The sequence below is a fragment of the Camelus ferus genome, chromosome 13 (genome assembly GCF_009834535.1).
Source record: "Camelus ferus isolate YT-003-E chromosome 13, BCGSAC_Cfer_1.0, whole genome shotgun sequence".
Taxonomy (NCBI): Eukaryota; Metazoa; Chordata; class Mammalia; order Artiodactyla; family Camelidae; genus Camelus; species Camelus ferus.
This window is the reverse complement of record NC_045708.1, coordinates 57536752-57644842: the sequence shown is the minus strand read 5'-3', so window position 1 is coordinate 57644842 and position 108091 is coordinate 57536752. Positions and strand designations below refer to the sequence as shown.

Here is a 108091-nt window from a genome sequence, read left to right as displayed (position 1 = left end):
GGCTCCCTCCTCACTTCTACACTGGAAAAGCAGAGCCCTCTCAGTGGGCGTAAGTTTTCCAGGCTTTGGTAAATCATGAATCTGTGCTAGCAGAGTATATATTCTTTTGGATTTTTAAAGTGGGAATGCCTTTTGCACTTAAGAATTAATACAGTTTGTCTATTCTAGGAAGGACCTAGTTGTAAAACCAAGCCAGCTATCTACTATAGGTTTTCTGTCATGGCCATCTGAAGGGGCTCACCCGACACAGAGAAGGGACCCATGAGGACTGATGATGGCCCCTAGGACTAAGAGTAGTAAGCAAATATTGGGTATCAGAGACTTCCTGAACCTCTCAGTAAGTCCCTTGTTTGGTAGAGGAATTAATACTAAGGTAGAAGGGACATGAGTTCCTAGAACATTTTGTGGTGCAACACTGATGGATTCCAGCAGTTCTGCTGGATAAAAGTTCACAGTCATACTGCACTCATTACCAAGGTTTTCTTATGCTCACCAACTTGACCTCTGCAATCTGGTTATGGTGCCTGAGAAAGCCAGGATTGTGTACATCTTAAATTGATCCAATCTGACAATGTTTGGCACTAAAGCAGTCCCCTGCTCTTTTTTTTCCTTAATGGAGTTAGACTTTCTTTATAAAGCTTTCTCTTTTCTGTATTAAAATAAATCATTGCTACATACTTCACTCACAACCCTCACCTGGAATAATGGAACAGATTTTTAAAAGCACTTTCTTCCCTGTCGCAACATTTTTGGGGTAAAAATGGATCCTTTGTCCAAGTAATTCAAAAGCATTTAATTGACTTGTTTCTGGAAGATTCCATTTCTACAGTCTTAGGATAGAAAGTGAATGGTATTTGACATACTCAAACTGTACAGATTATATTTGAAGTCCTTTATAACTATCGTTAGAAGAGCAGTAGTGAAAAGTAAATAGATGTATCACTTAATTAAACACAATGGAATAAAAAACTCATTTTTCTCTGACTGCATAACCTCATATATAACTCTTATGGCACCATTGCATATTGCTTAGGTAAAATTTTATTTTAAATTTTTAGCATATTTATGCTTTTTTTTGGGTCTGTATCAAAAGTAGAATACTGTAATTATTCAAAGAGCGAAATAGTTGTTAGGCCTGTATGTATAGCAAGTGCAAATACCACAGACACAAAATGTGTGTGCAAAAGATGGCAACTCACTCTATTTTTCCATAAATAAATTTAACTTCTACTTCTAGCTGTTGCTTCTACTTGATGGTAGAAAGCTTTATCTGGTAACTTGAGGTAAACTCAGGCAAATACGGTAATTTCTCAGGAATTCACATTTAAGCGTAGTCTCCCGTCTCCTCTCCCCAAGAGGGCATCTCATTTAAGCGGGGGAGAGGGAGCAGGTGTTGCAGGGGTTGCGTATAGCATTACAGCACTGAGTAAGCAGAGAACTCTGCACTGGAATTCTCTGGGGTGGCTGGTAATGACTCGTGTTGACATGTGCTGGGTCTACATCTGGTTTCCTGTTTGTGCAGTCCACACTGAGGTCTGCAGATGGGATCCTTCCTTTTAAGGACTCTTAAGACCGTTTGGGCCTCTGGCTTTTTGCTTTGTGTATTTTATTCTCTGAAGCAAGGAGAAGGTATCCCCTTTTCCCCCAGGGCCATGAGCCACCCGCAGCTGTCACTGGGCTTCTCTGTCCTACTACCTTCACCTTGCTGTGGCCCCTGGCACTTCCCTGGGATGCTTTGAGCTAACTTGCAGAGCTCCGATGTGAAGCAGCCACACGTCTCCTCTAGAGATACCCCTCAAAGTACATACGGTGGGCCTGTTACCCACCACCCTTCCCCAAGACCGGCTCTTGGATGGGGCAGGAACAAGGGCCACGCATGAGGGCCTGCCAGAGTCTGAGCTTTCTCCTCTCACTCTGCAAGCTCTTCTCCCCTGAGGATGGTAAGCAGGAGTTACTCTGGCTCTCTTTTGGAAGAAATCTTAGGCCTCAATTCTTCTAGAGCTCAGCCTTTTAAAACAAAAACCTACCAGTCTCAAGGGCCTACTTTGGAAAACAAAATACAAGTATTGACCATTTCTTTTCCCGTTCCAGCTGTCCTCTGGAGGCAGTGGATGCCCTGACGGAGTAGAGGACTTGCTTCTCTGAAGAGGTGCTTGGGGATGGGCAGAGGAGGAGGATGGAGGGGGAGAAGACACCCTGACGGGAACCTGAGGCCATCACCCCACAGCATCTACTCTCACCAGGTGGCGTCCAGCCATATTTTCCTCTCCAGGCACTGTGACATAGTCTATTTTAATTTTTTCCTATTTCTTCTTTAGTTTTTTTTTTTTTGTCCCTTCCTATTTTGTTTCAAACAGAGATGTTCTGGTTTTGGCTTTTGACTTTTCTCTCTTCTTAACCTCAGCCTCTTTGAGATTGCATGCATTTCAGCACCTTCATCTAGTTATATCTAGGCAAGTAGTGCCTACCTCCAATCCTGACCTCCAATCTCCCATTTCAACAGCCTTGAAGACATCTTTACTTGGACCCAGCATCACCTCAAAATAACATGTCCACAGAGAAAGACAAGTATCATATGATATCACTTTTATGTGGACTCCTTAAAAAATGATACAAATTCTATTTACAAACCAAAAACAGACTCGGACATAGAAAACAAACTATGGTGACCAAAGGAGAAAGGGCAGGGAGGGATAAATTAGGGGTTGGGGATTAACAGACACACATTACTGTATATAAAATAGATAAGCAACAAGGACCTACTGTCTAGCATAGGGAACTATATTCAATTTCTTGTAATAACATATAATGGAAAAGAATCTGAAAAGAAAAAAATATATATGCGTGTATTTGTATAACTGAATCACTTTGCTGTACACCCGAAACTAACACTGTAAATCAACTACACTTCAATAAAAAATTAAAAAAAGAAGTCCAAAATCAAGTTCTTTACCTTCCCATCATCTTTCAAAACTAGCCTCTGCTTTTCTCTCCATTTCCAGTTGTGGCATCACCATTTTTGCATTCACCATGTCCCAAAGTCTCTTTCTGGTGTCTAACAGTCAATAAATCTTATGTATTATTACTTTGCAGTGTCTCTTTTATTTGCAACCCCAACCCCATTCTGACTCTCAGCACTGGACTGTGGTGGCTCATTATCTCAGTACCTGTCCTCTAACTTGGGAATGTCTTAAGCCTCACCTCCTCCTGCCACGTCCTCCCCCTGTGGATCTCTCAGTTACTCTTACCCTGTTTTGATTCTGTATCTTGGCTCTCACATTCCATCTTGCTTCTTAGATGGATAAATAGACTTTGGATGTTCCAGCTTGGGTCTGATTTGTGTGTCGTTCAGGGTACTTACTCTTCAATCTCGTGTGCCAGCCCTGCGTGAGTCTTGATTGATGAGGACTCCGCTTGATAGAGCCTAGTCCTCACCTGACCTGACCTCTGGCTAACTGAGAAAGGGCTTTGTATTAACTCGCCTCGCTGCCTGAAGTCTGCTGAACACCATTCTCAGATTAACGGTGGTCTTATCATGTCCCTTCCTTCCTAGTCCTCAGAGATTCTTCATCACTTACAGGAGAAGAATCAGACATGCTGAGTCTTGCATTTCAGCCCCTCCACATTCTATCACCAACCAGCTTTCTAGCTTTACTACTAGTGGCTGTCATAAAAGAACCCTTAGTCAGCCCCACTAAATCAGTTCAATTACCATCTCTCTAGAACTCTCTGCTTTCGGACATTTGCAATTTTGCTTGTGTATTTTCTGGTATTTGAAATCCCTCTCCTATCTCTATCCCCAATTCCATCTATGGGAAGCATACTCCTGTTTCAAATTTTAGCTTAGATTGCTTCCTGAAGCTTTCCTACCAGCTTACTGTATCTTTCCCACTGGAAACAGAAAATAACAACAGAAACTGAAATAATGAATCATTATGATCATATAAACAGATACATAAAATATAAATATGTCTATATATATACAGTTGCATGTAAGTGATTTTACCCGTTGTTACAGCAATTGGATTCCAGGCTCTGGATGGGTTTCAGTGGAAAAAGAGAGATGAATCGCAATTGCTCTAGCTAAGATCATAATGACCTCTGAACCCCCCAAATCTAGCCCTTCTTTTCAGGCTTCCCCAAATCCCTATGCCCCCAAATTCCCTCCCTATAGGTCTTTTTTCTTCCTCACTAACTGCCCCCTTTTAGGCTGGTTTTCCATCTTTCTTTGCCTAAACCCTGATCTGCCGGTGCTCTCTCAGTGATATAACCAGTGACTTCAAAGACCAGCTTATGATACAAATATTGATGTCTGCTCTTGACTCTGCCACTAGTAAGCTCAGTCCAGACCTATGTTTCTGGCTTGGTGGCCCTGCAGCTAATTCAAATTTTAAATATCACGGACTGAACTCACCATTAGCCTCCACAGCCCCAACTTGCTTCTCCTTCTATATTCCATTTGTGATGCGAACCAGCATCGTCCTCTCCATCACTCACTCTGGAAGAATCCTCAGCTCCTCCTCGTCCCTCAACACTCAATTCACCCTTCTCCTCGAAACTTTTCGAGGCATCTCATAACACTCAGAGTTATGTCCAAATTGTTTACCATGGCCTTAAGGGTCCTACACAAACTGGTCTCTGCCTAATTCTCCAGACTCATCTCATGCCACTATTCTCCTTTTGCCAAACTCTAATAACTCGGATTTTTCACCTGTGGCTAACCTATTAGGATTCTTCATATCTCAGTTTAAAGGCCAGCTCCTTGGGGTCACAACTGACCTAACTAAAGTAGCTCCCCTTGTATTATTTTCTATTACCTAGCATTCAATCTTCTTCCTTCTTGGTTCTTAATATAAACCACATTCATCTGCTCTTCCTGGCAAACAAGCTTCATGAGAACAGGTGCCTGTCTGCTTTTTCATTGTTTTAGCTGCAAGAGTTTGCCATGTGGTAGGAACTCAGTCAAGCTTTATTGAATGAAAAAGTGGTCATCAAATTCTGTTGCTTCGACTTTCAAAAGTCCTTCGAGTACCACATCCCTTTCCATTACTGCTTTTTCTCTAGCTTGACTCTTATTGAGAAACAGTGGAGGAGAGTGGTTAAATATGCAGGCTCAGGAGTAAGACATTCGAGGTTTGAAACCTAACCTCAATACTGACTACCCTTGGAAACTTTAAGCAAATTATCTAACAACTGTATACCTAAGTTAGCACATCTGCAAAATGGAGACAATAACAGGGTCTGCCTTATACAGCTGTTGTAAGAATTGATACATATAAATAGTAAACAATTAGCATATGCATAATACGCTTTATCTGTTAGCTCATTACTTTTCTCCTATTAACTATTACCCTAGCCTCCTATCTCCAGGATCTTTACCTAAAACATAAATTTGATCATATTACTTTGCTCCTTGAAACTGTTTAATGGCTGTTTTGTCCATGGGATGGAGTTCAGCACTCGGCACTGAGCACAAGGCTCTCCTAGCACCATTTCTCACCACTCAGATCCAGGAGCCCACGTTTCAGTTACTTGGATTCCTCATCTTTCCTCACAAGTTAACAGCACTCTTTCCCCCAGTTTTGTATCTCAGCTTGGGTCCTTACCCTGCCTGGAACACTCCTTGCTCCTTCCAACGTGGAGAAGTTAACTGGAAATGAACAACTTCTCTACACTCCAGGAGGACTTTACTATACCTCCACGGTAGCTCTTGAACCCTGTTACACCATTATTTACTTGGTGGCTGCTCTCTGCCTCCCTTCCTGCAGAATGAGCCTCTTGCAACTAAGAAGTGTGCTATTCAACTTTTAATCTATGGGGCTTACTGTGATGCGGGGCACACGGTAGTCAGAAAATGCTTTCTCTTGCTTGAATTGTGTCTTCTCTAAGATCTCCGAGATCAGTTTTAGACAACTTTCTCTAATTACGTCTAAAATTTCTTTTGGTTCCTTGAGCCTGGCTTATAATGGCCTCATTAACTTTTTTTGAAATAAATAATTCTAAATCCCCTTTAAGGAAGGGATGAAGAAAACAAGAGAGAGACACATCAGGACATTAAAATTGGTTTTACTTATTTGAAAATCAGCTTAGGTTTCAAATGATAAAAAGCTCCAATTGTAAAAAGAAATAAAATGTAAACAAAGCATTCATATTCATTTTATGGTACAAACAAAAGGCATAAAAATGCATTTTATTTTGATTAAATTTTCGCTGAGACCTCTATACCTAATGATGCCCTTAAGAACTAAAGTAATTTTTGTTTTGTAATTTTTTGAAACAATAGGATGCAGCTATAGAAATTTCCTGACATAATGACCCTACATATCTTTCACTGATGGGTTCTTCTGTATTCAAAACAATTTATCTTATTGGCGAAGAAGCTTTTGAGACCACACATGAAAAGATTAGGCTTTTTCATCAGAACAGACAGATAAAATTAGAAATTCTATGAAAGATCTAATTTATGTGAAAATTTCAGGGTTTTTTTTTGCTAAAATATGCCGCTACAGAGAAAGTTGTCCAGCAATGTGATATAACTTAATTCTATTTTTTTTTACTGTTTCCATGGATAGAAATATTAGAAATACTACCTTGAATTTTGCAAAGATTTATTTGAAGTTATGGGAAAAACAAGAACATTGAAAATATTTTCTTAAGTAAATAAAACTCAGGAAGGCAGTGAAAGTACATTTTGCAGCAGTTACAAATCAGATTACCCAAATAAATTTTGCCCCCATAGACCCACAATTTGGTCTTCTATTAGGGCAGGCAGAGAACAAACTAGCGAACTTGCTGGGGGTAGGAAATGATGCCGACCACAGCGGGCAGGAAGGAAATGTTAATAACTATCGAGTGCTCTTTGTGTATCAGACACTGAACTAGGGGCTTTAGCATGTACATTATGCAATATCCCATGAAGTAGGCATTATTATTATCTCTATTTAATGTATGAGAACACCAAAGCTGAGAAGAATTATGTGCCTAAAGAGACATAGCTAGTGATGTCTATCTGAGACCAAAACCCAAGCAGTCCGGACTCCAGGGGCTGAACTTTCAACCACTAGGCTGTACCAGACTCAAGACGCCAAAAGGTGGGCTCTAGAGGGTCTATGCTCACTTTAGGCTCCATAACTAGTGATTCATGGTGGTTATATTTAAGACCATCAGGTTCAACATAAGAAATACAATGAAAAGGAAGTTGGGAAAAGCATGTCTAGTCAAGACTGATCTCTGCTGGTCTGGGGGGTCTTGGAAAGGCTTCTACATTTTTGGTATCCCCTTAGACAATAAGAAAATTAAATGCACAAATAGGAAGATAAAGGCGTACGTATAGAACTGTGTAATTTTTGATGGTAAGTGCAGAAGCCTTATTGCCAAAACCATTATAAAGATACAGTCTTTACAAAATTCTCAAAAATCTCCAGAGGAGGGAGTTTACAACCTTAAAAAAAAAAAATACTATGGTCATGAATTTCTTTCTGATGGCTAACCTGAATTTTTTTTTTATTGAAGTATAGTCAGTTACAATATGCCAATTTCTGATGGACAGCATAAGGTCCCAGTCATATATATATATACATATATTCATTTTCATGTTCTTTTTCATTAAAGGTTATTACAAGATATTGAATATAGTTTCCTGTGCTACAGAAGAAGTCTGGTTTTTAATCTATTTTTATATATAGTGGTTACCTTTGCAAATCTCAAACTCCCAAATTTATCAAATTTATCCCTTCCCACCCCCATTCTCCCTGGTAACCATAAAATTGTTTACTACATCTGTGAGTCTGTTTCTGTTATGTAGACAAGTTCATTAGTGTCCTCCTTTTTTTTTTTTTAGATTCCACATATGAGTGATATCATATGGTATTTTTCTTTCTCTTTCCGGCTTACTTTGCTTAAAATGACAATCTCCAGGTCCATCCATGTTGCTGCAAATGGCATTATTTTATTTTATTTTTTTTATCACTGAGTAGTAGTCCATTGTATAAATATACCACAACTTCTTTATGCAGTCATCTGTCATTGGACATTTAGGTTGCTTCTATGTCTTGGCTATTGCATATAGTGCTGCTATGAATATTGGGGTGCATGTATCTTTCAAATTAGAGTTCCCTCCAGATATATGCCCAGGAGTGGAGTTGCTGGATCATATGGTAAGTCTATTTTTAGTTTTTTGAGGAATCTCCATACTGTTTTCCATAGTGGCTGCACCAAACTACATTCCCATCACAGACCTAATTAAACTTATAAACTTTTGCACAGCAAAGGAAACCACAAGCAAAACAAAATGAACCTATGGAATGGGAAAAAATATTTGCAAACAATGCAACTAACAAAGGTTCAATTTCCAGAATATATAAACAGCTCATACAACTTAATAACAAAAAAAAACCCCACAACCCAATCCAAAAATGGGCAGAAGACCTAAACAAGCAATTCTCCAGTGAAGACACACAAATGGCCAATAGGCACATGAAAAAATGCTCAATATCACTAATTATCAGAGAAATGCAAATCAAAACTACAACTACATCTCATATCAGTCAGAATGGCTGTCAGTAAAAAGTCCACCAATGATGCATGCTGGAGAAGGTATGGAGACAAGGGAGCCCTCTAACCTAAATTTATCAAACTGGAGTTAAAACTCCTGATTTCCTTAAGTCCAAATGATGATCACATGCTCATTCATGTACATCCAAGAAAGTTATACAAAATGCTGAGTATAACTCTGCAGAGACATGGTGACATTTGGGTAAATTCGAGGTGATTCCTCAAAAAAAATTTTTAGGCTGGTAAAATAGTTTTGTGGGTCTCAAACAATTTCTCAGTTGCTGATGAATCTATCAAGTGTTGATATACAGCTAATATTAAAGGTAAGGTAATGATTATCACTTATAGATTGTCCATGCTCTTCAACTTTTCTCCTTTGCCCTTTGGCTGACTGCTCCATATAATTGATTTGCTTGTTTGCAGTTAAAATCCATCCATCTTACTATTTGTTAGCTGATGTGGTTCAGAATATTTGTTAGTAACTGAAACAATACAATCAAAATAAAATTATATATCATACATAGAATCATCATTTTCAAATGTCCCCTCTTTTTCTTACTAATAATAAACTCATTTTGCTTTCTTTGACATATCATGTCACTTTCTTTTAGATTAATTCACTGAATTTGGTTCTTGCCAATTGTCTTTTCTTATCTTGTAACAATAATGTGGTCTGTACTTTGTACTGATGTATTTTATTTTTTAATAGTCTATTTCTTAAAGAATTTTCAGGTTCATAGTGAAATTGAGTGGAACATAGAGTTCCCTTATATTTTCTGCTCCCCCTAGTCTCCTCCACTATCAACATTCCATACCACAGTGGTGTATTTCTTATAATTGATGTAACAATTTTAACATATAATTATCCTACCCAAAGTCCATAGTTTACATTAGGGTTCACTGTTGGTGCTGTACGTTCTGTAGGCTTGTACAAATGTATTATGACATATATCCACCCTTGTGTCTCATGGAATAGTTTCACTGACCTAAAAATCCCCTGTGCTCTGCCTATTTATCCCTCCCTCCCTCCAGTTGCTGGCAACTACTAATCTTTTTGAAATCTCTGTTGTTTTACCCTTTTCAGAATGTTGTATAGTTGGAATCATTTATTGATTGTATGTAGCTTTTAAAATTAGCTTTTTTTCATTTGATAATATACATTTATGCTTCTTCCATGTCTTTTCATGGTTTGATAGCTCACTTATTTTCAGAACTGCATAGTAGTCCATTGTGTGGATGTACCACAATTTATTCATTCATTCACCTACTGAAGGACATCTTGGTTGTTTCCAAGATGGAATGTTGGAAATCATGAATAAAGCTGCCATAAACATCTATTTGCTTGTTTTTGTGTGGACATAAGCCTTCAGCTCATTTGGGTAAATACTAAGGAGCACAATTGCTGGACTGTATGGTAAAAGTGCATTTAATTTTGCAAGAAACTGCCAAATTGCCTTCCAAAGTAACTGAGCCATTCTGCATTCCCACCAGTAATGTGTAAGAGTTTCTACTGTTTCACATCCTTGCCAGCATTTGATGTTGTCAGTGTTTGGATTTTGGCCATTCTAATACATGGATAGTAGTATTTTATTGTTTCAATTTACATTTCTCTGACAACCTGTGATGTGGAGCATCTTTTCATATGCTTACTTGCCACCTGTATATCTTTTTTGGTGAAGTATCTGTTCAGTTCCTTTGCCCATTTTAAATTCTGGTATTCATTTTCTTATTTTCTTTCTATATTTGGGTAACAGTCCTTTATCACCTGTGTTTTTTTCAAGTATTTTCTCTTATTTTATTTTTTTTAGCATAAAACTTTCCAATTTCTCTAGTTATTCTTTTCCCCAGTCAGTATTCTTCATTATTTAAATTTCTTTGAAACCTCACTTGTTGACATGTTTATTCAGAATACACTTATTGAGCATCTTTTATTTAGCATGTCTTAAATCATGGGAATACAAGATGAAAATGGCATGGTCCTTGGCCTCAACAAATGCAACCAATCCACCATAAGAGACAATGAAAGAATTGCTGCAAAAGAAATACATGTAGGATGTTATGGCAGCAAAAGATAGTTGGGACTCTTCTGGGAAAAACAGGGTCAAATGAATAACAACAACAATAGCAATAATATCTGAGACTGATTGATTGATTTTTAGGGGGAGGTTTATTTATTTAATGGAGAGATACTGAGGATTGAACCCAGGACCTCGTGCATGCAAAGCACGCATTCTACTGGTGAGCTGTACACTCTCCCCTATTTATTAAGCTCTTACTTTGTGCCTGGCACTGTAGCCAAGAGTTTTACATACACTGTTGTATTTAATGTCCACAATTACTCTGTGAGGTACATATATTTTAATTTCATGAAATTACAAATTTTTGTTTAATGAAGGGCAACATGGACAAAGTTGAAAGACAAATGACAGGAGGGATAGGACATATCTGAAATGTCTAAAACCAATAAAGGATTAAATATCTGTACCTTGTAAGGAACTCCTGCAAATAAACAAGGAAAAGAATGAAAGTACAACTGTAAAATGGGCAAAGAATATGAACAAGTTACAGGAGAGGAAATCTAAAAGGTTAGCAAGTATATGAAGACACACTCAGAAGTATCAGTAGTCAGAGAAATGCAAGCACATATTAAAACAATGAGCTATCACTTTACCCTAAAAGGATGGGAAAAAAAAAGGAGAGAGAGAAAAATGCCAAGTGTAGGGGCACAGGAAGCCTCATGCATTGTTGGTGGTAGTTTAGATGGAGCATCTATTTTGGAGAGAGATTTGGCTTTGCCTTGTCAAATTAAATGTGTATATCTTTCCCCCAGCAATTCTACTCCTCCTTCTTTGCTCACAGAACCCTAGCTTTTTCTGGAAGCAATGTTACCAGCTATTAAGGACAAATAGTGACTGATCTTGGCTACTCTTATTAATCCTGTGCCCTTTGTCATGCCTGGACATGGGCATGTGACCAAGCCCCAGATAATCATACATAAGGGGAAGTCTGCTACGAGGCCACTAAGATTGTCTTCCTTGATATGCAAGGATGTGCTATTTGGTGCTTCAGCAGCCATCCTGCTCCTGTGAGAAACAAACCAGTATCCCAAAGTCAATATGCTGAGATGGCAGAAGAGGTGGACTCTTGGTCTTTGAAGGTATCATTGAGTTTGCAAAGCAACCTTAAAACTACCTTTCAGTGGACTGCTTGTCTTGCCAGGTAACTACATATCCTTAAGGTTTAAATGACTTTATTGGGAGTTTCTGTTTCTTTTGGGCAAAATTGTCCTTACTGATGCAGTGCTCCAATGTTGGCTGAATGAATAAATAACTAATTGCTATAATCATCACAAAACAAACCGTTCTCAGTCAGTCTCTATTTCCACAACCAGAGAAGTTAAAGAGCTGGAGGACATAATGAAAGCAGCTAGCATGATACTAAAATTGATTGGCTGGTTATGAAAACAGCTACCTCACATTCTGTAACAGTTTCCTAGGGCTGCCATAACATAGTACCACAAATTACGTGGTTTAAAACAACAGAACATTTCTCTCGTAGTTCTGGAGACTATAGGTTTGAAATATGTTCCCTCTGAAGGCTCTGGGGAAGAATCCTTCCTTGCTTCTTCCTAGCTTCTGGCGGCTCCTAGAAACCCTGGGTTTTTAGTTGCCTCCCTCTATCATCTTACATGACGCATCTCTCTGTGTGTGTCTCTCTGTGTGCCTTCCTCTCCTTCTAAAGATGTATGTAGTTGGATTTAGGGGTCCACCCGAATCCAGTGTGCTTTCATCTTGATCCTTATTTTGGCTACACCTGCAACGACCCTCTTTTCAAAGGTCACATTCTGAGGTTCCAGGTGTTGAAGAATTTGGGGAGGACACCATTCAATCCACCACAATTCCAAACTATTCTATTTCATCTATAGCATGAATATCTGAATTCTAAATCTTCCATTTTTTTATGACATTGATGTTGTTATAGCCTTACTTGCAACTTAGCTAATATAAATCTCTGTTGTAAATACCATATAACTTCTTACTATGTCATCATTATTATAAGTCAATTCTACATTACGACACTTATATTGAATATAGATGCATTTATGATGATTCTCATTAAAGGACATCACTGCTCAAAATATTACAGACATGTAAGTGTACTGAGAAGCAAGCAAGCAAATAAATAAAAAGGATCACTTAAGTAAAACTGACAAGATTTGACTTATTTAGCAATTTTGATTTCATGGTAGTTCTTAATGAGGGTGTATGTTATTCTTCCCTCTCCCCATCTGAAGGTAATCTCAAATTGTAGTTTGGAAAATCACTACTCATCTGGAAATTGTAACAGAAGATTCTAATGTAGAGAAGTTTGGAATTTATATTTTTAATATACAGTTACTTCATCTATGAAATTACTTTGAGAAAAATTCCTTTAGTGATGCATTTTGTGTTGATTTCAAAATAATTTTTGCTCTTTGTTCCTTCACTTGTGTTCCTTAATTTTGATCTGATAAAAATAGAACTGGGATGGGCAAATAAGCTGGGTCTTGTTTCCCTCCAGGCCAGCGTTAAGTGCATTTCACAGCTCTTCTTGACAGGCTGACTACCAAAAGGATAATACATCTAATAGTTTCCTAATGTAAGCTCTGGACAAAGAGGTTATTTAATCATTGTTTTATTTTGCTTTTTTCATCCAGTGGCTTCCGTTTATTAACTTAAATATTTCAAGTGGCTGAAGTATTTGCGAGAGGGAAAAATCTCTGATTATTAAACTAAATTTGGCTAAATCAAGCAGGATGAGGAGACCATTTCTAGCACTGAGCAGCTGCTGCTTCCAGATATAAAGAGAGGGAGGAGTGTCAGTTATTCCTTTAAAAACCATGAAAAGGACTCTTTTTTTTCATGATAGTGCATGTAATATGTGCTTTTTGTAGAAAATTCAGAAAATCTTATTTTCCATCTCTGTCTGGCAAATTCCCATTTATCCTCTAGTTCTAAGCTCAAGATCCTCTGAAAAGCATTCCTTGACTAGGTGAGCCTGCCCTAGTATGCGATGATGCCACCTGTGCCTCCCCTTTGTTGAATTTATCACAATATTAAATAATTTGTATAATTATCTGTTTAACATCTGCCTTCTGTACTAAGTTTCAGTCCCATGAGGGCAGGGATCGTGTCGAATTTATTCCCTATCTGCAGTCCCACTTCCCAGCATATTCTCCAGCACAGAGTAGATGCTCAGTGAGTGAATGAGCATATTGAACACCCACAATCTCAATACTCAGGACTAAAAGCTGCTAACATTTTAGTGAGCTTCCTTATTACTTTCATCCAGTTTTTCATTCCACATACAATTTCCTACACTGTCTTTTCACTTAATATTACCGAGTTTTTCTTTTAATGAATATTTATTTTTATTAGAGATGCTATATAAATCCATAATAAAACAAAAAAAGTTCAAGTAATACTAAAGAATGGAGAGTAAAAGCCCCCAAGACCTCAGCCTTCATCTCAGACGTCCAGAGGAGGTCACGTTTAAGGACCTGCAGTAGTTTCCTACGGCTGCTGTAACAAACTACCACGAATCAGCGGCTTAACACAATCAAGTCTATCATCTTATGGTTCTGGAGGTCAGAAGTCCAAAATGAGTTGGGAGAGCTGGGTTTCTTCTGTCGGTGCTAGGGGAGAATCCATTTTCTAGTCTTCGTAGCTTCTTGAAGCTACTCACCTTCCTTGGCTGGTGGCTCTTCACCACTCTGACTATGGCTTCTGCCATCACATCTCCTTATCTTCTCTGACCCTCTTGCCTTCCTCTTGTAAGGACCCCTGTGATTACAGTAGGCCAACCCAGATAATTCAATACAATCAACTCAAGATCCTTAATCATGTTTACAAAGTCCCTTTCTTCACATTAGGTAAACACATTTCACGGGTTCTAGGGATTAAGAAATGGACATTTTTAGGGAGCCATTATTCTGCCTACCATAGCCCCCTTCTAGCAAACACACAACTCCTTCCTCCCTTTTACACCACTCCAATATCTTCCTAACAGAGGCTTTCAGAATGTCCCACACTTTACTAAACATGGTTTAATTAAAATATCTATTAATGTCCTTGATACTTTGCAGAATCTCACAAGATGCTTAATGAATAAAAGTAATATACAATGGAATAAAAATAAACTGAAAAAAATCAGTTGCACCTGTAGGAAATCCTTAGCTCACGGAGAACTAAATTCTATCAATGACCTTTGTACCAATAGAACCAATGACTTCTTGATTGACAAGGGAGGATTAAACTACTAAGAAGATACCAGGTTTTATATCACTAAAGCATTCAGCGTGACCTTCTGTCCAGGTCATAATGGCATTTTAATGACAACACAGGATTTCCAAAAACGAGACTTTTAAGGGCACGTGCTCTACTCTTGCTTTGAAGCAATGTTATTCTGCATTAGTTCTGAAGCTAATGACAAGGTTATGAGCTGGAAACTGATTACAGCATAACAATTATTAAATGGCTCCCTGGAAGGAAAGAAGAAAAGTATTTGAGGCCAAACTCAAATGGGGTTTAAGGTGGTGCAAAATAAAAAACACAGTACTAAGAAATGATACAAATACACTGGAAAGAAATGCTTCTGACGTATTTTAATTGATTTTTTTCTATTTGTATTTTATTATATATCTAATGTTCTTTTATTGAACACTATCTTGCCCAAAGAAACACTTTGGCTGTTGCATATGAAATGTTTCCGGCAAATACTTGTGGTGCTGATTGTTGCAGAAAACAGACTTGCCTGTAGCAATTAAATGATAAAGCATAAAGCTCATTGCAGAAGCTCTCTCAGGGACCATGTTCTGATCCTGATTAAATTTATCCTTTCTACTTATTTATTTAGTAGTCACAGAGGTATTTATAATAAGCTAATATAAGTTTGTCTTTCAAATAGCTCTGGGTAAATGTTTAAACTAGATCTCACTTGTATATGAGTCCTAAACTGGGGTCCACTTCCAACTGAGTCTTAGGTCAAAAAAATAAAAAATAAAAAAGAAAGAAACACTGCTATGCATTCAGTTGTACAAGTCAGATACCCAAAGGTCATATTTGAAATTCTCCTCTCTCCTACTTGCCAAATATAATTCATCATCATGTTCTGTTGGTTGTAATCTTAAATTCTTACTGGTTATCCCCCTTTTCCATCACTCCACTCTTATTATTCTGGTTCAAGCTACCATCACTTGGGATAACAGTGGACTACTACATAGAGTGGACTGTAACAGTGACTTCCTCAATGCTCTACCTGCAGCCATTCTCCTCTTTGGAGCCACCATGATCTCTATCATTCTGAAGCTTTCCATGACCTGACCCTCAAGAATTTGAAGGGAGCTGGCACCTGCTTAGCAATGCAGTTTCATTTTGCAGCACTCTATCTTCTGTTCTTGAACTGCAAGCACAATGTCATTGGTCCCTATAAAGTTCCTCTAAGGCAAGCTCCCTCTTCCATAGGTTCTTTGCAAGAGCTGTTCCCTCTGCCTTGAAACATCTTCCCTCCTCTCCATCCTTGCCTCAGTAACTCATTAATTTCAGCTCGGTCAGTTTCCTCAGGGAAACCTAACCTGGTGTTTCCCACAAGGTTGCGTCCTCTACTAGGAACTCTCCTGTTAGACTTTTACATTTGCTTAAATGCTTCTACTAATAATGGCCACCTCCCTTGGATCACAAGCTCCATGAAGAAAGGGACTTGCTCAGTTTTTGCTCTTTCTTCTATTGCCTGTGATCAGCACAAAACCTGGTAAATAATTGGTATTTAATAAATATCCACTGAGTGAATGAATAACACAATGGTGTTCTTGGTGCAGAAAAGAGAAGAGAGAAAAAAAGAATGAAAAAGAAGACATGGTAGGGGTATAGGTAAGAGGAGAGAGCAAGCATGAACACTGATCCAACACAAGAGTCAATGGAGTCAATCTGAGTTATCAACTAATTGAAGAATAACAGTGAAAACAGTATGGATAAACAAAAACACTAATTCTAAAAGATACCTGCACCCATAGGAAAGAGTGAAATTCTGCCATTTGCAGCAATGTGGATGGACCTAGAGAATATTATGCTTAGTGAAATACATCAGAGAAAGACAAATACTTTCTGATATAACATGTATTTGGAATCTAAAAAATAATACAAACAAATGTATGCAGAAAAATGAGAAGTAGACTCATAGATACAGAAAACAAATTAGCAGTTACCAGAGGGGAGAGAGAGGAGGGTGAAAATTAGGGGTAAGGGATTAAGAGATACCAACTACTATGTATAAAACAGATAAGCAGCGAGGCTATATTGTTTATCACAGGGAATTATAGCCATTAACTGGTAATAACTTTTAATGGAGTATAATCTGTAAAAATACTGAGCCACTATGCTGTGTACCTGAAACTAATATAATATTGTAAATCAACTATACTTCAAATAAAAAAAAGACTATAAAAAACCCAGCATGGGTAACTTCATAGTGTACCTACTGTAAGTCTCAGGCACAAAAACTTTTATGAGAGAAGCCATGAATGTGTACAGATGTGTGTAATTTTGATCTGATAATCAAATGCTTGTTTTCTCTTTTAGTTGCTAAGTCAAATTATTCACTTAATGAATAACTGAATTGAATTCCAGTCTAAATGCAGACTCTGGTTAACAATTCTTTTTTTTAAACTGATATACATGACATAAATGTTGTATTAGTTTTAGATGTACAACGTAATGATTTAATATATGTATATGTTGCAAAATGATTACCATAGTAAGTCTAGCTAACATCCATCAACAAATGTTAGTTTTTTTTTTCTCTGGTGATGAGAAGTTTTAAGATCTATTCTCTTAATAACTTTCAAATTTTCAATACAGTATTTGTTAACATACAGTCATTATTCCCAGGATTTATCTATTTTGTAAGTAGAAGTTTATATCTTTTGACTGTCTTCACTCCTTTTGCCTTCCCCCTATCACTCGGCCCCCTGCCTCTGGCAACCACCAATCTGTTCTTTATATTTATGAGTATGGTTAACAATTCCAACCAAATTTTAAACTATGTTATTTCACATATTAAAAAAATTATTATTTCCCTTATTGAGTGGTATTTAAAACTGCTCATGTGTCCTATGTTAAAGTCTAATGCTGGCTATCCCATACCTGAAAATCAGTGGTTCAATGAAAAAACAAAGAGAATAGAAAACTACCTCTTTAACATAATATGAGTATTTATCCTAATCCAAGAGCTGATGATAGACTTAATGAAAATATGCTAAAGTAGTTCCTTTTAAAATGCAAATGAAACACGAAAGTCTTCTACTATCAACATTATTAATATTAAGCCATAATACAAGCTGTGAAAATGAAATACAAGGACTATTACTAGAAAAGAAGAGACAAAAAGATAATTTGCAGATAACGTTACTATTAAACTAGGAAAGCCAAAAGAATTTGTCAAACAAAAGTTTTAAATAATTTTCAATATTAAAGTAATGAAATAATTCTTGTTAAAATAATGAAAGAACGGTGGATACAAAATATGACCTGCATATCAACAATAACTGATCAGAACACATAATATTATAGATATCATTTACATATGCATTTCCTGCATAATGAAAAAAGAAATCCATTGAGAATAAAAACGAATGTTAAAAATGCTAGGAAGTAGCTTAATTTAGTTACCTCTGACAAAGTTTTACTGAGAAATTTTAAAAAGGAACCACAAATAAATAAGAGACTTCTATATTCTTGGATGAGAGACTAAATATGATAAAGATGTCAGCTTTTCTCAAATTAATTATTTGTGTTTGTAGATTTTGTATAATCTCACTAAAAAACCCAAATAGTATTATATTTTTTTGAGTTGAAAAAATTATTATAAAATTCTGTAGGAAAATTACCAGGTGAAATCATCAAAGAATTTTGTAAAATATGACGTGTACTGAAATGGTTAGCCCTAATGGCCAAAAATATAAACATATTAAAAGCAACAATAATTAAAATAACATGGTCCTGGATCCAAAATAGACACATATTTTAATTGAACAGAACAGAGCCCCAAAATATTGTATTTCTTATAAGAATTTAATAGAAGAGTTACGAGTCTTTCAACAACAAAAAAGTTATGAGTCAATGGGAAAGGTAAACAATATGTAGAAAATCATGCTGGATAATGAAATACCAACTTTGATAAAAGTAGTGATAGATCGATATAGCAATGGCTCCCACGGAATCATGTCTCCCTCTTTCTACACCCTTGTGTCTCTGGGTATGGACATACCACAGAGTTTTGCGTGGTTTGCTATGCAACATCTTATAGACCATATAACATCTTATGGAACATACCAAATATATCACAGATGTCTGAAGAGTTAAATGTAACATTAAAAGAAATTAAAACTTTTGATCTGAGTCTTGAATGAACTTGTGGCATTCAGGTGCAAGACATGCTAGTAGTGTGCTAATTTTCTTGTCTTAAGGGAAAACCTGAAATTTGGCTACCTAACATTAAAAATCTCACAAAGTGCAAAAGCAAAAGAAACAAATAAGATGGAACGAGCGACAAGAGACTGGGAAAAGCAATAGAATAAAAAATGGCAAAGGTCAATTTCACTTCTTTATAAAGATATCATTTAAAATCATACGTAAAACAAAGCTAGGAACATAAAATTTACATCAAAGACATACAAATATTTTATAAACACAAGACATCATGTCTTGATAGTAATTAAAGAACTGGAAGTATAACAAGCTGAGGCAACATTTTACACCAAAGAATTTAGAGGGAAAAAATGAGATAATTTGGTGTTTGTGTATTTTGATAGCACTGTAAATTTATATACTTTGGAAAGCAACATCACTGATAGCAACTAAACTTTTGATATCATTTGACTCAAGAGTCCTATTCTGGGAAAATTATCCAAAGAAAATAATTCATAAGTGTAAAAGCCAAATGCTTAAAGATACTCTTTACAATATTATTTTAATAGTAAAACGTAGAGACTTTGTATTGCCCAAAAGAAGTGCAATTACTTTTTGGCTGAGGCATCAATAAAGGATAGAATTCCATGTTACCATTAAATGTTAAAATTATGAAGATTATGAAGCAGCATAAATAACGTTTGTCATGCTAGATGCAAAGCAGAATTTATAACTGAATGTAGATAACGAACATAATGGAACTAATACACACGATCTTATTAAATCCTCACTCTTTGAGAAATAGTTCTGTAATTACAGAAGAAACAAAAATTTAACTAATTTCTCCAAATTCATACTTTTAATAAAAGACCCCAAGCCTGTTAGTTGCAACACTCACCCATCTTTTCACTTACAAATGATCCAATTAATCACCTTTCTGTGCCCCAAAGCTTACTCTTCCCACCACCTCATGCTTCAGTCAATGAATTGAACCGGCAGCACTAGGCAAAAAAGGAAACAACTTCTTAAAGTTTATGGGATCGCACGTTTTTCTTCCTCACCTTTGAAAAAGGTTTTTAAACGTTATATCTATTCTACAACACAAAAACTGAAAATGGAGTTAAAGAAAACGTTCAACGTCCTGTATCCACCGTGCCCTGACTACACGGGAAACTCCAGGTCTGCGGAAGCACGGACTTCTAAAGGCTGGGGAGGGGCTGGCCTCGAGGAGGCGGGGCAGGCGTCGCGAGAGAAAAAAAAAAAAAAAAAAAAAAAAAACCGTGCTGCTTTACGGCACTCGCCCCGCCCCTCCAGGTGCCGAAAGCTGAAACCGGCAAGTATGGTGGATTCCTGTTTTGTCAGCCAGGGTTTGACTGCCCTGGCAGCGTTTTTGCTTTTTCCGTTCGACAGCCTGGCCGCTAGTCAGATCGAGGTAGGAGCCCGGCTCTGTCAGGGACTGGGTCCTGGTGGGGACAGCTGTGTAGTGGCTGTCTCGTGTGAGCGCCCAGCAGAAGGCCAGTGCACAGCCGCCGAGGGAAGCCTCCAGCCTTTTCCTAGGCTCGCTGGGCTGTGGGGAGGGTGTCCCTCTTAAGAGGTGAATTAAAAGAAGCAAGTCTTGGGAGGCGGGAGAAGGTGTGATCCTTTGCTCCGAGGAATGGGCAATCCCTAGCAGGTGAAGGGTCAGCACAAGACTGGAGCGCTTACTTTCCTGCTACTGAACTACAGGAGTGGTTAGTACTTCCCTTTAATAGGAATCAGATGGGCCCGGTGTTTCATTTTTCGCTCACACGACGTTCTGGCCCTTTATAAAGCTTTTACGATCCCCTATACTCTGATAATACCTCAGTCCAGTTCTGCAGCCTACATCTCTAGCATCATTTTTAAGGCCCGAATATCCAGCTGGCTAAGAGGCCTGGATAGTCAGCCGATATTTGAAAATTTGTGCCCCCACTTTTATTTTCCTCCTACCCCACCTCCTATGGGGTTGCTCGTAAGCTAGAAACCTGGGTTTTAAAAAATAATCTCCTCTCTGTATCTCACATTTTAATCATCACTAAATTCTATGTTCTGAACTTTAGAAATTGCTTTCACCTCTCCAGTTCCACTGCAGGCCCGGGTCATTTCTTGTCTAGACTATTGGAGTAGCTTTATCTTGTTTCCGACAGGCTTTCAAATTCCCCCCTCTAGTCTTCATCAAATGTAAACCTGATCAAGTTATTTCTTTAATTGAATCCTTTCAATAATTTCCCATTGCATACAAAATACAGTTTAAACATCAGGATGTGGTCTCTGCCTACATTTCCAGTCTTCATATAGGAGACCATTCTCCCGACCACCTCCAACCTAGAGCTTAGATGAGTGGACTCAAGACTTTTTGAATACACACCCCAACGAGTTAAAAAAGATAGAGAGCACACACACTCTCTCTGTCTAGTCATGAATTACTGCTAATGTGTATATTCAATATTTATAAAGCATGTTGTTTAGATACGATAAATGTCAATAGAAGTTCCATTTTCCTCCTTTGTTCTAGCAGATTATTTTGTATACTTCATTTTGGTAGTACTCATACCACTACTTTTTTTTGTAGTTATGCAGTTGCTGTGTTTTTTTTTTTTTTTAACATTACCAGGTTTTAATCCTCCTGTTTCTTTTGTTTGCTCATTTACTAAGATGCGGCAAAAGCCTAACCTCCACAGAATCGTTCCCTATCCTTTACCTTTGCCTTTACTGTTGTAATTTGTGCACTTAGCTAGTACAGCACTCATCTGTGGTAACCTATGTATGCTTTGTACTCTATTATTCCTTCCATCATCTTTCACTTAGAGGGCAGTAGCTCTCTAATTGGTCTCCCTCAAGTCATTCTTTTTTCCTTCCAGTCTGTTCTCCAAGCTGCAGCCTGAGTAACTTTCAAATTTGCAAATCTGATCATGTCATCTGTATACACCTCAATGTTGCTTTAAGGATAAAGAACTAAATCTTGATTGTGACTCATAAACAAGGCCTTGCATACTTTGGCTTCTGCCTGCACCTCTGGTTCTCTCTTTTTCAAAACTACAGTTATGCTAATTTTTCAGTTTCTTGAAAACTTAAATCTTTCTTCTGTCATTAAGGCACATGTTCCCTCTGTCTAGAATTATCTTCCCTCTTATTGTCTTTTGGATCCTAACCCAAATGTCACTTTTCTGGGGAAAACTTCCCTGACATCCCTGCCCTCCCTGGTCTTCACGCCTCCCCCTTCCCAGATCAGGTCAGGTCCCCCTATTACACTCTTATTTATGGTACTGGGTATCTTACCTTTATAGAATTTATAGTTTGTCCTCATCTGCTTAATGTGTGCCTATCAAATTGGATAGTAACCTCTTTGGAGGTAAGTACGATCACTGATTTTGCCCATCATATTTTGAGCACTGAGGACAGTGACTGGCACATGGTGCCCAATGAATGTGATAAATGAATGAATGTTACATTGTGTAAGGTGTTTGCTTGCTTGTCTTCTTTATTGAACTGTGGGATTCTTGAGAGAAAGCAGCATGCTTTTTAGTGATTTTTGGATCACTGTACATTACATGGTACCTGGCACATAATAGGTGTTCCACCAACTATATGTAGAATGAATGAATAACTTTGCAATGTCTGTATTGTGTAAACAATCACAAAAGTGTTTTGCCATCTCATTTCCCACTGACGTCTTAATGATGTAAGAATTTTGGAGCCGGAAGGGACATGAGAGATTACTGGGTCAACTCTCATTTCTGTATGAAGAAGATCAAGTCTAAAGAGCTAAATGACTCTGGCTAGAACCCAGATCTTCAAATTCCTAAACCACTGTAGCACATTGCTTTCTTCAGCATCTATTGCAGCTGTTGAGAAAGATTAAAAAATATATATATATGTATGTATGACACACACACACATATGAGTGCATTTTTTGTTTTATTCTCCCTGAAATTTTCTTGCCAGCTGAAAATTACAGCTCCAGTCACCATTAAGCAGCTTTCCTAAGTTTACAAAGCTAGTAAGTAGTAGGGTCCAGATTTGAATCCAGGCAGTCTGACTGTTCTAGTAATTAATACTATTTGGGAGCAGATCTGAGGTCATTATAGTTTATATTTACTATTATTTTAATATATAATATTATATATATTAAATGTTCATTTATATTCATGTTCATTATCAGTCATGTTCATTCAGTGTCTGGTTGGTATTGGATGCTGAGGTTTGTAATGTTCCATGATAAATATAATTCAGACTTACTTTATTTAACAGGTTAGCAGAATGGTGCATGGAAGTATGCTAGAGAATGTGTCAGATCAAATGTATTGGTGAGTTCAAGTGAAATATTAGGAAACGCTCAGCACAGAATAGGAACGAATATTGAGTGAAATTTCAGCAGGAATGGTATTGTTATATGTAGAATCAAGACGTGAAATAAGTCATTCACAGTTTAAAGCTAGAAGCGTATCAGGAAAAGTTGACAGTATTTGAGGTAAATGTTTGAAAAAAAAAAAGAAGTCCCTCTCCTAATAAGGCCCCCATCAAAAAATAAAACTGTTTTGTCTTTCATAAGGTCAAATAATAGAATATTTATACATTTACACAGTGATGACTTACTGTTATTACAACTTCATGAATCTTAACTGGCCTTTATCAATATTTTTTCTGGGGAAATGTAGCTTTTTCTTCTAATCTTTTTGCTATTATTTGACTAATAGGATCAAGCAGAACAGTTCTTTAGAAGCGGCCATACGAACAACTGGGCGGTTTTGGTAAGTGTATTCTATAAGGGTGCACCTTGTTGTTTACATCAGATATGTGTCTGAGAAATTTTGTGTGAATCAAATTCTTGAAAGTAAAATTTTTATCTTATAACAGAAATTCTTTATTTCGATTGGGCTATATTTTATTGACCACATCAACTAATAATAATCTTTGCCTTTAGTATATCTGTCAAGTGGTGATGTATAAGTAAAAATAAAAATAAATTAGGGGTGATGTTGTTAAGGGAAGCATTTTATAAAGTGTAGAGTTATTTTAATGATGGAAACTAGTAATTGTATTTCTTATCTATCATATTAGTTTATAGATACTCTCTACTTAGGCTATGTTATTTTTTAATTGCTTTTTTTTTCTGTTTACAAAAATAAATGATCATTGTAGGAAATTCAAATTACACAGAAAAGTTTAGAAGAAGACAAATTAATTTTCCTGTTACTTTGATTAAATAGAATAGTAACATGGGTTCATGACTCATTTTCTTGTTCTTTAGGAAAGAACACCTTTTATATGCTGCCCCTCACACGGGATTTTATGAAGGTGTTGAACAAAAGCTGCTCATGTTAAGGATGATAGGCTTTCAGTGACCACTTAAGTTGGAGAAAACCGTCAGGAGGCAGGCCATGATCCACCAAGATGAGAGGATAACTTGCTCTACAGGCAGCGAAGGGCACTTCCGTGATTAGTGTCTCTGAAGGAATTCTTAAAAGAGGGAATAACTGCCGGTGTGCAGACAACTAATTGCCAAGGGGCTCATCCTTAGAATAGGAGCCTATTAGCTTATACTACACACACATTAAAATCCTCCTTGTTCTGGGAAACCTCTAACCAAGCCCCTCTCCAATCTCAGTAACCGGGATCTCAGTTGAGAAATAGAGGGTGAAAAAGAATTATTACTGAGCATTTCACAACTGCAGTTTTCATATTTTGTGCAATATTTTACACATTAACTCAGTATAGTAAGACTTCAATAAATTGTGTTTTCTTAAATGGAAAATTATGAAATTTGATCAGGGACAAGTTAAAAGTGTAAAACATACATTTGTTTCAATGTTGTAAAATTGAAATTTTAAAAAATATAAATGTTTTCCCCCTCATTTTGAATTAATTTGTTTTTAGTCTTGACTAGATGATCAGAGGTAAATGAAAGGCCCCTTTACTCTTGTAATATGATTGAGAAAACTTGCCACCAGAGGGAGATAGAAGGAAAATTGAATTCCATTTTAGTCTCAGGATCTGCTTTGAATAAAACATTTTTATCTTTGTTTAATAAAAAACTTATAAAGATAATCCATACTTATGGTTAAAAAAATAATACTGATGGGTAGTGATTTTGTTTCTAGCTTTTTGGTTTTGATTTTTGCTAATAGAGGCAACATATAGTGAGAACTCTTGAATACTTTTTTTCCCCATACTTACACAAGCTAAATAAAAAGAAGTACATTTTTGAACTTGATATATGTTGCAAATTACTCTCTTAGAAGGTATATATTAGTTTACATTCCCATGAGTAGGATATGAGTATTCATTCTCCACACCATGCCAATAGTATCAATGGTCAGACTTTTGGATACTTAACCAGTTTTTTAAAAAATTATGATAGCAGTTGAGCATCTGTACGACTTTATTGTCCATTTAAAATTAAAGAAATTTTTTTATTGAACTGTAGTTGATTTACAATGTGTTAGTTTCTAGTGTAAAACATAGTGATTCAGTTATATATTCTTTTTTCATATTTTTCATTATAGGTTATTACAAGATGTTGAATTTTTAATACTTTTTTTATGAAATGCTTGCTGTGATCTCTGCCCATTTTTCAAAATTATCTTGTTCATCTTTTTCTTATTGAATTATAATTATTTCAAGTTTTTCATTTCTGTAGGATTTTATGGTTTGACTTAATGGAGTTTCACATTTTTATCTAGTCAAGAATTTTAGTCTTTTCCTTATTGGAGTCCAGGTTGAAGACAGATTTTAATTAAAAAAACTTTGTAGTTCCTTTCTATGTGCAGGGGCAAGAATATTTGTGCTATTCTCGAAACTATCATTATACTTACTATCAGCAGAGGCATGTGGTAGGAGGTGGGAGGGTGTTTAGTGGGTAGGTATGCTACCAGACAGTCCCAATTTCTGTTTTCTTCCTTTGGAATGAATGCTTGAGAGGGCTAACTTTTGAGGCATGGCATTAGATTTTCCTAGTACCTTTGGTATCTTTTTTTAGAAATCAGTTTCTTTCTTTCTTTCTTTTTTTTTTTAAAGGGTAAGACTTGTTGGAATTGTTTATAGTTTTCTGTTCAGTTCAACAGCTTCTTTATACTACATTCTCTTATGTGCATATAAAAACTGTTTTCTATACTGTGTTTTAGTCTCTATCTTCCATTTTTCACAACTGAAATTAGGACTGGAGTGATAGGAATATTATATAACCTAAGGCAGTTAATATTCTATTCTATGAAAAGAGTATGGGCATTGTCTTTGGTTCTAAATAATTTAATCTTTTAAAAAGAGGAACATTATAGAATCACATAAATTGAGAGTAACTAAGTTAGTTCAGTGTTTGATTACCCAAAGATTTGTTTTCTCTTAAGCTGAGTGGTTTTTTAAATTTAAGACCGGTTATGAAAGCCTTCTCTCTAGAGAGATTGGTTTTATTGACAATTCTTATTGTGTTGTGCTGTTTCTAGGCCTGAATAATGATGTACTCTTTTTTTAAGCATCTCTATATCCTACTTACAGAGAAATACTTCTGTAACTCAGGTTTATTTTGATTCCTAAAAATAATGTATTTGTTTTAATACTTCAGGTGTGTACGTCCCGATTCTGGTTTAATTATCGCCATGTTGCAAATACTCTTTCTGTTTATAGAAGCGTCAAGAGGCTAGGTATTCCTGACAGGTAAGAATTCTTGATAAAGCTTAACTCTGAACCCCAGTGAAAACCACCCTTAGATAATTGTTATTATATTTGTGTTTTTGTGTCACTTCTGAAAAACATGAAGAAACCTAACTTGAAGTTATTGTGTTGTTGTTAAAGCATGCCATCATGTACAGAGTAGCTCTTACTAAAGACCATAATGGCAAATTACATAAAACAACAGTCAATACTAAGGTAAAAAGATTTGATAAAAATAGAGTATAATTGTTGTGTCATTTATTTAATTATAAAATGCCTCAGTCTGGGTTTTTAATTGTAAGCAACAGAAGGCAATTCTGACTGATTCAAATAGAAAAGACATTTACTGAAAACATATCTGTTAGTTTACCAAAGTGCTGGAAAGGCTGAATCCTTAAAGAGTCAGGAAGAAGGAAGATAAGGTGGAAAATTCACATCTAAACTTCATAGCATGAAACCAGCCCAGTGACAGTAATGCAGCCTCGAATTGCTTAAGCCTGGACTCAGCTACTGCATAGCTGCTACCATGGCCTTTGGACACTTACTGTTGCTACTACTGCCTTCTGCCAAAATCTGACCTTTGCTGTCCCACCTTCTTACTGTCTCTAGCTCTTAATTTAGAGTCCTTGGTGGGAATGTAATGTTGACGGCGCATAGATGAAGTGCCCATGTCTGTGCTGCAGGGGTGACAGGAAGAGTGACTATATGGCATCATTAACTTCTATGTAGGGAGAGGGGCTCTACCTTCTATGAGGACTCAGAAAGTGGTGTATTTCCTAATCATACGAGGGGATTCAGGTACTCAGTGGAACTCCCACACCCACCTAATAATTCCTGATAAGAATAAGCTTCATGAGCCAGATAGTCTGGCACTTGCAAGTCCTCAGAAGAACCACATTCAAGGGAAATAGCAGGCTTTCGATCTTCAGAAAGAAGCAGCTTTGAATCTGAGCTTGAGACTGAAAGAAAAGATAAAAAACACGAGTTGGATCAGAAAGAACTAGCTTCTTGTAGCTGGGGTTTCTTTCATAGGCATCCGTCTTAGAATGTATTTCATACAGAAGCCTGCAAAACAATCTGTAAAATCTCAGTCTGGAGGCAAACAAAAGAGTTTGAATAATGAAGTAAAATAAGTATTTGGAATTACTAAAAAATAAATATTGAAAAAACATGCATGTCCTCCACATTTGGTTTGTTAGATATGATAGACGTATTTTTGCTACTTCCAAAGCAGTTAGAGAGGAAACTGCAGTCAATTCAGTTATTTAGGTTTGATTTATTTAGTCCTGTGTTTCTATCCACCTGTGAGGTAGTTTGGAAAAAACTTAGCAGTCAGACAGATCTGAGTTTGAAATCTGGGTTTAGTGGTGATTTTGATTCGATCACTTGGCCGTACTAAGCCTGTTTCCTCAGCTATTACATTGTGATAATAGTACCTTCTTTGCATGATTTAGGTCCTTGCAGTGAAAAGTGAGCAGAGATATGTATAAAGTGTTGCAGGAGCAGAAAGGAAGCAGTGCATGACTCAGGAAACAAAGTCATCTTACAGTCTGTGTCAGTAGTTCATTTTAGCGTAAGAAGCTGACAGCTCTAACCTGGGAACTATAATTGAATTCCTGTATTTCATCTGAAAATTAAGATAACTTGGTAATACCATCTTTAAAAAGTACATTCAATTAAGTCTGAGAGGATGATTTGTTATAGCAAGTGTAAGTATTCTTCTTGTAATTAGCCGATACTATTATCTGTCAGTTGGTTCTCCTCAGATAGGTGTATGTGCTTAGTCCTTCGGTTTAAAACTACTGTCACTTCCATATCCTATGTGCTCCTCCAGGGAATGACTGTGCGTGGTTTGGCAGTAGGTTTCACTATGGCAAATGAATCTTTGTCTAGTCTATAAGCATTAGGATATGTCTAAATGGTTTAAGATTTAGAGGGGCTTTTAAGAAACAGACTATAACTGTTAGGATGTGTTTTACATATTCTAATTAGGTTTGTCCCTAGGTTTCTGAAGACTGCTCTTTAAAAGCTTATTCCTGTTTCAAATCCTTTCCCATCTACCTCCCTGTGTATGAAGTCTTTGTTAGGAATTAACTGGGGATTTAAACAGTTGATGCTTTAAACCATTTGTTACTTAACAAACAGATCAATAGAAAAGATTCTATTTGGCTTTTAGCCTGTTATGGTAATACTCTCCTTGGTGGCTTGTCTCACTTTACTCCTACCTGGAATTAAGTATAAAAATACAATTATAAGTAAACTTTTAGTCAGAAAGTAATAAACTATTATGAAATAACAGTTTGGAAACTTTAATCATTAAGAGCACTTTTCCATTTTAAAGCTTAAATTTCAAAATACAGTTTGAATTTATTTTAGACATTATGGAACATTTTCAAGTTAAAACAGTATTATCCTAACTTCTGACATACAACTTCTCAGGATGTGTATCCTGAGAAAAATGATTGGTCATTGCATTTAATAAAAATTATGCATAAAGGTCCATTTTGGGGTTTTTTTTGTACTTTATTTGCTTTTTTAAAGGAGCATTTAACCTCTGTCTTGCAATGCAAAGTATTTGCATTTAGTTTTCCTGTATTCTTCAGTAAGAAACTAGTTCATGTCAGACATCATTTACTAAAATGTAACAGATGATTGCCTTTTATTTTGGAAGTTCATATCAGTTTCTTAGATCCTGTTTGAAATGTCACATTAGTCATATCAGTACCCTTTTTCTGATTTCTCTCTGATTTTCTGTATGTATTTCACATACTCTGACCATACTGAGCTATTCTTTCTGCCTGGAGTGGTTGTCTATACTTCCAGCTCACTGCTACCAAAACCTGGCTGTGATTCTGAATCACTCATGGTGCATGTTAAAAATATTGATTTCTTGGCTTCACCCCTGGAGATGCTAATTCACTAAATCTGAAGTGAATCCTAGACATCAGCTCTATATATGGTTCTGGTGGACAATCAAGTTAGGAAGCACAGCTGTAACTTTTACCTGAGCTTCCAAATTCACTTTACCCTAATACTTCAGAAAAGCATTCCCTGGCCCCCTTGTTTATCTCTATCTTATCTTTTGTATGTACTTTGATTATAACATGAATATATTAATCATAGTATGTCTCCCTCATTAGATTATAAACTCCTTGAAGGGAACAGGGATTATATTTTATTTCACTTTGTGCTTCTAGCATCTAGCACAGTGCTCGGCACATAGTAGGTGCTCAGTAGGTATTGGATAAATAAACATGTGACTTGGAAATACTTTAATCAGTTAGGTAAAGCAGACAAGTTTGTACTTTAAAAGTAAAAAAAGTCTGTCTTCTAAAGTGTATTAGTCTAGATTTTAGCAAATGTTAATCTGTTAACATGTTAAAAGACTATTTGATACATGGGTTACCAGAATTTTATAGTACTGTACCGAAATATTGACTCAGAGAAGGGAATTTAATGGTGATGGGGGACAATAAAAAGACATGCTCAGAAGATACTCAGCTTGACTGTTACCCTCCAGCTTAACTGTTATCGACCAAGTTCTGTGGAGGACGGGGGTCTCGTACTTTGTGCTCATGCTTTTTGTAACCTTACCCACCCTCAGAGATTTTGTTTTCTCTTTGCCGGGTTTTAGCTTCTTGAAACATTTCATTATTTTTAGGAAATTTTGTGTCCTAAAATAATTGTTGGTCTAAATCCCTGTTTTGCTGGGGAAGAGAGAAGGCATTAAACAGGGGTTAAGTTCTAAAGACAGTATGTGAAGCAGAAATTGGGCCAAAATTATTCTTGTAAATTTCTTAAAGAGCACATGAAGTACAGTATAGTGTTATCTTTTATGAAGTCAAACACAGCCAGTTTTAGAGCATTGCTAGAGCAAATTACGGTTTTCTTTTTCTTTGGTGGAGCATTTGATGAAGTGGTTTTGGATTAAGGGACATGTTATATGAAAAATCTATCCATATCTTTAACACTAGCATCGAGGTGCTCATGCTGTAAGAGGGACATGGGAACTGAGACTGACAGGGAATGCAGAGTCATAGCTCCCGTCTCATCTCATGTTTACTTTGGGGAATAAATACATTGAGTAAGAGGCTGGATGAGATCTGTCTCTCCTTTTATTTTTTTGGCTCAGCGCATAAGAATTAAGTTTATGGAGTTAAATATGTATCTAAGTTTTCTTAAAATATAATTTAACTCTACTGCAAGTTGAGTGGATGTGAATTTTTGAAATGATCCCTATCTGATAAACTGTTTATTTCCATAGCTAAATCCTGCAGCTTTTCTGACTCTATTTTTCCCCTTGCTCTATATTTTAATTATTATTTGAGATTAGTATTCCTAATTTAAACCTTTATTCATCTCCTCTTTTTCATAAACTCTTAGTGTGTGCAAAATAATGTTCACATCCCTTATGCTGGAACTCAAGGCTTTTGCAGTCTGTCCAAGTCTGGTACTCTGATCATTTAATTTCAGTTCCTTATGCTCCAGCCAATTCCTCCTTGTAAGTCCCTGTATTGGCCTCTCTCATTGCCTTATACTGATCCTTCCATCTGTAATTCTTTCCTTCCTCCCTCCTTCTTGGTTTTCCTATGCCCAGATTCACTTCATACATTCCCTTAAGCTTTCTTGGCCCTTCTCGCGTAAATACTTTATTTGTACTTCTATCATGGCACTTTTTCCTATGTGTTGATCTTCTTTCTTCATGGCTGGTTCTGATACTATGTTTATAATCCTCGCAGTGCACTCTTTCGCATACTGTGCAGAGCTGAATGAATGAATGAATGAGGAGTATGCTAAAGATCCCTAGTCAAGTGGAACCCAGTTGGTCCTGGCTAGAAAGGAAATATTTATGACTATTGCTTTTTTATAGTCTCGTTAGATCTTGTTTCTTAAGCTAAAAATGCTCAGTAGTAGATTTTATAAACTATTCCCTGACTTCCACTTTTGGGGTCTGTGGGGAGGGTGATCTCACCAGGGAACTTAAAATTCGTTTCTTTCCACCAGATAGAAGTCCATAGAGTTTTGCCTAAGACAAGTTAACTGCAGCTTTACTTATCCCTTGCCTTCCTACTATTTAAGTTCCCTTAGGATGCATTTTTTTTTTTGTCCTTTGTCCCTTTTAACTTCTTTCTCAAGTAATAAATACTAGAATTAGAAATTTGAATTCTGGTAATATTTTTGTAAATTAAAAAAAAATCACTGCCTGTTACTGTTGTTTTTAAAATCAGATTGGCAATATAACTTTTGACTGTTGTTCTTTATGCTGCTGTGGGTTAGATCTTATATGTAAGAGGGTATTGGGTAAGGTAAGCATTAATAAGATATTTCAGGAATTTTCTTGTGTAATTTCTGATTAAAATAATATGGAGAAGGTCATGGTTGTTACGATTCTTTGGAAATGCTTGTAGCTTTCTCTTCGGGAAGGTCGGCCAAAATGGACCCCTGTTTCTGGCTTCCTCCCCCACCCCTACTGCAACACACATGCACTATCCACCATAATTCAGAGACTGTGTTAGGGGTTTTATAATGAATTATTTATTCCTTGGGACCTTTATGAGAGAGTCTCCCCACTTCCAACCCCATTTTACGTATTAAAAATGGTTACTCAGAATGGTTCAATGACTTGCTTAAGGTCTGTTAAAGGTACCGCTAAATAATAGAAGCAGAATTTGAATTCAGGCATTTTGACTTTATGATTGGAATATTTCTATTATATCACAGCTATTTCCTCCCTAAGAAATTACAACAGATAATATTTATGTAACGTTTGCAATTCGAGAATTCTTTTAATATCATGATCTCTTTTTATTCTTATGGCAATTCTATAGAGGTTGGTATAATTATGCATACTGATCATTTAATACCTTATTTAATTAAAAATATATATCTACATGTTGAATGTGGTGCTAGGGTGTTATGAAAATAGCTAATATTAATTGCATAGTATAAGGAATGTCTCTCTGTTTTCCCATTTTCTTATTTTTCCATAGTGTTTATTACTGTCTAGGTCTTCATTATTTTACGCTTCATGTGCTTCATGCTTCTGTACTTGAGCAGCTTTCTAGCTGCTTATTCCCTGTCTCTAGTTTCTTCCCCCTCCAGCTCATCCTACACACAGCTGTTAGAATTCTCTTTCTCAGACACTGCTTTCGTCTTTTCACTCCCACGATTAAGAACCTGCAGTGACTCTGTTGTTCCTCTAAAAAAAATCCAAAATTTTCAACCAGTCTTCAGTCTTTTCTGCTTTGTTAATCCCAATTTACTATGTTCATTTGTTGATTTGTTCTGACATCTACCACATGGTAGTTTTTTCACTCCCATTTCTATTTCTTTTCACCATTCATCCCACTTAGAACACTTAGAATATCCTGTGTGCTGTCCTTTCCTACCCATATATGTTTCTTTCCTTTGTGTCACTATGTGGAACCTTACAGAGTACTCTGTACAGGGAGTTTGCTAATTTTTTTTTAAAACCATTACAATTAATTTATAAAAGTTTCTTAATTATTAAATGTATATAAAATTTTATTTTATTAATAGTTTTATTTTATAATTTACCTATTTTTTTTATGAACAAAAGGACTGGAACCATAGTAAATGTGCTTTGTAAATAATTTGCAATATATTATCATAGTTACTGTAAAGATAGTACTAACTCATGCCTTTGAATGCTCTGCTTCTTGTCTTCTGTCATTTCCCAACAGTTTTTTTTCTCATATACTTTGTAAAAATGTAAATAATAGTGTTTGAATATAGAGACATGTATTCTGAGCAATCTGTCATTTTATTCTCATGTTGGCAGCTGATCTGTCTGCCTCTCCATGGGATGTTCTTAGTGAAGTACATAATATCTTGAATAGGTAAGCATTTAGAATAGTTAAGAAGTTGAAATGTGCTCTGAGAATAGTGACAATACTAAAAGGAGCATTTTGGCCACAGCTCTTATGTTTAGATAATAAGTAAGATCCATTTGCAAGACTAAGAGGACCATGAAGAGATTTATGGAGCAAAGGGAAATTTCTTTATTGATTTGTAAATAGTTAGGAAGGTTTTGGGAAGTCAAAGAAGTGAGAGATGCTTATTCCCTCTGCTAACCCCAGAATATCTTCATTCCTGACACTATCTTCATATCTGGTAACCTGATTTCCTTGACTTTTTTCTTCTTTTGAATTGTCTTGGCTATTCTTGTGTCTTGTTCTTCCATATTAAGTTTGGAATCAGCTTGTCAAGTTCTTAAAATCCTGTTGGGATTTTGATTTGCATTGCATTAAGTTTTAGATTAATTTAGAGAGAATGGCCTTCTTTATGATATTAAATCATTCCATTTATGAATAAGGTATATCTCTATTTAATTGTGTGTTTAATGGTTTTAAACTAACTTTTATAATTTAGAAATTTTCTCCATAAACATTTTTGGTAGAATATTTACTTGTCTTATATTTTTTTGGTTGATACTATAAATGGTACCTTTTAAAAATATATTTTCTTACTTCTGTTGCACAGGCAGTTGGGTTTTATATATTGCTCTGGCAACTTGCTGAACTCTTATTAATTTTAATAATTTGACTATAAATTCCCTTTTTTTGATATCCATAAAATCCACCACAGTGACAGCTGTCTTCCTTTCAGGTCTTTGTACCATAGAAAGTTGTTTCTAATCTTCAGAAGCTTTTCATATTTGACAATTTTCAGATAAAAGTTGTCTTTATATCCCTCAAAATTAGTAGTCCAGAGAAATCCTTTATTTTACATGTGAGAAAAATGTGTTCCTGAGAGGTAAAATGACGTTTAATGTCAACAGCTGTGTGGTGGCAGAACTAAGGCCGCCTTAGGGAACAACTGTACTGGGGCACCAATAAAAGGAGCCTGATGCATTTGATGTCATATGACTTTGGGTAGGTTCCAGGCTGGACTGAGAAATAGGAAGGAAAAAAGACAGCTGGTAGGGGCAGAATGCACACTAATTGAATTTATTTCTTCTCTTCCTTTCTTCCTCCTTTCTTCTTTTCTTCTTTCTCCTTCCCTTTTCCAGCCAAATATATATTGAGAGCGTATGGTGTTCAGAATACACTTGCCAATTTTTGTAATTTAAACTGAAGTGGGGACACAGGGAAGAGAAAAGGGCAGAGGAGTAAACCATAACTTCTGTGAAAAATATAAATGCTTGGCTGGTGGCATTGGGAATGACCTCAGAATAAGTCAGACTCAACATGACATTTCACCATGGAAAATAATGAAATTTTGATGATGATAATGAGATGATAATGAGAATTTCTAAGACATTTCCGAGGACTTCTAATGGAGATTTGATAGAAACAATGTTGTAATTCTCTGCCATGTTATATCTGACTCAGAGGTGTTAAAAGGATAAGTGAAATTACCATTTGTGAACATAATTTGATTTCTTTGGTGAAAAGATATTTCACAGGGTTTTATATTAATGGTTTCCAAGAATCTGACCTGATCATGAGTGGGAGATTACTCAGTTCATTAAAATGTACCCTGACATTAAATCCTTACACCCACCCATTAACTTATTCTTAATTATATCCATTGCAAAGGCTTCAAATCATGAAATTCAGATATATTATGTTAGAAAGCAAAACCCATATTAATCAAAACTTAATTTACTTGAATTGTTAATTTTTCTCCACCGTACTATAGGCAAAGTGGAATCAAATAAGATCATATTAGGGAGCTTGAGTTACAAATATATTTCAGGGTTTATTCTGGGCAAGTAAAAGCTACTTTAGTATCCTGTACTTCTTCTATCTCTATTATATTTAATAAAAATAGATATTCAAACGTTAGCTTTAAATACTGGTAAAGATTGTTCTTAATAGATTGTACTTATTCAAGAAAGCAGTTTAGATTTTTTTTTTCATTATTTCTAAATAAGTGAACTAGCTCTCGCACTAGGTTTTTATAAGCTGGAGAACACTGACAAATTATTTGTCCCACAGAACTGTAACCACATATTATAAGACAATATAAATATATGTTAAACTAACATTAATACACATCACTATTGATCAGTTACATAATAAACTGTCAAGTATCCAAATACTGAGTTACACAAGTCAAAAGACATAAAAAATTAGACGTCTGTTCAGTTCACTAGTAGAAACCCCACTTTTTTTTTGCAAGGGAAGTTGGGAAGAGAAGAAAAAAAAAACCACACTTCAGACAAAAATAATAGCTGGTAAACAACTTCCAGGAGGTATGGAAAAATAACAGGAATTTCAAAAATTTTATGATTAAGAATTTTTTAGCTACAATAGCGAAATATCTCTACCTTTAGAAAATATTTACTAAATTAAAGGACATGTTTTACATATTCTGCAAAAGATAAAGGCAGTATCTTACTAGAAATATTTAATAGCCCTCTCCCTTTCTTTTTAGGGTGTTTTGGTTAAGTTGTACACAAAAGTGCAAACATTAATTTAATTGTAAAGCTTTTTTTGCTTGGAGATTAATTAAACTTCTGCACAAAGTAGATTTTCAAGATGCAGGTTTTTCATAACAGCACAAAATGAGATTTATAGAAAGATATTAAATAACACTATACAGCTTGGTAAAAAATTGAACAGAAGTCAATGGTTATGCAAACCTGTTGTGTACTGGTATGAATGAGGGCAAACGTAAACATAAAGTAAACAAACGAATCACTGTTTGACATGACTGAAGGAGTAAAACTCATAAGGTCTAAAGTGTTCGTAAATCCTAGGATTTTAGTTCTGTGTGATACTAAAAAGTATGCAGGTGTTAACTGGATATTTTGGTACCTTGTCTTTCTAAATTTCTTATGTACTGAGAAGATTCTGGCATGGGAATAGATTTAAACTTGACTTATAACTCAGGATGGCGTGATTTTAGGAATTGAAACAAATGATAAATAAATTTTAAATGCTGAACAGCAAGACTTTTGCTAAGTGTCAAAATAGGCTGACCGTAACCTAAACATAGAGGTTCTGCCAAACATATAACCTGGTAAAACTGCTATTCTGTACTCCTATAAAAGCTTCAGTAGACTTACTCACTGAGCCAACTTCTTGGCTAAAATGTGCAACAAATTAGGTCCTGTCTGAAGTTCTACTTCTAAGACAGTAGCATTAGGTACCTCAGTTTCATTGACCACTGGAGTCTTTGCAGCACAGACACATTTGAGAGTAATACTCCTCTAAATACAAAAGTTGCTTGATGTTAAAAGCTCCATGCTGCTATTGCTTTCTGATCTGTACTGCATTTTTGTGTTTCATTCCACCTTCTATTAATGCTACGGCGGCAAGCTTTGGAGCTCTTCCAAGGCTTGCAATACAATGGACAGTAGTACAGTGACAGGGTTCTTCATAAAACTTGATTTTTCCAAGACTTTACTAGTCATCAACAATCTGGTTCGATGGCAGTGCACCTTCATCAAAAGGCCAGTCAAGAACATGGATGCCTTCTTTTTCCTTGAGAGCAATGTCATATATTGCTTCACATACTCTTACTATTATGGTAATCCATACTTCTTAAGTTTCTGAATAACTTTGTTTAAGGTCCCTTTGGTTGGATTTTATATGATAAGAAATACCATGTTCTTGTGTGTGACTTCCATGGGAGTTAGACAGTTCATGCGAGACATGTTAGTTTAGTAAACAAAAAAACAAACAAAAAACAAAACTCATTAAGATTGTAAAAGGACTAAGTAAATTGAACACAGATATGATGTAAAGAAACCTCAACAAACTCCACTTGAAATTCTCTATGCCTTGAGTATGAAGTTGGGAATAATGGAGAATGAAATGAACTCCTAACAAGAAGCAGCAAGTCTTCAGTCGTTTAATATTGATTAACACAGAGGAAGTGCGCTGAGGCTCACTCCGTCTAGGTCAGAACTAGACAATGCTCTGTGGGTTTCAATTCAGCACTTCTGTGTCCATTTAACTGCTCTTAACACGGCTTCTTGGTGGAGTAGTAATGAATTTCTATAGCTCTTTTGTCCCTATAAAGGTCATACTGTGCTTGGCTGTAATCTTCACTGTCCTTCAGAAACCCCGTGAATCTGTGAAGATAGAAAGGAGTATGTTTACTCTTTGAAAACTGTGGCCTGATCTTACAGTGAGTACCAAGGAGGTAGCAACACAGGCAGCTGTGGCTGTGGCTGCAGGGCATGGGGTCCATGGTGGTCGGTTGCAGGGTGGAGGTGTTGACAGGGGCAATGGGTAGGTATTAGGTTTTGGAAAAAAGTTGAAATCAGAACATTCCATTCCCCAAGCAGTCTTAGTCAGATTTTATTGTAATTTGAAAAAGACTTTGGGACGATTTTTCAGTATCTTTTTAAAAGGTGAAAACAGTTTAAAATCTATAGCTTTAAAATTAAATAATTGTTTATTTAAAACTTAAAAATATTTGTAATGAAGTTTAAAGCATAAATTTCATTGAGCCATCGGAAATGGAAATACTATGATGAGATTCTTAGGAAAAGTGATGTCCCCTTAATATTTGTCGATGTGAGTATAGAAATTATTGAAGATTTTCTTTTGGCTCTGAAAGAGTGAAAGGCAACGTACTCCATTCTGCCAAAGAATGTAGTAGTGGGTGGAAAGTGTGTGGGCTTTGAAATCAAATCTCATTTCTGCTTACCAGCCATACAACTTTGGGCAAGTGATCTGACCTCGCTGGATTTCTTTTAGAATGGAGACAGTAATAGTCCTCCCAGGATTGTTGTGATTTAATGAGAATGAAGTATCTAAAAGGGCTGCAGCACAGTGCCTGTCACACTGTAAACTCAACAAATATTTGTTTCCATCATCCTGTAATCTTACCTTGTTTTCATTTTTCCATAACTTCTAATCTTATTTTTTATAATCTTATTAAAATATGAAATCCAAATTTGTTAATTTGGGTAAAATATTATAGTAAATGCCTACACAATTTAATATGGAATGGTTAAATCAAATTCATTTCAGTTAACACCATTATATTGCTTTAAAGATTGTTGAATTATATTTAATTGAGATTTACTGTCTTCCAGTTAATTACCCTTTCATTTTGTCTGTAATAGTCTCCATTTTGTATTTTCCCTCATTAATTGTTGTCCTGTTGACCTTTATGATCAAATTGAAAAGCAGAGATGGTGGTAAAATTCTCTTCACCACCAGTGTTGTGTCTGTATTTTATCCTTTGCCAAATAGATTTTTTTAAAAAAAACTGATAAAAGTGATACCTCAGAAGCATAGTCATCCAAGTCTTCTTAATGAAAAGAATATCTAAACTTACTTCTTAAGAATATCTTACTAAATGCCTAGAGGAAATAAGATAACCTTTTCACTTTCTTGCCATTTGAGAATAGAGATATATCAGAGAAGATTTATTAATGATGTTTTTCAGGCGAAATGTACAATTCAGGCATGGTGGTCAAGTCCTAGAAAACTGTTCATGGCACTCTAATAAGGTTACATGCAGACTGTAAAAATCTCCTAATGATGTTAAGCAAGATTCCAAGACACTTGTCATAAAAGTAGATGCAGTGGGGAGACTGATTAAATCAGTAGGGATCATATGGGAAAAATAACAAAAGTAAAATTTCTGTTAAACATGAGAATATGCGAAGGATTGCATGTATTGATTTCCATTATGATGGACCATATTGAATATATCAAGATTAAAACAAATTTTATTCTATATATTTTGACAAAAATAGGTTATACTCGATCGTAGCATTCATTAATGCAACATTCTTTATTTTGACTCTGTGAGTCACCCCAAATGTTTGAGAAATTTAATAACTTATAATTTTGCTAATTTAATGCACAGATTTGAATTCCAAGCCTTGAGGCTGGCATGCTTGAGAAAGTCAGTAAACTACTTAGTGGGAAGTTGAGCCATGGAAAACAGTAAGAAAGAGATGAGAATCTTGTCTGCACAATACTAATTTGAACTCTGACAAGAAAGGGGGAGAGGTGGGTGAGGCATCTCTACTGCTTACCCCTGCCTCAGTTAGTGGAAGAGTGGTGAATATTGGGGCGTGTTTTGAAGCAGAGATGAAGCAGTCAAGACATACGTGTGGCTACAGGTGCAGGTACAGATGGTTAAGAGTGAAAATGGCAGACTTGGTGTCTGAAAAGACCTTGGTGAGAGAAGGGTGAGCAGTAGGATGTAATCTCAGTGCCTTTCTGTAGGAAAAGAGTCAGAGGCTTTGGGGAATTGATTGCAGAATGTCTAGAACTTCAGCCTCTGTATCTCTTTGATGTTCTGTTCTCTGATTTTTGCATTTAAGTGGGCACTTAATTTTTTCAGTTATACCTTAGTACATTTAAAGGAGTGCTCTAGTGCTATTCTTCAATTTGACAGTTTGCTACAGCCTCTGGATGGTTCCATTTAGAATTTCAAGGGCCTGTTTTATGTTATTTGCCAAAATATTGAACAGCAATAATGAGTGCATGCATTCAACTTAATTACTTGAGTTGATTAATTAATCAATATAAAACAGATCATTAAATTCTTTCAAACGCTAGTTCACATTAATGATAATGCAGAATTATTACAAGGAAATGTTCATGTCAAACAAACTGGATTTGAACCCAAAGTCCACTACTTATTAGCTGTGTGACCTGGGACATGTACTTAACTTTGTGCCTCAGTTTCATAACCTGTAAAACAGAGATGGTAATAATATATATCTTGGAAACAATATATGAGATAATGCCTGTAATGTGCTTGTTTTATTAATGTAGTGCTGGAGATATTCCATTTGCTCAATAAATGTTAGTTATTACTTATGTTATACTAAACCACATGTGACGTTAAATATATGAGCCTGTCGCTACCTAGCTCGACCCTTATGTAAATGTCTGCTGCTGTTGACTTCCTGTCTCTGCAGTGCAATTTTATTTTTGAGTCTTATTTCTAATAATGTAAGTACAGAATATCTGGCATAATATTGTTTAGTAATGCCAATTGTTTGACATTTGGCAAATTGAAAGTAGTTCAGAAAAACTTGATGGTCCAGCACCTGTGGCTAGCAGATTTGTTATAATTAGTTTCATAGTGTATTGGTGGTGAGATTTATTAACTTGGTGATTCTTCAAGACATGGAAGAAAAGAAAGAAGAAAAACCTAAAAGGAAATTACCCCCTGGCATCAAGCTAGCAATTATATTGCAAAGTTTGTTGAATTTGCTTGGTCCAGTAGTGATGATATTACTGCAGAAGCAATAACCCACAGAGCATTCTGAATAATTTATGTTGGGGGGAAAAAAAGCAACACCTGTAAGCAGAAATCCAGATATTTAAGAGAGCATCAAAGATCTCTGTGATCCTCAAGTCTCCTGCTGCTTTAACGTCAGCTACTATTCTAGATTGGGATGGTGATGTTGAAGAGAAGCTGGGTGTAGCTCTGGTAGTTACAGATGCTCTAGGGTAGCATGGCTATAGAATGCATAGCAGTTTTAAGGGAATGGCTTAAAAGCACTTTGACCAATACAGTAATTTATTTAAATTTCATTCAGTGAAAAATTTTTATTATGGTAATACCAACCTTTTATAAATGAAAGGTTATGCTTTTTGAAACTTCGTACTCTAATGGTCAAGGGCTGCGAAAGATTATTTATCTATTTAAAATGTTTTCTTTTTTTAAGTTTTTTAACCCATTGGTTACTGGTTCCTGACTGGGCCAAGGGAAATTTTCAGAAAAGAGGGTAAAAAAAGGCTGAGCAGCCCTGATGCAGGGCTTACCTGTTCCTTCACTATTATGGAAGCATAATGATGGGAGAGTATTTATTTTAAACCGTTTTCCCTTCACATGTGTTTCTCAAATTGGGTTTCATGCCTTCTGTTTTGAGAAGTTTTAAAATTTCATTTTTGTGTTGATCTTTAAAATCTGTTTAAGCATGATCAGGGGGTTCTATTAGATAGACACGAAATAGTGGTAAGGGAAGAAGATATTAGTTTCTTTATTATTATTATTTTAATCTATGAAGGAAAAACATGTTTCAGTAATATTTATTATATATTTAAAGTAGCAGATACATATGACTTACAAATTAGTAGATGTATATGGTTGTGCCTTCACTTTTTTTTTTTTAACTAACAGGAATTCATGATTTAAAAAATGTGGCAACTACTTACATAAATAACTACTCTATTTGTTTCAAACCCGGTTTGAACTTTGTAAAATTCAAGTGCTCACTTTTTCTTTTGGTTTTGTGTTGAGGGAAGGCCATATTACCATGTACTTTGCTGTGTGATGTAGGTTTTGCAGGGCCTTGAATAGAGTAAAGTGTGAGAGTTGAGTCATCACACATGGTAGTATAGGATTCCCAAAGTGCGAGAATATCATATTCCTTTGTCAGTTAAATATATTTGAGGAATTTTTGTCTTAATTTTTAAAAGATGGCAAAGCAACTTGATAGCGTTATTCATAAGAACGTAGTAGTATGTCTTCAATGTAGGGGTTTTTTTTGGTCTTGATTCTAGCAGTGATTGATTTGATACTCACTCAGTGAAGACTTAAATAACTGTTGTGAAGCTAACCTGATATTCTAGTGAAAAAGACAGTTTCAGGAGGCAGCAAGTTAAATCTCATGATAAATGGTGTTCAAAGAATATTTGTTGGCAAAGGCTTAGTTAAATATAAAATCTCATTATCCTGAACAGTAAACAGAGCCTGGAAGTTATGAATTGCATTTTGTGCGACATACTTTTGCAAACAGACATTTTTCTACATCATCAAATTGTATTGTAGTGTGGTTGTCAAAATATAGGAAAAAAATGGAGTGTAGAACCAGGCCTGAAGTTATCTCTTTCTCCTGTTAAGTACAACAGTCATTTAGTTTTAGCAAAATAACATCATCATTCAAATCGAATTAATGTTCTTAGAGTATTATTAGTTTGATAGTTCTGTTAGAATCTAATTTATAATTTTGTATTTTTTGTAGTTTTTTTTTAAGTATTATTATACAAATAACTTAACACTTGGACAAAGTGAGAATTTCCTTTTTCTCCAGAAAACAGTTCCAAGTATTTCTTAACTTTCAGAAACAGTGCATTAGAATATATTGTTGGATTTCTAAACCTTTGAAATTCAGTCTGTTTTCTGTCCTGTTTTTTATTTATTATCTACAAATGTAATGATTTTTCAGTGATAATATTGATCATGTTAACCAAAGGTTATAGAACTTATATTGAAGCTCAAAATTATCTGTAGGAAAAATGTTGATTGAATTTATAATTTTAAGCGGAAATGACTATTTCTTTATGAAATTGACATTATATAGATATTAAAAATTATTTAATTTCATGGAATGAAATTAACTTTAAATAAAAAACATGACCTAAAGGAATATTATTATTTTTATATTAAGATTTAGAGCTCAGTTCAGTCTTGTTTAATAGTGGCTTATAAAGAAAAATATGATTGATAATAATTTAATGTAAATCATTTTAAGTTATTAAAAAGAGAAGATATTTTCCAGTCTAAGAGGAATAACTTTCATCATTTCTGTGAGTATGAATCAGTAACAGCTGAAGATCTGATCTTTGAATGTGGCAGGGCTGGAACCCTGTCAAAATAGAAACCTCACCAATTTTCAAGAAAAATCACAGTGTTTCAATTTTGAACTTTAATGTATTTGGAACATATGCAGCAGAACATTTTCTTCTTACTATCTCTTGCCAAGTAAATTACGTATGCCGCATTAGTTTTTCCCGTATGTTTGGGAAAGTGTATGGTAGAATAAAGAATTGCCTGACTCTTGTTCACCAGTTTTAATGGTAAGATCAGGATGAAGAGTATTTAAAAGAGACTTTGTAATTTTCTCTGAAAGGAAATATATACAAAAATGAAAATATTTCATTCACTCAGTGAATGTTTATTGAATACCTACTATATGCCAGGCTCTGTTACTAAGCCTGAGTGATACCGTGAACAGGACAGATAAAGCCCCTGCCTCAGAGAAGTGCTTATGTTCTACCGGAGGTGGTGGTGGGAGATGAGGATTTCAGATTTGTAAATGACCTATAGGAGGTAAAACATGTAGTGAGAATAGAGTACCTTAGGTGAGATTGGAATGATGTGAAGATTTGGGAGGAAAGAAGTCTAAATATTTGGTCAGTAGACCCTAATTGGGAAAGCCTTGGCATATTCCTGGAACAGAAAGGAGGCCAGTGTGGAAGGAGTATAGTGAACATGGGTGGTAGGGGCTGAAGTTAGAGAGATAGACAGAAACCACATTGAGCCTTTTAGACCTTGTAAGGAGTTTCTATTTTCCTCTATAATGGAACGTCCTTGGCGAGTTTTAAGTGAGAAAGTTTAATGACTTGACTCATTTAAGGAAGATCACTCTGATGGCTGTAAGGAGAATGAACAAGAGGGTGAGAGTTGGAAGCAGGAAGCATCTAGTCCACCATCATCTAGAGATGATGGTGTTAGGGAGATGGAGTGGAGCCAGTGAGGAATGATTGCACTGGAGATGTGTTCCTGTGGTGCAGTGATTGTACTTGTTGATTGATTGCATGTTTTCATACTTAAGCATTTGAGATTCTGAAAATTAAATTCTCTGAAATATCATAGTTTAACTCTAAGTCTTGAGAGTGTCAAATATTACTAAAATTTAAAAAATTCTTTGGGGGAAACAGTGTAGCTCTTTCTCTGTCAGCTTAGCTTCCCTTTGCTGTATGGCATAAAGTATGCTCTTTTGGGGAAAAAATTTAAGTTAGTAACTTAAAGTTCTGTCGATAAGTTCATGCCAGATTGTTCTAATTTCTCTACTCTAAAACTTATACTGCATAAGGATATGAAAAAAATAATTAAAGCTTTTAAAATATGTACTCAGTAATTACTTTGTTATTTTTAATAAAAGAATGCACATAGTAATTACATAATATAAATAAAATGTATCTTTTAAATTTTTTGATTTTATTTAGTGTATTTACTGAAAAAATTTTTTTTTCCTAGTCACATTGTTCTGATGCTTGCAGATGATATGGCATGCAACCCTAGAAATCCTAAACCAGCTACAGTGTTCAGTCATAAGAATATGGAACTAAATGTGTATGGAGATGATGTGGAAGTAGATTATAGAAGTTATGAGGTAAATTCTTTTATTTAGCCACATTTTAGAAATGTAGTTGTTACTTTTAAGCTCTAAAATAGTGGTAGAATAAGTCTTATACTTTTTCTTTAAACTTTATACATGAATGTCACTTAAGCCTAGATACAATTCTGTTTCTAGAGTTCATATTAAGGAAACTATTTGAGTAAAACTGTCACAACATGAACATTTCATAAATGTATCTAGGATAGAACAACTGTGTCTTGGCTTCTGTATTAGAACATTTTATTGAAGTTTAATGTATCAACTTTCTTTTCTAGAAAATGTATTGTTCATTTTTCATATTTGGTCTAAAATTTCAAGTTTTGTATTTTTAGTAAATACATTAATTGAGGAAATATAAAAATGACTAACACTACTTAGAGGTAATCACTTTTAATATGCTTCCAGTGTTTATGTGCATATGGTTAAAGATAAAAATGTAAATTTGAAAAAATGGCATATTTTCTCCCTTTGAGACTTTATTTTAAATTTAAGATTGTATGTTTAAAATTTAAAGTTTTCCTTGATGAAGTCTTCCTCTAGAATCCTTCCCTTTTTACCAAGCCTCTCAAAAGAGACACAATTTCTTATGTTTCTAGACCTGTTTTGAAGCGATTTTAAAAATATGTCTTCTCCCAGGCTGTAAGCTCCTTGAGAACATGGTCTGTATCTTGCGTTTCTTATACCTAGCAAGTACCTATAGCCCTAAGAAGGCGCTCAGAAATGTTTTTTCAACAATTAAGTGTATGTGAATGTTGGACTTATTACTTGTTTATTTAGTCGTTGTAAAATATAGATCAAAAGTTTCCCTTCCTTGTTAGCTGACAAGAAATTCTCTTAAAACATTTAGCATTTTGCTATCTTCTAGAAAAAAGTGTAAAGCAAACAGCTTAAACTTGTGCGCACGCCCACACACACACACACACACACACACAGACAGACACACACACACACACATAGACACACACACACACATTTACATACTCATGATCTAGGGAAAAGTCAAACAAGAAAGCTGGATAGATTTTCTGCTTTTTAAATTTAGATCTGTATGATATAACGTCAAATTTGTATTATACACCCAAGGCTTTAAATATCTTTCAAGGAATCCAAGATGTCTGGAAATTCCTGATTGGGAAAACTGGTTTACAGTGTTATGAATTTTTTCATGTTAAAGTTACCCCTAATGAAATTTAAGTAACAAAATGCATTAAAAAAAAATCAAAGATACATAATGTGGGGATTATTTATAGATCTATCCTAATGGTTTTATTTTTATGATTTATTATGGACCTGTCTTTCATTGTTAATCTAGAATTGACTAAGTAGTTGCACATATTAATTGCAGTAGTTATAATGCTGAATTTATAACTGTCTATTTTTTGTATTTTCCCAAGGAATTACCTGCAAAGACAGATAAACAATTTTTAAGTTTTTGGCAATACTTTCTATAGCATTTAAACTTTAAATTTATAATTAATTTATTTTTCCTCAAGGTAGTTTTTAAATGTTAGTTTTTAGTATTTTTTAAAAAATGGAAACAATTACTTTGAGGTATATATTTAAATAAATATATTTTAATTGAATTATATTTCTCTGAGTTTTATATTCAGATTATGCTGAGTAATACATAGAGAAAGAAGAAGGAATGTTTTTGAAAGTAAAAAAAAAAAAATTACCAGGCTTCCCGGAGTTCTATTTTTATCTAATTTCTCATTTTTTCAGGTAACTGTGGAGAATTTTTTACGGCTGTTAACTGGGAGGATCCCATCTAGTACTCCTCGGTCAAAACGTCTTCTTTCTGATGATAGGAGCAATATTCTTATTTATATGACAGGTATTTACAGAATTTCGGTATTTATGATAATATGAAGATAAAAATGGTGATAGTTGATATTTATTGAGGCTTACTGTATATCAGACAATATTCTTAATCATTGTCTGTAATAATTCATTTCATCCTCACAGCAGTCTGAAGAAGGTGCTGATGATCAGGGCTGTCATATATGGTTGTATGGGTTGCACACTGCACATAAGTGGCTAGGGGTGAGAGTGGGAGCTGAGGTCTGGTATATGCTTACAATTACTCAGCTGTGTGCCCTGCCACAGAGTCGTGACTAATGTGAGAGAGATTTTATTTTTCCCCCACAAAGGTATAGGCACTAACCATTTTTGAACTCACAGGACTGCATATATTCAGAACGAGCACTGAAATAGAAAGATTTTTCTACTTTGATACCCAGTAGGAGGTACTTTTAAAAAGTCTGCATAAGGGAGCTATATAGGCATGGTAACGATGGTCTTGCTGACAAATTTCTCACTTTACAGCCGAGGAAACTGAGTCATAGAAAAATTCAGTTAGTTGCGTAAGATAACACGGTCATTAAGTAGTAAAGCTAGCATTTAAATCCAGACAGACTGGCTCTATCATGCATTTTAAATGTCATCATCATCTGGTCAACTCTCGTGGGTTGATGGTAGTAAAGATATCCATTTTTAGGTGAGAACTGCACTTCCTAGTGGTCTAGCATTTTACGTAAACACTGTGAATAGTGCTACTTACCATGGTACTAGCTAGTGTCTTCAGCTCCTTTCTCACCAAAAATGTTTGTGTGGTATTTGAGAAATTTTTATCTATGGAAACTCATTTCTGACAGAATAATGGAGCTGGTGAAAAGCATAAACGTACTTTTCTAAAACTGAATGATAGAAAAACTCTTAAATATATTATATCTATTTTTTTTTAACACAGTCTATCTATTCTCTTTTTAATTGGTAAAGCAGAAAATAAAATTAAATTTGTTGTTACAGTACTTTAAGGTATGAAATAACAAGCGATATTAAAATATTGTCATGAATGAAGTGAATGTTTAGATGGATGTATGTAATTTGCATTAAAAATGTGTCTATTTGATCTTTTTGATTCTTCCTGTAAGGACATGGTGGAAATGGTTTCTTGAAATTTCAAGATTCTGAAGAAATAACCAACATAGAACTTGCAGATGCTTTTGAACAAATGTGGCAGAAAAGACGGTAATTGAAAAATGACTACTTTTGTTATGAAAATTAAATTAGTACCTAATTTTTCCATGGTTAGTAGATTTATAAATCTTATTTTATGAGATTTAAACTTATTTTAATAAGTTATTTCTTCTGCCTGTAGATTTGTTTGTTATTTCTACTGAAATGAATTGTTTTTTAAACTTTTGTTTAGCAATTGCATATTACAGCAATAGTTTTATTGTATTTTATGAAAGTATGAACTGAATTCTTTTTAAAAGAAAAATTTGGGTTTCTTAAAGAACATGAAAGAAAGTTCACTTTTTGAGATAATACTTTGTTACTTCTCATCGTTTTTGGAGGAAATAAGAGGTTTACCAACCAAACTCCCCATTATTTAGGGGGATTATGAACATGTGTTTATTTTTCGTCTTGTACTTCTTACCTTTTGCACATTCTTGGGTCCTCCATGTAACAGCAGTACATGATTTCTTCTTTGAAAAAAAATACTGAATTTAGTATAAAATTTGTAACAACTCACATTAAGGATGATATATTGTTAGTAATCTGTGTTAAGCACCGTTGAAAGTTGAAAGTTGAAGGTGACTGTTGAAAGTTGTCGTATGAACTTAAGTGAATTTAAAGTAGCAGTTGAACTGCCTTTAACTTGATACCTTGAATAAATACTTATGGCTTACCTTCTAAACATGTGGCACAGAGGGGAGTATGATGCTTATTGTGCCTTCAGATTATTTAAAATCTAATGGAAAACAAACATATATATACAACTGTGCTACAAATTAAATATTCTAAATGCTGAATTATAAGCATAAGCAGAATGTATAGAAGTGTCGAGGAAGCATTTGCTTGGTACTGGTTTTATTTTATTCATAGCTTACATTTATTGAATGTATCCTAGGAGCTGGATATTGTATTATACATGTATTATTTTGTTTAATTTTAATAACAATTGCATGATGCAAATACTATTTTTATTCCCATTTTTACAAATGTGTAAACTAAGGCACAGATAGGTTAAGTAATTGGCCCAACTGCACAGCTCGTGAGCGCTGGCACTAGAGTTCACATCAAAGTGGTCCTGTCCCAGAGCTTACGCTTGTAATTGTGCTGCTTCTCATAGCTTCAGAGTTTCTGATCCCCGGGGGTACCCACAGATTTTTGGCTCATAACAGATGTCATATTAATTGTGCCTTCTATCACCTGCTTAGGTATTACTGCTTATGATCCCGTGTTTTCTTTTCTCGGTGCAGTGTTAGCTGTTTACCGAGATCCAATATCTGAGAGATAGCTTCTGAGAAAACGTTATCTGCTCCCCATTTTCACCTTCACTAGCTAGGCAGCTCATTCTAAAATGCAGAGCTAGTTATGCTATTCTTTCACTTAAAAAAAGCCTCTGATGGCTTCTTCAGACTTATAGGATAAGATCCAGACTTTTTACAATGTAGTTTACAGATCTGCCTTCCCCTTTTGAAACTAATTTCTCTCCATTTCCCCAAATTAACTCTGTATCCAAGCTACACTGTACTATTCCTTTTCCCCTAAGAGTTATACTTTTTTTTTTTTTTTTACATTTAGGTGCCTTAATACAGGCTTTTCCCCCTGCTGGAATGTGCTATTCCCTTTCTTAGATAAAGTAACACTCACCCCTCATTGCCCTTGTCAGATCTCACCTTCCCCTGACCTGCCTTTCTTTACAGTTCCCTCTGTTCCTTTCTCAGTGCTCTCGGAGCACTCTGACTTTGTCAGACTCTAAGCTCTGTGAGGGCAAGGACTATTGTATCCCCAGCTCAGTGTCAGGCACATTGTAGGACCTCAATAAATATTTGTAACACTCATCACATTCCAATTTAGTTATATGTTTGTGTCTGTCTTCTATTTAGATTTTAAGATATTTGAGTATGGTGACTAAGTCACATATGTATATTCTCCTAAACCTGGCTCAATTTCTAGGATGGCATGGGTGCTAGATTAGTGTTTATTGAATTGAATATTCATTTGGATTCTGAATCGTGGCATAGATAAGAAAGGGGGAAAGAGTTGGGGCAGCCACTTTATGGCACAGTCACTGCGTTCTACTGAGGTGGTTTCCCTGGACAGGATTATACCTTTAATTTTTCTAGGATCAAATATGTGTTGTGAATTCTACAGAAAAATCTCAAGTTTTTAGCTAGTGAAATGATACATGATTTAAACATGTTGTAGAAGTATTATAAAAATATTAATCAGTGTGTGATTAACGGCATGGTTTATGTCAAGGATGTTATCACTTTTCTTTCAGCTACAATGAGCTACTGTTTATTATTGATACTTGTCAAGGAGCGTCTATGTATGAGAGATTTTATTCTCCTAACATAATGGCTCTAGCTAGTAGCCAAGTGGGAGAAGATTCGCTCTCGGTAGGTGCATTTTTTTTTTCCCGTTTGTAAATGGCATTATCTCTGGAATGTGCAGCTATTTCTGAAATCACTTGCATGCCTTATGAATACATCTGTTATTTCTTATTCTTAGACTTCTTCATACTTTAGAAGGAAATTTTGATTACAGTTTAAACATTTTGTTATAATGATGCTCTCTGTTAGATGTATATCTTTTTGTTCCCTTTGCTTTTTCATAGCATCAACCTGATCCTGCAATTGGAGTCCATCTTATGGATAGATACACATTTTATGTCTTGGAATTTTTGGAGGAAATTAATCCAGCTAGCCAAATGAATATGAATGACCTTGTAAGTATTTGCTTAATTTGATTATAGCACAAAAGCTATGCTGAATGGTGGCTTTTTAAAGTATTTGCTCATATTTTGTTCCCTACCAGAAATGTACTTTTTTAAGATTCACATATTGAGTTTCTATCTATTCTTTGGGAGTCGAATCAGATCCTACCTCCTCCAGGAGGCCTTCCCATATTCTTCCCTGTTGGAATTTATGTAAGATAAACAGAATCGGCAAACGTTTAGCCAGTCAGACTCATCAAGAAAAAAAAGCCCAAATCAATAAAATCAGAAATGAAAGAGGAGAAATTACAATCAGTACCACAGAAATACGAGGTCATAAGAGAATATTATGAACAATTATATGCAAACAAATTAGACAGCCTAGAAGAATTGGATAAATTCCTAGAGATGTATAGTCTTCCAAGACTGAATCATGAAGAAATAGAAAATCTGAATAGACAGATTACTAGTGAAGAAATTGAATCAGTAATGAAAAAAAAAGTCAACAAACAAAAGTCCAGGTCTAGGTTGCTTCACAGGTGATTCTGCCAAACATTTAAAGAAGTTAATACCTAGCCTTCTCAAATTATTCACCCCCCTGAAAAAAATGAAGAAGAAATAATAATTCCAAATTCATTTTATGAGGCTAACATTACCCTGACACCAAAACAAAAGAATTAATATTACAAAAAAAGAAAATTACAGGCCAATAACTCTGATGAATATAGATGTAAAAATCCTCAGCAAAATACTTGCAAACTGAGTTCAGCAATACATGAAAAGGATCGTACAGCATGACCAAGTGGGATTCATTCCCGGGATGTGAGGATGGCTTAACATCTGGAAATCAATCATTGTGACACATCATGTTGACAAAATGAAGGCTAAAAATCATAGGATCATTCCAATAGATGTGGAAAAAAGCATTTGACAGAATTCAACATCCATTTATGATAAAAATTCTCAATAATGTGGGAGTTGAGAGAACATACCTCAGTATAATAAAAGCCCCATTCTTTGAGGTCTGCTGATTCAGTCCTTTTCCCAGTCTCTATTTTTTTTTGCTTTTGTTTTTGTTTTTGTTACTCTTGGTTTCTGTGCACATGAAGTAAAGGCCATTGCTAATGGGAATCTTGGAAGCCAAAAATCTCTAAAGATAGGTGGGTACGGGTCAGACATTTAAAAATTGTTAGAGCACTTGCCACCTAACCTAAAGACTCCCATGTTAGGATACGTTGGTCATGGAATAGGTTAGGTTGACATCTGGGACCCCTGCCAACCTCAAGAAAATTTTGAGCAACAAGCTACACAGTTCCCTGCCCCAAGTCCCTCTTAGGTATTAGTTTGGCTCTGAGAGGACCAAGGGCCTAACTAAAAGAAATATGATTGTTTATGTCCAAATAGTTGAGCACACTGCCTTCCAACACACCTGCTTATTTTATTTTTAAGAACTGTGATCCTGGAAGCTGTAATTATTTAGCAAAATGGCAAAGTTTTACTAAAATCAACTTGGAATTACATTGGCCGTTAAGGAGGAACGTTCCAAATAGATAAGGTCATTTAAAAAGTTCACTTAAAAACGAGGTCTCCCCAGTCACACAGACCAAATGGAATACCTATTTTGAGGAGTATGCAGAAGTTGCCAGAAGCTTTCAAAGTTCCAAAATAACTTTGTTAAAAGATTTGTTGCAAAAGGCTAATGAAAAATTAAACACACAAAAGGTATCTAAAACCATGCCTAGGCCTCCCCCATTTACCTTCTTAGGACTCATTATCAAAATATTGGCCCAGAGATCAATGTTTAAATTGTAATCAGCCAGGACATTGGAAAAGACATTATTCTCAAGGCCCTGTGCAAAATTTTCAATATCAACTTACATGCTCATATGGGCCCCTCGTAGAGTTGATTGAAAAGGAGGGATTTTTTTGGGTACATTGCTAAATTCCCTTAAACATTTAGAGGAACTAAAATTATTTAAAGCCTAGTAAGAATTTTTTTAGATCTAATACTCTTAAGCTAGATATACCCAGAGAAAGAAACATTCCAACAATCCTCAAATCTCCTCTGTTTATCTCAAAATACTTGTAGATATTGGGCCTTTGGAAACAGAATTGTTCTGCCCTTAATTTGTGTCTTTGTGATATAGATTTCCTATCCGCATCTTTTCTGGGACTTAAGAGCCGTTCTTTGAAATGCAGTTGTTTCTCATAAAAAAAAAAAAAAAAAAAAAGGGAAGCAATATTTGGAAATTTGGCTGATAAAAATATCTTAAGTGTCTTCTCCACAAGTCTTGGTAACTATAAGGTCTGTCTGTATCACTACATGTATGTTGTAGGTATGTGAGATATATATATATATCACACACACACACATATGTATATATTTTTACCTCTGGATGGTACTGCAAAATTATTTTGTAAAAGAGCTCTATTTAGGTGGTTTGAAGACAAACTTGTAAAGATTGGGCATTCCAAAGTTCTCAGAAATATAGCAGAAACTGACTAAAATGTTCTTCAAGATCATGTGATCTAAGATAATCTTTAGTAAATAAAAGCTAGTTTAAGGTTTTTGGCTTAATTAAAACAGACACGTCCTTGGAGTTATCAGTAGTAAATATAATACTTTTATTTTACCTAGACTTGCAAATTTGTCAGCAAGAAAAATAACTGGGTATAATGAAATTTTCGTAAGTAATTCAACAATGGTTAAGAGCACGTAAATTGAATAAATGTAAGTAGGCTAAAAAGTATTTAGTCAAACTTTTCAAATTAGTTTCCCAAATCTTTTTAGTAACCTGAAACCTTAAAGTTTTGCTAAGATTAAATTAAATGCTAGAAATTTATTGAATATCTAGATCTTCCAAAATTAGAAAAAATACTGAACTATTAGTTACTGCACATAGGTTTACCTACTTTTGGTTTCCTATTATAGAGAAACTAAAGATAAATTTGGATTTATTAGTAAGCTTGTTTGGTGCCATGCTGAGAAATTTTCTATCAGAAAGCATGTTTCTAGAAGTTATAAAAAGCTATTTATAATTTTGCCGAGCTGTAGAATGCTAATGTAAGAGATAGTCCACAATTGTTTACTTCCTAAATTTTCATTAGAAATTAAGGTTTTTAAAGGTTTAAAATTCTAATAATGTAATTAATGCTATTAGAAATAATCTGGGAAACATCTCCATATGCAAGGAGAAGCAGGATGTGCTTTTGGCTAAGAGAAGGTGTGAGGAATAAAGATGCATTTGTGTTAAGGGAAGTGAAGATAATTCTGTCTAAACTTAGAACTTCGGTTATGCAGGACAAATTAAAGGTATACAGAAGGTTGAAGAGAGAGAATTTTACCTTCTGTAATCACTGGTTAAATTGAATTGTTATTATAAAGCTGGCTAAAATTGATTTGTTGTTGTAATGGTTTTAAAAATTAATCTTGATTATCAATAGTGTACTTCTGTAAAACTGGAATGTTCCATGTGCACTTGAAAAGAATGTGTAAAGCTGGAACTTAAGTTTTTTCATCTGTTAAACAGACAATTAAGTATTGTTTTATATTGTTCTGCGATCCTGTTTCTTCAAGTGTCCAAACCTTTCATATCTTTGACAAATTTCCCCAAAATAAGATTGTAAAACTGAAGTCTTTTGACCTCAACCATCTTTGAAGTTTTTCAGAGGGTGCCTAGAACATTTCAAAGAATGTGTTTCCTCTCCTTATAAAATGGAAGATGTTAAACTAATTAGGCTTATTTCTTATGTTAAATTACATGGGAAATGTTGTCAAATAAGAAGTAACATTAAGCCTTCTTTATGCAGGGTCTGTATGAAACTCTTGGAAGTCTGATATATCCTGGTATATATGACAGACATGGCAACCACGAGCATATTTGGTTCATGCCAGATGAACCTGTTTGGGACTGGGCCAAATATCAGGGACCATTTGGCATGGACCAAATGTCCTGCAAGGGTCCTTGGTAATTTGCTGATGTGGAATATCAGCGATAAGATTAACATAAAAGCTATTGTGAGATCTGTGTGGTGATGAACTTGTGGTTTTCAGAGTATTCTTTGGAGCACGAGTGTCTTGAGGTGCTTTAGGTTTATTTTCATCATGGGTAAACTAGGAACGTTATATAGAATGGTTTACACAGGTTCACAGCAGGAGAGCAAGGGGGATACTATGCTTTAGCTTCCTGCAATCCAGAGCATCTCTGCTTTCATCTTTGTTATATATTGGGCTACTATGTAATATTTTATTTGAATTTAAAGTTTGAATGAAGCGTCATGATTACAAAATGTTAAAAAAAATGCTCTGGTAGAGCATCCCACTGAGATGGATACAGATGCAGAAAAAAAAAGCAATTCTGTTGTCAGAGTGTTGATAAGTTCTCATAAATTTAAAGGGTCAGGATATACTTGGTAGCACAATGTTAAAAAAGAGTGAGTGTTTTTTCCCTCCCTGGTCAGCATCTAGTTTTATCACCTATTTCTGATGTCTATATGGCTTTCTTAGAATGTCAAATATTATAATAGCAGTGAAACTTTAATCTTTAGAACCAGTAGCTTCTTTAGGTTGGGAGAGTTTTAAAAATATACTGCCGTCTACCATATTGTGTTAATGGGTTTAATAAAAATTGTATCTATATGTAGGCATGTGTGCGTTTATTATTGTTTTATATATATATATATATATATATGTTTTTCAGTTTCAGGTATGCCCCAAAAGTCTGTGTGTGTCTACTCCTGGACATCGCACAGATCTTTTTCAGAGGGATCCTAAAAACGTCCTGATAACTGATTTCTTTGGAAGTGTACGGAAAGTGGAAATTACAACAGAGACTATTAGTTTGCAGCCAGATTCAAGAATCATGGAAAGCAGGTATTCATCTTAAATTATTATTCAGATAGAGCATTCTGGTCTCATGGTTTGTAAATTTTTATGTAACATAATATCAAGAGATGAAAATTGGTATTTATAAATAAAGTCACATTTCTACCCATTCTTCGTTTTATGTGAGCCCTGTGCTTTTCGAATTTATGGGCAAAAGCTATAAATTTCAACGGGAAGCTAAGATCATGATTAGGATTATGTTGTAGATCCAAAATACAATGTTTGTAGTAGTGTGAATTCAGACTTGCCAAAAAGGACTAAAACTTTCCCACAATTGTCTCAGAAACGTAAGTAGAGGTATATATAATGATTCAGAAGACCTTCTGATGGGGCAGGTATGTGACCACTGCAAACATTAATACTCCTTATTGAATGTGTATGTTGCCACCTATTGTAGTAGAAGGTATTAAGGGTGTGACTTGAATAGGGAAGTTGGCAGCTGGGCATTTAGAGTGTAATAAGGCCCTAGGAACCTGGCAGATGCCAGGCAGATAAACATAAAGGGGAAGTGAGTGCCAAGAGAACATAGGTGCCAAATGTATACTTCAAACTGTGACACAGTGCCTCCATTTCCAGAATTTCTCTGGGCTCCGGCAGTCTGATTAGTTCTCTGCCATGTATTTTGGTTCCTGGAGTCTGGGTGATTTGTAGCTTGATTCTGTCCCATCTCTGCCTTTTCCCTCGTGTTGTCTTCTTTTGAACAGTGTATCTGGGACTACTGTAAATTTGGACTGGCCCTCCATCAACACGTGCCGCTGTTTAGGATTTCTTTGGGGACTCCTAGTTATTAATTAGGGAAAGAAATGAGAGGGGGAGGTATAAGCCAGGCTCTCCCTCTTAGGGACTGAATTGTCTGTGAGTGAGCAGTAAGTGTACGTGTGGGTGAGAGAGAGACTGAGAGAAACTGGTTGATTTTACGGACGTGAATTTAGAAATACTTATAATGATCTGCTTATTTTTTTCTCTGTAAACATTTTTAAAGGCAAAATACTTTGTTAGGAATACGTAGTATCTCAGTTAATAGCCACTTTCTTGAAACATGTGGATGATATAGTTTAGTAGCCATTAAACTTTGTTATTTGTGATTGTTTAATACTCTACTGGAAACTCATACTCCACGGTACTTTCTGGATTGGCAAAAGGCAACATGTAAATTACTCTCAATTTTGAAAATTTTAAAGATTTATAATTGAGCTTGTGAATGCTTTAGAAATAAATTCAAAAAATAACATCAAATGCATTTCTTATGAAGATTTAAAATTTGTATTATTATCAATATTTCCTATTCTTGGTATTCAAAGCTTTGGATTTTTTTTCTTTTTCAATTTTCTATAGCTATTGGCTTAAAAAGTATTTTCTTGAGACAGCAGATGATACTTGAAAGCAGTATCAATTTTATTTATTATTTAAATACTGAGTTTCACATTACTTTTATAAAATAGCTAAACTAAACTATATCTTAATACTTAGCAACTAAAGTTAAAATTGAGCTAATGTCTTACCAAATTCATTTTGTAATTGCCCTTGAACTTAAGCCTGTAAGATATAAGATATGATGCACCTTCTCTTAATCATCTGAATATTGCATTCATTTCCTTTATAGGCGAGGACCATCTTTATACTACTTCTGTACTTATTTTCTATTCTTTCCACTTAACATATTATTAAGTATGTAATAATTATATAATAAAAATGCTTTCAGTGAAATTCTACCAAGTTTTATTAATATATTCTGGAAAGATGGAATTTTGTCTCATAAAGTATTTCCATGTATTAGTTTGAAAGCAAAAAACTGTTGGTGCTGACAATTATTTTCATTTACCTTTAATCAAGGAGAAAATTATTTTAAGCGTTTAAGCCAGATACCAGGCACTGTTGAATTAGAGCGCCCTCTAGTGTTTAAAAATAAGCTTTATTTAGAACATTGCTTAACAGATGGTTTCTTAATTACTGCTGTGGGTTTTCCAATTAATTTAGGAGGATTAAGTTACCAACATGTTCCAGGAATTTTTACATGGATGATACAAATATTATCTCGTATGTAGGTTCTATTTATATGCAAATATGAATGGCAGTTGGATGTTTGTTTAGAGAAAAATACATTCATGAGAGATCAGGTATCATGAAAAGCAACTTTATTAAGGACATTATGGTATGTATACATATTTTTTCTTAGATTAAAAATATCAGTACGGTCACTGTTATGAAAATTGGCAGTTAAACCTTTAAAAATATTACTTTCTACCTATATGGAAAACAATGGAGCTCATTTGTTCAGATTGTCCATATTTCATATTTTGTATATTAGAGGAACCCAAACTAAAATCAGTTATGATGGAGAACATTAGTACATAAAATTGGCCGAAGTAACTGTATGAAATAATTGGTTTTCATATGTCTTCTGAAACTTAGATATTGAGTAAGGTATAGTCATATATTTAGAAACAACACTTGTTTCTGCGCATGTCTTAACTAATTGTGTTTTTTCATTTATTTGCAAGAACAAATGATGTGAAAGAAGAACTTAGCTTATATAACTTCGTTCTAAACTGCTTTGTCTGAGTGTACATAGGTTGACTTTTGTTAAGTACGCAGACAAAAAAACAGCCTGCCTTCCTCAAAGAGTTGGGCTTTCTAGAATCTGGTAATAAGTCCTTGACAGCGTTACTGAGTCCTAACTATATAGGGAAAATAGCCTTTAAGCTTGAGAATATAAAAATACAGGCACCAAAATGTAGAAGTCAATTCTGTAGGCATTGCCCAAGAAAAAATTAGAATCCAGGACAATAGGAACTGTAGACTCCCAGCTTTTATCTTGGTTGTTTCTTTCTCTCTTGAGGTGGTCTTTAGCAACTGAAAAATTTTGAGTCTAGAAGGAAATTTGAGACTGGACTTTTTTCTTACAGATTTCTTACCAGTCTCTAACAGAGGGTCAAAAATGGGCTTATCAAGGTCAGTGTGTGTTTTGATACCAGAGTAGGACTCTTTCAGAGGCTTGGTAAGGAAGTGCCCACCGCATATGGGAGGTCAAAGGTCAGACAGTTGCTGCCTCAGTCGTCAGATTTTGAGCCTTTTCTTATGTGCTTCTTGCTTTATGTAACACATTATCTAGGACTGTTGGTTTGTAAATAATAGAATCCAACCTGAACTAGCATTATTTCCTTAAAGATATTTATTTATACAGATATTCGGTGTTTTATGGAACCCAAGGGTAGGCTCCAGTAAAAGACTGGAATCAGGAACCAGAAATCAATCAGAAAGGTGGGCAGTACTCTTTCCATCTCCCTGTTCGCTGCTGCTCTGGCCATGTAGGGCATAGAATGTGTTCAGACTACTCTTCTGGAGATTTGTATCTATTCTGTTTATGATGAAGCCCAGATACAGAAATAACTTGCTCAGTCCCTATTTTAAGCTCCCCAGAGGGCTTCTTGGTTAGCTCAGCTTGAGTCAAAGCCACCTCTGACCCAGATGGGCAGTAACGGGGTCATTTAACACAAAATCACTACTGAGGGACGCATCCCATGTGGATAAGACGAAACCCCCCAAAAGGGACGTGGGAGCTTGGCAGACACCTTGAAGGAAAATCTCATTTAAAAAATCATAAATTAATCTCATTTAGTTTTCATGATAACTTTATGAAACATGTGTAATTTCCCCATTATACAGATGAGTAAAGTGAGGCTGAGAAAGGTTAAGAAACCTGCCTAAAGTCACACATCTAACAAATGGTGAAGCCAAGATATGAATCCAGGAGTGCTTTCTGCCTCTAAAAAATATATATATTCTTATTTTATTATTTTATAATTTACTCTGAGTTATAAATGATAGCTCAATGAATTATCACAAAGCAACTGCTCATATAATGACCAGAAAAAGAACTAGAATGATGCTGGTACACCAGAAGGTTCCTGAACCCTTGTGCCCCTTCTCAATTTCTGCCCTCTCAGTCCCTCTCAGTCCCTCTCACAGTTCACCATTATACTAATTTTTATGGAATTTACTTTCTTGCTCTTTATTTTAGTTACATCATCTAAACATGTATCCCTGTACATTATATTTTGACTCTTTTGGTAATACTGTGTTTTTGGTTAAGCTGTTGTATGCAGCTGTACTTTTTCTTTCTTTCTTTTTTTTTTTTTTTTTTTGAGCTATAGTTTTTTTTCTTTTCTTTTTTTTTTTTTGAGTTTTTAAAAATTAAGGTACAATTTACTTAGAGTAAAATTACCCTTTTTGGTACATAGTTCTGAGTTTTGACAAATGCATACACTTGGATGATCACCATGCCAGTTCATCACTACAACAAATTTCCTTACACCCCTTTTTATACAATGTCTCCCTCATATCCCTGGAAGCCACTGATCTGTTTTCTGTCTCCACAGTATTGCCTTTTCTGGAATGTCATATAGAAGGAGTCATACATTCTGTACTCTTTAGAGTCTAGCTTCTTTTACTGGTGTAATGCATGTCAGAGTCATACCTGTTGTCACATGTATCAGTAGTTTGTTCCTTTTTGTTGCTGAGGTACAGTTTATCCATTCACCAATTGGAGGACATTTCTTTTTGCCCCCTCAGTTTTCTGCAGGTATGAAGAAAGCCACTGTAAACATTCGCATACAAGCATAAATTTTCACTTCACTTGAGTAAGTATATTAGACTAGATTTGCTGGGTGATATGGAGGTACACGTTTAAACTTTTTAAGAAACTTCCAAACTGTTTTCCATAGTCACTGTACCATTTTGCATTTTCACAAATAGTTGTTCCACATCTTAATTGCACTTGGTATTGGTCTTTTTAATTTTGGCAGTTCTAGTAGTAATTTCTCATTATGATTTTAATTTGCATACCCCTGATAATAAGGATGTTGAGCATCATTTCATGTGCTTATTGGTCATTCATAATGTTTTATGAAGTGTCTATTCAAGTCTTTTGCTCAATTTTTGAAAATTGAGTTTATTCTCTTCCTGAATTGTAAGATTTTATATATTCTGGGTACGAGTTCTTTCTCAGGTGTATGTATTACAAATATTTTTTCTTAATCTTTAGTTTGCCTTTCATATTCTTAGTGTCTTTTGAAAAGTAGCAGATTTAATGTTGATGATGTCCATTTATCAAATTTTCCTTTATGCTTAATGCCCATTGTGCAAGTATTTTTAACCTAAATCAAAGTCACAAGGATGTTCTTTTATTTTCTTCTAAAAGTTTTATAGTTTTAGCTTTTATGTTTAGATGTTGATTTATTTTGAATTAATTTTTGAGTATAGTGTTAGGTAGGGGTTGTGGTTCACTTTTTTCCATATAGATATCTAATTATTCCAGCACCATGTATTGAAAAGATTGAATTCCTTATTGAATTATGTTGGTGCCTTTGTCAAAAATCACACAATCATGTATGGGTGGATCTATTTCTGGACTGTTTCCAGTTGCATTGAACTGTATTTCTGTTTATACCAGTATTACACTGTCTTGATTGTTTTAGGTTTATAAGTCTTGAAATCAGGTTGTGTAAGTCCTGAATCAGTTTTTCTTTTTCAAGGTTCTTTTAGGCTAGTCTAGATGCTTTGTGTTTCCATATAAATTTTTGAATCAGCTTGTCAATTTCTAAAAAAAAAAAAAAAGCCTGCAGGATTTGATTTGGATTGGATTGACTCCATATATTAATTTGAGAAGTATAGACACCTTAACAACATTGAATCCTCTGATCCGTGAATATATCACTGCATTTATCTAGATCTCCTATAATTTCTCTCTGCATTGTTTTTTAGTCTTCAGTATAGATGTCTTCCACACTTTTCATTAAATTTATTCCTAAGTAGTTTTGGTTTTGATGCCATTTAAAGTGATGTTTCAAAAAATTGTTTTACATTTGTTGCTCAAATACAGAAGTACAATTAATTTTAATATTGATTGTATTCAGGGATTTTATTTGATTCTAGCATTGATCAACTCCATCCCAATAAAAATCCCAGTAGGTTTTTTTGGTAAAAATTGGCAGACTGATTTTAAAATTTATTTGGAAATGTAAAAGACCTACTAAACTATTTATTATATCACTGAACATATGAATTCTAGTCTCTATTTATAATGTTTACTAGGAAATTAAATCAAACTTAACTCATACATTTCAGTAGAAACATATATTTTGAAATTGGGAAAAATAGATTGTGAGGCATATAAAACTTTGTGATCAAATTCTCATAGTATTGACCGATTGATATGATTATGAAACTTTATGCAAAGATTCATCAGAATGGCTCAAACAATAGTTGACAGGATTTCTTCTATACTATTTTACATACTACTTTGTTTTTCAAAATGATTAATTTGCTCATTGGTATAATTCTGTATTAACTCAAGCATCTTATTTGGCCATTTTATTTTATGTTGTTATTTATAACAGTTAGTCACTATTATTCAGGACCTCATTAAAGTCGAATTTCAGAGCATAAATTAGATATGCTCTGATTGATTTATAAAGATACCAAACCTGATAGTTAAATGACCAATTTTGTCATATTATAGACGCAAAAAGTTCTTATTTTTACAGTTTCAAAATAATATGTTGATTATTTCATGGAAATTTTTTTACACAATTTATTTCACTATCCACAATTAACAAAAACATTCATTGAGTTGGTTTATGACTTTTAAGAAATCAGTGCATATAAATAGTATAGAAGAATTTAGTATATCCTTTTGTATAAGTAAAACCTCTCTGAATATAAATTAGTAAATATGTTTATTGAGGACAGTAATTTCCAGCTACTGTTTAGTAATATTTTTAACTTTATCAAAGCAAAGTTAATTTTAATTTGAACACTAAGTATATAGAAACTAAGTTTTTTAAATTTTGAAAAATCTAAAAATGATATGGTATTATTTATAAAAACAGAACATTAGGACTTAATCCATTGGGATGGTTAAGGAATAAAATTCTGAATTTTATGCAAAAGTAATTGTGGGACCTTTAAGGTTTCTTTTAACTCTTTGATTCTATGTTCTGTGACTTATCTTTTACTAATTGTAATATTGTTGCTTTTCTCCACTAAATTAAGATTTAATACCCTAAATCAGTTAAATTAACTTAATGTCTATTATCTGATATTATAGAAGATATTACAGCATAATAACCAATGACAGGGTCATTGGACTCAGTATGCTTCTGAATTCAGAGCCTCTGCTGTTTACTAGCTGTGTACCTCAGGCAAACCATTTGATTTCTTTGATTCTCAGTTTCCTTATCTGTAAAATGGGAATAGCAATTCCACTTTATAAGTTTATTAAGAGAATTAATTTTCATTTTGCTTGTAAAGCCCTTCTGTGTTTAAGCATAATAAAGTGCTCAATAAGCGTTAACATTATTGAGAGAATATATCATATGTACTGATAAAAATTATTCTAGAATTCTATTTCCAGTATATTTTTGGCCAATCATAAAAATTACCTATTCTCTTTTATTAGTCTAGTACTAGGAAGGAGATATTTTGTATCTGGAGGTTTGTCATTTAAGAGTACAATAAAAAATTGGGAAATTGTGTTTTACCAGAAGATGGCAGTAGAATTACATATTTGTACATAAGGAACTTTCTTTTTTCTTTTTTCTTTTTTAACGCTAAAGATTGAGGCAGGTTGTACTTTCAAATAAATCATGATATTTGTTTCTTCACACCACTGACAGGAGAAAAAGATTTTTGATATTGAATGATCAGTTTAAAAAAGGATGGTTAAAAAATTCTATGTGTAAGTTGTCTTGCTTTAATAAACCTAATAATACAGAATTTTGGTTTTAAAGTAGGTAAATCTTCAGGATCTTTTTGAATTGCTGCTCTTCTGGCATGTTTTTAAAATTACTTTACCTATTATTAAATATTTAATCAAGAAATTAAATGGTTAGAAGAAATCTTAAGATGTGTGTGAAGATTATTTATGATTAATTAGTCATAAAGATAAAATAGTTCTTATTTATAATTTATCAGTGGGGAAAACTGGATTCAAGTTTTTAAAAATTGATTTATATACAGCACTTTAGGACTGTAACTGTTCGGTAAAGCAAGAGGCAGAGGACTTTATATTAACAAAATAAGTCTGTAATCCCATTTCAGAAATTGCCATTTTTTGTTGAAATAATGGTATGGCTTGTTTCATGGTTTTCAAATATTCTGCAGATGAAGTATTGTCATATTCCTTCTGGTGCTGGATTGATTCTTTAAGGCAATCTGATATAAGTGGAAAGAGTATGAAGGTGAATGGACATGTATTCAGATTTTGGTTTTTATATCTTGAGGCACATTGCTTAATCTTTCTGATACTTTATCTGTAACTCTCTACGTTCAGAGTTATTATGAGGATTGGGGATAATGTATATAAAATAAGCATACTTTGTCAATGCCTTTTTAAGAGCATTCATGTAAAACTCATCCCAGCCACACTGAAGCCTCTCCTCTAGTGCAGAAGATACAGTGGAAGTGCTACCATCTTTGCCTGGTGGACTGTAGCTCTACCTCTATAGCTTGATTTGCATTTTTATCAATTTGCATATTTTGATATGGCAGGAATTATTGTTAGGTTGGCCTTCTCATACTTACTCATGTAGTTAATTTTTTAAAACTCTGTTTTAGGCTTTATGCTTATTTCATTGTGTTTTTATCACCAGTAGTTATCTTACAAGTTCATTATTGTAGCCTGTCAGTCTTTTAGAATACTCATTCTGACATCATAATACTAGTGTTAAATTATCTGTAGGTTTTATTGTCAGGGGGAGGAATGAACCTGGTAAGGGACAGAGCCACGAGGTCTTTACTAGCAGTATTGTTCGTGATTGATACCAATTTTGGGGCACAGCTGTTATTAGACCACCATAATTTTTCTCAGGAGTAATAGATAATTTGAAATTTCATGACAGATTTTTTTTTTAATAAAGCCAAACTGTACCTAAAACCTGCAAGTAAAGTCATTTATGAGATTTTTCATTAAATTGGTACACTTTAGGAAATATTATTTAAAGTATATTTTTCTATAAATGTGATAGATAAATTCCTGTAAGGTGGCAGGTAATTAAGAACGTGTATTTCAAAACTGATTTTCTTATAGAAATAAAGAAAAAGCAGGAGGCTGAAAAAAAAATCATGTTTGATTTTTGGCCACGTTTTGGCAATATAAATAGTACTTTAATATTTATGTAAGAAAGGAAACCTCTTTTATGTTTCTTCATGAAACAAACATTTATCGACAGCTTTCATTTGAGCTACAGATGGCATTAATGTATCCAACATTGACTAATATTCTTCATCTTTCTCTGTTTGAAATTCAAATATACAAAGTTCTTATCATATTCAGCAATATTCCAGACTTTGCACTTTCTCTAGTTTGATGAAATTGTCACATATTATTCTGAAAGTACTTTCACTAAGAGAAGCATGCAGTTAATATTGTTATGGAAGATCTTTTTCCAGTGAGATTGATCAACCTCATTTTAACTTCAGTTATAAGAGCCTTTCTTTGTTCTTCATCTGATAGGATCAACTTTTAAAGTTAATTAATGTTTTCTAGTATGATTTCTCAAAAGTGAAAAACAAATGAAAATTAATAAATTACAAGAGTTCAAAGGATGTGATCTCAGAATACTTGAATCTGTCTCATGATAAGTAAGTGTGGATGCTGGCCGAGAGTTACTTTGCACCACACTTAGTAGTAGTGGATCTAGTTTAAATGGTCTGAATGACTTTGCCAGTCAGTGAGCGATTTAAACTGGGTTGTGTTAAAAGTAGTACTGTATCTAATTTTTAAAATGTTTATTTCTTTATACCAAATATATGTATATTAAGAGTATGTATCTTGAGAGATGGAGTAGGAACATAGTGTTTTAGATTTCTATTAGGTGATATAAGGATTGCATGCTTTAGGAGAATATTTTGCACTTTTGCTTTATGGTACTAAGACAGGTAATAATGAACTATATGGTTAGAGATAAATTATTAGTTTAGGCAATCTCTGGCTTAGAGATACTGCCCTCAGTTTCTGTTGCTTCCAGTAGGAGTTGTAACTGCTCCGATTGCTTTTCATAAACATGATGTATATATCAAAAATCTTATATTCAGTGTTAGGGAAAGCTTTATCTTATTCTTTGAAAAAATAGCTGATGTTCATAATAATTTCTCTTTAGTATGCTGAAACATAATATATATGTCATAAATCAATGAAAATGATTAAAATATATCTTGTATGGTTTTAATGCTAAGTGTAGTTTTTTTTATTCCTAATTCTTTGAAAATTAGGCACAGTAAAACCTTGAGTATCCAGAAATTAGGTAACTTCTAGTAATAAAGAATACATGAAAGTTGCCGGTGAGTTGGCTCTGAATATGAGAAATTCCATTTTTACCTTAGGTATAAAAACACAACCTGACTTCAGAGGCCTTTGGCATTCATTGTTTGAAATATTATCAGGAGGAACATTTCTCAATAAAAGAATACTCTGTACTATTCAGAATTAAATTAACATTGTACTTTTTCAGAACAAGAAATTAATATAAATGAGTTAGAGATGTGATTTGAAGTTAATAATAAGGAACAATCATTTGACTTCACTTTCAGAATTGTTGCTGACTGGATTTTTCTGAAAAACTCTTCTGTTATAAAATACTTAGGTGCACTATAAATTACAAAAAAAAAAAAAAGCAATTGTCTGGAGACAAGCATCATTGTTTGATGAAGGGCATTTCTGGCTTTTTCCAGATTGAACTAAAACTGGTGGCACCTCCTTATTCAGGAAAAGCAGCTGCCCAGGTTCAACTTCCCATAATGTTCTTGGTCGCAGCTGATGTTCCAAACATGCAGCTTCCCTAAGCAGCTGGCAACAAGCTCAGACTCTGTCTTCCCTTTGCAAGGCCTGCTTAGCCTCACTATAAAATGAGTACCAGTGGTGGGGTCCCCGTCCTAGAGCCAATCCATGATGGGTCCAGCTGCACCTTAGTCCAAACATGCCTTTACAGAGGACTGTGTGCCTGTCCTGCTGCAGGCCCTTTTACCCGTGAGGCAGAAAGTATTTGCAAGAGCCCACTGCTGAACAGTGGCTCTCAGTAGGAAGCTCCACTTTCTTCAGTAATAGGGAAATCTCTTGGAGAAAAACGTTTAAGGAGCTAAAATCTAAATGGTAAGTAAACATGGTAGGCAAGTTTCCCTGTAATTGTTGATATAGAAATCTAGAGTTTTGAGTTATAATGGCTTTGTGTGAAGGTCAAGACAAAAAGCTATGGATAGTTGGGCTTAAGAAAATAACTGTCAGCTTAACATTGGTTACCGCTAAACTATCATTAAAGAATGAACAAAAATAAGGACATTTTCACATAGAGAAAAGCTGAGTGTATTTTGAATCAGTACACGCTTACTTAAATAACATCTAAAATAATCACTTCTTGAAGAAGGCAAAGGAGAGAGGTCTGATTACAAGGAAGAATACTGAGCTCATAAATTAGCACTAATATATTTAATAACAATATTACGTAGAAAGGAGAGGAAATCATTGGTTCTAAAGTATTCTGAGGTTAATTTTGGTGGGGGGAAGAAGAGGAGTAGATTTTAGTAACTTCAGACACTAAGGTAAGTATGCATTTTACATTTTAAGAATGACCCTAAATGACTAGAAATAGACGAAATAGCATAAAGACAGCAGTACAGGAGAGAAAATGGAATTTAAAAAATTAGGGAGGAGGCAGCAAAGGAGTGAAGGTGAAATGTAGAAAAAACAGGAAGAATAGGAATTACAAAGTAAGAAGACATATAATTATGTTGCTTATGACAATAAATTTAAGTGAATTAATTTAGTTTAAAATAGAGATCATCATATTAGAATTTAAAAAAAATCTATAGACAGAAAACATAGTGACATTAAATGCTGAAAATAGAAGGATTACCAGGCAATTGCTAACCAAAAGAAAACTTATGTAGTTATTAATATTAGAGAAAGTAGACTTCAGGAAAGGGCATTACCAAGCATAATGAGTGCAACTAATGGTAAAAGGCTTAACTGATCAGGAAGATGAAAGCATGTTAAACTTTTAGTTACTAATAACATAGGTACAATATATTTTTAAAAAATACATATACTTGAAGAACAGTTTGATAAATTCACCATTGTAGTAGATTTCAGTATTACATTATCAGAAATTGAGAAAAGATTCCCTCAGATGTTTTGAAATTAAAGATATGAGCAACATGATTTACTGATGGATTCAACAATTAGAGAATAAACATTTTTCACAAGTCCAAATGTAATACTTTAAAAAATTGACCTACGGGCCAAAAAAAAAACCCCATATCTTAATAGCTGTAAAGTGTTTGAAATCTTATGGAGCTTTTTTTCCCCTATCACAATAGAATTGTTATTATCAATAGCAAAAAAAATTATTTTATATATTTTATTGTTTAAAATATATATATGTGGAAATTTTAAAACACACTTTGAGTTATTCTTGGAATAAATAAAAATAACACTGGAAATTTAAAAAATACTGAGAATTGAGTGATAATGAAAAACTTAAATATTGAAAGTAGTAGGATATAGTTACTAATTCTGGAATGATGAAATAATTTGCTTAGGCTTATGATCCCACCAAGACTAGCTAGAAAAATCAGGCAAAAATAATATTTTTAAAGACATCAGAGAAGTGCAGAAGCAATGTGGACTGAGAAGGTAAAAATCCAGATTGGGGAAAATTTCTTAGAGATGAGCTGAAAATCTGTAGACACTTTTCCGCTGAGTTAATTTATTGATTCTGGGAGTAGGCCAAAAGTTGAGAATCTAGGTTTGGTCCTGGCAGTGGGTCATTGCTTGTGGATAGAGAAACCAGCAAAAATCTTGGTGACTGTGTGAGGCTAGAGCGACCAATTGTCATTCAGACAAAAAGCAAGTTTCCTTTTCAAGATATTTGCCTCAATCACATGACCAATTTCCCTTTCAAAATATTTGCCAGATTCTGAAGCTAAAAGAAAGCTAACAACTAAGCAGAAAAACTCTGAAAACAAGAGCTGAATTTACTAGTCTTACAATTCTGAAGAGATAAAGATCTTCAGGGTGTGAGTCCCTGAAGAACATGCCAGCTGAGAGTTGATAGCCCTGGAGATGGTGGTGAACTGACACTGACAATTTCCAACTACTTTCCCCTTTGGATGTATTTCCTGATTCTGGGTGCAGCAAGAGAAAAGATCAGCCAAGTATAGCCCATGGGCCACGTCTGGCCCACCACCTGTTTTGTAAATAAAATTTTTTTGAGAAAACAGCCACATTCATTCCTTTATTCATTACATATTGTCTGTGGCTGCTTTCATGCTATAATGGCAGAGTTGAGTACCTGTGATGGAGACTGTATGGCCGGAAAGCCTAAAATAGTTACTCTCTGGCCCTTTACAGGAAAAAGAGTTGTTCACCTCCATACTAGAGGAATCTGGGCTTGGCCTCTGATGGAGGGTCACTAATGAGGACAAAGAGACCAGTACAGCTTTTGGCAATTCACTGCAGCTGGAGTTCCTAACCTGAAGCTATGCAGGACAACAGGACAGAAATCTAAGCCAGGAACCTGTGAAAAGCATAGTGGAAATTCTGTTGTCTCTCTGTGCTGAGGGGACAAAGGTCTACCAGGCTTCCATTTAAAATCTTAAAGGGCCTCACTGTAAGAATAGGGGCAAATTAAAGGTTAAATGAGTTTAATCAAAATTGTAGGGCAGTCTTGCTCATCCCTGATAGAATGGAAGTGGTCAGACCACCACTCTATAAATGCCTAGCAGAAAAATTGTAGATCTTCCCAGATGGAAAACAGCATTGTCAGTAGGTTTTTTTCCTTTAAGTACACAGTATCCTATACACAATCATCAAAAATTAGTAGGTGCATAAAAGGGAGGACATTGTGACTGTATTATCAAAAGAAAAAACAAAAACAAAATAGACTATAGAAACAGATATAGAAGTGATGCAGAGCTTGGAGTTAGTAGAAAAGAACCTTAAAATAACTATTTTTAATATGTTCAAGAAAATAGGAAAACATTCTTGAAAACAGACAAAAAGATAGGCAGTTCACCAGAGAATATGAATATATCTAAAACAATGAAATAAACATTCTAGAATCAAAAATACTGTATCTGAATCGAAGAACTCAATGAGTGGTGTAACATCAAATTGGATGCATCAGAAGATAGCATTGGTGTACTTGAAGGCAATTCAATAGAAAAAAAAATGCAAGCTGAAGGAAAGAAAGAAAGAAGGAAGGGACAGAGAGAAAAGAATAAGGGATATTAGATTCAGTAAAATGATGTAATGTGTGTAAATAGTGTCTTAAACCAGAGGACAGATTGAAAATAAGGAAGAAACAATACATAAAGAGATAATGAACAAAACTAATGAAACACATCAAACCACAGATTCAGTTAATTCTGCTAATCCCAAGCAGGATGAATGTGAAGGAAACCACATCACAGTAAAAATGCTGAAAAATCATAGACAAGGAGAAAAATCTTAAAAGCCCACCAGAGAAGAAAAGGCACATCACCTTTAATACTGACATAAACAGTGGAAGCCATAAAACAACAGAATGGCATGTTTAAAGTGCTGGAAGGAACAAAACTTCTAACCTGTAATTCTGTACACAGCAAAAACATCATCCAAAAATGAAGGTGAAATAAAGATGTTTCCAGACAAACAAAACAGTCTGTTGCCAGTGCACCTGAACTAAAATAAAAACTAAATAGAGTCCTTGAGTCAGAAATAAAACGATCCCAATGGGAAACACAGAAATTCAGGAAGGAATGAAGAGAACCAGAATAGGCATATACATGTCGTTAAGATAATTGAATATTGGTGGGACAAAAAACAAGTAAAAACTGTCTCTTTTTTGAGTTAAATTTGTAGAATTAAAATATATGACAACAACAATGCCAAAGGCAGAGGGATAAATGGAATCAAAATATTGCAAAATACTATTCTTATTGGAGAAGTGGTAAATGTGATCAGTTTGGTTAGATTAACAAGTCAAAGTTGGATGTTATAATGTCCAAGGTAATCACTGTAATAATGTATGTATAACTACCATGTTAAGAGAGGAAAAAGAATAAATAAAATATTTGGTCAATGCAAAAGAACAAAAGAAAAAGGAACCTCAAATAGATGGGAAATAGAAAGTAGATAATACTTATAAGTCCAGTTATATCAGTTATTGAATTAAATACCGTTAGACCAAATACTCTCTCTGAAAGAGTAAAGTGGTCATACTGAATTCAAAACAAAACCCCCAGATGTGCTGTATTCATGATATATCTTCAATATAAGGGTACAAAAATCACTTGGAATGTGGCTGAAGTAATACTTAGTGGGAATTTAGGAAAAAAGGAAGTGAAAGAAATAAATTAAGCCTTCAAGTAAAAGAATTTGCTTTTTTTTCAATTGTAAAGATATGTAAACTCTCCCAATAAACTTCAGACAAGCAGTAGGCTTAGATGGTTTTTACCTGTGATGTTTACCAAATACATGGAGCCAACATACAGAACAGAATAAGCAAAGAAAGCATACTACCTAACTCATCTGGTGGGAGTAGTTAATTTTGAAACCAAAACTAGACAAAGAGAATATGAAAAAATGATAGAGCTAACCTCATTTATGATCACAGATGTGTAAGTCTTAAATACAACCCAATCAAATTAAGTAATGTAAAAATAAAAATACTTCATGATCAAATAGAAGTTATCTTAAAATTGCAGGAATGATTAAGGGTTAGAAAATATATTAATGTATTTCATCCTATCATTACATTAAGTGAGAAATATTTTATAATTGTTTCAGTAGATGCAGAGAAAGCATCTGATTAAAATTCATCAGTCATTAATGATGAAAAAGGCACATCAATATGGCTTAGCAAACTAGAAAGAAAAGGGAGCTGCCTTGACTTACTAAAGTCCATGTATCTAAAGCCAGCAGCAAACATTGTACTTTAGGGTGAATCTTTAGGAACATCTCAATGAAACTGAGATGAGATAAGGATACATACTATAGTTCCATCTATTCATCATTGCACAGGAAGTCCCAGCTAAATGAAGAGGACGAGAGTAAAAATAGGAGGTATAAGAATCAGGAAGAGGCAAACTTTCCCTATTTTTTTCACAGACCATATAATAGAAAATCGAAGAGAATCTACTGTTTAATAATTATTGAACTTAAAGTAGGGAAATAGGAGTGGGGGACGATGCCATACGAAAATTGTAGAATAGACTACACTGTATAGCACAGGGAAATATACACAAAATGTTATGATAACTCACAGAGAAAAAAATGTGACAATGAGTGTGTATATATGTCCATGAATAACTGAAAAATTGTGCTGAACACTGGAATTTGACACAACATTGTAAAATGATTATAAATCAATAAAAAATGTTAAAAAAAAGATTGATAAAGCTTACTGCAACAAAATTAAAATATCATGTATAATAAAAAAATGCAAAGTTAGAAGAGAAAGTCTGGGTGAAATTATTTGTAACATGTATGTCAAAGAATGTCTATCCAGGTTATATAAGTAACTCTACACATTGATTTAAAAAAAAAAAAAAAGACAACCGAAAAATAACCAAAGGAAATACAGTTTGGAAAAGAAGAAAGACTCTCGTCCAGTGACCATTCAAATATATTTTTAAAAAGGAAATGGAAATTAAAACAATGAGATACTGTTTCTTGTAGAAAATTAAGTGGTGATGAGGGAAATGGGAACTTACACATTTCTGGTGGCAGCATAAATTGATACAGCCCGTTTAGATAGTAATTTGAATGTTTCTAGCAAAATTTAAAATGTGCGTAAGTCATGACCCTGCAAGTCTACTTCTCAATAACTATTCTAGAATAGGTGTTGGCAAACTTTTTCTGTGAAAGGCCAGATAGTAAATATATTAGCCTTTGTCAGTTGCAAATACTCTGCTATTGTAGTGCAAAAGCAGCCATAAATAATACATTAACAAATGAATGGGTTCAAATAAAACTTCATTTACAGGCACTAAAATTTGAAATTTTGTATGTTTCATTTTTCATGAAATAGCATTCTCTTTTTGATTTGTGTTTTCAACCTTCAAAGAAAGGTAAAAACCATTCTTAGCTCACAGGATATATAGAAGCAGTTGACAGGCTAGATTTGGCCTGTTGGCTATAGTTTGTCCCTATTACAGAACATGTAAGCAAAGTAACCTGGGAGGATATTTTTGCAACATTATTTCTGTTAATAAATAATTGAAAGCAGATGTCCATCCATAATGGAATGCCTAAATAAAATGAAACATTTTCATATTCTACCATATAGCCTTTAACAGTAATAACTAGATTGGTAATCGTATTGACATGCATGGATCTCAAAACATGTTAAATGAAAAAAACAAGTGGCTGAATTATACATAGAATATAATTTATTTTATTTTATTTTTTGCTGGACTTTTTTGTCCTTCCAGTTTTATTAAGATATAATTGACACATAGCACTGTATACATTTAAGGCATACAGCATAAGTATTTGACCTACATACACCATGAAATGATTATCACAGTGTTTAGTGAACATCTGTCATCTTATATAGATACAGAATAATAGAAAAAGAAATAGATTTTTTTCCTTGTGCTGAGAACTTTTAGGATTTTATTCTTCTAACAACTTTCATATATAACATACAGAAGTTGTAATTATATTAATCATGTTGTACATTAACACCTTTAGTACTTCTTTATCTTATAACTGGAAGTTTGTACTTCTGACCCCTTCATCCAGTTTCCCAACTGTCCACTCCTCAGCCTCTGGTAACCACAAATCTGATCACTTTTTCTATGAATTTGTTTGTTTGAAGTATAATTGACCTATAACATTATGTTAATTCCTGGTGTACAACATAGTGATTTGATATTTCTGTAATTTCAAAATGATCACCACGATTAGTCTAAGTTACCATCTGCCACCACACAAAGACATTACATTGTTTTTGACTGTATTTACCACACTGTATATTTAATCCCTGTGACTCATGTATTTTTTAACCAGAAGTTTGTACCTCTTAATCTCCCTCACCTATTTCTCTTATCCCCCACCTCCTCCCCTCTAGCAACCACCTGTTGGTTCTCTGTATCTATGACTCTGTTTCTGTTTTGTTATGTTTATTCATTTGTTTTGTTTTTTAGATTCCACATGTAAGTGAAATCATCCAGTATTTATCTTTGTCTGTCTTATTTTCTTGCCATAATACCCTCCAGGTTAATTTATGTTGTGGCAAATGGCAAGGTTTCATTCTTTTTTATGGCTGTGTAATAGTCCACTCTGTGTGTGTGTGTGTGTGTGTGTGTGTGTGTGTGTGTGTGTGTGCGCGCGCGCGTGTGCGTGTGTGAGAGAGAGATATCTTCTTTGTCCATTCATCTGTTGATGGAGACTTAGGTTGTTTCCATATCTTTTTTTTTTTTTAACTTTTTTTTATTGAGTTATAGTCATTTTCCAATGTTGTGCCAAGTTCCAGCGTAGAGCACGACTTTTCATATCTTGGCTATGTGAATGATAATGCTGCAATGAACATAGAGTGTAAATATTTTTCTAAATTAGTGTTTTGTTTTCTTCCAATAAATACCCCGAAGTGAAATTGCTGAATTGTGTGGTAATTCTATTTTCAATCTTTTGAGAAATCTCCACACTGTTTAGTGGCTGTACCAATTAACATTCCCAGCAACAGTACATGAGGGTTTCCTTTTCTCCACGTTCTCACCAACACTGTTACTTGTTCTCTTTTTGATAATAGCCTTTCTGATAGGTATGGGGTGGTATCTCATCGTGGTTTTGATTTGCATTTACCTCATGGTTAGTGATGTTGAGCATCTTTTCATGTGTCTGTTGGCTTTCTGTATGTCTTCTTTGAAATGTCTATTCAGATTCTCTGCCCATTTTTTAATCAGGTTGTTTTTGAATGTTGAGTTGTATGAGTTCTTTGTCTATTTTGTATATATTTATATATTTTCATTGTATATGCTTATATATAGAATGTAATTTATTAATGAAACTGGATATTCTGCATATTTTTCATTTATACATAGATACATATGTATGCAAAATAAAAAGAGTAGAACAATATGCATATATAACTTCACTTATATGTACCTACTGGAGTGTCTAACATAGGGTAAATGCTCGATAATTTTGACCGATTTTCCTCTGACTACCCACTGCCACCACTATTTTAGAATTGCCTTTGACTCTACAAAGATAATTCCTTTTACATACACGGTTTCCGGTTTTGGAAACTTTTGGAAAGCCTGCCTACAACTTCTACGAGATTAAGAGGTCCTTCAGTGAAAACTAGAACTTGGTTTTCTGGGATTTTGTTATATTCACTTTACTGAGTTGCTTGCGAGATATTCTTTTTTAACTGGTATGTGTACCCTTATACCTCACTGCAAGCTGATGATAAATAAGATGGCATTTTAATAGTTGGGCCATAAATTAATGTAACCTGAATTCTCTGGGGAGTTAACTTTCTGTTCTCTACCTCAAATTATGTCCCTTTCCCCTGACTCATCATCCTCCTTGTGCTTCTTCAAAGTAGGTAACAGGCAAGGTTATGTTACAGTATCTCTGCTTGCAAAGTTTTAGTTTGACAATTAGAAGAATGGTGATGTTGTGAGTTTGGGAGGGGGATCTCATTTCAAAGATGATGCATTCAGTTGTTCCTCATTTCTATAGAACCTATCTTCACAAAAATAACCTTCAGTGACTCTTGGGACGTTTCTGGAGTTGTAATAGCATTTTGTGTTTGTCTCTATTGACCAATAAATTTGAGTTCTTTTTTCCCTTAGAGTATCTTTAAACTTTCAGGATGTCATAGGGCTCCGAGTTTGTCAAGTATGTCTTGCACAACAATACGTGTTGTCAATTATATGAATGCTTTGGCATTTTTAAAATGCAGTTTAGGAGTGGAAGATTTCTACCCTTTTTTCCCTAACAAGATTGAAGTAAGGAAGTAATTGGTTTCTTCCTATACTTTTAGTTTCAAGGAATTCTTTTAAGCTGTCACATTTAAGAAATTACACTAACTTTGGCTAGCTTCTTGTTTTTCGTATGTTTAGAGAATTTCTTCTTAATGGCTTTGGGTTACCCTACATCATCTGTCTGTCTGTCTGTCTTTCTTTCTTTATAAATTAAAAAAAATTTTTAATTGAAGTATAGTCAGTTTACAATGTTGAGTCAATTTCTGGTGTACAGCATAATGTTTCAGTCATACATGTACATGCATATGTTCCTTTTCATATTCTTTTTCATTATAGGTTACTATAAGATATTGAATATAGTTCCCTGTGCGATACACTAGGAACTTGTTGTTTACCTATTTTATATCTAGTAGACAGTATCTGCAAGTATCGAACTCCCAATTTATCCCTTCCCACCCCTCTGCCCTGGTAACTATAAGTTTGTTTTCCATGTCTGTGAGTTGAATTATTTATTGATCTTCTTAATTTTTAGTTTGTATTTGGCATAGCACAGTGTCTCTGTTTTCCTGTTTTTATTTTATTTTTTTTAATTGGGTGTATTTCTAGTGTTTGAAAAGATGCTTTGGCCTTCTGTCCACAGTAAGCTAGATCATTTTATATAGGAATAATCTAACCTCAATATGGCAATACAGAGTAAAAACTTCACCTGTTTCTGAATCAGAGATGACTTTATATATGGGCACAAAAAATAATTTTGCCATGTTTTTAGGAGTGCTTAGACAGCACAGAGGAGGAAGATTTTTGAGGACACTGAGCATCTATGAAAAAGAACAGAAAAGAAATGAGAGTTTGTAAAGACCAACTTCACAGGTTTCAGAATTGTGCCAGCAGTATTTTACCTACTTATGTAGAGGATTTGGACAATATTTTAAGTGCATTTTGATTTAAGATGGTAGCATCACTGTATTGGATCCAAAATCTTTCAACAGTATAAGCAAATTCTATTCCATTTATTGTTTTCTTCAAAAGCACAGTTTAAAAAAAAAGTAAAGCAAAAAAAGGAATATACAGCTTTTTACATGGAGAAACTATCTCTTGTTAAATTACTTAAGTAGAACTTCTTAGTGAAGAATATTGAAAAGAGATAATAGAAAAAGTATATCCTTTTAGGAGGAACTCAAAACGTTAAATGAAAGGAACAATATATGGCTTTTAGAAAGAGAACATTACCATTTTGCAAGAAAATATTCCAGGTTCCCTTAGGACGGCAGCCATCTATAAATTGGAATTAACACAGATAGTTTTCTCAATTTCTGAATTATGCTGTACGCATGGACTTCTTGATCAGAGCACTGGCTACTGAAGATAGAAGAGATGGGACTTAGAAAGTGTGAGTGACCTTAGGTGACAGTCTTGGGAAAGCATTAATTCTGAGGGAATGGAACATACCTTGCAAGGAGGGAGGGGGTGTCCCTTGGAGACTTGGTAGTGAAGGGAAAGAAAGAAGCAGATAAAGATAAGGGTTTAAGGGAAATAAGATACATGAAAAAAAAAAAAGACAAATTCTATTCCCACCCCCCCACCACAACAAAGTACCATTTATTAAAGAATCTACACTTCAGTGCTAGACACAGAGGAGGGTGATGTTGAACTGAGAGAAATCTAATAAGCCAGCTTATCTCCTTTCTTCCCTCCATCACGAGATAGCTAACTATTACTGATCCTGAAAAAAACCAATATGAACAATCTTCAAAAGAAAAAGAGGCCAGTAGCTGTACAAAGTTATGGTAAGAAAACAGAAAATTAAAGCCAAATCTCAGCACACATAAACACATACACATGCAGAATGAAAGGAAAAATAAAAAGAAAGAAAAGAAAAGCCATAAAACAGGAAAACTAAGACACAATACTCGAACACAAATAACCTATATAACAAACAATTGCATTATGAAAGGACACCATGCATCAAACACTCCAAACTCGCAATTGAAATGGACAGTCAACAGGAAGATGTATGAAATAGGAGCTGACTGAAGTCGGGAAAGGAAGTCAACAAAAAAAGACAAAAATCACTTCAGAAATGAAAACTAAATTACGAGGTACCCAAGGGAAAATAGATATTACCAAAAGTTCAGTAAGAGACATAAAGAATAGAAATGAAAAAGTCAAGAAAATGAAACTGAAATAAGGTAGATAAAAGGATCAGTGAAAAAGTGATAGAGAAAATCCAGTATGCTTAGTTCAAGAGTTTGAACTAGAAAAACAAAGGAAAATGAATAGAAATGATACTTAAAATTAGGATAAAACAAACTTTTCTGAAATGAAAGATCTGAATTTCCATATTGAAAGGACTCCTTTGTACCTTAAAGAACTGATCTAGAACAACTGATTCTTAGCTATATCTTATATCCTAGTATTAGACCTTAAAAAAAAAAAAAAAGACCAGCTGGTCCTCCAAGCCAAAAAATAATAATTTAAAATTTTAAAATAAATTTAAAATGAAAATAATTAAAATAGAAAATTAGTTTGACCCCACCCTTTTAGCAACATACAAAGCAAGAAAATGATGGACATTTTCAAGAAATTCAAATGAGTTATTTGATTTATTGTGAAATGCTGAACAAGTTAAAAAGTCCTAAGTCCATAGTGATCCCCAAGATTACTTGTGAACTGCACCTTGAGTGACTTTTTAAAAAAAAGTCCTGCAGTTCTGCAGTTATTAAGAAAATTTTTAAACCCATCCTTGATTGACACATGCCAAGTGTTTAGATGTGAAGTGTTATGATATCTGAAGTGTTAACATATCTGATATGTTACTTTCAAATGGTTCAGAAAAAATGAAACAAAAGAAAATAAGGAAAATAAGCATGGTGGAATTTTTCATAACAACTACGTGGCATTTTTAAAAAGTCATTCAAAACAAATTGCTAGATTTCTAATGTTTCTATCTTTTTATATTGACTGAGAGATTTTTGTGAGTAAACTGAATTCCACTTTTTACATCACTGCTTTGTATTTTTGGAGTAAACAATGGAGATCTTTACATATTTCTATTTACTCTTAGAATTAATTAGTTAAATTAATTAAAATAATCTAATTAATTAATTAATTAGAAATGATTCAATCTGCATTCATTTTTTTCAATAGATAGTTATTGAAATTTCTGGTTGCCTTAACAGGCAGTGGCACAAAACTGTACTGAGTAGTCACTGTATTCTTCCCACCACAGACATACAGTAAAAAATAAACACAAATATGTCAGTTTTGCTTAAAAATATTCTTGATGAGGAAGGAAAAATTTTAATTGAATTATTTATCTTTTTCTGATTGAGTTGTAATATATTTTTGATACAAATCTTTTTTTCAGATAAATGATTTGCAAATATGTTCTTCCTTATTTCGGTTTTTTTTTTCCTAACTTTCTTGATAGTGTCCTTGGAAGCACGGAAGTTTTAAATTTTGATAATATTCAATATATCTGTTTTGCTTTTGTTGCTTGGTGTATGTTTTATATACCTAAAAATGTAGACAGACTTTTTAAAAGTATGTTGTGAAATGTTTAAAAATAATGTGGGGTTTTTTTGGTCAATGAATATTAATTTTTAGTGTTAAAATATACTGTATTAGTCTGCGAGGGCTGCCGTGACAAAGTACCACAGACTGAGTGGCTTAAGCAACAGAAATTTATTTCCTCACAGTTCTGGAGGCTCCACATCCAAGATCAGGGTGTTGGCAAGGCCTCTCTCTTCCCTTGGTGTCTTCACATGGTCTTTACTTTGTCTCTTTCTGTGTCCTAGTCTCTTCTTATAAGAACACTAATATATTGGATTAGGACCTAACCTCATGACCTCATTTAATCTTAATTACCATTTTAAAGACCCTATCTCCAAATACAGTCACATTCTGAGCTACTCAAGTTTAGGGCTTCAACATGAATTTTGAGGGGACACAATTCATCCCACAGCATATATATAACATAAAGTTGACTGTTCTCACCATTTTCAAGTATACAGTTTAGTGGCATTAAGCATGTTAACATTATCATATGACCATAACCACCATCAGAACCTTTTTTATCTTCCAACACCAAAATTCTACCCATTGAATAGTAACTTCCCATTCTCCCCTTTCCCTTGACAGCCGCTGTTCTACTTCCTGTCTCTTTAAAACAGTGTTTCAAGACAGTTTTTTTCATCATTGGTGAGAGACGTCAGAGTTCCCCCAAATTAATTATTTTCACACTAATCTGCAAAGTATATACAAACTTTTACCTAGCTAAGAGGTTTTTTTAAGCTGTTAAATCATATGCAGAAGGGAGGTGTACACATTTTGTCCTTATCTGTATGTCTGCCTTTTTATTGAGACTCCAGATTTCTCACCATCAGATTTTTTAACTGTAGCCCTAGAGATTAGACTAGTCTTGTTTGACTGTTTTTCAAGATAATTCAAGGTTTCGATTTTTAAAATTTAATTATAAGTTGATAAGTTGATACATAGTTTATAGGAAAAAAATGGTAAATGAAAGTTTAAGTGTGTTTAGGTCTTACTGTTTTGAAGTCTAATGTTTATTTGCTATTTCAAAAAGGGTAAATAATTTTTTAAAAACATTTTTTCTAATTCTCCTTGTTTGAGGAGATACTATTTTTTACCCCTACTCTGCACTTTACTGTTTTATGCTGTGTTAGGTATGTGTTATGTCAACTCTGCATCTCATTGTAAATACAGGTATTAAAGAAAATATTTTCCATATAAAATAATCTCTCAGAGTTATTGTTGTCTTCATTTTATTCATATATTCATTCAGCAAACATTTATTGAGCCTTTATTATATAGTAAACATTGGATGTACAAAGAGGAATGAGACATGGTTTTTGTCTTCAAGGAGGTAAAAAATACCTAGATTGGGCTAAATGAATTATTTTATTTGAAAGAAGAGTAAGCAAAGAAGTTGTGGCTGGTCCAACAGGAAACACAGTGGAGAAAATCAGAGTGTCATGGAGCTGCAGGGCCCACTGGCAGGTGACCAGTAGTTGGATATAGCTGAAACAGTAGACTCGGGCATAGAGGAGTTGCTGAAGATGAGGCTTGAATGGTTGGAGCCAGGATTTGAAGACCTTTAAATGCTATAATAAAAAGCATACCCAATGAACAGGGAGTTCTTAAACACTTAAGTCTCACAATGAAAGGCAAGATCTGAGAATATTAAATGATGTTAGGTAGTCTTATTACCTCGTAATTAATGTAATCTGAATGCATCTATAGTTATGTCATTTAAAAATTATCATTAGGTAGTTTTTCATAGATTATCGACAAATACTGATTATTTCAAAATCTTGGATATATATTTTTAATATATTTCATACTTGGCATATTTAAATATTTGCCTTATTTAAAAATAGTATTTACCTTAGCTTTGGTTTTTAATTTTTTTTTTTTCTTTTCCAGCTATAAGGAAGACCAGATGGATGAGGAACTCATGGAACCTCTGAAATATGCTGAACAACTTCCTGTGGCCCAGATAATACACCAGGTTTGCTTTCCATTTCATTCTTTTGGAAGAAACAAGACTTTTAATCTCTGGAAAGTAATTGCTTTTGTTAGGCTGTTCAGAATCAACGGCCATAGCTGAAAGGCATTCCAGGCCGTCTGTCCCTATTTAGACTCCACCTACTACAGCTGGAAGTCTCATTCAAAGCACAATATTAAAAGGCTACTTGCTGTGTAGCAGTAGAATTCTTGCTTATATAAAATACAGGGTAGAATCAGAATTATCTTTTGTGCATTACTTAACAACAAGACTTAATTTTAGAGAACTTTGATTTGAACTATTGTGTATGGTACTTGTTCGTGACAAAGAAAAAGAGCTGAAAAAATATCATTTGGTACAATTTTTTTGAGTAGCTAAAATGAGAAAGCAGTCTCTCTGTACTTCCTCCACCCCACCCCATTATCAGCTCTTGTAAAGTGGAATTCTAAATGTCATGTGGGTAATTTTTTCATTTCCAATTATAATGACTCTATCATTCCTTCTACATAACTATAATCTTAAAGAAGGCAATGTGGTAAGTTTTTAAACTTAGATTTTGTACTATAATTTTGACAGCATATAAAGTCTGCCCTGCTGAGCCAGAATCAAAGAATTTTAAAAATAGTCTGTTGGTGAGAGTTATGGCCTTTAGATCTCTCAGATTTTTCAGGAGGTATAGATTGTAGGAGATATTAAAAGCCCTTAAATGTCAGAATTTCTCAGAATTTTAATGAATGCTAATTATTATTATGAGTCTTTCCATGTATCTTTGCCAGTCAAAAGAATTTTTTATTTAGCAGATATAGATTGATAAGAAGAGGTGCCGGGTTGAGCTTATTAAAAGAAACAGGCTTTTGCTTTAAAATGTTGGCTATATAGATCTTTCATTGACATTAAAATTGAGTGTTAAAATTCTGTGAGAAATTACAAAAAATGATTAGAAATTTTCCCCTTTGGGTAGCCTATCTGTGGTAGATAACCAGATCCAGTTTATATGTCAGGAATTCCCTAGTGTTGTCAGAGCTTAAATGACCTAACAGCCTGCAAATGTCACATTTAAAATTCTGTCTTCATGCCTGACTCTCAGCATAAATGAATTAAACAGCAGAGCAGGCAGCAAGTCAATATGTTCTTAACAGTAAGAGTGAGCAATGAAACAGTTTGTGGTTTGTTCAGAATAGGTAAATAGAATCTGCCCAGAACAGTTCACCTAGAATAAAATCAGAAACAGGAAACAAGAATTAACCTTTAAGATGGTCGACCAGACGAAATGTCAATCTTACTTTTATAGAGTGAATGAGCCAAGAAACTATGGTTTATGTAGCAGCTGCAGTTTGCTTTTATATACTGTATGAATTCACAATTTTCTTGGTATTATAAGAAGCTGTATTAATTTTAACACAAAATTCTAAACATTATAATGAAATTTCTATAGTACCTGAATTTATAAAATTTCGATTTTTTAGACACTTGCATGAAAGGAATTTATTTTCTTTTTCTTTTTATTGAATAAAATTAATTCTGTTCTCAAAGGGTAATCAGAAAAGGTCATTGTTAAAGCAGACTCTTATTTATCCTCTAGTTATTTCCCTTTACTGGCAGTACTACAATTTTGGAACTGTTACCATTGTCTATCCAAGTGGTCTTTAAGAAACATGTGAGCTATGTTGCTAGCAGTTCACTTATAAGTGGAATATTTGAAAGCAGTTTTTTACCCTAAGAGAATAGTAGTATGCATAATAATTAGGCCAATCCCACAAGACTTTTAAATCTGTAATATATCTAAATTATAGCAATACTCTAATATTTATCTAACCTCCACCTGTAATAGTATGTTTTTATGTTTTTATACTGTAAGTAGCTGTTTTTCTTTTAATCCTGAATCATGCTTTACTTATACCTAGCTTGGGGCATGTATCATTTTTATTTAAAATAATGTTATTTATTCACCTGTCTTGTATGTGTGTGTGTATATATATATATATATATATATATATATGTGTATCTTCTATTTGATTGTCTTTCTGGATATCCTTGATATCTTGATATTCTTTTCAGCGTCTTGCCTTGTGCCATGTATGCAGATATCCAAGTGGATGGAGATATATATATATATTATTAAGGGTACAGTGAGAGCTAGAGCACCTCTTTTCCCTACTACCCAGGCACCAGAAGCCAGGGCCTCTCAGTGGCAGCACAGTTTAGAAGATGATGGAGAGGAGGAGCTAGGGACAGGGGCTGTAACATGAGAAGCAATTTCAGAAATAGGAGAGGAATGTATCTCAGTCATTTGAGTAATTGATTTCTTGTGTATGTTACTTAAACTGCATTTTACAATGAGGAGCTAAGCAAAATTTCAGTGTTGCCATTTTATACTGCCAAATTATTTATCTTTTTTAGGTGTCCTAGCAAATATGATTGCACATCTAGGAAATCCAAGAGACTCAAGTTATAAGCAATAGAATTAATAGAAGAATCTGGTGAGATGGACAGTTATAAGATAAATAAACTGATAGCTTCTCCATATTTGCAATAAGCACACAAAATGGAAATGGGAAAATTTTTCTTTTGCAATGAAAGGGACTATAAGATAACTTAGGAGAAAATTTAACAAGTAAACCATAGGACCTATATCATAAGAATCATGGAAACACACCATGTTTCATAAGCAGAAAGTTATTCCAAATATACTTGACAGGTCAGGGAACTTAATATAAAAATATAATTTCTCCCAAATTAGCAGTTCTGATTAGAATGGAAGCAAGTTTTTTAATGTTAGAAAAAAATGACCACATAGTTCATGTGGAAGAATATCCAATAATAGCCAGAGAAGGTGTATAAAAGAGAAATACACCTGCCTTACCATATATCAGAACACAGCCACTAGAATTATATAAATGTATGTGGATAAAGGAATTGGTAAATGGGTTAATAAACACAATGAAAGAGTGGATTTTGAGTTTAATTTATTATAATTCACAATAGGAAATACATTTTACATATATAATGACCATTGATGTACATGTTTGTGTGTGTGTGTTAAAAATTGGAAATAAAATTTGTATGAAACATTTACCCTCACTACATATAATGCACACTGTTTTCTTTTTCTATTTTTTTTTAAATGGCAAATAAAACCTACTAAATTGATTTCAAAAGCAACGAATAGTACTGATGTGTGGCTTGAAAGATACTTGAATAGAGAATCCAGAGGAAAAAATTTATTATGTATGATCATTAAATATATGATTAAGATGGTACTCCATTTCAGTAGGAAAATGGTTAACCTTCTGTTTCATACTATATAATATGAGATAAATTTTGTGTAAAGACTTAAAGTAAGATAAATAAATAAACATTTTAGAAGAAAGTTTCGGTGACTGCATTTTGAATCTGGACGTAGGGAAGGGCTTCCTAGTGAACACATAAACCAAGAAGACATGTTCACCTCTATAAAAGTGGGGTATTTCATGTAACACAAGATACCAGAGTATTAAAAGACTAGTGTTAGAATCAAGACAAAATGTTTACAAAGAAGACAGTTAAATTGGTTAATACCTAAAATATACACGGGACTCTTGGAAGTTTATAAAAGGCAAACAAAACAGCTCAATATAAAAAAAAGAAAAAAGAGATGAAAAGCAGTTCAGAAGAAAGCAAACTTAACTAGCCAATGAATGATAGAAACTCTAAAACTCAGGAAGTGTACATTACAAATTAAGTGAAATTATTTTATGCTCATCAAATTGGCAAAAATTAAAATGACACTTTGGAAAACAGTTTGGCAGTTCCTCAAAAGGTTAAACACAGATTTATCGTATGTCCCAATGATTCCGACCTAAGTATATAAAAACACAGAAAATGCATCCACACAGAAACTCGTACACGAATGAGCATAGCAACATTATTCATAATAGACAATCATTGGAAAAAACACTAGTGTTCGTCAACTAATGGAGAAACAAAATACAGTGTATCCATACAGTGGACTGTTATTAGCGCTAAAAGGGGAAGAAGTACTGACACATGCTACAACATGGGTGAACCTTGAAAACAAACAGTGTGTTAAGTAAAAGAAGTCAGTCCCAAACTACCACACAGTGGCCTTCCATTCATATGAAATGTCCAGAATAGGCAAATCTACAGAGATAGAAAATCGATTCGTGGTTGTCTAAGAGTGGAATGAGGTGGAGGAATGGGGAATGGCTTCTAAGTGGGTGTAGGGTTTCTTTTTTTGGAGTGATAAAAATGTTCTAACCTTAGTGGTGATCATTGCATGACTCTGTAAATATACTAAAACCATTGAATTGTACACTTTGAAAGGGTGAATTTTATAGTGTATGAATTATGTCTCAATAAAGATATTTTAAAAATTAAAATCACCCATTTCTGGTAGGGATGCTAAGATAAAGGTACTTGTTTACCTTGTTGGTAGATATCGGAATTATTCCTACCTTTTTTAGAAGGCCATCTTGCAGCATCTCTTCACATTTAACATATAAACCCTCAACCCAATAGTTCCACTCATGAGAATATAGCTCATACTACTAATATATAAATAAAAGTACCTACATATAAGGACCTAAGTGCATTGATATTTGTAGTAGCATTACTTGTGGCCACAACAAATTGGAAACGATGTGAATACCCCTCAGTATGGCTCCCTGGTACTGAAAGATTCAACGTGTTCCTCCAAATGAGATATACTGTTACAGTGTGTGGTTCTGGATTGGCATCTGTCTCTTCTGATAATTGCTGTGATGGCTGGTGTGCACAGCACATCTGTTAGTATTTAACACACTGTGTCTCCACGTGGTTGCGTAGCTCTAGCAATGTTACAGGAAGAGAACAGAGTAGGTAATGAGAAAGACTGGCTTCTTGTTTGTTGTCATTCCTTCTCTATCCTTTCCCCTCTCTTCGGTCTTCTAACTTTCTCACTATTCTTTCTTGCCCCTTTCCCCCATTTTTCTCTATTTCATTCTTATAACCTAAAAGTTACATGAATTCTTCCCAAATGTTGGTGAGTGTTGTTACTATTTTTGTTGGAAAGTGAATTAAATGCCGTGTCTGATACATTGTAGATACTGGATACATAAGGTGACCTTTGTTGAATTTAGTGGTCTTTGATATGATGACTAAGAAGCAAAGAGGGTTAAGAGATCACTAAAGGTTCCAAAGTGCTTGTTGATAGACCTGTATGGTTCTCAGGTTCCTTTCGTAGCCAACAGTGGTAGTATTTATTAAACATTTCTGAGTAGGTATGCAAATTGTAGAATTCATTATACTTACAATTTTAGCAATCTAGTGGTCTTGCAACAAAATGAAAAAAGCCTAAATTGCATGGGAAAGTGTAAATTGCAAATACTGGTGGAAAGAGCATTACTATGTATGAAAGCACAACTAATCCTTTTAAGGATTTATGAAGTTAGGGCATAGAATATTATGAAGACAGAAAAATACATACAGAAGACAGTGATTTAGTTAACCTTGCATGCTTATGTTGATAATTTTTCTTTAAAGGTAGTTTTTTCCTCTTCATCTGTTTACTAGGAATGCAGGTACAGAACTAACATACTGAGACAGGTTTGGAGAGAAGAGGATTATTTTTCTATATACATAATTTTACATTTACTTCAGAGATGTTGATTTTAAAATTAAACCGTTTTTAAAAAATACCTGAAATGTACTATTAAGATTTGAAATATGTGACTATACTATGGTACTTCTGTGGAAAGTTGGTATTATTTTCTTTGTAAAAAGAATTACATGCAAATGAGTCAGAAAACTTTTTTCTTTCTTTCTTTCTTTTTTTTTTTTAAAAAAGAATTAATAGATTCATTTCATTTTATTTAAAGTCTATTTTGTCTGAAATCAGTACTGCAACACCTACTTTTTTGGCTTTTCCATCCTTTCACTCTCAATCTATATGTGTCCTTCTCCCTAAAGTGGGTCTCTTGTATGCAGCATATTGAAGGTTCTTGCTTTATTATCCAGTCTGCCACTCTATGTCTTTTGACTGGAGCATTTAGTCCATTAACATTTACAGTAATTAATGATAGATGTGTGTTTATTGCCATTTTGAACTTATCTTTGCAGTTGATTTGGTATTTCCTCTTTGTTCCTTTCTTCTTCCTTTTGTGGTTTGGTAAAGGTTCATTTCACTTTAATTTGTAAACATAAAAAGTTGATTAGCACTATGTAGAGTTTATTGTGTTATAGAATAATGATAACTAGGGATTTAAAAAAAATAACCAAACACAAGACTTTTAAAAAGAGAAATTTGTATGTAGTTAAGAGTAGTGTATTAGTCTCAAATACAGATGTTACCTAGACTTCCTTTTAAAAAAAGTAAAATATATTAGAAAGTACTGAAAAGTGACAAGGTCAGTAATTAATATATAATTTAACTGTAATCATAACACTTTTTTTTAGTATCATTTGATGATGCATGTGTTTTATTTTTTAAAATTTTATGTCAAAAATCAGTTTTAGTTAGCCCTGGCAAATATTAAAATATTTAGGCCTGTACTGTTTAGACATACAAAGTGGCACTGATACAAAAATGTAGGTAACTCTTATGTGCAAAATAGATCTGAGCTGAATAGGTAGAATAAATCACCTAGCCAGCCTCGAAATCCCTGTACATGTATGGATTATGTAAATGATAAAGCTCACATTCACAGATCATTGAGAAGTTAAAGGATTATTCAGTAGATGATGCTGGGACAATTAATTAAGTGATTAATTGCTTGCAGTGGGGGAAGGCTAGATTCTTGCTTTATAACACATGGAAAAAGAAAATTCTAACTGGATTATAGATCAATGCAAAAAATGGAAGATATCAAAACAATTAGAAAAGTATATCGGTAAATATTTATTGGTTTTTATGAACTATACTGGTAATGTAACAGCTATTAATAACATGATTTTCAAACACATCTTCTATAAAAATGATGATAAAAAGCACATTTTTATAACTCATTTACCTCTTGCCTGTACTAACTGTTTATCTGTTCTCCACCACTGAAGACATCTTGATAGGTAGTGGTTTGTCCAAAGTCGCAAGAAAAATGAGTGTCAAAGAGCCAGAATGATCTCTAACTTGTGTGAGTGGACCTTGAATATCTGAGACTTAGCTATACGCAACTGAAATAAATAATCAGCAATTAAATCAACTAGACAAATACACAGTTCTTTCACAAGTCAAAGTAATTTAGAGTTCATCACATTTAGAAAGTAAACATCTCTAATGAATATTAGTCATTTGACCCTTTGTATTGCTTTGAATATTAAGGTCTTGGTAGTAATTAACTTTACCCCCTTTGCATTACAGCTTTATCATCTTAGTTACTAAGACAAAAGCCTTCAGGAGAGTTTTTGGTTCTTCACAGAAAGTATATTTTTTCTTTTAAAATATTTTTATATAGATAGTAAAGACTTCTTAAAATATATTTTAAATTTTTATTGAAGTATAATCAGTTACAGTGTATCAGTTTCTGGTGCACAGTACAGTATCCCAGTTATGCATATATATACATATATTTGTTTTCATATTTTTTCATTGAAGTTTATTATGAGATATTGAATATAGTTCCCTGTGCTATACGGAAGAAATTTGTTTTTTTATCTGTTTATATATATAGTGGTTAACCTCTGCAAATCTATTTTTATTTTATTAACAGATACCATGACATAATCATGATGGCAGTTCTAAATTGAGTTTTGGTCTTTTTAAATTTATTGTAATTTTGTAAATGTGCCAAATATAAAGAATGTTTTCATTTTCTGCATTCCATTAAATCAAAATGTATCACATAACTCCTGAGATTTTCTTAGATCCTCTGATTGACTATATTTGTCTTAAGGGTTAAGTGTAGACCATAGTGTCAGGGGCATAAATGTACTTTGGTGGAGGATGGTTGGTGCCTTGAATAAATGTTGACTTTCTGGGGGTTGAGGCAAAAAATACTGGAAGTGAGGAGCTGGACCGTTTTCCACCTCCGGGAAATGGAAAAGTGATGTGCTTCTTGAATAGTTCCCTAGCTATGTATTGGTACCGACTTTTCTGGTAGAAATCTGTACAAGGAAGAAAGTACATTATACAGCGAAGAAAATAGAACCAGATCACTCATACCCATTGCATCCCGTGCTTCTAATAGGAAGGTTTTAATTTATAGTACAATAACATAAGTTAACATTTTAGTTAAAAAAGTGAGGAAATACATTGTTGCTTTTATCAATAGACGGTTATGTGCCCGTCTTAATAAATTTGACAGCAGTTAAACTCAAGGATCCATTAGAAGCAGCAGTAGAAGTACCAAGAGGAAAAAAGAAAATAAAACATAAGATGATCTTTTCTCACATAGATTCAGAAATTGGCTGTTCAGGTATAGACATATAAAAAAAAAATACAGTGCCCTTCAACTTCATGCTATACACTTGGCAGTAGTTAGATATCGACTAGCAACGATCGAAATAGTGTAACTAGGAGTTATTTAATCTGTCATCTAAATTGACCTGAAATCACCTTAATGTGCTTCCCAATAAGAGTTGAGATTATCAGTCACTTTAAAACTGATACAGTCATGTCAGAGAAGTCATATTTTATATTAAAGGAGTCAATACATTTAGTTACAGATTTGTAACGTTTAAGATTAACTTTCATTTCACTATCCTAATCATCTTTGGTGGGTAATTAGCATAGTGTATTTAATTTATAATTTCTGGTAAATTTTAGATAAGCACAGGTTTCTTTCGAAGATTATTTTTACTTTGGTCTACATTTAGATGAATTTACCTGACCAAGGTGTTCAGTTGTTTGGTTTTGTTTGTGTATCTTTTTATTTACCAGTTCTATCTCAAGGGTTTTTAATACCTTGTGAAAACAAAATAATATCCATGTTACCTAATTTTGGTTACTTAAGAGGTTTTTAGTTTAAAATGTGCCAGTAGACATTTAATTTTGTGAAATAAACATGTTTACTTTTAGATAGTGTTACTAAATCTATAATATTGGTAGAGAGAAGTGTAATAATTATAGATATGTTAGGGACTAATTCTGTATTTTGTTCTTCTAAATAGCTATATCTTTTATACCTAAAATTGTTGTTTGTAATAGAGTAGATTTAACTGACATTTTAACAATTAATTTTTAAGAGTTTCAGATGTCTTATTTTACTTCTTTCCTTGTACATCTCAGTTGGCTGTTTCTGCCAAAAATAAAATAGTAATTTTAATAACTATAAATCTTAGCCTGCTGTCTTCAATTAGTATAGAAATAGAAAAGGACTGTTTAAGAACACTGTCATTGATTAAATCACAGATGGGGCCTTTATCCAAGGGGAAGATTATTATAAGTAGAGTATAGGAAAAATAATTTTAAGACTTGTTTTTATTTGCAAATATGTGAGGTATTTTTATAGTGACTACAGTGACTAAAAGTGACTGCTTTCTTTAAAAATATTTTGTCAAACTTCATAGATAATTTATTGTAAGAGAAATTTAGGTTATAATCTTTTTAGGTACAAGCAAATGGTGTTCCAAAAAAAATTAATTTGACTGAAACTAACTTATTTCTCCAAATAATGATTTCATTTAAAAAGCACAAAGACCGGCTTCCTAATCTGTTCTTTAGATTATGTATTTCAGAAAAGAAGGTGTCACAAACGGACCTGTCCACAGAACAGAAACTGACTCACAGACATAGAGTACACACTTATGGTTACCAGGGATTAACAGGGCTGGGAAGGGATAAATTCAGAATTCGAAAATTGCATCTCTTAGGGAGTGATGGAAATGTTAGCTATCTTGATTGTGGTAGTGGTTTCATTGGTGTTTATATCTATCAAAATTCACCAGAATGTACATCTGAAATATGTGTGGTTTACTGTACAGGAACCATACCATAATAAAGATGTTTAAAAAAAAAAAGAAGAAGGGAGAGAAGGTGTCAGTCCTAAGACTTTAACGTTTAAAAGCATTGTGGTGGTTCTTTTGGGAGACCCATATTATAGAAGTTAACAAAATTCTGCTTAAAAACATGGAGTTGGAATTTAACTTTTCCTTAAACGGGGAAGTAACAAAAGCTCATTCTAGTAATTTTCAGTTTTTTTCCCTTAACTATTTACTCATTTGGAAATAGTTGTATAATTGGAGACAAGCATTATTATTGGTGTATTAGTAGGGGTTTTGTCTTTGGTTTTTTAGTAGGAAATAAAATGTAACTTAAATGGGCTTTTTAGAGTTTTAGGCAGACTAAGTTGTGATAATTAATTTGACATTTTTTATATCAGTGAGAAAATTTTCCTCATGGTTTGAAATCATAAAATAATGTAAGGAGTATGCTGATTTCTCACTACTTTCTTAGTATCTTCTTATTCTCAATGTTAGAAGATCTTCTAGAATTTTAAAAATCTAGCCAATCCTTGCATCTGTTGGATGGAATCTCACCAAAATGTTGCCCTCTAAATCGTGGAAAAGACCTCGTGTACTCCTTAGAGCAATCTGTTCTATGAACTTCCTGTTGGAAAATTTTCTTATATCTAATTGGAAACAATTTTTTTTTAATTGAAGTATAGTTGATTCACAATGTTATTCTGGTATACAGTGAAATGATTCATACATATATACATTTTTTTCTTTTTCATATTCTCTTTTATGGTTTATTACAGGATACTGAATATAGTTCCCTGTGTTTTATAGTAGGACCTTGTTGTTGATCTATTTTATATGTACTAGTTTGTATCTGCTAATCTCAGACTCTTAACTTATCCCTCCTCCTCCTTTCTTCTCTGGTAACCGTAAGTTTGTTTTCTGTCTGTGAGTCTGTCCTTTTTGTAAATTAAGTTAATTTGTGTCATTTTTTAGATTCCACATAGAAGTGGTATCATATGATATTTGTCTTTCTCTGCCTGACTTACTTCACTTAGGATGATAATCTCTAGGTCCATCCATGTTGCTGCAAATGGCATTATTTCATTCTTTTTTATGGCTGAGTAGTATTCCGTGCGTGCGTGCGTGTGTGCGTGTGTGTGTGTGTATACACCACATCTTTATCCATTCATCTGTCAATGTGCATTTAGGTTGCTTCCATGTCTTGGCTCTTGTAAATAGTTCTGCTATGAACATTTGGGGTGCATGTAACTTTTCAAATTAGAGTTTTCTCCAGGTATATGCCCAGTAGTGGGATTGCTGGATCCATATGGAACTCTATCTTTAGCTTTTTGAGAAACCTCTATACTGTTTTCCATAGTAGCTATACCAATTTATATTCCCACCAACAGTGAAGGACAGCTCCAAATCCTAGTAGTTTTTAAGGTAACCATTTATATGTAAAAGTACACAGTAGAGCATATGTGTGCAGAAGTATTTTTTGCTTTAAGCTATCATATTTGCGGTGGTTTCTGCAGGCAGTTGTCCCTGCCTTCCTGTGCCAGTGTAAAGTGGAGGTTGAGGCATGCAAAGATGCATTCATGTACGCTTTATTTGCCACTTGCCCCCGAATAGCGAGGAGAGCAGCACTCGGAAGAGCCAGTATCTCTGGGCACACGCCTGGTACCCATTTAGTCCCTTCTCTTGCTCATATACCAAACTGTCTTCCTCAGTTCTGCCCCTAAATCGTAACACCAACTATATCCAGTGTGTGCTCTGTAACTCATTAGTCTTGTGCTTATTTTAGTTGCCCCATAATACCTGTGGGGTAAGGGAGCTGCCTGGAGGGGGAGGAGCCTGGACACGTTCCCAGAGGAGTCCTGCGGTGCAGGAACAGTATATGGTAGTGAAGAGCGCTGACTCTGAAATCAGACTACACCACGTTTCAGTCCCATCAACCACCTACTAAAGCTTCTAGTTTGTGACTAGTCAGAGTACTCAATCAGTCTTTTCATGTTTGAAATAACATAATGTCTCAGTGCTGTTGGAAGGATTAAGTTAGATAGTAAACATGGAGGTTTTACCATGGAGTGGAGCTTTGGGTCAGCACTCCGTAAGTGATAATCATGGTTATGGGTAGCAGTGGCACTTCTGTAACAATTGAATTTTCCTCATTTGTAAAACAGAGTTGCTGTTGTCACTCTAGTTTTTATAATATACGTCTTCCATTTATCACAGTCTACTTTAAATATTATTGTATTATTTCATGGATAAAAAAGACCCTTATAATGATCTATTCTTAATTCCTCCCTCCCATCCTTTGTGCTGTTGTTGTCATGCGTTTTGATTCTGTATATTTATGAACCCCACAGTGCATTATTATCATTTTTGTTTTAAACAGTCAATTATCTTTTAAGGAAATTTTGAAATGAGGAAAAGTATTTTTATACTTGTTTGCCAATTTACCATTTCTATCTCTCCTCATTCATTTGTGTAAGTGTGAATTTTCTTTCTGCCTGAAGAACTGCTCTGAACATTTCTTACATTGTAGGTCTGCTCTCGGTACGCCTTGTAGGATAGGCACTGGTGTGCTGCCCTGTAGTATCGGACCGCTGCAGTGAAGTCTGTTGAATTCTCAAAGCTTTTGTTTTACTGAATGATGTTTTAGTTCACATTCATCCTTGAATTACTTTTTTTCACTTGGCACATTTTCCCTAGAATTCTAGGTTAACAGTGGTTTTCTTTCAGTACTTTTAAGATGTCTTTCCATTGTCTTCTGGTCTCCATGGTTGCTGACAGCAAATCTTCAATCATTCTTATCTTTGCTCTGTAGCAGGGGTCAATACAGTATTTCTTAGGGGACCAGGTAGGTTTGTGGGTCATCTGGTCTTTGTTGCAGCTACTCAACTTGGTGTGGTGTGAAAGCAGCAATAGATAGTATGTAAATCAGTGAGTGTGGCTGTGTTCTCGTAAAACTTTATTTGTAAAAGTCATGTGGCTCATCTGCTGTAGTTTGTTGAATCCTGCTCTGTAAGAACAAGTCTTTTTATCTGACTGCTTGTAAGGCGTTCTCTTTATCATTGTTTAACCGCATTTCGATCATGACATTCCTTTGCATGCTTTTCTCTGTTTCTTCTGTTGGTGTTCAGCTTTGTGGTTTTGGTGGCTTATAGTTTTTATGAAATTTGGAAAAATTTTAGTCATTATTTGTTTTACGTGTTTCTCCCTCCCTCCCTAGGACTCCAGTTGCATAGATGTGATCCTGTTTGATGCTCTGCCACAATAGGCATGTCCTTGTCTCTGTTTATTCTTTTCCCTGCTCTTTTTCTTTCTGGGCTTCATTTTGCTAACTTAATGCTAATTCTTTGTAGTGTCTGATCTACTGTTAATTTCATCCAGTGTATCTTTCATTATATGTATCGTATTTTTCATTTCTAGAAATCCTATAATGAGTCTTACTTCTGTATTCTGTTTATCTCCTCATATATTCATGTTTTCCATTACCTCTAATTTATAATAGCTGTCTTAAGAGCCCTGTCTACTAAATCCATCATCTTTTTCATTTATGCATCTATTTCAGCTGATTGATTTTTTTCCTGGCTTCAGGTGATATTTTCCTCCTTATTTCCATGTCTTCTTTTTTTAAATGGATGCTAGATATTTTAATTTTTATTGTTGTTGGCTGTTGCATTTTGGACTTTTGTTTTATTCACGTAGCAAGTATTAGATTTTGCTTAGGGTCAGTTTGATTCCTTTAAGGACTGCTTTTAAGTTGTTTTACCCAGATCCAGAGCAGTCTTTTTTTGGGGGTGGGAGTGGTGGGAGATAGCTGCACTGTCTCTGGTTTATTCTGGTTTAGCCCTGCTATAAACTGTGGCCTGTTGCTCTGCATGTTATGAGTCCTGGGAATTATTTGGCCTGTTGCTTTTGGTGTTTTGCTTCGTTTTCCTGTCCAAGCTTCTTGTTATGCATGCCGAGATTCAAACTCTGCCAAAGATTCAGGGAGATCCTTCTGCAGATCTCTGGAGCTTCCTCCACTCCAGTAGTCCACCCTGAAAATTCTAGCCACCGAAACGTCCCTGAATTCTAATCTGTGTTTCCTTGGCTCTGCAGCACTGCCAGGCTTTGCCTGGGGCTCTGTCCGTGTCCTTGTGCTGCAGCTTGGAAATGGCCTCCAGGGAAAAAGCTTCAGCAACTGAAGGAATCATCTTACTTGTTCCCATTCTTTCAGGGATCATAAAACCGCTGCAAATTTGCAGATTGTCCAATATCTGAAACCATTATTTCTTACCTTTGGAATGATTATTTAGTTGTCCAGAGTGGCAGATAATTCTATAGCATTTAATCCCACATATGCAGAAGTGGAACTCTGATTACCTTTTAACAGACACAGATAGATACTGTTGATAAATAGCACCTTTGTGATTTATTTGTGGGGACAGTGAGTTATTTCTCTTAGTTAAGAACTGAAAAATAGACTCATTTATTGCAAACTTCAACTTGTTTTATACATTTTTAAATGAATATTTTTTAACTTCTCATTAGGGATTCTTAAAATAGATTGTGTTATTATTTAATTTATGCAATTCTTAATTTTTCCTTAACTCATAAAACCAAGAGTATAAACTAGTAAATTAATAGTTCATTGTATTTGAATATTTTACATTTCTTATTTTCAAGAAGAAAATAATATATAACTAAGACAAGTTAATTACTCTATTCTAAGCTTACGAGACCTTGTAGAGGTTCAGAAATGGATATCACAAACAGACCAAAATGTAGTAGAATCACACTTGTAAATTAACTACAGTGTAAGATATAAACCAAATATCAGTGATGCACAGAGAAGAAAGTAATTCTTACTGAGGTTTGAGAACAGGCTTCACCTGGAGGTGATATTTGAGCAAGGTCTTGGAGAATAAATAGGTATGAAAGAGTAGGAGAAATTAGTTTAGAATATTTCATTCTCTTCTATTGTTTTAAACATTCAAAGTTAATATCTTGAAAAGGTTTTCCATTCAGAGAATAGGTATGAGAGGTAATGAATACTTCCATTTCAAGATTTGTTTGTTAATTAGTTTTCTGTAGGTATGTAATGAATTTAGTGATGTAAAAGCATTTATTACCTCACAGTTTCCATGACTCAGGAGTCGAGGCACAACGGAGCTTAGTCCTGTGCCTGGGTTATAACAGGGCTGCAGTCAGGGTGTTTACCAGGACTGCAGTCTCACCTGAGGCTCAGCGTCCTCTCCCAGGCTTGCCGGTCGTGGCAGATCTCAGCTTCCCGTTGTTGTGGAACTGACTGTGTGGCAGGCCCTCAGCAACTAGAGGTTGCCTGCCATTCCCTGCCTGTGGCCCACTCCACGGCATGCTGTTTGATTCTTAAAGACTACCAGGAGAGCGTCTCAACTACTTCTAAAATATGTCTCTGCCTTGTGTCTCTGATATCCAGACCGCCTTTTGAAAGGCTCACCTGATTAGGTCAGCCCCTCCTCCTAGGATGATCTCCCTTTTGATTAACGGAAAGTCACTGATTTGGGGAACCTTAATTATATCTTCAGAATCCCTTTATCTTTGCGATACAGTGCAACCTAATCAAAGGAGTGATATCCCACCAAATCACAAGCCCTTTCCACACTCAAAGGGAGGGGACCATACAGGGCAGGTCCACTGTGTGTACGTAGGGTGAACAGGGCATGTACGTGTATGTGTACAGGGAAAGGGAATCGTGGAGAGAGGACTGAGAATTCTGCTGACCACTGTTTGATTTATACTATCAATATAATTTGAAGAGTACAAATTACATTTTATAGAGAGGAGATGGATAGACTAGGAATACTTATAAACTACAACTGATTCAACAGTTGAAAACAAATAACTAAAATATCTTCTAAAGTAATTATAACCTCAGTAGATTGGGGTTTTTTTTGTTCCTTAAAATATAGTTCAACTCATCTGATAAGCTCATTATATTTGAAGAAAAGAATCTCGTTAAAACTTTGTCAGTTTTCCATTTGCTTCCCAATAAACATGTACAGTTTTTTAAATCCTCAGTTTTTTCTTTTTATGTAATTTTAATACTTAGATCTATTCTCTGTTAACTGTTCTGAAGTTCTGTTGTGATGTCCTAGCAACGTGAAAGCGAGATTGAGCACTGTTCACGACTGGTGGTGTGGTGTTGCTAAGCTACCTATCTTTTTAATTTGAAATATTAGACATTTCAATAATAGGTGGCCCTTAAGCTTTAAGTGTTTGCTCATGACACGTTGCAGTGTTTTATGTATGCTTTTCACCTCTGCACTATAGCTATTATTGTGAAAGTTTTTTTTAAAAAGGGAAAGTGTATTTTAATGGCAGTCAGTAGAATACCTTAACTACATAAAATCAGTCATTTTCTGAGAAGCTCTAATATGGACGCAAATGAAATTATAAGCTATACTTTAGTATGAACTTACCTCAATGCAAGTGTACTACCAAATGCAATAATTATACCAGTCTGTCACTTGATTGTAAGTAAAATCATTGTAGAATGCCTAAAATATTACCTAGGCTTGCTTTAAAAATAGCAATGTTTTTACACTCCAGGAAGATCATTAGATACATACTGAAAAAGCACTTTATTATATTATGTTGCTGTTATGCTATTCACGTTACCTTTTCTTAAAGCAGGATATCAAATGCTAAGTGGCATTATTGCCGTGCATCTAATTTGCAAAAGATGAATATATGCAGTGTCTTCTAGGTAGGCTCTTTTTATAAAAGTTTTTCCTGTGTATTCCCCTTTCCTCCCATAAAAATAATGAAATTAATTAATTTCTTCAAATTTTTTCATATTTCATACTCAACTTGCATCTTGCTTTTGTTTTCTTATTATTACGGTATAAACATCTGTACAAACCATTAAAATTGAAAACATTTTTGATGACTAATTACATAAATGTGCAATATTTCTCCTATTATTATCTATATAGTTTCCTGTTTTTATTATCTAAATAACACTGAGAAGAAAATCTTGGTGCCAAACCTTTGGCAGCATTTCTGAGTTCCTTATGGTAGGTCCTAGCTAGGAGTCTAACAGATTCTAGGAATGAGAAGATACGAACCCTGTAAAGACTTCTGAACACGTTAATAGATACTGCCCTGAAAAGTTGACCATTCTTGTTAGTATTCACTAGTTTAGTTTTAAAAAAGAGGAAGAAGTAGTTAATACATTATTTTTATTGTTTTTAATGATTAAAGGTTGTATTTTTTCAAATGTTTATTAGTTATTTATAATTATTCTTTTGTGAGAATTTTCATTTTCCTGTCCCATTTATAGATAAATTCATGTGTCTTTTCTTACTGATTTTAGGGACATCTTCAAGTACTGAATTTATCCCCCTTTCTGTCATATTTTCCCATTTATTTGCCTCTTAATTTGATTTATACACTTTGTAAAATACAGAGCATTCAAAAACTTCTTTTAAAAATCTTTCCACCTTTTCTGTTTTCATTTATTGCTTTTAGACTTATAAATCCCTTTACTGTGCAGATCCTTCTACATTTTATCTCTTTTTACTGTGTTCACCTGTGGGGGTCGCTGGCTAAGCTCTCAGAGGCATCTCATTGTCTCAAATCCCAGCATGCACCGGGCATTCACAGAATGAACCTCCCTGACCCTGATGCTTGCTACTCCCAAACCACACCCATCCTTTCAACAGGGTTTCCTAAGGGCCCTCTGGGATTGGCAGTGATCAGAGCAGATGCAAATCTCCACCTTCCTCCTGCCAGTGAGGCTGAGGCATCACCCTCCTCCCAGAGCCTGGCTTTTCTCACGTGACTTTGCTCCATGGGCCACTGCTTGGGTGCTGCCTCCTCCTCTCCACCAACCCAAACATGGCACCTCATTCAAGGGCCAGCTCATCCTGACAGTAGCCACCCACCTGGCAGTCCCCTTAATAACTTGCAGGCCCTTTGACTTGTGTTCTGCTCTCCACAGTGAGTTCCCTTGAAACTTGTCTCCACTGGAACCATTAACATAGCTGTCATTATGATGTATCCCTGGGTGCCACTTTACAAAAGTAATAAAAATTTTTTTTTGCATCTAATATTTTTATGTCTAATTCTAAACCATGTGAAGTGTATTTTGATTTATAGTGTTTGGTTAGAAACAAAACTGCTTTTTTCCAAATGTTAATCCATTGTTGGAGGACCAGTAAGAATATCCCCTTGCTCATTGATAGCTCTTTTATCATACACCTAATTCTCGGATACTGGGCTGATCGCCTACTTTCTATTCTGTTGTACTGATCTTTTCTATTTTGCATCAGAACAACATTATAGATTAGCTTTATCACATCCTTTCGATATTCAGGACTGTTTACCCCTCTATAGAGTAGTATAGATTATTTACCTCACATCTCATACTGTGGATATTCCTAGATATTTTATGTTTTTTTTTTGATATTGTGAATGAAATTTTTTTTCTATTCTGTTTTCTGACTCGTTTTTACTGGCACATTGGAAGGGTATTGGTTTTCTTATGTTTATCTCAAATCTGGACTCTTTATTCTCAATAATTATGCATTGATTTTGTGGAGTTTGTTGATAACTCATCTGCAAATAATGAAAATTTGCTTCTTCCTGGAAGTTGCATCTGGATTGGCTGCAAATTCCAAAGCAGTACTCACTGATAATAGTAGGTATTCTTGTCACAGAAAAACTAAAATCATGGTTAAGGAAAAACAGTGGTCAACTTTCTATTAAAAATAAAATTACTGTTGAAAACAAATCATCTTTAATTATCCTAGATTAGATTAATTGCTTTGTGAATTTACCATGGGTAAGATACATCAGAATTTTGGGAGATATTCATTTCTCTAGTGGAGGGTGGTGGTGGTGGGGGCAACTTCTGATTAACACCAATTGCTAACCAGCTTTAAAAGGAAGGGAACTAGACTTGAGGTCTAGATTGCAGTTGGTAGGAGGGAGGCTCGAGGAAAGTGAGGTGAGTTAGTCTCTAGATGCCCCCACTTCATTTCCTCGGGAGTAATTACTAGCATGGTGGCAGGTGGAGTCAGTCTCCTTCCAGGAAGACTATGAAGAGAGCTGCAAATGAGCATAACTGCAGCTCCCTGAAAGTAAGGGGTGGGTGGCAAGAATACTTACGAAATGTGCCTCTAGAAGACACTGTAGTGGCTTCGTCAGAGTCTGGCTATGCATAGTGTTCAGGTGTTGATGGGTGTTTGTTGAAGTCTTTACTGTGTGAAATTTAGCTCAGATGAGTTAATGGGACTGGATTCCTCATTCTAGGAGGGTCTGAGGGGCCATTATAACGACAGGCCCCCCTCACCTCAATCAAGTTCGCGGTGGACAAGGGGTTGATTAGCTGCCCTTCCTGCTGGTTTTATCTATACCATTGTTGCAGAAACCTGAAGCTACAAGTCTGTAGATGGAAACTTTATTTTCTTATGATAGTAAAGGATCAGGGTTTTTCCTTCTACATTCTCACCTCAGTGGGTGTATTCATAGCTTTTGATGCAAAACAAACCACTCCAAAACTTAGTGGCTTAAAACATCAACAGTTTATTTGGCTCATAATTCTACAGGTTGGCAATTTAGGCTGAGTTTAGCTGGGAAGTTCTGTCCTTAACTGGGCTCCCTCGTGGTCTGTGGTCAACCTTGGGTTGGTTAGATATGGGAGTTGGCTGGTTGCTGGCTGGCCCCACCTGGCATCTTTTTCTCCAGAAGCCTCGTCTCAGTTATTTTTCTCACGGTGGTAGCGGAGGTGTGAGAGAGAGCAGAAGCAAGCAACGCCTCCGGAAGCTCGTGTTGGAACGAGGACACTGGTGCTTGCTTTCTGTTGGCCAAAAGGAGTCACAAGGCCAGCTGAGTCACAGTGGGAGGGTATAGAGTCTGCTTCCGGATGAGAGCTGCTATGAAGCAATGTATTGCCAAGGGTATGGACACAGGGAAGTATGGGGAATTGGGAGGGTTTTTTTTTTTTGCCATCAGTCTACCACAATTAGGCAAATGAAGGACTCAGAGATGTGCTTAGGACACTATCTTCTTTGCCAGTGTAGATTTTAATTTTTCTGTTACAGAATTGTCACCCATCTCCCTCTTTATCTCAACCTACCATCCTTATATCTTGTATTGTTTTTCTCTTTATATTATTCATTTGTTGTTGGCTTCCTGTACATTTTTATTCAAGTTCATACCAAATAAATTCTTTTCTAAAATTATCCAAATTATCTTTTGTTTCCTTATTAAATCTATTCAGGGCTGTATGCTCTGTAGGATATTTATTCCTCAAGTGTGGGAGTACATTTACTCACGGACCTAACATTGTTTTTTTTCTTTTTCTTAGAACACTGTTGGAATTTGCCAACAGAGCACGTGGTTGCTTTTCACTATCTACTTAGATTTGAATGCCTTCTCAGATCCGCATCTGAAAAATAGGCTGTTACACGTTTCCCAGTGACTGGCAGGCAGTCATCCAATGTGGTTTTGCTAAGATGGCTAGGATTGTCTGTTCCCACGCTGTGTGTGCCTGGTTTTGGGACACTTTAAAACAATGAAGTATATGGGAAAACTGTATTTCTTGACATATACCATTAAAAGGATTTTCCCTGTATTTTCCGTTCTTTGCAGAGATTTTCATTTGGATGTGGAGCCGCCTTAGAAGCAGTGAACCATTGACAGTGGCCCTCTGCCTTCTGACATGCTCTGTCCTGGGAATTGTATTTAAAGGGCTGTGGAAAGAAGTTGCCCTTGGTCGGTTGGGAGGGAGTTACACTGCTCTGGCTGCCCCGTAAAGCCATTGTCTACTCTGTAAATTCTGTTTCTCTTAAACAGCCTGCAGAAAAAGGGAGAGCGCTAAAGTCCCTTTCTCAGCTGACAGAATTACTGTGTTTCACAGAGCAAAGCAATCCTTTGCATCATGTGAACTAATCAGAAAGCTGGGCCACTATTAATTTGTTTCTAGACCTGGTTTCTAGGACTTTCAGGTAGTGAAATTGTCTGAGGTTTCTCATCAGAGTTTCGATTAATTTTAGTAGGGTGTGCTCTTGTCTCTTTCTCTGCCTTTTTATGTGTTTTCCTGAGAAGATGGGAGAGGCTGTGCTGGGAGAATTCTACGTAGTTGCCACATTAAGCTCATTTAATTAATAACTAATTTCCCCTTTTTTTTTGTTAATCAAATATATGTAATGATATACAACAAAGTATTGCAAATGCAAACGGCAGTTTTGAAAGGCTGAGATTTGCTGCTTTCATTAGCTAGTACAGTGTTGCAATGTGAATACATACGCCATTCCATAGTAATTTTGGAGTAATGACATGTATTTCTTAGTCCTCCGTTGTTGCTTTCAAAGTTTGCTGTTGGGGAATGTAGCTCTAGCACTTTGCTTTTCTCTCCGGTCCTTTCCCGGGTGTCAGTGGTCTACATGTGGGACGTGTCTAGTTGAAGGATCAGGAAGCAGTGCCTCCAGAACTCTCCGAAGCAGTTTTTGGAATAACAGACCAAAGCAGCTCTCAGGCCCGTCTTTGGAGAAGTGATAGTTACTGCCCAGCAGTTATCTCTGACAGCTGCCTCTGGCTGCTAAGTTAGACATGCAGCGGTAGAGTGACCGCCTCAGGCGGTCCGTCTCGTTGGAAAGTAACTAGAGTTTCTACAGGTATAGAAATAAGATTTGCTATTAACTACTTGATAATTATTTCAGTAATGTCTAATGAATCATAGAGCTTAAATGATGTTCACCATTTTTTTTTAACATGACTTGGTTGAAACACCACCTGAAAGTTACAGGTGCTCGTGAATTCTTGAAGGTTCACACCTCCTGAACTCTCAGCACTGAAATTCATTAAATTGGTTTATGGAACAATTTGTATATATTATAGCCTGTTCTTCTACAGGCCAGAGTTTACTTTAATGCCAGATTTTGACAATATTTATTTAACCTTTTAAAAGTAATAACCTGTGTGTGTTATTACTAGTCTAGGTAACTGGTAATAAGTCTAGACTTACTGTGGTGAATGATTTTCAAATGTTTAGAGATATCAAATCACTATGTTGTACACCAGAAACTAACATAGTGTTTTAGGTCAGTTATAGTTCAAATGAATAAACAAACAAACTTCATAGAGAAAGATTCTGATCACATTTATGGTTATGAGAGGTGGAGGGCTGTGGAGAAGGGGAGTTGGATGAAGGTGGTCAAAAGGTAGAAACTTCAAATTAGTAAGATAAATAAGTACTAGGGATATAATGCACAAGAGGATTAATGTAATTAACACTGCTGTAAGTTTTATATGAAAGTTGTTAAGAGAGTTAAATCCTAAGAATTTTCATCACAAGGAAAAGAAAAAGAAGTCATTTTTTAGATCACATTACAGTTGTTTCAAACATCTTGAAATACTGTTTACCCTTAGCATGACTTTGAAATTATTATCCACATTTTAATTTTAAAAATTACATGTTACTATGTCAAATTTTGTTTTTTTAAAAGTTTTGATAACTGCAATTTCAATATAGTAATTCATTTCCTTTATTTAAAAAAAAGAAGAGGAGAGGATTGCCTAATTGAACATCAGACATTTGCGTAAATAACTTCGCTATTTATAGAATTAAAAGAAAAACAGAATTTCTTTCTAGGAAAATACTCTTTGGAATTTTGTTAGTGAGTTTATAATTTTGAAAACATTAGGTAACTATTAGATATTATGACAGTGAATATATATTAATGGCATGGCCCTTACTAATGAATTCTTGTTGATACGACTTGCTTTGAGTTTTTTTTTTCTTCTTTCCTTCCTTCTTCTCTCCCTCCCTCCGTTTCTTCATACCTTCCTTCCTTTTTTTCCCATGTGAATTTGAGGATTGACTGAAGAGCATTTAGGTATGCCAATTATGTAAGGAAAAGCCAAACTATAAGATGTGGAATCAAGTATACTTCAATCAATCAGTCAATCAATAAGGAGAAAAAGATGTAGAAATGTATAAGAGATTTATAAGCCTTTCTGGAATCTAGTTTATACGGTGACTAAAGCAAATTTCAGATTATAGTTTCACTTTAGTCTTTTCTAAAGTATGGTTGCCATATCATAACTATCCTTACAATCTTAGCTAGTAATTCAGGAAGCAGAACTCATAACGAGATCATAGTCACAGCCCTTCCATTTCAGGGCCATGATGTAGCTGTTGAAATGACAACGGAATGGGAAAGACTGATCTGCCTTTCCTTGCTTCCTTGCTGAGCAGAGAAGCATACATGACACTGCTGGGTGTTGAGGAATGGAGAAGAGCATGTAAAGGGGACTCGCCCAGACTTTGCCCCCTGGAAGTTTGCAGGGAGGTAAATGAAAAAAGAAACTGTAATAGTAGATAGGAGTAAATGTAGGAGGGACTGCACATTCCAAGAAAAGAACTTATCATCTGGGAAAATCTGGAGAAGTTGACATTTGAGTTAATGAGCTTTGAGTAGGCAGAATGGAAGTAACATGACCAGACTCAGCGGCCCCTCAAATATTTGCTGACTGTCTGGATAAGTGGAGTCGAGTAGCATTGCTTTTGTACTGACTTGGTCAGTGTATTGTAAGAGTGTCCTGTGTGTGCCAGGCACTGGGGCAGGTAGGTGCTGGGAATTATAGCTCGATGACCCTCCTAGAGCCACAGTCTAACAGGAGAGACAGGTAAAACAAACTAATGGTTATATAAATACAAAGTGAAAAAGGACTGTTAGACTACTGAATAACGTGGGTGAAGAGAGTGATTTGGTAGGGTAGTCAGGGAAGGCCCCTTTGAGGAAGCAAAATGCCATTTGAAACTGACCTTTGTAAGAACCATTTTGGGATATTTACCCTGTTTGAAGTCTTTGCCATTGCTGCTGTCCCAACACAGTAGCCCGGGACTGATTCCAGGTGCCCTGTGGTTACTCAAGTACCTTACATAAAACGGTGTAATGTTTGCATATAACCTATGCACATCCTCCCTTGTACTTTAAATCATCTCTAGATCACTCATAATACTTAACACAATGTAAATGCTATGTAAATAGCTGTAAATATAATGTAAATCCTATGTAAATAGTTACCAGTGTGTGGCAAAATCAAGACTGCTTTTTAGAACCTTCTGGAAACTTTTTCCCCTATATTTTCAATCCGTGAATGTGGAAACTGCAGATAGAGAAGGCTGACGGTACATTTAATTTGTCTAACTTACTCCCCCTTAAAGCACAACCTGTCAGTTTCCTATTTTCCATCAGTATTTATCTATTGTTGAATTATTTACTTATTGTTAAATTTATAATGTCATCCTTGTTTTGCAGAAACCAAAGCTGAAAGATTGGCATCCTCCTGGGGGTTTTATTCTGGGATTATGGGCACTTATTATCATGGTTTTCTTCAAAACTTACGGAATCAAGCACATGAAGTTCATTTTCTAGATGCAACGGTGTATGAAGACTGCGTGGAAGACTACAACCTTGGATAAAAATTTATGTCAATACATTTTTAAAGGTACATTGCTCTGTGTGACTTGGCAAAAAGATAAGGAGACTGTAAATTTGAATGTTTTGTAACTTAAGGAAGAATCATTGTTAGTGCAAGTGCTAAATGACACTAAATATATTTCAGTTTTTTCATTTTGAGTGTTATTAAAATATTGGGACAAAGAGACGAGAATATACTCACTGGCTTTTTTTTGAAATTTTCCCCTTATTTTAAAACCCTTTTCATTTGGGAAAAAAAATGTGAAGACATTAAATTCTCACTAGCAGGAGTAACTTCTGTTAGTATTTTTGTGTATGTTCTTCCAGCCTCTTTCATAATTTTTTTCCAAAATAGAGAACATACCACATTGTAATCTCACTTGTTGTTCGCAGTGTGTCGTCAGCCCTTCCCCTCTCCCTGGGTGTTCCCCGGGAACACATGGTGAATGGCTGCATGCTCTCCACTTTATGAATGTACCGTGATTTATTTAACACTCTTCTGGAATAGAACCACTTACTTTGCTCCCAAGATTTTCCTTTAATGTGTTAAGAGTTTACTGCAGCTAATCTTGGAATTCTGCAGCTAAAATTGTAAGTAAATATGAAAAATTAATTTCTTAATCTATGGTACTGGCAGTCTCCAGGACCTTATTTACTGTCAGTTTATGGGGAAAATGTAAGGCCTTTGCGAATTTTACCGACTGCTCAAGAAAAATAAACTCCATTGTTTTTCATTTCTAAGCATTCTGTGAGCATCTAGAATTGATCACCTCCTCTTCGGTTTCCACGTTGAAAAAGATGTTGTTTCAATTGTGTTTAAGGTATATACCTTCCCCCTGGCTGGATCCACACTTTTCCTTGGGCAGTCCCATAAAATGGATGGACTGTGTGAAAACTCCATGCTTGTGGCCCCGTCTTCATGTCTGACTGATGTGTCACATGAAGCCTTTTTCCTGGTCTGTGACAAGACGCAAGAGCTTGTCTCCCCAACACTGATTGTTTGCATCTCACCAGCCATCTTCGTGTCTGTCTCGTAACTGGAAATGGTTTGAGAGTGTGCTTTGCTTTCAGCCCAGATATTGTTTTTTCACATATAAAGGGGAGAAGCCCTGAAAGCTGAGCATTCATGTCCCGTGGGATACTTTCCCGTGTTTAATCTGTTTTATCCAGGAGCTTATGTGTTAATCTTATTCACTATGAAGATCTGTTTTGTAATTGTGGATAACATTCAGAAGACAACTCTTCCTCCACAATAAAACCTCCTAAAATTAATATTCCTTAGAGTTTGTTTTCCTTTTAGCAACTTAAAATATTACCCTTTAATTATATGCAAAATGGCCATGCTTTTCACAGGCATAGGATTAACGGTGCCATCTCTCAGGTTAGAACAAACGATATTGAGGCTTTCTGCCAGCTCTGAATCTTCATTTTAATTGATCTTTTTATCGGTGTTCTAGACACCTGAAGAAGAAAACTTTTTATCTGATTATATGGAGAAGGATCTTTTTACACATAGAAAGAGGGGGAAACAAACTTAAATTCCAATAGCTGAATCGCAGTAGCGCTAAGAGACCAAAAACGGTTGACCATGTCACCCTCCAAACACTACGTAAGGTCATGAACACTGGTGGGGGAACTCCTTCGAGCCGTAAAAGAAGTATGATTGTTCTTGAGCCAAAGTAATTTAGTTTAAATATAATGAAATATACCCTGATGGTAAAGACTCCTGGAAAGTAAAAGGATTCCTCTTCAGCGATTGTAGAAGGTGCCCTTCTTAGTTAAAACCAAACTAGGAAAAGCAGTGCTAGATATAATATAGAGGATTAATTATTTTCCAGACAGAGTTTCAAGGGCAATTTTTTCTCTTTCTGTTTCATTATTGAATTTTCAGAAGATAGTTAAAGCTTTTAAAGCTTAAAATACGTTAAATGTTTAGCTCATAACCATAATCTTTTTACATAAAGTCTATTCTGCCTTCAATAATAAGTCAATCCCCTGCAGGTGTTAAGTGAGTAATATTATAAGTGCAATTAAATGGCCCAGACTTTAAATGATAGCATAAAAACACACCCTTAAGTATATTCTACTTGGATCACAAAGAGCTGAACAGCTGAAAGATGTGTTCCTCTTGCCTTTCTCACAGCGCTGTCCTGAGGATCAGACGAGACAATGATATGACTGAACACTTGGGAAACTGTAAATCTGTGGTGGTGGTATTTTTCTCATTTCTGCTTAGGGAGATCCCAAGGGGGGGAAGTTAATGGTGCCAGAGTCCCTCTTTCTCCTGCACTTGTTGACCTTTCCAAGCTACTCGGTGTGGTTCTTGTTCTCTTTGGTCTTCTTTTTCTCCTCCCTTCCGGCGTCCTTCAGGGAGAGGAGGAATATCGATAAATTGACCCCAGCAGACCCATCCTGACCTTCCGCGGGAGGGCCAGGGTACAGTGATGCCGCTCTACAAAGGCAGCCCGCCTGAGAAACAGAAACCAAATGATGTGGCTTTTCAAATTATGAAAGACATTCACTGGCAGTTTGTGAAAGGGAAATGTAGTTTGGATGGAAAGCGGATTGAATTGGATCAAGAAAAATTGGAATTAAATACAAAAAATAATGCATGCATTTACGGTTTCAATTTTTGTATATCCCCAGCTAGTTGAAAATGACGATTCCCACAACAAGCATAGCTCAGCTTGTTTCTGCTTACTGAGCGTTTTCTGCTATGGTTTACGTTGGTAATGTTTCTTCCATTATGTACGTTGTACAGCAGAGTTACAGTTACTGTGGGAATCGTCATCTGAAATTTTGACTCGTGTGTTTCTGGAATTGTTAGAACAAATGTTGCATTAACATAGAACTTTTTTCATTGATTTTACCAAAAGTAAATTCGTCTATAG

The 108091-nt window shown here is 34.8% G+C and overlaps 1 protein-coding gene and 1 pseudogene across 1 annotated transcript; one reads left to right on the top strand and one right to left on the bottom strand.

Annotated features, from left to right (window-relative positions):
- Nucleotides 1-20094: 20094 nt before the first annotated feature.
- Nucleotides 20095-106472, top strand: PIGK (phosphatidylinositol glycan anchor biosynthesis class K). The gene is made up of 11 exons (XM_006187001.3): nt 20095-20427; nt 23711-23764; nt 26575-26666; nt 44604-44739; nt 46468-46579; nt 47679-47775; nt 50042-50159; nt 50378-50488; nt 55177-55349; nt 80781-80865; nt 105039-106472. Exons 1-11 carry the CDS (start codon nt 20110-20112, stop codon nt 105153-105155), a joined length of 1413 nt encoding a protein of 470 aa, XP_006187063.2. The 5' UTR covers nt 20095-20109; the 3' UTR covers nt 105156-106472.
- On the bottom strand, nt 36697-37290 carry LOC102506060 (annotated as a pseudogene).
- Nucleotides 106473-108091: the final 1619 nt, after the last annotated feature.

Excerpts from the sequence above, each read along its gene's own strand:
- PIGK (XM_006187001.3), top strand. The coding sequence starts at position 20,110 with ATGGAGTTAAAGAAAACGTTCAACGTCCTGTATCCACCGTGCCCTGAC. Across the intron at positions 47,776-50,041 it reads CAAATGTGGCAGAAAAGACG|CTACAATGAGCTACTGTTTA; the intron begins GTAATTGAAAAA and ends CTTTTCTTTCAG. Across the intron at positions 50,160-50,377 it reads TGGGAGAAGATTCGCTCTCG|CATCAACCTGATCCTGCAAT; the intron begins GTAGGTGCATTT and ends GCTTTTTCATAG.